We start from the raw sequence: 144,179 nt of genomic DNA, 5'->3' as shown, positions 1-144,179 counted from the left end.
GACCTGTGAGAGGTGTCACTTCCCAGTCTGTCACCTCCTCTCCCGGTCAGTGGGAGCCTTGGAGAAAGGCCTTCTGCAGGTGAGGTTGCCATGTGCACTCTGTCTAGTCCCTGGAGAGATCTGGCCTGCCAGGCCCAGCGGGGGTTGGGTGCGTGTCTGTATCTATGTGTCTATGTCTATCTGTATATGTGTGTCTGTGTCTGTGTGTCTATTTGTGTCTGTGTCTGTCTGTGTATGTCTGTGTCTGTCTGCATATGTGTGTCTATATCTGTGTGTCTGTGTGTATTTGTGTGTGTGTGTGTTTGTATGTGTCTGTGGTGTGTCTATGTGTGTGTCTATCTATGTATGAGTGTCTGTCTGTGTCTGTGTCTATCTGTGCCTGTGTGTCTTCTGTATCTGCGTGTCTATGTGTCTGTGTGTTGGGGCCGGCTCACCTCCCATGCCCACCCTCCTGGGAGAGGTATGCCCTAAACAGGGCACCTGCTGTGGCTATGAGAGGAGGGGAGGGGTAGGCTGGCTCTGTGTCTGTCTAGGAGGAGGGGGAGCCCACTCTCTGGAGACCTGATGCCCCAGGGCCCTTGCCCTGCTGTCTTCCCTCCCACCACAATCCAGACAGGGCTCCAGCTCTCCTGGATGCCCACAGGGCCTGAGGGCACACGTGATCCTTACAGCTGCGAAGGATTCTGTGGGCCTCAAGGCTTTTGCTACTCAAAGTGTGGTCAGGCACCAGTAACATTAGCATTTCTTGGAAGCTTGTTGGAAACAGAGAATCTCAGGCCCCAACCCAGCCCAGGCCCCTACAGACTCAGAATCCAGGGGTCAACACGATCTCCAGGTGATTCGTTTGAACATAAAGTCCGAGAAGCACTGCTTGTCCTCACCTTATGTTAGAGGAAGGATGGTGGCCATGGGTTGATGGAACGTGTGCTGTAGCCAGGTTGCAGCTTTCACCGGCCTCTGCTGACCATCGTGTGGTCTGGGCAGCGTCTCCCTCTGCCTCAGTTTCTCATCTATGCATCGGGGCATTAGCACTGCCTCCATCACTGGGCTATTGCGAGTTAAGTGAGCTGTCGCGTGTCAAGTGTTTACAACAGAACCTGGCACGTGGTAAGTACCTGGAAACTCTTAGCTGTCATTCCTAAGTGAAGGGTCGTCCAGCCATGCCTTGCCCCACCCCTACCAGCAACACGCGTGCACGCAGGACAGGACTGGGGAACAGCATCCCATGCTGAGACTGTCCTGAGGGAGAGCGCCCTCTTGTGGCTCCTGGAAGCTGGGTCTGAGGTGACACAGGAGTCTCTCCCTTGTCACACAGAACAGCCTTCAGTTCTTGGAAATTATTCTCTGACCAAGTTTTCCTGTATTCAGGCTGTTCTAGTCCCCAGAACCCCATAATTTCTGCAGGTCTCGGCTGCCTTCCTGGGAGCCGGCCTCTCAGCGCACACTGGTTTGCCTAAGCCCTTCTTAAGGGACACTCCCAAGGCCAGGATGCTGAGCCAGGGGTGGTCTTCAGACCTGCTGGTTCTGCGGCCAGGCCAGTCAGATGGCTGCAGGGTAAGGCCCTCTGCAGAAGTGCTTCCACCAAGGTGTCTCAGGTCCAATGGATGCTGAGCTGCCCAAGATGGTCCATACAGCATGGTGAGGGTGTAAAGCACCCTGGCATCCTGGCCAGCACGCGAGGGGAGACCAGGGGAAGGCAGAGCCCTTCAGTGGGCTCCCCAGAACCATGAGAGGGTGGCCCAGCAGAACCCTCGCATCTCCATGAACCAACTACAGCCAATGTCCCTGGTGACGGGTAGGAGAGGGCAGATGGTGGTGGCTCATCCCCAATGGAGAACGTTCCACAACGTCTTGACTGCAATTGGATTTTTTAAACTTTTGGCTAAAGTTCTTGGAATTCAAGCAAAGTAAATAAGTCCTTAGAAATAATAATACCAATGACAGGGATTATAATAATAGGATTAATAAGTAACCGTTTGAGGACTTATGTGTTAGTTACTATTAAGTTCTTGACATGCATTACCTCATCTAATTCTCACAAAAAGCCTGAGCAAGGTGTGATTGTGGCAGAGACAAAATGTGTCTGATACTGAGAGTCTTATCCAGCTGCCATCTCCCCTTCACCCCTTTCCAGAGCAATTCTGGGTTTGCCCACTGGACTGCAGACTCTTCTTTGTGATCATTAGTGGAGAGGAGAATTGAAAGGAGCCAAAAGGCTAAGTTGATTTACATTTTAAAAGGTCCTGGAGCTTCTCCCAGAAGAAAATAACTTGTCCAGAAGGACAGAGGAGAGGTCCAGAGAGAGGTGGGTGTGAGAGGAGATTGAGAGGAGAGAGATTTGGGAGAGGAGCTACCAGAGGACAGGACTCTGGGGAATCTGCTGGGGAAAGAGGATCTTCAGGGAATTTTTCTTGTGTGTTTTGCACTATTGCTCCCTTTTGCTACTTCTTTGGGGGATTTATATGCATATTGACATTTCTTTTCAAGATTTTTTTGAGCTGGAGTTATGCATCTTCTAGAGGCAACCCAGAACTGAGCTAGAAGAGAGCCGGCCACTTTTGTTTGCATTACACTATGATTAGCTCCACCACTCAGAGATAAGGACACAGAGATTAGAGAGTTTAAGTAAAGGGCCTAGGGTGACACTGCCAGTAAATGTTGAAACCAGCATCTGGTGAACACTCTGTGCTGGATGCAGCAGCCACCTACCACACTGGCTCAGAGGAGCCTGAAAACTCGGTGCTATTTCCAGGGTCCTCCAGCGGAGAGTCTTCTAATTGCCCAGGTCACACAGAGAAGTGACTCCAGAACTCTTGGGCTGTGAATACTGTGTTGTTCACTCCCTTCCTTGAAGTGGGTTTCCCAAATTGTCCCCTCATCCCCTTGTCCCTCCTCAGTGAATCACCTGCTCCCTTCTAGAAGCAGGCCTCTGCGTGAGCTTCTCTAACCAGGCAGTGTCTGTCTTTAAAGCCAGCAGGTGCCTGCCGTGGCTAATGAGGGGCCAGCAGGCCTGGCAGAGCGCTGTCGGAACAGGAAGTACTGCCAAAATCATTCACTCCCTCCGCAGTCATTTCTTGAGCTCACACTGGGAAAACAGCACTCCCTGGAGGCGACTTCCCTTTCCCTCTGAAACTCTCCGTGACTTAAAGTTCTATTGTCATAAAATAAAACTAAGCAGGTCATTGACACCTTTATGTTTTTACTTTATCCCAAGTGGCAGAAGGGCTGCCAGCAAAGCAATATTGAAAACCTTGGACTGTAGGAAAGATGCACCTGACCAGAAGGAAGTGGGGCGGGGGGTGAGGGTGGGAGCTGGGTGCTTTATATTTTTTGTCAAATATTGATTCAAATGTAAGAAAAATATAGAGAGAATAATATCTGCCACCAGCTTTGCCAATCTTTGAATATCCCGTGTTTATTTCAAATTATTTTAGTTCAGATGAAACTCCTGTGTACCCCTCCCCAATCCTGTTCCCCACCCTCCCTCCCTCAGATATGATGTACTTACAAATTTACTACGTATGAATGTGTCCTAAAGAATAGTTGATGGAGTTTTGCATGTTTTAAATTTTTACGCGAATAGTATTATACTTTACATAACTTCGGCAACTTGCTGTTCTCACTCAATGATATGTCTTTTGAGACATAGCTATTGATCATTCACTTTACCTGTATAGTATTCCACTGTGTAAATATTTACCCGTTGTCCTGTTGTTGGGCATTTGGTTTATTTCAAGTTTTTTCTGATACAAACCATGCTGCCTGCAACCGGACAGGCTGATGTGTTCACGTGGAAGGGTTTCTAGGATGTCCACCTGTGTCATGGGAAGGAGCTTTCCATATGACAAAAATCCTGGGTTTCATTTCAAGTTTTGAAATTGCAGCCAAGGGCAAATGAAGTGTGCACCGTGACTCTGCCTCCTGTTTCTGCCTGGGGAGCTCCATGTCCTAGGTGAGTGACTGTGGCCCCCTTTCCAAGAATATGGTCCTGACAACGCCCTACATCCAGACTCATATATAGACCCCACATATATAGAACCCAGTGTGAATCACTTATCTTGTCTGTTTTCCCTTTTGAATTTATAGTTGGAAATATTGACATTCTGCAGTGTTCTGATGATTCATACCTAGTGTGGGGGTGAGAGAGTCCGGAGGGAGGGCACGACTGTTTAGAGAAGGAGAAATGGAATTATTAGGTGGAAGTCAGGAGGACTGACATTCCTTTCAGCCATTTCTGGGTAATAAACTACCCAGCAAAGATTTATTATTCTCTCAGTTCTGTGGGTTCCTCTGTTGGCTTCTCTTGGGCTTGCTCATGTGGTTAATTTCATCTGGAAGATTCGCTGAGCAGAAAGAGTCTCTTGATTGCATGTCTGGAGGTTGGTGCCGGTTGTCGACTGGGTTGCCTTGATTCCCCTTCACTCGCTCTTTCACCCTCCAAGAGGCTAACCCAGCCACTTTGCATGGTGGTCCTGGGGCAGCATTCCAAGAGCGTGGAAGCAGACGCTGTAAGGACTATTGTGGGCGGGGCCAAAAACTCACGTAGCATTACTTCTGCCAAATTCTACTGGCCAAAGCAAGTCACAGGGCCAGTCCAGATTTAAGGAGAGGACTAGTTGTCACTCCCTCTTGTTAGAAGGAAGAGCAAGCCATGGGATATTGCAAAATCACATTGGACAAATTGCTTCAACTGTCTTCGAAAATGATCTTGCATGATTGAGCAACATGGGTGATTAGAAATCTAACATTGAGGTAGGTTTTAGCCAGAGTCTTCTGTGTAATTTCCAAAATAGGCCAAGATGGTATAATTCTCACCACCCCGGCTTTCCTGACTAGAAAGAGGTTCACTGAGGGAGAGTTTTTAAATTATTGATGATTCTGGCATTTCTCTTCACCTGAAAATCCAATAAAGAATCTACCTTCAACTTTTGTGAATTAATTATTTAAATAATTTGTTTTTAAGGTCTCAGTGTGTAAGGTGCATTATGCTAGGTGCTGGGGATACAGCACTGGACGAAACAGATATAGTCCCTAATTATTTTGGAACTTTCACCCCATGGAAGGGAGACAGGTATTAAACAATTAATTATACAGTTAAAGATTTAATTACAATGGTATTAAGTGTCATAAGAGAAGTAAGTCATGCGAGGAAGAAATATAAATTGGGGGCCCTGGCCTGGTGTTGGAGTCATGGGAAACTTCCTTGAGTAAGACATGTGAGCTAATTTTTGAGGAATAAGTAGGCATTACATAGGCTAAGGGCATGGGGGAGGGTGGTAAAAAGGAATATTTCAAGCAGAAGAAACAGTGTACTAAGGCCCTAGAAAGGGAAGAAGCCTGCATGTCTGAGGAACTGAGAAATAAATAGAAGACAGGGGAGAGTTGATCACATGAGACAGGAGAACAAACAAGAGCCAGGAGATCATGCAGGACCTTGAAGACCATATAAAGGATTTTGGTCCGTCCTGGACGGAATTGTGTCCCCTGCCAATTCATATACTGAAACCCGAATCCCCCCAATGTGACTGTATTTGGAAATAGGGCCTTTAAGTAGATAATTAAGGTTAAATGAGGTCATATGCGTGGGGCCCTAATCCAACGTGATTGGTGTTCTTATATAAGATGAGGAAGAGACACCAGGAGACAGCATGGGCTTGTACAAGGAAAGGCCAAGTGAGGACGCACAGCAAGAAGACAGCCACCTCCAGGTCAAGGAGAAAATCCTCACTAGGAACCAAACCTGCCAACACCTTGATCTTGGACTTGCAGCCTCCAGGACTGTGAAAAAATTAATTTATGTTGTTTAAGCCCCCCAGTCTGTGGTATTTTGATATGGTAACCCTAGCAGACAAATAAAGCATATGAAATACTGAGATTTATGTTCTTAAAAGACCACCCTGATTGTTGTGTGTCTGATAGACCCAAGGAATACAAAACGTTATTTGGGGACGTCCCTGGCCATCCAATGGTTAAGACTCCGCACTGTCAACGCAGGGGATACGGGTTCAGTCCCTGGTCGGGGAAGTAAGATCCCGCATGCAGCATGGTGCAGCAGTTAAGAATCCGCCTGCCAATGCAGGGAACATGGGTTCGATCCCCGGTCTAGGAAGATCCCACATGCCGTGGAGCAACTAAGCCTATGCGCCACAACTACTGAGCCTGTGCTCTAGAGCCCACGAGCCACAACTACTGAGCCTGTATGCCACAACTACTGAAGGCCACGTGCCTAGAGCCCGTGCTCTGCAACAAGAGAAGCCACCACAATGAGAAGCCCACGCACCGCAACAAAGAGTAGCCCCCGCTCACCTCAACTAGAGAAAGCCTGCGGGCAACAACGAACACTCAACACAGCCAAAATAAATAATTAATTTTTTAAAAGAAAACTTAAAAAAAGAAGTTCAGCCATAAAGAGGAGAAGAGAGATGGGCAATAGACATAGAGGGAAAGGGGGTGAAGTTTTGTTTCTTTGGTCTTTTTTTTCCAAGAAAGTCTAAGTTTGGGGTTTTTAAAGTGAAAGAAACATAAGCATTTTAAAACTCTGATGGAAAGGGTCCCACATAAAGGTAAGTGCTAGAGATGTGCTAGAGAGAAGACGTGAGTAAAAGCATCAGGTCCTACCGGAGGAGGCAGGAGGCACTGGGGCCAACCCACAGGTGCTTTATGAAAGAGAATGAATGGATGAAATTAATGTATAGATAAGAAAATGAATTAATGAAAATCAACACCCGTGATGCTCTAACCTATGTTATTTAGAGTCTGTAGGGTGGCTGCCATCCATTTCCAGCTTACACCCACATAACCAAGGGAATCTATCCAGAAAGCAAGCTTGTTTTTCTTTCTCCTCCTTCTGCTGGTCACTTAGGGTCCTCCCTACAGCCACTGGTGCAACTGTGCTGGGAGCCGTGGGGTTTCTTTCTGGGCTGCCCACTTGCTGTGCCTTCTGGTCCTGCTTGCACTCAGAGAGGCCCCCTCCCATCTCACTGTGGAGTGCTGCTGGCCTGTTCAACCTTATGATCTGGTGATTCTGATAGGACTCAGTTCACGATGGGCAGTGTCAGCCACACCGTCACTTGATGTCCTGTGCTCAGAAATCCTGTCTGTTCCAGGGCCCAGAAACATACCAGAAGTTGTTTCTCAAAAGGCATTTAGTTCTCTGGCCCAGAGGGCATGGCCTCGCTCCAGAGCTGCAAGGATCTTCACTGTGATTCTCCCACTGGGACCAGCCACAACTCTACATGGCATGTTTTCCCACCACCGATACTTCCATCACCACGGGGCCTACTGGACCATGTGGCCCAAGTGGCAGGAGGTGCTTGCGGCCGCAGCCAGGGCCCGCTGCAGAGCCCTTCGTGTTGTCCAGTGCACAGGCCTGGTGCAACCCAGTCAGTCTTTCCATCCCTCTGGTGATGCGTGATGCCCAATGTAAGTGGCCGCAAGAAGGGGGTGAACATGTAATTTTAACAGCTCCCCCACCTCACGTGCTCAATCCTCAGAAGCTTGCTAAACCCTTACAACTTCCCTGTGAAGTAAGGCTCAACCTCGTCTTACAGATGAGGAGACTGAGGCACACAGAGCTGAAGAAGCGTGTTCAAAGATGTTCCGCAGTGCGAGACAGAACCAACAAGAATACTGACCAGATGCCTCAGACCGGGCAAGAGGATCTTTTAGAAACAGGGTGCGTGGAGTAGAGAGGAGTAGAGAATGATCGTGGGTGCCTGTGATGGTTAATTTCATGTGTCAACTTGACTGGACTGTGGGACGCCCAACAACAGCTGGTAAAATATTATTTCTGGGTGTGTCTGTGAGGGTGTTTCTGGAAGAGATCTGCATCTGAATCTCAGTAGACTGAGTGAAGGAGGTCACCCTCACTAACGTGGCATCGTCCAATCTGTTGAGTGTCTAAATGGAATATATATGTGGGGTGTGTGTGTGTGTGTGTATACACACTATTGGGGGTCTAAATGGAATATATATACTATATATATAGAATATAGAATATATAGAAATAATATATATAGTATATAGAATATATATACTATACTATATATATATACTATTGAGGGTCTAAATGGAATATATATATATATATATATATATATATATATATAGAGAGAGAGAGAGAGAGAGAGAGAGAGAGAGAGAGAGAGTTGGTTCACATGATTATGAAGGCCGAGAATGCATAGAATCGAGAGTCTAATTTGGGTTAGTTTTATGTTTTGCAGTGTTTTCCTACAGGACTCTGCTCAATGCCGTAAGCGTTAGATGTTATCACCATGCAGCAGCTGCTATCTATGTGTGGTTTAGAGGTGACCTTAGTCCTAAGATCAGCGGCCAGCAGGCTGGAGACCCAGGAGAGCGATGATGTAATTCCAGTCTGAAGGTCAGCAGGCTTGATACCCAGGAAGAGCTAATATTTCAGTTTGAGTCCAAAGGCAGGAAAAACGGATGTCCCAGCTCGAAAGCAGTCAGGCAGGAGGAGTGCCCCCTTATTTGCAGGAGGGTCAACCTTTTTGTTATATTCAGGCCTTCACCTGACTAGATGAGGCCCACCCCCATTGGGGAGGGCACGCTGCTTTACTCAGCCTAAGGATTGCAATGTTAATCTCATCCAGAAACAGACTCTCAGACACACCCAGAATAATATTTGACCAAATGTCTGGGCACCACGTGACACAGTCAAGTGGACACAGGTGCTGATGCTGCTGGTCCATGATGAGGTTCTGAAACCACTGCTGCAGAGTATCTGCCTCCCTTTGAGGTGGGGTTAGACCATTATCCCCTCTTCCAGCAGTATCCTCACAATCTAGAGGGGAGCACCCATGACTCTGGGGCAGGTGCTACAGCGGTGACCAAGCTTGACCTGCTTGCAGACCATGGGGTGTAGAGAGCCCGTGGCTGAGTGGCAGGAACCCTGCACGGCCAGGCACAGGGCCCGTGCGGGCCACAGCACCTCCCTGGGCTTGAGCTCCTTTTAGAGTTCACGGGTAAAGCATTGCACGACATTACACTGAAAAGTATTTGTTGCTTATCTGAAATTCAGGTTTCACTAGGCATCCTCTTTTTTGTTGTATTTTATTTTTTGCTCAATTTGGCAACCCTAGTTTCTTTGTGAAATGGGATGCCACCAAAGGGGGTGTGAGAAGGCTTCAAGGTGGGCTGCACAGAGAGGGTAGGGCACTGCTGCTGCTGGTAGCATAATGACAGCTTCCAGGCCATGCCACCAAGGGGGAGCAGACCTGTTTCCCCGGGGCTGCGGGAAGCCCAGCCTCTAACCCTGGATGGGGACTGGGGTTGGGGTCGGGGGGTGAGTCAGCTTGAGAGGAGGCTGGGGGACATCACAGCTCACGCCAACCACAGAAGGATGTCACTCTCAGACCAGCCCTGACACCAGCAGTAAACAGGAGGTTCCCTCCACCCACAGGCTCACTGCTCTTCTTGCCAGGGTTAAGATGATTCTAAACCAGGATTCAGAATAGTCACTAGTGCTGGCGTTCAGCACCCCCAAGCGGGATGGCCAAGCCCCCAGCCTCCAGTTTTCCAGCTCCCAGCCAGAAGAGACCCTCACACCCACCCAGTCCCCTCCCTGTGCCAGGGCCCAGACCAGAGAGAGAACTCCAAACCCGGTTTGGCGAGAGGAAGAGCTTCTCCCAGGCTGTCAAGGTGTCCAGGAGTAGAAGACGGGCGTGGTGCAGGGTGAGTGGCGCCCCAGCCCCAGGTGCTCCGTTTGCTGGAGGTCTCACAGATGCTGTACTGTGTGTCGGCACCTCTCAGTCTTACGTGGCCCTGTGAGCTCCAAGGTCATGGGCACCACAGGGTCCTGGAGTCAGCCATCACCCACCCTGTGGCCCCACCCCCCGTAGGCCCCATGTCAAGAAACTAGAGGAATGAGGGGCTGCAAAGGCCAGGTCAAGGGCAAAGGCCACGAGTGCTGAGGGAGGTGCGGGGCCGAGACACCCCCTGCACCGGGCCCCCTGGGAGCACAGCCTGGCCCCAGGGGCAAACCACTGGCCACTTAGCCAGCTCCGCCCCTCACATGGTGCTTGGCAAGTCACTTAGCTGCGCCAAACCTCAGTTTCCCTTGTGTAAAATGGGGAGATGATACTACCCCGCCTGCCTCCTCAGGCTAGTGTAAGAACCAACTACTTGTGAAAGGATTTCATAAACTATAAAATGCTGTGAGTTAGGGCTCTCTTAGTCGCAAGTGTGAGAAAACCAGACATAAACCAGATGAGGCAAAAGGGGAGTTTACTGGTTCAGAGTATCAACAGCAGGACAGGGAAAGGTGGCATTCTCCTCTTGTCTCATCCCTGCTTCTCTCTGCAAATCAGCTTCTTTCTCTGGCAGACTGGCTTCTCCCACGAGCCTGGAGCACCTCCCAGCTTCACCTGCCACGAGGTGCTTCCCTCATCTATTTGCACCAACATGAAAAATGCCAAGGAGGGCTCTCATCGGTCCCACCTGGGTCACGTGTCCACCCGTGGATGCAGGGTACTAGGTTTAGCACCCTCTTCTAGAACCATATATTTGGAGATCTGGGAGCCTTGGTTCCCCAAAAGAAAAGAGAAAGGGGGAATTCCTCAGAAAGGGGGACAATAATGCAAAGGTATCTACTATGAAGGTCATGTTTTATCAGTGGTATTATTATTATCGTTGGCATCAGCCACATAACCTGGCCACATTTTTCTAATTCCCCTTATCCTTGGGCAAAAGAGTGGCTAAAGGCACAGGCTCTGGAATTCAGACTGCCTGGATTCCAATTTTGGTTCTACCACCTTCTACCTGTGCGACATTAGGCAAGTTGCTAAAACTCTCTGTACCTTCATTCATAAGTTTGTGAAGATTAAATGAGTTGATACATGCAGAATGTGAAGAGAAGTGGATGGTATCTCCCAGGTGTTCGATAAACGCTACTCGTTACTATTGTCAGAAAAAAAAAGTGGCTTAACCAGGAACATCGCTGCTCACTTACTTCCCAGCTTTCTTCCAAAGAATGCTTACAACTTCAGCAACTGCAGCTCACTAAGGACTTCCTGAGCTGTGTGGTATCCCTGAGAATTTTACAAGATGATAGACAAAGTCTCTCTCCTTCAGAAGTTCACAGCCAAGTAAGGGGGCAGACATATAAAGAGAGGGCTTTCCTGCAAGTTGGCTTGTGCTCTTCAGAAGTGGATGCAAGGTTCTCTGGGAAACCACAGAGGGCGCTGGGTCCTGAGGAAGCTGCCAGGAGGAAGCCACACCTGAGCTGAGACCCAGAGGACGGGCAAGAGTTTGTGAAGAAATGCAGTGAGCAGGGCACTGTGCTGGTTAGTCCTCAAGCTGTGGTGTCTCCGCTCCAGACCCACGTAGATCCTCTGCTTCGTGCCGCTGGGGCTGGAGCCCTGCAAATTCCAGGCCTCCCTTGTCAGGGGTCCCTGGTATGTTCTGCCAGTAGGTGGCACCAGAAGCAGACTGGCAGGCAGAAGGAGGGAAGGCACTCGCTCCTTCTTGTTTGGTCACTGTCCTGCCAGCTTCTCCCCTGCACGAGCCCACGGGCCGGAAAGCAGCAGGGGAAGCCTCCAGGTCTCTTCCGCCTCTGCGGCGGAGCGATTGACAAAAAGCAGGAGCCGAGAGGCTGTGCAGAGAGCACCCAGGTAAAGCAGTGGGGAGGGAGCATCAGAAAGACTCCCCGGGGACGACAGCAAGGTCAAGGTGAGGGTGGCCCTCTTACATAGCACTCGATACCAGCAAGGGGCAGCTGGGGACAGGAGACAGCGCCGGAGCGGGTCAGAAGCAAACCCCAGACCCTGGGAAGTGGGGGCCAGAGGCAGGGACTGGGTCAGGGAAGCTATGGTGCCAAGGAAGCCACTCCGCCTTCCCAGCGCTGGTGGTTTGTTCAGACATCCCCGAGGCTAGACCCGGGGCCAGGGCTCCGAGTTCGGCAGGTTACGGGAGGGGACCGCTCTAAGGACAGGGCGCCGTGACTGCCCGCAGACAACAAGGGAGCTGGCTATCCGCTGAGCGCCCTGTTGCCCGCATGGACAGAGCCCTGAGCCCTCCCCCATATTAAGGGGATAGGTCTTTACGAGCTCCTCTCTGAGCTGCACTTCAGAGAGGGGCGTGAGTGCTGTGACCCGAATGCAGGAAACGTGCACGTGTGTATCTGTGATGAACAGTGGTGGTGGGGGGGGGGTACTTTTAGAACAGGCCTGGTAGATTCCTATGAGGTTGGTCATTCCCTTAAAACAGCTCGTCCGTGGCATTGAAAACATCTGTCTTCAACACTCTTATTCACTCCCGTGGCTTCCATTTCCACCTTTATTTCTAAATATGCATCTCCAACCTTGACTTGGCTTTTGAGCTCCAGATACACAAACCCCCTATCTTCACAGGACCCGCCTGCAGCACTTCAAACTGAACAAAGTAAAACACCTCCTTTTCCTTCAGACCTGCCCCTCCTCCCCCTTCCCTGTTTCCGTAAAGCATCACACGCTCACCAAGTCACCCAGGGGCAAACCCCGAGTCCTGGCTTCCGTTCCCCCCCTCCTCACCCACAAGCAAGAAGACCAGGCCAGTCCTCCTTGCCGTATGTCCCAGGTCCCTCCACGACCCTCGCACCCACTGCTACCACCCCAGGTCCCCTCCACAGATGCTCTCACCCTCAATTCCTTACAGCACAAGGAGCCAGATTCATCTTCCAAAGCACCACTCTCCTCCACAAAGCTGCAGTTTAACTCAAGCCCGGATGCCTCACTCAGGGGCCCCCATTGTCTGAGCCAAACTGCCCTCACAGCCTCTCCCTCTCTTGACCCCATACGTACTCAGCATGGCCCCACCACACTCCCAGAGCAGGCTAGCCAGGGGCACGCTCCCATGCTGGAGCGGGAAGCTGGGTGATGCAGACTTTACAACTGACTGGTTGCCCATAGAGACGGGGTGGAATCTCTCCCTGTCTGAGTCTCCCTCTCAAGAGGCCTCCCTCTGGGCTGCGATGATTAACAGTCGTGAGCGGCGCCAGGATCAATGAATCGCAGAGAGAGATGGGCTCCTGCAGCAGGGTCAGCGCACAAAGGCAGTAACTCAGGTTCCCCCAGCCTCACACAGTGTGTCCCTCACACAGTCCCCAGGCGTGTGGGAGGGCCCGGGACATGCGTGCGCCCAGTGAGAAGTGAGGATGAGGCCGGTGCTCTTCTCCTACAAGTGGCTATCTTTCTTTTTTCTCTTCTCATCATCTAGACTTTTTTTTTGTCTTATAGCACTGAACTATATAGAGTCAGGTATCTGTGGCACTGACTAGGTGATATATTGATCTTATTATCTCTTATGTGAAATCAAGCCTATACATGCCATTTACTCTTAGATTCAGGAATTTTTATTTCTTTCTATATTTTTGAAGGTTTTCTTTAGTTTCTAACTTTGGCAGGTATATAAAAATCGTTTTAACTTTTGCCCTTTATATTGTGTTTTTGAAAGAGCAATGTATTTGCTCTTTGCTCTGTAAGTTTTGAAATGACATTTAGATAAAATATAAAATTCTGCTTTTTAAAAATTAATAATGTACATTTTTACCTTCATAAATTATAAAAGCTTTTCATTTTTAAATGAAAAAGGTGTGTATATACAAATCCAAACTTTACTTTCAAAAGAATACTTCATTTTGATGTGACTTTCAAGGAAATTGTGTGCCTCTTCCATTATTTATTTAATTTAATTCTTAATGTTGTTCCTAAATATTTTATATTTGTTCCCAAGGATTCTGTTTCCATGTTAAAATTAGGGCTCAGAGTGATCTGCTTAAGAAACCCAGTTATATTCTTTCATTCTTCACCTAGAAAAGGCATCAAAATAAAGGTCCTTTAAATCAGTTAGCAACCAGACCAATATTCAGCGTGATCCCATTTGTTTTACGCACACGTTCACACACACACATATGTTTGTGTATGTTTGGAAAATTTCAGAAAAGGTTAACTGTTGTTGCCTGTAAGGAGTGAGATTGGGAAGTGAGTACATGCTTCTGTGGCTACTGGTGTTCCTGCTGGCAAGTATGGTCAAGGAGGTATTTGTTTCTTCTGTGGTTGCAAAAACAGAAACCTCCTTGGCTGGTCTAACTTTGTAGTTGCAAAGAGATAGAGTATAGGGCGTCCAATTTTTTTATGTGAATTGCAGTGGAGGTGGTATATCCCTAAGTCAGCAGCTGGGGCAATGATTTCCTTGGCAGGCCAGTTCTGTGGCATTGTTATAGGGGAGCCAGTCCTGGAAGCTCAGTGTCCAGTTTGGCCCTCCTGCCCTTCCAATAATTTTGTAATCATCTAACTCCCTGTGTTAAATCTCTTTCTACCTCAGTTGTCTGGAGTCATTTTCATTATGTGCAACCATACCCTGAACTGACACAGTGGGTAGAGAGGAGAGTTACAAATCTCAGAGGAGCTCTTCATATGATATTACCAATGTTCTCCTTTGTATAATTTACCTCCCAAGAATGAACAAGACACCCTGACCCAGATCCTGTCTTTGCACTGCAGTACTGGTCCCTTCCTTGTCCTAGTTTCTCTGCCTCTTCAACAAGATATCTGTGTTCATGTATTAGTCAGGACTATTTGGTTGCAAGTGACAGAAACTGTTAATTCAAGCTACTATAGGTAAAAATATACATATATTGTGTTAGACACAACCAAACAGCAAGAAGGGTTGGGATGGATCCATCTTTTCCTCTCTCTCCGTCAACTCTCCTTCTTTCACTCTCTGTTTTTCTGTCTCTCTGTCATGCAAATCTCTCTCTGTTAGCTTTTTTTCTCTTAGGCCAGCTGTCCCCTACAAAAATGTCATTTCGACTGCTGGTAGCTCTTAGCTCATATCTTCATAATTTGTAAGAGAAAGGAGAGGGACTTTCCTCCCCCAACTTCAGTTTGAAAAAACCCTGGGGAATAATTCTGACTGAATTAGTTTGGTTCATGTGCTTGTCCTTTGGATAAATCACTATGTCATGAGAGTGGCTTAGCTTGGTTCAAGCAGGGTCTGTTACTGGAAAAGATGAAAGGATGCTTTAAAAGAAGTAAATGACCACTATAATGTGAACCCTAAGCTGCTTGACACACATGCAATCCTATCTTTTATATATGCAATTCTAATAATGGTCATGCTTAGAAACTGTGAGTCTCAAATATAAAAAAAACCATATTCATTAGATTGTTTCCAGAACAGCTGCTATAATTTCTCTCCATGTGCCCATGCCCTCATATAGATCTAGTGACATACTGTTAAATTGGTTCTCTGAAAAGAGAAGAAGAAGAAGAAAAAAAAAAAGCCCTGGTTTGTAGCATTTGCCAATTTCTATGGTATAAATATTCACACCATGGCCAATTTCGAGCTACAAGCAGTTTCACCACTAGCTTGCAAAATTCGTGCAAATTTAACAATCAGCTCTCAAGGTCTCATCATTCTGTCCCCTCCCATACTAGCCCAGGGTTTGGTCTCATGTCACCTCAGGTGACAATAGCAAACTTGAAGCAAGCAGAGACTTAAAAAGTGCTTGCACGTTCAAGCTTACCCTCTCTTATTCCACTTGGAACCCTGACATCAATCATGTGCATGAGGTAGGTGAATGAGCTGAGTGGTGAGAGACACAAAACCAGTTGTCCTGTTCTTCAAGCCAACAGCCAGAAATTGAGGGGGTTATTGACCGAAGGCCTCCAAAACTGAAGGAAGGCCACAGAAGCTTGCATGGGCCCAGCCGAGACCCACGGAACTATCCACTGGACCCAGCCCAAATCGCTGACCTGCAGAATCATTGATTAATAAATGATGACTATATTAAGCCACTGTATGCTAAGGTAATTTGTTACACAGCAAAAGCTAACTGATACACTTATCCTATTCCCAAAGGGAAACAACCAAGGATTATATCCAGTTGTTACAGTCTGCTGTCCAGGATCTCTTAATTATCTCTGTTCTTCTCTGTAAGTTTAAGATATGATTGAGCAACCCACATATTAAGTGCGGAATTCAATTATCTCCAAAACACCTGGGAAACAATGCTGGAGAAAAACGAGATAACAAAGTCCCTTTCAGAAAACAGAAAAAGAAAGGCAAAATATCTAGTATAATGACATTTATCATTATTTTTGAGTGCCCAGCATTTGAACTTTTTTTTTTTACATATAAGGAGTTATGAAGCAGAACCTGTATACATCCCACTATAGAAGCTAAAAAGTATTCCTCAGACTCCCTTCCAGCTTGGGTGTGGGCACATGGCCTTGGTTCTGCCACTCAGATGCATTTACCTTTTGAATCAGAGAATTGTGATGTGAAGAGGCAGAAAACCCATTTGGTTTGTGAGTGGTGACAGTTCTAGGGACAGTGTCCAGTGGCAGCATCATTGTGTGGGCAAGGCAAGGCTCAGGGTTTCACCACATAATTTGTATGTTATGATCTAGACTATTGTCCCTGCCTTCATATCCTTCCAGCCTAACACACACAATACTCCTATCACAAGTTCTACGAGTGTCATGGGCAATGGAGAAGCTCTGGAATGCAACTGCCTGGGTTTAAACCCTGGCTTTATTACCAATTGGCTGTGTGACCTTGAGAAAGTTCCTTAACTTGTCTATGCTATGTTCCCATCCAAAATGTGGGGTTAACCATAGTATCAGTGTCAGAGGTACTATTATTGTTATAAAGGTTGTGGTAAGGATTACAATGAGTTTCATACATGCAAAGACTTTCACATGATGGTTGGCAAAATGTAAGCACTTAATAAATGTTAGTATTGCTTTATTACTTAATATCACAGTAATAAACTCCTTTTTATGCATAAATCAGTCAGTGTCTGTTGTTTACAACTAAGAATGCTGCCAGATACAATTAGTCACCAATCCAGAGTCTATACCATATCTTACTAAACAGGAGTTATAAGGTACAGCTACTTATTAAGTTTCAAAGAGCCACTAGGTTGCTAAAGGCTCTATAGACAGGGAGGATTCACTTTGTTCAGGTCCTCCACGGCCGTTGTTGGGGTCTGCTCTACCTTAACAGCTGACCTGCTATTGCTGCAGGTGTAAGGAGCATGGGGAATGTTTTGATACTCTAGCGCCACTCTGGAGCCACAGAAGACCAGAGAGGCTATCTTGAGGCATTTTGCCTAAATGTGTCATGCCAACATTTCTACATTTCTATGCTGCATCACGTTGTCTTGTACAATGGGGGAATTCTATGACCTGACGTGCTTTCCTGGGTCTTCCCCGTGGAAGTAAGCAAAGGTTCCTCCACCCTCAGATCCCCAAACATATCTGGAGGTTCTCTTATCTCTACATGACTCTTGTCCCAATACGTGCACATATGTGTTACCACAGATCCTCCAAGGAACAGATACCAAGACAAGATTAAAGGTACAGGAAATTTATCAGGGGAATCCTCAGTGAAGGAAAATGGGGAGGAAGTCAGCAAAGGCTGGAAGAGGTGTCAGCCCATGATATATGCCTGACCTGGAGTGAAGGAGAAAGGCAAGGAAGGATGGAAAGTTGGGAGGAAGTTTTCAGTGCAGTTAGAAGGAAAGCTGAGCAAGGACTTCTCAGGCCACAGTCACCCTTCCAGGAGTCCCCTGTCTCCCAGGAAAGGGCCTGCCATAGTATTCCCAGCTTACTCAGTAATCAGCTGGGAGTAGCTATGAGAAGCACAGGCTCCGTGGACCCACAGAAAATGGATTTCAGAGGAAGAAAGGACTTTTCAATACATTATACTGGTACAATTCACTAGACACAATGAGAAAAAAAGCTAGTTCCCTTATTAATGTCATTTTAAAAAATCTAAATGGATTAAATAGATCATGCAAAAAAGTTATAACAGAATGTAAAGAAAATATGGAAGAATTAAAAGACAGAAATATACTCATATGGAAAAAGAAAGTCTGAATTCTAGAAGAAAGAAGACATAGCTATGAGAGTCGAAAGTGATTCTCTCTGGGATAGAAGCAAGAGGAGTGGGAAGGAATGGAACCGAGATCTGTAATATTTTGACTTTTTAAACAATTAAATACAAATAAAGTTAACTCAAGGAAAGAGAGTAAGAGAACATTACGTACTATTTTTTCAACAAATCTGAAAGTTAGGAAAAAATAGATAACTTGTATGCTAAACCATTAAATAAATTAAATCAGAAGTTAAAAAGTGGGCTTCCCTGGTGGCGCAGCGGTTGAGAGTCCGCCTGCCGATGCAGAGGACATGGGTTCGTGCCCCGGTCCGGGAGGATCCCGCGTGCTGCGGAGCGGCTGGGCCCGTGGGCCATGACCGCTGGGCCTGCGCGTCCTGAGCCTGTGCTCCGCAGCTGGAGGGACCGCAGCGGTGAGAGGCCCGCGTACCGCAAAAAAAAAAAAAGGTTATAAAGTTTAGAAGAAAAACAAAAGAAAAAAAAAAAAGGAAACAATCTGTCAAATTTCAAAGAACAGATCATTCTAATATTATGCAAATTATCAGAGAAAAGAAGAAAGTGGAAACATTACCCAAATTATTTGATGAGGTTAGAATAGTCTTAACCACCACCAGACAAGAACAGATCAAGAAAGAAAAATTAAATGTTGAGAATTCCCTGACTGTTCAGTGGTTAGGGCTCCACACTTCCACTACAGGGGTTGCGGGTTCAATCCCTGGTCAGGGAACTAAGATCCTGCATGCCACACGCCATGGCCCAAAAAAAAAAGAAAGAAAGAAAAATTAAAAGGTAACCCATTTATGAATATAGATGCAGAATTTCTGAACATAATATTAGAAAATAGAATCCAACAAATTTTTTTTAGTTTCTCATGATAAAATTGCTTTATCTCACCAACACAAAGATGTCTAAATTTCAGAAAACCTATTAATATAACTTACTTACATATTAAAACATTAAAGGAGAAAAAATATTATCTCAACAGCTGCAGGAAACATATTTGCTAGAGTTTAATATTATAAACTGGGGTTTCTCACAACCCCCTCCTTGAGTTTGATAGTTTGCTAGAATAGCTCACAGAATGCAGGGAAACACTTATGCTTGCCAGTTTATAATAAAGAACATAATAAAGGATACAGATGAACAGCCAGATGAAGAGGTACATAAGGCAAGGTCTGGAAGGGTCCCCAGTGCAGGAGTTTCTGTCTCTGTGGAGCTGGGGTGCACCACCCTGTACCAACCCAGGAGCTACCTGAAGCCCATACCTTAGGGATTTTTATGGAGGCTTCATCATATAGGCATGATGGATAATTCACTCAATCTCTAGCTCCTATTCCCTCCCTGGAGAACAGGGTTTGGGGCTGAGAGTTACAAGCTTCTAATCATGTTTAGTTTTTCTGGTGACCAGCTCCCAACCAGGAGCCCACCCAGAGTCACTGTATTGGAACAAAAATGCTCCTATCACCCAGGAAATTCCAAGGGATTTAGGAGCTCTGCTAACTCTTATCACCCCCTCGTTACTCAGGAAATTGCAAGGATTTTAGGAGCTCTGTGTCAGGAATAGGGTCAGAGAACAAATATTAGTACAGAAGGTGCTCCACACACCTTTATCACCCTGGGAATTACAAGGGGTTTAGAAAGTTTGTGGAACTGGGGTCAAAGACATAATACTAGCAGAAGCTGGGGACAGAGACCAGTATACGTATTTCTTAGTATTTCATATATACCATTCTCCTTTTGCCCTTTCAGTGGTTTTACGGAGTTGACCATTCTCTATATTAACTTCCTACTGCTAATAAAATTGCTGTGTGGTTTCTGTCACCTGATTGGAAGCTGACAGACCACCTGGGACTTGCAATTGGCATCTGAAATGAGGGGCAATCTTGAACTGAGCCCTTAACCTGTGGGGTCTGTGCTAACTCCAGGCAGTTAGTGTCAGAATTAAACTGTAGGAAACCCAGTTGGTGTCTACTGAAAATTGGAGAATTGCTTGGTGTGGAAAATCCCTAACATCTGGTGTCAGAAGTAGTGTGAGTAGTAGCAAAGGAAACAGGAGTTTTCTTTAGCATAAATAATGGAGATAAATAGAAACTTCTTTTTCTGTCAAACTAGGAAACATACAACCCACAACTCATAAATGCTACCGAAAGCTGCTAAATTTACTTCATAATCTTTATGAAGGTAATATGTTGTGAAAGCCCCTTGGAGTAGAGAAGGGAAATGAAATGCAAAACAGCCCAGAAGGAACAGATCCCAGAAACCCCCGCATGAAAACTTGCTTTTGGTAAAAGGCTCAACTTGAAGTAATAAATCAGTACCCCTTGCATACAATATAAGAGCTGTGATAGTTAGGAGCACAGGATAGAGACCTCTTTGGGGGGAAGTGAAACAACCTAGCAACAACAAATATGAGAAAAACATTAGCAAAACTTTGTCCCCTGAAGCAAACCCCAACAAATAGGTCAACTAGAGAAATTCAAAGGCAGCCAGCTTTAATTCAAAGAGGGGAAAATAAAAACAGGCAGGGAATTGCTGGAAAACTTACCAGCTACAAAGGATCACCAATCAAGTTGCCATGAAATAGGTGAAAATTTTGACCAAACATTTGGCCATTACTTTCAAAGACTTAATAAAGAAATAGCCTCAATAAGGAAGAATGAATTAAAAAAATATGTAGTCCCAGAGAAGAAATGGTGAGAAGACAAGAGAAAACTTGATCTTACACATTTGCAGAACTCAGAAAAGAGGTACAAGAAAAAAAGAAACATCACAGAAATCAAAACAAAAGCAGAGGAGTACAGGGGAGGGGGTACAAATACAGTGGAAAATACAGTAAAATCTTTTGAGGATAGAAATGAAATAAGCATAGAAAAGAAACCATTTTTAAATAAATCCTAAAGACATTGATACACAGAGAAGACAGACAGTGGAGCTGCAGCAAGCACAGAACTGGAGTCCCCAAAGAAGGAAAACAATGCCATGGAACTGGACAAATCATGCAAGAATGTTCCTGAAATAAAAGGCAACTTGACAGACTGTGCACCGGGGGAAGTGAACACAAAGTGGTCAGTATGTCCCAAAACATATTAGATGTTAAAAATAAAGACACAATCCCCCTTCCTCTTTCTTTTCCCTTTCCCTTCTAGTCAATTAAGTCCCAAAGACATTTGGCGGCACCAAGCAAAACAGGCATGCATGGAAGGAGGGGAGGAAAGCAGTGATGTTGTAGCCTCAGCAGAGTAAGGAGGACATCTGGGTAAAAGAGTGCAGTGGACTGAACGTGTCCCCCAAAATTGATATGTTGAAATCCCAACCCCCAATGTGATGGTATTAGGAGGTGGGGCCTTTGGGAGGTGATTAGGTCATAAGGGTGAAGCCTTCATGAATGGGATTAGTGCCCTTGTAAACAAAAGGGTCCCCGGAGAGCTCCCTCACTCTCCTTCCACATGTGAGGACACAGTGAGAAGTCAGCAGTCTGCAAGCTGGAAGAGGGTCCTCACCAGAACCAACCCTGCAGGTACCCTGATCTCAGATGTCCAGTCTCCGGAACTGTGAGAAACACATATCTGTTGTTTATACGCCGCTTAGTCGAAGGCACTTTGTTATAGCAGCCTGAACTAAGACAAAGAGTGACCCGTCCTGTGAAGTTGGAGCCTAAGGAGGGTGCCACGTGGGGAACAGCTGGCTTGCAAAGGATGTCACAGCCTGCGTGGAGTGAGGTAAGTGTCCGGGCTGGAGCCTAAGTGGGTGAGGAGGGCTTCCGCATGGTGGGACAGCTCAGCTCAGGGTGTTGAGCCCAAGCAGCATGATAATGGCACAGGATGGGAGGCGGTCCAGCATGACATGTTGTGGCCTGACCAGGGCCTGGGGCCGTGCGTACTCAGCAAAGCTCAGAGAGCTTTGGCAAGTTATCAGGGCCAATGTGTAGGTGATAAGAAAGGCAGACAAGGAGCCATGGGTAGGGGAGATGTAAATGTAGAACACCTCCGCCCCTGGACTCAGGAACCAGGGTGCCCAGCGCAGTATAGCACACAGTGCCCAGCACGACCAGGAGACCGCAGGCTGCTCAGACCATGCAGCTGGCCCCAGGGCTGTCCCTGGGGACCAACACAACTGTGGAGACACAAAGGTGCCAGAGCTGATCAGGGACACTGCATTGCAGGTCAATTTCCCTCCCTCCCCAGTGTCCCACCCCCAAGCTCTTGACTGCCACCCTCTCACCCATTTCTTCTCCCCAGCTCAGGACTTCAACAGCAGCTGCCTCTAGTTGATGAGAAGCAGATGCTCTGAGCCTCCTGCAAGAGTTAATGATTACAGCAGCCCAAGGGCGTCTGAACCAAAGGTCAAGCAGGCGGCACCTTACTGACTCAGACTTGTGTAAATGCAGGACACATGTTCCCAGGACAACTCAGCCAAGTTCCAGAGAGGAGAGGTTTTCACGCAAGCTCCTAGGATTCACTCTCTAAAGCCGTTCTTGCTGAAGAGGATCCTGCACTTAAAATGTAAACTCCAAGCAATCGCAGATGGATAGACAGAATTCTTCGTAATGAGCAGATCAGCAAAGATATCGAGAGTTTCTCCTTGTGGGTCAGACAACATGGGATGAGGGTCACAGGTAAGAAAGCTTCAGAATTAATGATGAGGAACGTAGGGACAGGACTGGACAGGACTGTTCTCATTAGTCACAGCTGGATAAGGTTTTCAGCGATTTCAGAGATTGGGTGACTGTGGAACAGCGTTGTAATGTATTTTCTCTGCCATGGTAGAAATGTTCTCTAGCTGCACTAATACAGCAGCACTAGCTACATGTGGCTATTGAGCACGTGAAATGTGACTAGTGCAACTGAGGGCCTGCATTTTTAATTTTACTTAATTTTCATTACTTAAAACATTTCAATAGGCCCATGTAGCTAGTGGCTACCACAGCAGACAGCGCAGCTCTACAGAATTTGTGATCATTGTATAATTGACTGCCGGTGTACTGTGTGAGTTATTTTGGTTGTTTTCAATTGTCTCAGATAATCAAAAAAGTATTTCTTGTATAAATAAAAGTCTTAGTTAAAGAACCCTTCTTAATTCGTGTTAGTCAAGTCTGCAGGGCTCTGGAGTCGCATGTAGGCATGGTAAGTGGACTCAGCTGCTAACTGTGGTCCAGGCGGTGGTGCCCAGAGTGGGGGAAGCATATGAGAAAGTGCTCCCCAACGGGCATTACTGGAGCGCGATGATGACCAGTTGCTGTCTCGTGTAATGAAGCTTTGTGAATAGGTAAAGTGCCACGGAGACGTCTCAGTGGAGTAGAATTCCCCAGGGTTCCCGTTCCCACCTACACCTTCTCTACAAAGCCTATCAGACAGAGGCCAAAAGAAGAGGTGGCGTGGTTCTCTTCCCACCAGCACCCGTGGGGTCTTATGCAGGGGAAGTAATAGAGAAAGGGTAACAAAGACTGGGAAAGAAGAAAAAAGACGGGAAATGAGGGGTAGAATGCTGTCAGCAGGAAAGGGAAACTAGTGTCTGAGGTAAGAAGCCAGCAATTTGGGGGACTTCCCTGGTGGCGCAGTGGTTAAGAATCCGCCTGCCAATGCAGGGGACACGGATTGGAGCCCAGGTCCGGGAAGATCCCACATGCTGCGGAACAACTAAGCCCGTGCACCACAACTACTGAGCCTGCGCTCTAGAGCCCGCGAGCCACAACTACTGAAGCCCACATGCCTAGAGCAAATTCAATAAGTCAGATTCCTACTCTTCGTCCCACTTGCCCACTCTGGGCTCCAGGGCCCTGAAAACTTCTTAAGCATTTTGAGGAGCTCTCAAGCGGCACCTCATGTGTGCTCACAGACCAGTCGGGCAGTTACAGGCAGCGTGGACCACCTTCCCCCCATTCTCCCTCCTGCCGGCCCCTCCAAGTCCCCTCCCAGGATCCTGCAGGGAGGGCACTCTCTGCCTCAGCACCAGTGCCCCTTATGCAAATGCCATGGTTCCCAAGAATGCTCTCTCTCCTTTGTGTCCAGAGCTGCTGCTTGAGGTGCCAGAGGTGCTGGGCTGCAGGCAGAAATGTCCCAGATTTTGTGAAATATTTTACCTCCCCAGCCCTGGAGCAACCCTGCTTATTTCACCCAAAGGATCATATCTCAGCAACCTCTGGCCGCCACATAAGGTCATTTAAAAAAAAATCAAACTAATTTTTGACAATCATGAGATCCTCCTCGACCTCCCACCTCCCTCCCTCTTTCTGAGGTGGAAGCCCATTTGGTAGCACCTCCCTTCAGGTATTTTGAGGGCTCTCGGGAATGCTTTGCTGTCTGTGGTTTACCCTTCCTGTCACTCACTAGCTTCCCTCGCCTGGAAAACTGAGGTTCAAGCACAACCCCAGCGCCCAGACTCTGCAAACGCCAACCTCTGGCCAGGCCACAAGTGGGTCTGGATTCTCTCGAAGAACCAAGTATAAATATGCCCTGAAAAATACAAAGTGCTGTGCTCAGAGCTCAGAGTGTTCTTATAGAGAAATCGAAAAGTCTAAAAGCCCGGTAGAGGGACTTCCCTGGCCGTCCAGTGGTTAAGACTCCACACTTCCACTGCAGGGGGCACAGGTTTGATCCCTGGTCGGGAAACTAAGATCTCGCAGCTCGACCAAAAAAAAATTAAAAACAATAAATAAATAAATAAAAGCTCAGTAGACACAGCTCTCTTCTCTTGAGTCAGAGAACAGCAGTGCTGAAAGCATCCCCAGAGGTGACCCAAAGTAATGCCATTGTTCTACTTGTGAGGACAGCCCCGGCCCCACTGGGCTGGTCATCACAGGAACTCAGGTTGGGTTTCACGGGCCAGGCAGGGAGTGCCAAATTTTGGAAACCAGATCACATCAGCCGTTGTGAGTTCTTAGCCTCACCTGCTGTTTCAGACGTCCACCCAAGTGTTTACACCCCCTCCAGCTGCCGGGGAGAAAGACAGTTATCACAGAAGTCCTGCCACTCCCAAAGTCCTATAGAATCTGAGCTGGCGCCCAGGCCCCTGTGCCTGAGGGTGAATGGGTGAGGCCAGCCTGTAAGACCTCAGCGTTGTCATGCCCTGCTGGAGAGTCTGGATCTCCCATTGCCCTCCAGGCCTTGAGGCACCCAGAGGGGGAAACTTCTGCCTGAGTCAAGACTGGCTTCTGGGTGTCAGTGCCTGGGCTCCATTCTAAACTCCCAACATGACTGACTGGTTTATAAGTTGGCCCTCTCCTGTCTCTCCTGAAGGGGATCGTCCGTCAGCAGGTGGAGCTCTGGGTCCAGAGCACAGGGCAGCAGGTGATGGAGAGGACCCTCCATCCCTTAGGGAGTTAGGACGAGGGGCCGAGGGGCCCTCATGGTGAGGAGAAGGGGTAGGAAGCTTCAGAGGCTGCCCAATGCCTCCGTGGGTCACCAGCAGCCTCGGCGACCCAGGCAGTGTTGATCCCTGCTGGAGGTGGAAAGGCAGCCCTGGATACCTCAGCTGCCTCTCCTACAGAGACAAGGGGAGATGGGAGGGGGTCTGGGACTTGAAGGGGATCTGGGCACTCTCCTGAGCCAACTTCAGTCCCTCCCTGTGGCCCCGTGGTCCACATCCCAGAATCTTCAGCTTCTAGAGCAGTCCTATAAGGCCAAAAATTGTGCTTGGCACATAGCACATACGCAGGAAGTATTCACCCAATGAACGGATGACTCTAAAAGCAAGACTCTGCTTACCTGTAGCTGCTGGTTTCATGGCAAAACAGGTTGCAGCTTCTACCTCCTTTGTGTATAGGGATGATGCCCCATTCCTTCACTGTCTCAGTCCCTGGTCCCTGGCCCTTAGCAAGAACTCTGGGACTGTCACAGTGCCCTCTCTGCAAGTCTCGCTTGGCACGGACAGCATCAGGCCTTGGGAAGGCCCCGAGATTCTCTAGTTTGGGCAGAATTTTGACAAGTCTGGACAGAATCCCGCCCTCACTCCTGTCAGACAGGTTTAGATGGCTCCATTTCACAGGGCCTGAACTCCTAAAAAGTGGCATAAGCATCTCACTTTTCCAGCTCTCCCACACCTCAGCCTCACTTTCCCGGGACAGGTGCCAGCTGTGGTGAGGACGAAAGCAGAGCCAGACAGCGGCCTCCTTGACTGCTTCTCTTCAGAGGGTCTGGAGGAAATCCCTATAAAAGCTTTTTCCCCAGACATGCAAGTGTGAGTAGACACCTCCCACAAGGAGTTCATTCATTCACTCCACACATATTTCTCACATGCCTTCTCCGTGTCGAGCACTGTCCTAGGAGCTGGGGTCCGGCACTGAACACAACAAAGTCCCCGCCCTCATGGAGCTTACATCCTGGTATGGGAAGACAGATCGTAAATAAACAAATAATTCTTGAGACGGTGCTACGTGCCAAGAAGAAAACTCAATCAGAGTAAGAGGATACAAAATGGCTGCAAAGAACATGAGTGACTAGAGAAAGCCTGCGCGCAGCAACGAAGACCCAACGTGGCCAAAATAAATAAATAAATAAATACAATTTATTTATTTTAAAAAACACACACACACAAAAAGACCCTGAAGCAAGAGTGTCTGATGTGTTTTAGGAACAGCCCAGCATCCAGTGTGGCTTAAGTAAGGGTGAGAGGAGTAGATCTGAGAGATAGCTGGGAGCCAGATCACGAATGTCATGGTAAAGATTCTGGATTTATTCCAAGTGACACGGGCAGGTATTAAAGGGTTCTGAGCAGAGGAGAGACATGATCTGACTTGAGTTATAAAAGGGACACACTTGCTGCTGGGTGCAGAATAGACTAGAGCTGGGCAAGGGTGGGGGTAGGGAGACAAGGCTTTGCAACAATCCACCTGGTGGATGATGGTAGCCTAGACCACAGTGGTTGGCGGTTATGGTGGAAGTAGTAAGAAATGGGTGGAATCTGAGTATATTTCAAAGGCAGAGCCAACAGGATTTTCAGGTAGATTGCATGTGTGGTTTTAGAGAAAGATAAAAGTCAAAGATGCCTCCGGTGATGACTCAGACTGTTGATCTGAGCAAAGAGGAAGAATGAAGCTACCACGAGTAAATGCTTTCCACCCTGGGATCTTGTATTTCTCCGAAAAGGAAACGAAAATCAGGACATGCCAAGGACCTGGACTTAGTAATCTTAGCCCACTGACGATGGTGACCCTGCGAAGGTGTTGATGGGCATGTAGGTGCACAAGGGACACAGTGAAGACAGGACACCGATGGGGGGCATGTGGGTGCAGATGCAGGTTAGCACACGGCACACGTGGAGGGTGACGCTACAGGTGTGCATCACGAGATGCATGTACCATACGGTACTCTCAGACAGAATCTCGTTAAAGCAGCACTGAAAGAGCAGTTACTCATCTTGTTTTGGCCAATGTATGCCCTAGACTTTTGACTTGAATAGTGCAATAAGATTCTCCCAGCTCTGATATCATCTATAGCAAAATCTTGAGGTTTTATGTGGGACTATGTGTACACACCAAAAGGATTAGTTGAGAACAAAGAGCACATGCCCTGGAATGAGAACCACAATCGGTTTACTCTAAATTCTCAAAGACAATGAATTATAAATGCTGGGCAGAAGCTTCTGATCTTGGCTCCAGTTTCTTCTCACTTAGAAACTGGTGAAAGTCTGTAACTGGTGTGGCCAAGAGAATAGTTTCTTCCCCCTCAGGTTTCCTCCATGTCCAGCTTTGTGGGGTCCATGACAAGATTGTCCCACAGGGTGTAGTTTGCTCTAGGAGGTTTACCTCTTCCTTCAACCCATTTGTTACTATTCATGGCCAAGGATTCTCAGTTTTCACTTATGTCTGTATTTCAAAGGAGGATTTGCTTCTCTCTAACATGCATTATAAAACGCTGAATGTTGGCTCTACTTGTTAACCCGAGAAGACTGTGCAACAGGGCAGTTCTGTTTTCCCTGCCACGCTGTTTTCTCTCTGGGATCAGCCCTCTCTGTGAGCGTCAGCGATGGGAGGGATATCTTAAAGACCCTTGGACACATGCAGCATACAGGGGACCATGAACACAGAGGGCGAGGGAATAGGAAAAACTCTTTGATTCCTCCACGTACCAACTAATAGAAAAACTCTTTTCTCCCTCTGCTACTCTCCATACTTCACCTCTTGTCACCAAATATGTCATGGGTGGGGGAGGGCGGGTTCCCACACCAAGCAATCCTTCAGTTCTCTGTGGACATTAACTGGGTGTCCTGTAATTCAATTCAATTCTGACGCTATCTACCCAGGGCTGGAGCAGACCCCAGTCCCGGAAGACCTGCCCACCCTCCCCTACTGCAGATGCCAATCACAAGTCCGGGTTGTCCCCTGTGCTTCTGACCTACTGGCTATAAATCAGAGGTTCCCAGGTTCCCACAATGACCTCCTTGGTTTTGATAATTTGCTAGAGAGGCTCACAGAAGTCAGGAAAGTAGTTTACCTACTAGATTACCAGTTTATTATAATGGAATACCACTCAGAACAGCCAGATGGCAGAGACGCATAGGACAAGGCACGAGGAAAGGGGCGCAGGGTTTCCATGCCGTCTCCACGTGTGCCATCCTCCCATCACCCCCACATGTTCAGCAACCCAGAAGCTCTCCAAACTCCAGTTGTTTAGGGTTTTTGGAGGTTTCATTTGTAGACATGATTGTTTAAATCATTGGACTTGGTGATGGAACTCAATCTCCAGCCCCTCCTTGCTCTGCTGGAGGTCAAGTGGTGGGGCTGAAAGTTCCAATCTTTTAATTACCCAATTGGTTCCCCTGGCAACCGGTCCCCATCTTTAGAGGTTTTCCAAAAGTCACCTTCTTAATGTAAACTCAGGTGTGGTTGAAAGAGACTTGTTATGAATAGCAAAAGACACTTTTGTTTCTCTTTTCACATAGAAGATTCCAAGGGTTTTAGGAGCTCTGTGCCAGGAATGGGGCCTACGACCAAATATATATTTCTTAGTATAAATCACAATTTCACAGTGAGCCTGCTGCACTACTAGGAAGTTTCCAATAATATTTTTTATATATATTTTTTTCTCATGGGAATGCATCTCTAGTTTAATGACAAAATGAGAAAATATAATCTACTTTCAAAATCTCCATCCCTGGCAGTCTATAAAGCAGAAGATACTAGTAGATTTTCCTAGACATTATGGACTGATGGTGATTTATTTTTTAATTTATGAACATAGTTTGACTCCTTGACTCACCTCACAGCCTCAGAAAGCACCCCAATGGCATGCAAGTCAGACTCTGGGAATTATGGAAGTGCGGTGTGTCTGAGATAGCATAAAGTCTCTTGTTCCAGTTTGGCCCTTGCCTTGGTCAGAGACATTGGGCAAAGTCATAGATCTCCTGGTTTCTAGGACCGACCATCCTTATTTCAAACCAAGGAAGCTGTTACTCTCCACTACGCCCAAATGGCCAGGATTTTCCCTCTGAGAACCATAAAAAGCTGGGAAAACCCACCCCTATCCAGGCATGTTTATATTCAGGGAAACCCCTCTGGCTCTCCCTCTAATATTCATCTGGCCTCTCCTTCAGGGGCAATGGAATATATAAGATCACAGCAGCCCTGGCTTTATGCACAAACATTTAGATAACACAAGCAAGTAAACCCACAGCCACCACAGCTTACCCAAGACCTGTTCCCCAAACCCAAAACATACCACAATCCAGATCCCATTGTTTAATTCCCTGTCTTGGAAGGGCAATGATAGTCAAGGTTTAGCTAACAGCGGGGTTCTTTATTTTGTACAGGCTTTAGGGCAAGTGAGTGGAATTCAAGCCTTGTGTTTCTTAGAATGCCACCAAAATCACAGAAGGAAACTGTAGAAACCACTTTGAGATTGGAAATAAAAGCTTTGGAGAAATGCTATACTTGAGACTGGATGTTTCACTTTGAGAGCAAGGGATTATTCCATGTTACAGAAACTCACCAGACTAAGAACATCTAAGAAAAATTTCTCCTCATAATTTTGAAAATGGAAAATTGTTATAAACCAAGCCTCTACAAATATACAATTCCTTAAATAATTGGGCTCTGTCCTGGAAGGGGAAGGAGGCGTATGGCAGCTATGCACGGGCTGGTCAGGACTCTTGCTTCACTTTAGCAGTGAGATAGGATGCTACCAGACCAAGCTGCTACGATAGGGCAAGCCAGGCGGCAAAGTGGATGTCACCATAGTTTGCCACCTGCAGGACACTCTTAGTTGACACAACAAGCTGAAGCCCAGGGGAATGGAACAGACCTTTGACCGGGTGTCATGGACCTTGGCAAAGAACGTTTAAGAGAATCTCTACTGAGTGACCAGAATCTAGGTCATCCAGCAAGAAATCAACTTAGCGCTGACTGAGCTCTTTCCTTCTCCCACCACGGTTTCCTCAGCCTACAGAAAAGTGGCTTCAAACTATACCCAGTACTCAAACTAACGCTTTGAAGGGAAGACACATTGGTCCCAGATGAGTGAGAACGCTATCAGAGATTTCACTGGCAGTTGCTCAAAGCAAAAAGAAAGCATGCCAGGTCTGCCCAGGATGACCTTGAGTAGCAAGAAAATAAAAGGGGCCTTTCCATTAGGCAAATGTACTACAAGGGGGGAGGGGGTGGGGTGGGAGGAGAAGGAATACATCACACAAAAGACAGCAAACCCACTATGAGAGAAACCATAATCAAAGAACCAAAACACTCCTCACAAAAACTTGTACACAAATGTTCACAGCAGTGTATTCATAAAAGCCACAAGGTAGAAACAACCCAAATGTCTATCAGTTGAATGGATAAACAAAATGTGGCATATCTGTACAATGGAATATTATTTGGCCATAAAAAGGAATGAAGTATTGATACATGCTACCCCATAGATGAACCTTGAAACATTATGCTAAGTGAAAGAAGACAGTCACCAAAAACCCACATCTAATATGATTCCATTTATATAAAATGTCCAGAATAGGCAAATTATCTACACAGAAAAAAAGTGAATTAGTTGTTGCTTAGAACTAGGAGGTATCAGGGACAGTAGAGTGATAGCCTACGGTATGTTTTCTTTTTAAAGTGATGAAAATATTCTAAAATTGACTGTCTGATGGTTGCACATATCTGTGGATACGCTAAAACACACTGAATTGTACACGTTAAACAGGCAAACTGCATGGCCTGTAAATCTGTTTTAAAAATAAAAGCCAGCAAAGTTGTCTAAAAAGAGGGCTTCCCTGGTGGTGCAGTGGTTGAGAGTCCGCCTGCCGATGCAGGGGACACGGGTTCGTGCCCCGGTCGGGAAGATCCCACATGCTGCGGAGCGGCAGGGCCCCGTGAGCCATGGCCGCTGAGCCTGCGTGTCTGGAGCCTGTGCTCCACAACGGGAGAGGCCACAACAGTGAGAGGCCCGCATACTGGAAAAAAAAAAAGAAAAGTTGTCTAAAAAGAGACTCACTTAAACAAAAAATAAGATGCAGAAAAAACTCACAATGAAGGCATGGAAAAAGAATTTAAAAGAAAGAAAAGAAACAGCCACATTTTCTGCAAATATTTATGCTATAATAAACTTTAATAACATGACTTCAAAATAATTAGTTCCAGGGACTTCTCTGGCAGTCCAGGAGTTAAGATTCCCGGCTTCTGCTGCAGGGGGCGCGGGTTCGATCCCTGGTCAGGGAACTAAGATCCCACAAGCTGTGCAGCGCAGCCAAAAAAAATTCTTTTTAATAGTATCTTTACATTAGCTTTACAATGGTAGTTGCACAAAATGTTTCAAATAAGAATAATCATTGTCCCTGAAGTAAAGAATCTATCAAATGTCAGAGAAAAAATATTCAGAGCTAGTACAGGAATCATGAATTATAACTTATTTTGGATTTGTAACAAGAAATGAATATATAAATGTACGAACAGAAAAATTTCCCTGAAATGATAAAAAAAAACCACTTAATTTCCAAATATCAAGGTTATATTTTAATACCAGGCAAATCTGTTAGAGACTGACAGTGAGACATATTGTGGTTAAGACACTGAAGTTCAAAAGTAGAGAAAAAATTCTTAAAATAGGTTAAAGTCAAATCAGCCTCGGGTTTTCCATAAGTCTTTTCCCTAAAAGCAATATTCACAAAGTCCTGAGAGGAAAAACAGCAAGACCCAAGAATAGTTGTTGCTTGAGTTTAATTAAAACAGAAAGGCATTTTCAAGCATGAAATAACTTAGGGAATATGAAGCTATCATGAAAGATTGCAAATGGACACAAATACTTTGAAGTTTCTGTCATCAAAAGATAAAGTCTGGGGCTTCCTGGTGGCGCAGTGGTTGAGAGTCTGCCTGCTGATGCGGGGGACGCGGGTTCGTGCCCCGGTCCGGGAAGATCCCACATGCCGTGGAGCGGCTGGGCCCGTGAGCCATGGCTGCTGAGCCTGCGCGTCCGGAGCCTTGTGCTTCGCAACGGGAGAGACCACGGCAGTGAGAGGCCCGCGTACCGCAAAAAAAAAAAAAAAAAAAGATAAAGTCTGTGTCTTCCTCTGTCCACTCCATGCGGGCCTTATGATTTGCTTTTGGCCAGTGACTTGTAATGGATGGGACACTGTATGAGGTCTGAACCTAGGCCTCAGGGGACATTTGCATCTTCCAGTCTCCCACTCTGCCACCATGTGAACAGGCCTGAGCAAGCTTGCTGGAGGGGCTACAAAGGGCCTTGGCTGACCACCTGACTGGAGCCAAGGCTCCCTACCAAGCCACCAGCTGACTGCAGTTGCATAGGTGAACCCAGGAGAGACCAGCTGAAACCCCCAGCTGAATGCAGCCCAGCTGACTAACCCACAGAATTGGGATCTAGGAAACGACAGTTGGGGGTGGTTTGCAACCCAAGTAGAGGCTGATACATGACGAAATGCATATAACCAAATCAAAATGAAGACAGAAATGAAGAAGCAATGAACAATAAATACATTTAACTGGAGAGGGTGTGGAGAAAAGGGAACCCACCTACACTGTTGCTGGGAATGTAAACTGGGGCAGCCACTATGGAGAAGAGTATGGAGGTTCCTCAAAAAACTAAAAATAGAGTTACCATATGATCCAGCAATCCCACTCCTGGGCATATATCTGGAGAAAACTCTAATTCGAAAAGGTGTATGCACCGCAATGTTCATAGCAGCACTATTTACAATAGCCAGGACATGGAAGCAACCTAAATGTCCATCAACAGAGGAATGGATAAAGAAGATGTGGTACATATATATAATGGAATATTACTCAACATAAAAAAGAATAAAATAATGCCATTTGCAGCAACATGGATAGACCTAGAGATTATCATACTAAGTGAAGTCAAAGACAAATATCATATGATATCACTTATATGTGGAATCTAAAAAAAGATACAAATGAACTTATTTACAAAACAGAAATAGACTCACAGATATAGAAAACAAACTTATGGGTTACCAAAGGGGAAACAAATATGTGGGGAGGGATAACTTAGGAGTTTGGGATTAGCAGATATGTGCAACTATATATAAAATAGATAAACAACAAGATTCTACTGTATAGCACAGGGAACTATATTCAGTATCTTTAAATATACTATAATGGAAAAGAATCTGAAAAGAATGTGTATATATATATATAACTGAATCTGCTGTACACCAGAAATAACACAATACTGTAAATTAACTATACTTCAATTAAAAAAATAAAAATACATTTAAATACTGAAATTAAGACAAATCAATATGGAAATGATGGATTAAAATAGAATGTAAATGTTATAAACCCTGACAAAGTGAAAAATAATATGAGCAAAAAATTAGGAAGTACAGGAAGGAGGTAGAAGGAAGTGAAAGTGTGCAGATCTATCTTTCATAGCAGGGAACTCAGTACTGACCGATATCGAAGCATTTAGTTTGAAAAAGTTACTCTGTCCCATTAGTGATTTTTATAATTGTGTTTAACCTTTGAGAAACCCTTTACAAGTCAATTTCTCTTGCAGTGAAGAAACATGCATCTGAGTATTTCCTTCATTTACTTCTTTTGTTAAATTCAAGTAAGACTAAATTCAATGCTGTACTTTAAAAACAGCCTGTGCGAATTGAGCCTATTCCTGTTACACTCTATCTATGTAGCTCCCTATCTATCCTTCTATCTGTATTTATCTATCTAATAATGGTGTTCACCAACTGTGGATATTTGTGGTATTTCTGTGATATTAAAATTGGGATGATATGAGCTTTTATTTCTTGAAGCTTTTATAAAGGTTTAAATAATTTTCATAAAAATGACAAAGTTAGGGCTTCCCTGGTGGTGCAGTGGTTGAGAGTCCACCTGCCGATGCAGGGGACACGGGTTCGTGCCCCGGTCCAGGAAGAGCCCACATGCCGCCGAGCGGCTGGGCCTGTGAGCCATGGCCGCTGAGCCTGCGCGTCCGGAGCCTGCGCTCCGCAACGGGAGAGGCCACAACAGTGAGAGGCCCAAGTAACGCAAAAAAAAAAAAAAAAAAAAAAATGACAAAGTTATAAAAGGAGTTTACAAGAAGTTCCTTGAGCTGTCCCAGTGGAAAGGGGGCATTTGCAAAGGGAATACTGAAATGGCATTATGCTGTAAGATGTGATCTGAGCTGGTGGTTCTCAATGGCTACACAGTATAACCACTGAGGAGCTTTTTTTTTTTTTTTTTTTTTTTTGCAGTACGCGGGCCTCTCACTGCTGTGGCCTCTCCCGTTGCGGAGCACAGGCTCCGGACGCACAGGCCCAGTGGCCACGGCTCACAGGCCTAGCCGCTCTGCGGCATGTGGGATCTTCCCGGACCAGGGCACGAACCCGTGTCCCCTGCATCGGCAGGTGGACTCTCAACCACTGCGCCACCAGGGAAGCCCTGAGGAGCTTTTTAAAAACATCAGTGTCCAGACTTCCGCCCACACCCATTAAATAAAAATCTCTGGGATGGGGCCTGGAAATTGATATCTTTAAAATGTTGCCCGGGTGATCCTGATATGCAACTCTGGTTGAGAACCACTTGTCTCAACAGGCTGTATAGACACATTCCTAAGATGCAATTTGTGTTGCTGGAAGGTCTAGGGCACTCATTCCATCCTATGCCTCTTCTGTCCCATGGGAATATCCACTGGACCTGTTTGTTACTCAAGAAGTGGAGAATGAATAATCCGGGTAGGCTACTTGGCCACAGTCTAGGTTCCCTTGTAGTCATAAGATGCCTGACAGCAGGAACTGAGGCAACATGCTTTCTTGCTGTCTTTTTCACATCCAGGAGGAGAGAGAGACTGGATCCTGCTCCCCCCCTCCCAGATGCTCTGAGTTGGCATCTTCATGTCTCACTGGCTCAAAATGGATAACCCACCCATTCCAGAAACAGTTCCTATTAAGTGAGATGGAATTATTGTGATTGGATCACCAATGCTTCTTAAACATTATTGTGTAGAGAAACTGCCTGGGAATCTTGTTAAAGTGCAGATTTTGATTCATTAAGTCTGGAGTGGGGCCGAGATTCTGCATTTCTAATGAGCTCCCAGGTGATTAAAGTGGCTGTCAGACCTCAATGTCAATGACATTTACAATGTCCACCTTAAATATCAAGCACACCTGATATTTATAGTAGCTGAGGCACTTGTTCTTTCCTTGCAGGTAAATCTACAAGAGAAGCCAATTATAATCATAAGGTGCTTAATGAGCAAGGCCAGATTGCAAAGCATACTGAAGGCACAGAAGCAAGAAACTGCTCACCATGCACAGGGAATCAGGAGCTGGAGATAGGCAGTCAAATCACTAAAGGGCTGGGCTTTGATCTGTGTTCTGCAGAGCACAAAACCTCTAACAGATTTACCATGGAAAAAAGTCTTATACAGTCAAATTTGTCTGGGAAATGTTGCATACCATGTCCCTCACTTGGATATTTGCAAAGCACATTTTGATTTTAAGGGTGCTAAGCAGTCTGGTAGTAAAGAAGCCTTTTGTTAAACAGCGATAATACCTCATAGACAGGATGGGCTATATATAATTTGTGGAGCCCAGTACAAAATGAAAACGAGGGCCCTCTCTTTTCCAAAAACTAAGACTTTCTAGATGGCAACAACGAAGCATTAAACCAATTGAGGAACGCTTCTTTCTAAAGCTTGAGGCTTTGTGGGACTGCACAGGTCACGTGCTAGTGAAGCACCCTGCTTATGAGTATATTAAATGGGACAAGGAAAAAGCTATAGTGCTTGCATGCTATAAGCACTAAATAAATAATAACTATGGTATACGCATGGCTTTTAGTCAGAACTCTTGGTTGTGACAGAAACTCTCTTTATCTAGCTGAAGCAAAAAAGCAGATTTTATTATCTGAATCGAGGCATTTGTTTCAGAACCCAAGAGGCCGCCAACAAGGTCCAGGAACAAAGGGAAAGAGAAATGTCAGAACTCTCCTCTTCTCTCTCAACTCCACTCGTCTCCATGGGTTTCCTATCTACACGGTAGGACCAATCAGCCCAGAGATCCCAGGTTTAAGAGACTTCTTAGGGAGAGATTAGGGTCTCTTAGTCCCAGTTCCGAATTCTCAGGGAGGGCCTCTGATGGGTTCACCTCTTTTTACCCAGACTAAGCAACTGTACATAAACTCTTTTGCTGTTACCAGCTCAACGGCGGGAAAGGAGAAAGCAGGCAAAATATTTACATCCCAGTGTCTCCTATGCTTACTTGATTATAGGACATTTTTTACAGGGACATCTATTAGCATTGAACAGAACACACTTGGGCGTAGGAGAACCACCTGAGTTTCCTTTGTGTTTACCGGGCCAAGAACGGGGGGGAAGGGGGGCAGCAATCTGCTGAGCCGGCTCCACCTGCCCATGCAGTAAAGACTAGGAGAATGACAGTCCACTTAAAGGGTTCACTCTTCCACCCGTGTCTCCACCGTCTTGCTTCGGGGAGAGGGTAAGGCTGAAACCTTAAAGGCCTGGATTACTGTCCGGCTCTTGTGGGTGCCAGCACCACGAAAGCGAAGTGCGAGGAGTACACCGAGGTCGGGGGCGCTGATACCCGCACAGGCAGCTGGGGGAGAACAATGAGCTACGGGGCAGGAAGCCGAGGGTAAGCGAGTTCTGAAGACTAGGCCCCACGCGGGAAGACAGAGATGTAAGCCGACTTCGGAAACACCACGCCTGCACCTCCAGACCCCGGAGCGCACTCCCGAGCCCGGCGCGAACTCCCGCCTGGCGCCCCAGCCGACCCCAGAACCCGCAGCTAGCCCGAAAGGTGAGGGCGGGGGAGCACACGCGGGAGGGAAGGCCGAAACGCGCGAGCGCAGAAAGCGTGCGCACGCGCAGAACTCCCGCCGGCCGGCGCCCGGAGCGCGGGAGAAGCGTCGGAAGCCACTGAGACGAGCGGCACCTCGGTGAGTGCTCCCTCCCTTATTTCCCGGAGTGCCTTGCGCGCGCCCGGTGGCCTGGGGGGAGGGGAGGGGAGGCGGCGGTGGCAGCCATGTTGTTGTGAGTCTCTGTGTCTCACCCTCGGTACTTCGGTGGTTCGGAGGAGGAGGGGGAGGAGAAGGAGGAGGTGGGGTGGGGGGGAGGGAGGTAGGTGGAGAAAGAAGATATTGCCACCACCGAAGGCGGAGGAGGGGAGGACGGCCAAGAGCGACGCCGCCGTGTGCCCAACGGTCGGTGTCCCCGGCTGAGGCAGCGCGGCCGCAGCAGCCCCGTAAGTCAGTCGCGCTTGCACCCTCTCCCCGTGCTCTGGCGCCGTGGGGTTGGCTCCCCGGGCTTTGTGTGGCGGCCTTGGCGGGGGCCGCTTGCCGGAGGGAGGGTGGATGGGGCCTCCGGGCTGCCCGGGACGGCTGCGGCCTTGGGCCCGCTCGCACAATGCCGGGGGAGGGGTGCCGGAAGGGGGTGTGGGCCCGGCGGGGGGTGCTCTCGGCTTTCCCGCTTCCTTTCCTCCCCACGCCTCAGCCTCGCGGCGCTGGGTGGCCCACCCGGCTCTTCCTTTGGTTTCGGCGCGCTCGGGGTTAGAGACCGAGCTGTCCGCCCGCTCGCCCAGCCCTTGGGCCGGGAATGGGGGAGAGAGGCCGGGTGGATCCCGAGAAGCGTGCGAGTTGGAAGTGGGCGAAGAGGAAGGCGTGGGCTTATGAAAACAAGTGTGGGAATTCTCGAGGGCCCGAGTGTGTGCAGGAAAAGCTTCCGGTAGACAGGTGTGGGTTTGAAAGAAAAGGCGACTTGGGTTCGGTGTGTTAGGAATGTTGTGTTTTTGTTATCGGAACAGACTTCGATACTTAGGGAAATGTGTACATTAAAACCAAAGAAGATATTAGGGACTTTAAACATTTTAGCAGTCGTTTTGTATCTGAACTGGGCCAAATTTGGGGAAGATAAATTGTTAAAAGTTGTATGCCCAAACACGCGTGTAAAAGTTACTGTTACTTCTGAGAACATAGCTAGGGGAAAACCGATTTTTCTTTGCTTTTCATTGTAACACATATTTAAACATTTGGGTAGGATGGGAATTGCGGACGTATTAGGTGTAATAAGACAATCATGTTAAAATCTGGACTTTAGTACTTTGTGAGATTTTAACTTAAGAAAACTGGTGACACATTTTTTGGGGTGAAGTTTTTTGAGGAAAGCTTTATTATATAAAGGCTTTTAAATGCTTGAGAGAAATGTAATACTTGTAAAGGTATTGTATACCAAGAAAATTTTAATAAAGGGTGTTACCTAAGGATTTTAAAAGCTTGTTTACTGCTTGGATTCATGTTTAATAGGTGACTCTTCACCATGTGACCTGCAGCATTGGAGGATGATTTAAGGATTTCTGGCTAGGAATCTGGCTAAAAACACAAAGATAAATAGTTTTAATTGGATACGTTTCTGTTCTTAGTTTTTTAATATCCTCCTTTTAAAAAATGATTTGCTTTATCTGCACAGTCCTAAATAGTTGCTGGCATTTCCCTTATTTCAAGAATGTCTTTAAAAGTCCAATTTTTGGTGAAATTCAGTTATTTTAGAATTGTCTTTCGATGTCCTTGAGGGTGGTTTTTGTATGAAGTAAGCTGTATTTTTTAAAAAATTAAAGTTATATTTCAGAATCCTGGTTCTTTTTTTTTTAACATCTTTATTGGAGTATAATTGCTTTACAATGTTGTGTTACTTTCTGCTGTATAACAAAGTGAATCAGCTATACATATACATATATCGCCATATCTCCTCCCTCTTGCGTCTCCCTCCCACCCTCCCTATCCCTCCCCTCTAGGTGGTCACAAAGCACCGAGCTGATCTCCCTGTGCTATGCGGCTGCTTCCACTAGCTATCTATTTTACTTTCGGTAGTGTATATATGTCCATGCCACGCTCTCACTTATAAAGTTCAGTTTTTTGTAAAGTTCATTTTTGTTATTTGCACAGGTCTCTTATCTTCGAGTTAGATTTGCGATTAACAAGCTTAAACATCTTCAAACAGTTTAAACTGTTTAATTTTAACACATGGTTTTCTTAATTTGAGTCTAAAGTTCTTTGATGTTTTGATATTAGTAAGATTTAAGCTTTTTTAAAAGTAAGTTAATTACTGCCATATTAAAGTTGGTGTTACAAGGTTGTCACTTTAAATAGGCCAGTTTTTCTTAGGCATTACAAGTATATAAACCAAATAATGCAGTCTTAACACAGATACGAATATGAGGATTTTGTTTCTTAAACCTTCCATACTTGTCTATAAACATTTCTGGTGTTGAAAGATAATTTATTTTCTTGTGCAGGTACTTATCCTATTTACAGAAGTAATTATCAGAGATTTGGGCCAGGTGTGACATCCAAAACCAATCTTCTCAGTGACCAGACGGTCCCCTTTTTATAGATACTGATAGGATCTTCATAATTTTACGTGGAGGTTGGTTCTGTCACCTGGACTCAAGTTCTTTGTAGTTTCTAATTTAACAACCTTTGAATTCGTTGCGTTTCTAAGATAGGAAAATATTCCGTATTTTCTCATGTTTTTAAGACTTGTGGATACATATTTTAGACATCTGAATGTTTGTACCACATATGGCTTTATCTAGCTTGCATTCACAGTTTAAGGCCATTTTTACTGACAGGTGTGATTAAGGTAATAATTGTACTTATAATAGTGTAAATTGGTTTGTGACATATTAGATTTTTTGCTGTTCTTAAGAAAGCATAAAAATAGTCTGACTTGCTCCTATTGTCCCACCTTCTCACTCTTCCCTTTGATGAGTTTGTAAGAAGGAACTGATCAAGTACGCTCAGCCCCTTTCCTCTTTCTCTTTGGGAGCCTGGCCCCTGCAGAAAGCACTTTGCTTTTTCTGGAGGCCACCAGGGATAGACTCTATCCCTTTCTGGAGGAGAACCATGGTTGTCCGGTGCTACCTGTGACTGCGTTAGGATAATTGTGGGGTGTGGTGTTAGGAAGCCCTGTTCCTCTAGGTTTAGATTATGCTTTCCAGTGTAGCTTTTCAGTAATAAAGGAGCTATTTGGATTACCATCAGCCTAACTCCTAATGTCTCTCACTCCTGACTTCTGATGTGGTGGGAAAAAGGTTTCTTCAAACCCTATCATTAAGAAGCTAACGTTTAAATAGTGATTTTCATATTTAGCAATATAGATAGAAGACATTTTTTTAAGTTGCTTTTGCAGTGGAAAAGTGAATTTACAGAGAAATATTATTTTCATGCTTTTCCAGTGATACATTGTATAGAATTATTGTATAGGTAGGTGCATGGCATATGCTTTTTCTTCTCAGATTTTCATGTAGCAGTATGCTTAGAGACATAAGCTTAGTAATATATATATTTTTTTTTTTTTTTTTTTTTTTTGCGGTACACGGGCCTCTCACTGTTGTGGCCTCTCCCGTTGCGGAGCACAGGCTCCGGATGTGCAGGCCCAGCGGCCATGGCTCACGGGCCCAGCCGCTCCGCGGCATGTGGGATCTTCCCGGACCGGGGCACGAACCCGTGTCCCCTGCATCGGCAGGCAGACTCTCAACCACTGCGCCACCAGGGAAGCCCATAAGCTTAGTAATATATTTTCCCTAGTGACTTTTCCTTTCAGTAACTCAGAAGATCCAGCTTATTTATAAATGAGAAATTAAAGCTTGCCTAATTGAACACAAGTGTCAGCTTCCAAAGTGTCTTTTTTTCTTTTGGCCATGCTGCGAGGCTTGCGGGGTCTTAGTTCCGCAACCAGGGATTGAATCCCGGCCCACAGCAGTGAAAGCGCTCAGTCCTAACCACTGGACCGCCAGGGAATTCCCACAGGGGGTCATTTTAATTCTTATTGAAATTGCAGAAGGTTTTGTTTCATTGACTTTTTATTTTATTTTATCGTATTTATTTATTTATTTTTGGCTGCATTGGGTCTTCGTTGCTGTGCACAGGCTTTCTCTAGTTGCAGCGAGGGGGGGCTACTCTTCGTTGTGGTGTGCATGCTTCTCATTGCAGTGGCTTCTCTTGTTGTGGAGCACAGGCTCTAGGCACGTAGTTGTGGCACACGGGCTTTAGAGCGCAGGCTCAGTAATTGTGGCGCAGGGTTCTTAGTTGCTCCACGGCATGTGGGATCTTCCCAGACCCAGGGATCGAACCCGTGTCCCCTGCATTGGCAGGCGGATTCTTAACCACTGCACCACCAGGAAGTCCCTCATTGATTTTTTCTTAAAATGAAAAGTTGTATTTGGCCCTTGCCTGACTCATCTTTCTAAAGTACATTAAAGAATTAAAAGGATAAGAACCTGCTGTATAAATAAATAATAAAATTCAAAAAAAAGAAGTTAAAAGGGATGGTTATTCAAGCATGTTGGCAAAAAGATAGTTTCTTTAGTATATACCACCTCTGCAAATATAGCTTTCTGGAATCCCATCCATTTTCAGTTTACATATCACAGGATTTTCACTTCTTATTCTCTTACTATTCTCTTATGGAGCGAGAAAAGATTATAGAGTACTGGAAAACATCTAGATTGTGTACACCTTATATATATATTCCAGAATTTCACTGTAGCTACCAAATACAAAAAGGGGGAAGAAGTGTGAAGGGAGAAGGGGTAGTTAGGGTGTCAGAATACTTTGACTGCAAATGGTACAGCAAAAGAAGGCAGCCATTTTCACCTCCCTAGGGTGATATGTATATTTGGGCCATAAAAATCTCCAAAAATCTGCTTCCTGGAAGGGATTTGGTGAAATTGACTGTAAAGTGACATTACAAAACCACATATTCGATACCTGCCTAGGAAAATAAAACTGCCAGAGTACATAAAAAATAGTATGGGGGGGTTAACTTTTTTCTTTTTTTCCTTTAGTCCCCCAGAAAAAAAGTGTGTAGAGAGACTAGTTTTAGAGAAATTTTTGTGGTTTCAGTTTTACTGGACATTTTATGTCAAGAGTAGCAAGTTCTAGATCTCAAGGTGGTAATCTCTGATTTTAGGCACTGTTTCTGAAAGAGATCAGCAGGAGATAGTCTTTACTAATGTATAAGATGGTTTTATTCATTCTCATGTTAAAAAAAGGTAAATAAATGGCAGAGGCAGGCTGACTGTAAGTACAGGTCTTTTGCTAAGCAGTCAAATGAGGCACATTGTTGGTAGAGAAAAATATGGACTATGGTATGACTTTGTTACATACCAACAAAGAATTGTATACAGGAAGGAGCTACTTGTGTCTTCCATTTTGGTGACCAGGTCATTTATTTAACATCTATGTAGTATTAGCACTTTTAGCATGATATAATGCAAAACGTTGTACTTTATGTGGCAAAACCTGAGTCATTTGAAACCAACTTAACATAAACAGAATTAAGATTTGGAGTTTAGAGAAGGTGATAGCTCCAGGTTTTGCCTACAGACGTTTTCTTAGACCACCTTGCAGTTGAAATATAATTGATTGCTTTTCATCCAAAGGTGCCGTCATTTAATCTCTAAATTATTTGGCTCTTACACTGGCAAAAATAGGAGTATTCAAGGATCTTGCCAAAGATAAATTGCTGTTAATTTTTATGGTAAGTCTGGTTGAGAAGATACTCATGGAGTATTACCTGACTTTCAGTCCATTTGTTACTCTGGATATTCTAAGTTGTATCATTCATCAAGCTAGACTACCAGAAACTTGCATTCATTTTTTTGAGGTTTGCAGGCCTGTCATGTGCCAGATTGTCCTTAGATGTTAGTGGTACAGTGATTCCTGTTCATAGTTTCACTGTAACTATAAGCTTATGTTTACAGTGGAGAGGAAGATGATTAAACTCATGTTTACACAGTGCAGTACACTAAGTGCCACTGGAGGTGGTGTTGCAAAAGTGCTCTGGACTCAGGTAGACACTGCAGGGGGTCAGGAAAAGCTTTCCAGAAGAGGTAAAGTTGACTATAAAAAGACTTAGAAAAGTTAATTTAGTCAGAGATGGGTGAAGTAAGTAGCATTTAGCCAGAGGGTTTAGTATGTATAGTGACCCAGATAGGGAGAATGGCAGAGCTTAAAGTGGAGGTAAGGAGGAGAATTGAAAAGATTTAATTGGAGATACAGGTAGCAGCACACTAGATTAAAGGGCCTTTTTTTTTTTTTAATGTATTTATTTATTTGGTTGCGTTGGGTCTTTGTTGCTGAGCACCGGCTTTCTCTAGTTGCGGTGAGCGGGGGCTACTCTTCATTGCGGTGCGTGGGCTTCTCACTGTCGTGGCTTCTCTTGTTGAGGAGCACGGGCTCTAGGCGCGAGGACTTCAGTAGTTGTGGCACGTGGGCTCAGTAGTTTTGGCGCACCGGCTTAGTTTGCTTCGCAGCATGTGGGATCTTCCCAGACCAGGGATCAAACCCGTGTCCCCTGCATTGGTAGGCGGATTCTTAACCACTGCGCCACCAGGGAAATCCAGGGCCTTTTAAAATTTGAATAATTCTGAAGAAGACTTTGGAGATCCAAGATTACATCTTGGGAAGATTCAGACTATATTTTCCAGCAACCCTTAACATGATTACTGTGAATCGCTTTCCCTAGATTGTGTTAGAGGAGTTAGACACATGACTTTCCTTCAGGGATTGACTCTAAAAAAATGAGATTCTGAAACTTTGCATCTGCGAAGAGAGTTGTTGAGCATATTTTCTATTACAACTCTGTGTTCTCTATAATACCCCATATAAGAGATTTCTTTTAAAGCTTAGTGTTAGAAATAAGGATGTCTCCAAGGAATTGGATAATGAAATTTTTTTGCAATGTGCTGTTACCCCCCCATCTTTGTGTCTTCAGAAGTTAAAGTTCTTACTGTTTTGTTTATTTAGTATTTGCTTAGTTATTTTCCTAAGATTAGTTTTTGTTTTATTGTGTACATTTCCTATGAGTTACTTGGTGTGCCTTCTTCCAAAAATTTTTATTTAAATGAATATAGAGTAAATTTCATTTAGATTATACTCAACACTTTCTACCACAGACACTTTTATGGCATATAACTTAGTACTCCTTGAAACTGACATAGATTTGTTTCTCTTTTCAGACATTGCAGTCTAGGTGTTTGGTTTTTGGTTGTTTTCTAAGCAACAACTTAGAATTTTTTTTTTTTTAACTTTTATGTCTTTAGGAAATTGGTTTGGTCATATCACTTTAAAGTCATTGGGAAACATAACCAATTCAAGGCTTGTTCTTGAATATTTGAGGAACTTTTTAAAAATCACAATTCATATTCATCACCTAAAAAATTTCCTCATATTTGTTTAATTCAAAGATTTGTACAGCTAATATTTTTCTTAGACTATTTATTATGCCTATCGTGAACTAAACATTTTAAAACCCTTTAACCGTCATAGGTTATGACTTTTCCTAGACAAAAGTTCAAGAAGTTGAAATAAATAACTCCTTCATTTTTTTCTTGGAAATGACTAGAAATAGCTGCTTCTCAAAATAACCAGCTTTGTGTTAACATGCTTACAGAAAGTTACAATAATACTGGGTTAAAGTTAAGCAGATTTATTTATTTATGCATGCATGCATGTCGCACTGTGCTGCTTGTAGGATCTTAGTTCCTCAACCAGGGATGGAACCCAGGCCTTCAGCAGTGTAAGCGCAGAGTCATAACCACTGGACTGCCAGGAAATTCCCAGTTAAACAGTTTTAATTGTGGGACTTCTCAGAGCCTTTACTATGCTGTTATCACAGAGAATGAATTCCAGAATGACCATGTACTCAGCTTGCAAAAGAACAAGTGGGTGCTGGGAAGCAGCATATCTTAAATGTATTGGACGAGGAACCTCTTATTTTAAAGAACACTGTGCATTGGTGATTAAGGAACACACTTTGGAAAATTTTTGTCGGAAGAAAAAATCTTTTAAAAACTGCACTAAAGTCTGCTGCTTAAAGTGGTTTTTATTTTTTCCAGTTCTCTCAGACCATGAACTCAAATGATTTCCTTTAGTCCTCTGTTAAAACCTAATTAACATTTCTTCAGTTATTTCTCCTTGGTGCCATACTGATTCTATTGATACTGTGTAACAATTGAAAATTACTAGGTAGCCATTCTAGACAAGTCTTCTGTTGTTGGGCATTGAGCCTAGTACTAAACTGAACTGAAAATAGCACAAGATTGCTTGTACTCTATTGACTGTGATAAAGCTTCTAAATTATAATGTGTTTAAACTGTATTAATATAAGACCTTTTTAAAAAAAACTTTCATTTGCTAATGTCAACAAGCCTTACAACACAGAAATATAAAAAGATAAAACCAACAGTACCCCCTCTCCTACCAAAGTTAGATGTTTATTTTTTCATACTCCACACTAACATATACATTGCCCCTCTTTTGTTAAACAAAACTGGGATCAGGTTACACACCTTAGGCAACTTGGTGTTTTTATTTAATATCATGGATATTTTATTGTATTAGTACATATAACTTTAATAACTTGTAATACTTAGTGTATGGCTAACGCATTTTTGTCGAGTTTAGGTTGTTCATTTTCTGTTTTTGAACCACTGCAGGCAGTGCTGCAGCAAATACCATTATTCAGTTCATCCTTTTATGTTATTGTTTATGTAAGTTAAATTACCAGAAGAGAAATTACTGTGTCAAAGGATTATATATTGAGTCTTAAACAGAAAAAAATATGTTCACTCATTATGGTGAGTTAATATTCTAGAAAGGACTTATATTGCAATTTCACATATTATCTAATTTAGTCTTCACAATAACCTTATGAGGAAGCATTGTTATTCTCATCTGTAAATGGGGAAACAGAACCAGAGAGTTCAAGTGGTCTGAGTTCATTCAGCTAGTTAGAGGCAAACATGGTACCATATTCTAGATCTTTTGGTTCTGGTTTCTGTTTCTGTTACACCATGATGAATGACACAAAATTTTTTCATTGGAAAACCATTAGGGTGCTTGTGAATATATCCCTTAGCTGTAGGTGGTATGGTGTATGTAAGGCTTTCAATCCTATCTGCACAGGGAAGCATTACCTGGAGAGCTTAAAAATACTAATAAAAATCTGTGCCTTTCTCCCTGCCCAGACTAATTCAAATAAGTCTTAGATAGGTGGGATCTTAGTGTTAGTAGTTTTCAAACCTTCTGTCTAGATTCTGATGTACTGTGAGGATTTGAGAACCAGTGACCTTAAAATTGAGGTGCTCATATCCCTGAGGAGTACATGAAGTGTTTCCAAAATGTTAGCATGTTTAGTTTCCTGAGGATCAATTTACAGATCCTCACTATGTGTACTGAGAAAGGCACATCTTTGATCCATCTCAGATTTTAATGTGGTGTATTTTACCCCGGATAATTAACCTTCAGGGCACCAGACTTGGAGTTAGCTTCCTGTAGTGATTAATTTTATGTATTCACATTGCTGTGTGAAACTGGAGTATTTTGGCTTCCATTGGGATTTTCTGAATTCGGGTCAGTGATAGTCTTGAGTGGTAGGGAGTAATGGTAAATTGTTTTTAAACCAGTTCACCTCTTCTTTCCTAACTTTTTGTCAAAGAATACTTACAAAGAACAATACTATGAAATACTTTGAAAGCTAGAAATACGTAAATCATGTTTGTTATAGCATACTGTCAAATATATTGTGTTTAAATGTATGATTTGGTTGGCTCCATTGTTTTTTTAAACACTTTGCAGAAATATATCAAAGAGTAAGGTAGAACTAACTTAGATTTAAAAAACTAAGTGCTGACCACAAGTGTAATTCCTTTAAATCAGGTGATGATAGAATATTTAGATCTACAAATTGGATTTTGATTTTTTTTAAACTCAAAGTCTCATGAAGGTGTGACTAGAGATAGTTACTATAGTAGGTATTGGGTATATGTGTAAATTCCTTTATATCATCTTAAAAACCCTTAAAAGTTTACAGATAAGGGGTGGGATTGAACCTGGGCCCATGGCAGTGAGAGCACTGAGTCCTAACCACTGGACCGCCAGGGAGTTCCAGAGAATATTTTTAAGTGATGCTTAATTTATTGAAAAGATGTTTTTCTGTTATGTTTGTTGATAAGTCATGATAACCTCTCTTATGTATAGGTGTATGTATATTTGAGTTCTACCATATGACTTGATTTCCAAGTTAACTTGTTTATAGTGATTTTTAACATGTATATATTTTAAATATTTTAAAAATATAAGTAACAAATGGCAAATATTCAGAGTATAGAACTATAAAATGTAAAATAAAAATCATGCATACTCTTTTCCTGATGTGACCACTGTTAATGGTTGTCACTCTTTCTGATTGTTTTCTGTTTTACAAAAGTGGAATGATAGAAACACTGTTTTCACCTTGCCTTTTCACTTAGTATCCTAGAATTTTTTCCATGTATGCATAAATATATCCATTTCATGCTTTTTAATGGGTGTATAGTTGATAATATTATCATTTTCCCTCTCTCCCTATTACAGTATTTAGTATCCTTCTTTTGGTCTCCTTCCTCATGACTATTAACATTTCGCAGAACACTGGCATAACCAGAAAGTGCAAAATTGTGGTTCATGTTTTTTCTATCATAATTCTGATTGAGAGAAGTTTTAAAGTCTAATGGATAAGATGATATTAATACATTGAAAAATACAAATTAAATGCCATGAGAATTGAGAAAAGATGACTTGGGGGAGGTTTTAATGGAGAAAGTGGCATTTGAGCCAAACTTTAAGGGATTTGTAGGATCTGCACATGAAGAGATAAATGGCAAAGAGCTGTCCAGGGGACTGGAATAGTTTAGCAAAAGGAAGGTTGGGGAACAGAGTGATGGTTTATGCTTGTTTGGTATAGAAAAGAGCATGGAGCTTTTGAAGTCTTGATGGTGTTGAATCCTCTGCCATTTTAGTAGCTTTGTCTATTACGGTAGGGAAATTGACCACAATTTCCTTATTTGTAAAGTAGGAATACAATACCTACTTTGCTGAATTGTAATGAGAATTAAATATAATGTTCCTAGTATCATCTCTGGCATAAAATCAAGTGCTCAGTACATTCTCTTGTTCTCTTTGGGGGATGGTGTCTGATAGAAATTAGTGCAAGGAGGTTTATGCTCATTTGGAAATCAGTTTTGTTTTGTTTTTTTAAATTTCATATACTACTTGACAAAAATATGGTTGAAATAATAAGTGATGTTAGGTTTAAACAACAGCTTGGACTGTAAGTCAGTTAACTTTCTGGAGAGTAACCCCCTTTACAAGCTGCAGTTTATAAATGTTTTGTTTAAAAGTGTGCGTGTGTGTGTGTGTGTGTGTGTGTGTGTGTGTGTGTGTGTGTGTGGTGGGGGGGTGTCCAAATTGTACCTGTCCTTCAGGGCCCAGCTTAAATACCACCTGCTTCACATGGCTGCTTGTCATATTGTTATTTTGTTAAACTTATTATGGAAATTTTCAAGCACAAGTAGAATAGTACAGTACACCCTTGGAGATCTATCATCCATATTCAACAGTGTGTGAAATCTTTAGACCCATATTTTACTTTTTTGAATATTTCAAAGCAAATCCCAGACAGTAGCCAGTTTAAGCATAAATTCTCTTACTGATGAGAACTTATTAAAAAAAATGCAATCTTCTTGCTATTATCACAGCTAGCAAAATTCCTTAATATCATCTAATACCCATTCTATATCTAGAATTCCCTGATTTTCTAAAAAGTTTTTTTATAGTTGGTTTGTTAGAATCAGGATTCAAGCAAGGTTTATACAGTGTATTTGACTTTTAAGTCTTTTAGTGTATATAATAGTCCTCCCTCTCCTCCTCTTTTAAAAATTTCAGTGATAGTGAAATGAGGTGAATTTTTTCTTTTTTCCGTATTCTAGATTGGGCGATTGCTTCCTTGTGTTATCTATTGACTTTGCTCTCTCTCTCATATTTCTGATAAATCAGTATTTAGATCTAGCAGCTTTATTATTAGATTGATGTTTACTGGGGGAGTTTTTTAGGCAGTAATTCTTCATTGGTGGTACTGTTTTGTATTACATTATGTCATGAGGCATATAATGTCTGCTTGTTCCACTTTTAGGGTGATGGCATATTAAATTACATATAAGAACATTAATTTAGAAATACTGCTTTTGGGGGACTCACTTCATGATATACCTTGGACATTTCACATGTATCTTGGACTCATTAGAGCCACTTTGCGTTATCTAATAATTATCTTCATTTCCATCTAAGTTATTTGACCTGCTTCTCTCAGGTGATATGTAAAAGCATGAAAAACTAGCGTTGATTGAGGTTGTTTTAGTGTGTAGATCTTCTCTAAACAGTGTTTTGTTTTTCAAAGAAAAAAAAGAATTTCCATAAGCAGTATTTTATTTCTTAAACTAAACCAATTGAGAGAATGCCTTGTAATACAAGAGACTTTGTAAGGACTCAAATATATGGTGATTCGCCTTTGAGAGAATTCTAAGGAAAAAAAAATACCTTGTCTTATATTTGCATTAAGTAAGTATATATTTACCCTATTTAATCTCCTTGAGAAATATGATATCTGAGATTGATCCTCAAAGAGCTAAAGTATTCTTGCACATAAATATTTGGTTAACTTTTATTTAATGTCTTAATGCCGGTGCTGAAACAATCTTAATTTCTAATCTTAGTTAGAAGATTTGAGCTAGGGTCTTTGAAGATTTCTAGTTTCTGGGAGTCTGTATATTGATAACACATTCTTTTTGCCAAGTTTTATTCAAAATGTAAACTTTGACTTTTCCTTAATATAGTCAAGTCAGTTATACAGTACTGTTCTTAATGCTGGTAAAACAAGTATGTAATTCCCCCATGAAGTACATGGACAAATGAGTAGCAAATATCGAAAAAACATTTATGGTTCCTGGCTTAGTTACCACCTGAGTGACTTGTCCAACACCACTAGAAAAGTGTGTGATTCAATTTGTACCCCCAGATAAATAACAGATTACTAGGTGTTGATGGTGGTTCCTAGAGACTTCTAATATTAAGTCTGTGAAGGCTAATGGTCTACCAGAAATACTTACACCTGGATTTATGTTTACCTTTGTCATGTGGATAAGAAAAGGCATTGCTAAACAAATGAATTCTGTTGGAAAATTTGCGTGATTTACTATGCTGAAGAGACTAAGGTATTCTTAAGGACTTTAGTACCTGTTTTCAATGGATACCACTAATGCTCAATGATTATGTTCACTAAAAACAGTCCAAAGAGTATGACTACTAAGAATATTTTATAAGCAGCTTAAGTTACTCTTTGTGTGTATTGACTTATGTGAATCAATTAAGTTTTCATGTAATTTTTAAAAAAATGTTTATTTATTAGGGTGCGCCAGGTCTTTGTTGCTGAATGTGGGATCTTTTAGCTGGGACATGCAGGCTTCTTAGTTGCAGCATGCAGACTCTTCAGTTGTGGCACGCTTGAGGGATCTAGTTCCTGGACCAGGGATTGAACCCAGGCCTCCTGCATTGGGAGCATGGAGTCTTACCCAGTGGACCACCAGGGAAGTCCCAGTTTTTATGTAATTTTGTTGTTTTTGTAATGGATGCATGAGGTAGCAGCAGCCTCTAGGTATTAGAGGACCAGTTTGGAGAAGTAGTGCCAATGGGAAGTTGCACTCATTTTATGTTTGGTAAATGTTTTCAGTTGTACAAAAAGTCTGAGGAAAAGTCTTGTTTATGTCTCTATAAAATGAGCATTGTGTATTCATATATATGAAGGCATTTATAAACAGTCACTCTCTAGATATTAGATGATTTCATGATCTGAATTTACATTTCATAAAATATAGAATGATTTTTTTCATTCAGTATATATTGAGCATTTTGGTGGCTAAGACACAGTTCCTAGCCCCTTTAACTCCAGAGTTTAATTACTACTATGGCTTTAAAATAGAACTAATTATAAAACTATAAAAATGTAATTGGTGTTATATGCTGGTGCTTTAATACCATTTATTGTAGCTTTAAATGGTTTTTGCCCCCCAACCTATTTTTTATGGTAGGCATATGGTAAGGAATTGGATCAGATGTTACCTAAGAAAATAATGCATATTCTTGGTTCATTACACCAACTATTTGTAAACCTTTTGGCTTACGCATTAGTAAATATGAAAACCCACAAAACTTAACCAAGTTGTTATTTGAAGTACTTGATCTGTTTTTCTCACACAATTAGTAATGTTGTCTACAGAAAAATTAACTAATACTGTTAAATTTTAGAACTTAATAAGACACTCTTCTTTTGCTAGGAAACATCATAACCTCAAAAACTTTTGTTTGTTTGTTTGTTTGTTTGCGGTACGCGGGCCTCTCACTGTTGTGGCCTCTGCTGTTGCAGACCAGGCTCAGCGGCCATGGCTCACGGGCCCAGCCGCTCCGCGGCATGTGGGATATTCCCGGACTGGTACACGAACCCATGTCTCCTGCATCAGCAGGCGAACTCTCAACCACTGCACCACCAGGGAAGCCCCAAAAACTATTAACTTTTTAATTTAAATTTACCACAAGATTACACATGGTCTTGTCCATAGAAAAGTTTCTATTATGTATTTTCTATATTAGCAAATTCTAATTGTTTAAGGAAATAATGTTGGAAAACTTCATGGCTTAATAATGCAGACCAAAAAAAAAAACGATGAAGACAGACTTTACACCCCCAAGCAGTATAGTGTGTACTATAATTCTGGGATACATTTTCTTCAAGGGAACTAGTCAGGTCAGTATTATATAACTGATAGCTAGATACTCCATTGCTTGTTGAAAGAAGAGATTGTTCGCTTTCTTCCTTAGGTCTAACCACGCAGGGGAGAGTTGTTAAATTATGTCCAGATTCTTTTCCCTTGCCATCAGGTGACACCAGTGCAGAAATTTTAAGAGTCCTTAGTGGCATATGTGTGACCCCCACCCCTGCAGTTTCATTATGGTTAATATGAAGGTCATTGCAGAAGAATCGAAAGTGTTTATTTTCTTTGTATCTCATTGTTTTGCCTACTTTCTCCTCCATTTGCGTTCTCATAGTTGAAATAAATAACACCTTAAACTGAAAAGCTGAGCTTGAGTGTTGCTTTGTGAGTTTTGTTTTGTCTTTTTTTTTGTGTGTGTGGTACGCGGGCCTCTCACTGTTGCGGCCTCTCCCTTTGCGGAGCACAGGCTCCAGATGCGCAGGCTCAGTGGCCATGGCTCATGGGCCTAGCCGCTCCGTGGGATGTGGGATCTTCCCGGACCGGGGCACAAAACCCGCCTCCCCTGCATTGGCAGGCGGACTCTCAACCACTGCGCCACGAGGGAAGCCCCTATCTTGTTTTTAAAGTCTTTTCCCCATAACCCACCCTGGTCATTGAAAGAAAATAATAAAATAACCTTCATTAAAAGTAATCTGAAATTCCCGTTCATTATTAATTAAAATAAAAAATGTACATGGTGAGAGTATAAATGAAAAGGTTGAAAGCAAAGCCCTGATGCTTAACTTTGGGTCTGCTCGAGTTTGAGAGTGAATTATCTGCATTTGATTTTTTGTGGAACAGTCGGGAGTAAATGCACTAGAGCAGAGGTAGCAAACTTTGGCCTACAGGCCAGATCTGGCCCACCAACTGTTTTTTTTTGAACTGCTCTCTAGAATTGACTTTTAGAATTTTTAATGGTAGGGCAAAAAAATCAAAAGAAAAATAATATTTTGTGACAGATGAAAAAATATGGAATTCAGACTTCACTGTTCATAAATAAAGTTTTATTAGGACACATTCGTGCTCACTCATTTTCTTATTGCCTATGGCTGCTTTTGTGCTACAGATGCACAGTTGAGAAGTTGAGGGACCGCATGGCCTGTAAAGCCTAAAATATATAGTGTCTGGCTCTGTACAGAATAAGTTTGTTGACCCCTGCACTAGGGCATGATTCACCACAAAAGTATGTGGATCCATATAGCTAAGATACCTCTCGCATTTATCCAGAGTTTCTTTACCTTATTACCTTATCTGTTTGGACCAGGGATGAAAATGTAGAAGTAAGCAAAGAAGGGGCTTTGGTAAAGCTCTGATGCTTTTATTCCTGAGAAGATTTTTTTTTTTTCAGTTTCTCGAATTTATTGTTCTGTCCCTCTCTTTGTCTCTCTTTGTACCAGTACCATATTGTTTTGATCTCTTTAGTTTTATCATAATTTCAGTTCATGTTATACAGTCATCTTTTAAAATATCAACTTTATCGAGGTCTAATTTACATACACTAAAAAGTATATGGTTCACCAATACCAATCAATCTATACACTAATGTAACAACCCCAGAATTAATATACAGAAGTACTTCTTTTCAGGTAATCCTCTCTCTGCTTCCCAACCCCAAGCAACCACTGATTTGCTTTTTGATGCTACTGATTCATTTTGGAATCACACAATATGCATTCTTTGGTGTTAAGGTTTTTATTCCACATTTGAAGATTCATCCCTGTTGTGGCACTGATCGCTCCTTTTTATCAATGAGCAGTACACCATCGTATGGCATAACAGTGTGTTTATCCAGTCATCTGTGTAGAGGCGTTTCTGTCATTTCCATTATAAAGATGCTCTAAATAGGTACAGGACTTTATGTGGGCATAGTCTTCATTTCTCTTAGGTAAATGCCTTGGATGCGCATAGCTTGATCACATGGTAAGTGCATGTTTTACTAAATAAGACACTGCCTGAGAAGATTTCTTAAGTCTACTCCTGAGAAGATTTCTTAAGTCTACTCCTTTTTTCCTAATAAAAATCTCCTTTCTTTCATTCATAGATTATACAGATTTATTGTAATAAACTAAAAATTACGATATTTTTTAATATTTTTAATAGCTACACTATACTTTATAGATGTGTTATATCACTTAACTATTGTGAGGCAGTTATGCAGCTTATAATTTCAGGATCTGCAAGCAACACTGCTACAAACATCTTTGTACATAAAACTTTTTTGTATTTAGGTTTTCTTTTTAGGATTGATTTTCAAAGTTAGGGAGATGGGCTCAAGATGTACGAACCTGTATATATGATGCCAAATTGCTTTCCTAAGAAAGGATTGTAACTTTAGAATGTGTTTTTGTGTTTGTTGGAGGTAGTTTCCTTCTTAGAGCTTGTTTACTCTTACAAGTCTACCACATTCATCTGAGGCTACAGATTACTACAAATTAAAAGCAACCTAATTAGAAAGGTCAGAAGGGATACTGTATGTTCTGGTCAAGTGATATTTAACCTGACAACAAGGCAGGAGGCTGAAATACTAACAGAAGCATACAAGAAAAACAGAACATTGAGCACCCCAAGAGTCTCAGGAAGTATCAGTTCTTTCTCGAGTAGTATGTAATGATCTTAATAGTAACTAGTTATTTGTTTAGCACTTTTTATTAATTGCTCACAAAACACTTTTGGATACATTATCCAGTTTGATCTTCACAACAGATAAGTAAGATTTAGAGGTTAGACAACGGGCAAAAGTTAAAACTCGAACTCTTATATTCTGAATTAAAATCACATACTATTTGTACTCTACCACATTATCTTAAATATAAAATTTGTCCATTATTCTTTCTTCAGGATTGCAGAATAATGAATCCATTTTAGAACTATTTCCATCCTAAATAATAAGAATCTTATGTTTTTGGCTCTAGTGGAATAATTCTTAATAAGGACAGTCTGTCCTCAGAGGATACAGGTAAATAAGATGTCACATGGGAGATTTTTTTTTTTAATGACTGTAATTGGTGTGATCTTTGTTGAGCCCAGATTTCAGGGCTTAATATCATTTAGTGTGTGTTCATAAATTGAATTATGAACTCAAAATTATATGGCTGCATCGTCAAGTTGGTAGGATTTAAATTTGAAGCATTCTTAAGAAATTAGAACACCTCTTTAGGTGATTGAAAATATCAATACATGATTCCTGATAACATGTCAGCAGTATCTCAAAGCTTTCAAAGGATTGGCCATTAGGTTTGGGAAGCAGTTGATGCTTGGAAGAAGTTGAGGCTGTAATGGGATGGGAAATCTAGAAAATACAAGGTCTGTAAAATGTAAGGTTTAAAGAAAGTGAAATCACAAATGTAAATCATCTTAAGAAAAAGAATATAAAGGACATCGAGTCTAGGGCAATATGGAGACCCTAGGAATTATTTAAATAGAAAAATAAAATGGATGCTGCCCAAATTTAGGAAATTTTAAAGAAACAAGGGAAATCAAAGATGGTTTGAGCAGACCGTACTAGACATTAGAATGAATTGTGTCATGTGAGATGTAGAACTTTGATTGCGTGACTGAGAAGTGTAGGACACATTTGGACTAAGATTCCTTTACTTAATCAGATAATTGGGGGCCCCTCCAAACTATATATGTATTTAAGGATGTACAGTTGTTCCTCAGTATCTGCAGGGTATTGGTTCCAGGTGCCTCCCCAGCCCAATACCAAAATCTGAGGATATTCACGTTCCTTGTATAAAATGGTGTAGCATTTGCATATAACCTGTGTGCATACTAGGGTATACTTTAAATCATTTCTAGATTACTTATAATACCTAATACAATGTAAATGCTTTGTAAATACAATGTCAGTGCTATGTATTGATAAATAATTACCAGCCCTCAGGGAATTTAATTCCCTGCTTTTTGGAACTTTCTGGAATTTTTTTTTTTTTTAACACTTTTGCTCCCTGATTGGTGAAACCTGCAGATGTGGAACTCATGGATATAGAGGGCCAACTGTATAATGTTGTGTGATAAACGAGTATTTTGATCTCAAACTGAGTTTTGCTTTAAATCACTAGGTGTCATGATGGTATGGCTAGAGATATTTTTTATAGTAGGTATTGGTTGTATGTGGGAAGCCGTTGTTCTGCCATGTCGCAGATAACGGGAAGCCTGTGTTCTGCCATGTCACAGATAACGGTTATCAGGGAGTAGCCCAAAGGCTATGTGCCACACATGCGCCACGACGAGCCAATATGCTAATGAAGGATCAGAATTGCAACCAATAAATTGTAAACAGCACATATCTTGTTGAGTTAACCAGCCAACCACAGGTTGCCACAGGTTATAGTGCATTATAAAAGCCAGTGTGAACAAGGCTCGGGGTCTTCCTTCCATCCACCTGAAACCAAGCTGTACTCCAATAAAGTGTGATGCGAGAAGAATCTAGCGTGTGGTGACTCGTCATTCTGCTGGTCAGAAGCGGCTCGCCGCAGTTGTACATGTAAATTGGTTCATCTACATATGTTATCAAACCCATAATAAAATTTTTGCTTTACATGGGCTTATGTGTTTTGAAGAAATTGAGAGGAAAAACTAGTCCTTTGTACTTACGCACATACTTAGCATTTCTGGTGCTCTTAATTCCTTCCTGATTTGAGTTTCCACCTGGTACCCTTTTCCTTTAGCCTAAGAATTTTTTTAAGGGATTTTCTGAGGTGGAAGTCTGTTTAACAAATTTTATTTTCCTTTTATCTAAAAATGTCTTTTAGTCTTTATTATTGAAGGAGATTTCCATCAGATAAAAATTCTAGGTTAGCGTTTTTCTTCTTTCAGCCCTCTAAAGTCTGTCCTTTTTATTCTGGTCCCCATTGTTTCTAGTGCGAAGTCAGTCATCATTTTTCCCCTTTTTGTAATGTTTTTCCTCTCGCTGCTTTCAGGATTTTCTCTTTGATTTTCAGCACTTTTATTATGATGTGCGTGGATGTGGGGTCTCGTTTTTGTTTTTCCTGTTTATCTTGACTGGGGTTCGCTGAGCATCTTTTTTTTTTTTTTTGCGGTACGCGGGCCTCTCACTGTTCCGGCCTCTCCCGTTGCAGAGCACAGGCTCCGGTCGCGCAGGCTCAGCGGCCATGGCTCACGGGCCTAGCTGCTCCGCGGCATGTGGGATCTTCCCGGACCGGGTCACGAACCCGTGTCCCCTGCATCGGCAGGCGGACTCTCAACCACTACGCCACCAGGGAAGCCCCTCACTGAACATCTTGAATCCGTAAATTTTGCTTTCATCAAGTTTAGGGGAATTTCTGGCCCTTGTTTTTATTAATTGATTGCGACGTTGGGTCTTCGTTGCTGCGCGCTGGCTTTCTCTAGTTGCAGCAAGCGGGGGCTACTCTTTGTTGCGTTGGCAGGCTTCTCATTGAGGTGGCTTCTCTTGTTGCGGAGCACAGGCTCTAGGCACGCGGGCTTCGGTAGTTATGGCTCGCAGACTCTAGAGCGCAGGCTAAGGAGTTGTGGCGCACGGGCTTAGTTGCTCCGCGGCATTTGGGATCTTCCCAGACCAGGGATCGAACCCTTGTCTCCTGCATTGGCAGGCAGATTCCCAACCACTCCACCACCATGGAAGTTCTGTGTTATTTGTAGATTTTTTTGATGACAGCTGATAGTTGTGAGGTGATATCTCTTGTTTTGATTTGCATTTTTCTAATAATTAGTGATGTTGAGCATCTTTTCATGTGCCTTTTAGACATCTGTATTTCTTCTCTGGAAAAATGTCTATTCTGATCTTCTGCCCATTTTTTGATTGGGGTGTGTGTTTTTTTTGGCTGGGGGTGGGTTTTTTTTTTAATTGAGTTGTATTGGCTGTTTATTTTGGATATTAACCCCTTGTTAGTCATATCATTTGCAATTATTTTCTCCCATTCTGTTGGTTGTCTTTTCAGTTTATTGATGATTTCTTTTGCTATGCAAAAGCTTTTAAGTTTAATTAGGTCCCGTTTGTTTATTTTTGCTTTTACTTTGTCTTAGCAGACAGATCCAAAAAATATTGCTGCGATTTATGTCAGAAGTTCTCTTCCAAGAGTTTTATGATTTCAAGTCTTACATTTAGGTCTTTAATCCATTTTGAGCTTTTTTTTAATATGGTATGAGATAATGTTCTAATCTCATTGTTTTATAATACATGTAGCTGTCCAGTTTTCCCAGCACCACTTGCTGAAGAGACTGTCTTCTTTCCATGTATACTCTTGCCTCCTTTGTTATATAGATTAATTGACCGTAAGTGCATGGGTTTATTTCTGGGCTCTCTTCTGTTCCATTGATGTATGTGTTTGTGCCATTTCCATGCTGTTTTGATTATTGTAGGGAAAGGAATTATTCTTAAGGAAACCTCTGAATATTATAATTACTCTCACAGCAGATTATATGTTGCTTTGAGGTAGAACTGGATCACCACTTAAAAAATTTTTTTTATCATTGTTATAAGATCCACAAATAATGAAATTCTGAGAAATTTTGAGAAATCTTAAAGAAGTAGTGCAAAGTAATAATTTTGTAATAGGAATTACAACATTTTTTTTTAAAAGAAGATAATTGGGGATTTCCCTGGAGGTCCAGTGGTTAAGACTCCATGCTTCCACGGCAGGGGGTAGGCATCCAATCCCTAGTCCGGGAACTAAGATCCCGCATGCGGCACAGCATGGCCAAAAAAAAAAAAAAAAAAGGTAACTGTATTTTAGTACGTGAGCTCACTTCTTTTCTTTTGCGCAGGAAACTAGTAGGGGTTTCTTTTGGCACACAGAATAATCCATGAACCGTTGACGCCAGGTTTCCCACAAATTTTAGTGTAGATTGCTATGGTGCTCTATTTAGGAAAACCTGTCTTTATAGAGAAATGGATTCTTGTCCATCTCAGCTCATGCTGTAACATCAGTAATAGCAGCAGTGTAATATAAAAATAGTTGATGCAGTCTGTTTTTCAATTTTTTCTTTCTACTAATGTTTCTTTTTGTTATTTAACAGGTTTGATCTGTGGATGAAATGAATCATGATTTTCAAGCTCTTGCATTAGAATCTCGGGGAATGGGAGAGGTAAATATTTATGAATACTAAGAATGTATACCTCACTTTGATTATTTGAGCCATTGAGACTTGTTTTTTAACCATAAGTCTCCTTGAAAATAGTGGTTGTATCTTCCAAATGATGTGGGCTTTTAAAATCTGTGGTTGTGGGATTTTCAGCTTTTTTTTTAACTTTTAGCGGTAATTTTAGTGAGGTTATTTGTGTCTAGTTGATTTGATTGACCTGATAATGTCTTCTATTTTGGTAATGGACCATAATTACTTTGATCAGAAAAGAGCCTTCCTTGATCTTTGTCCTGCTGTTTTATATATGTATGCTATGTTTGCTTTAGCCACACTTAATTGTTCACTGTTCTTTCTTACAAAAATTTCTCCTTGTTCATTGTTTGCTTAATAAACTTCTAATCCTCTGCAGGACTCTACTGAAAAAGACTCTTTATTGTCCCATTGATATCTGCAGTAAAATTAATTACTTTTTCATCTGACTTCTCATGGATCTTTGTACATACTTTTATTATATTACTGGTTACAGTTTATTTGTTTTATATTAGTCTCCTCTGTAGATTGTTAGCTTTGAATGACTAGGGCACAGTGGGCACTCTAAAATTTTGGCTTTTATCAGTCCTGTTAATATATGATTTTCATCGGGGCATCCCATTTAACCTCACCATTACATAATTTAAGACATCAAAACGACTTAGTTTTCCATATACCTAATGAATATTTAGAAAACTTTAATTGATTATGAAAACCTTGCGGTCACATTTTGTTTTGTCATGTTCTGTAGTACTAACATAGTGTGGACTTTGATAATAGAAAATAACCGTGAACAGACCTAAGATGTGTAATTAACCGCTTGCTCCTGGAGATTATTTTACTTTGGTAGACCTTCATGAGACTCACTCCATCCAATGCTGTGCTCTTCAGATGCAGAAAAAGAGTCCAGTCACTCTTCTGGGCCACAAGAGGGCACCCTGCAGCTAGCTAACCCTCCCCTTCTTCAGAACAGCGTTTTCCAAAGAGTTTGTCATTTTCAGAGGACTGATTTAAGGGTGAGTTAAGGTGCTTAAGCATGAGTATTGCCAAAGTAAACTTGTTAGTCCAGCGCTTAAGGTAAAACTCTGGGCCCTAAGAAAATTTGAGAGAGGGAATAATTTTTTAGTTAAAAAACCTTGTAGCTTCACTGCGGTGCAGTGGCGGCTTAGGCATTATTTACACTATGGGTGAACAAAAAGAAGCAGTTGAAAAGGGCTTTTGTTTTTTTTCCCTGTTACTTATTTTCTTTGGTCTTTAGAAAGCAGAATAACATATCTTAAAAGCAGGTTTGAACAGTGCTTCAGCCTAGTCTGTGACAAACTTGAACTTGATTTTCTTAAAGACCAGATAAAGTCACACCCTTACCTTGGTTCTGTTTAGACCCCACAACACTTTACTTTGCAGATCTACACTGTGTATGTATTTACAAATTAGCTCTTTTTTTCCCTCCCTTTTTAAGTAGTATTTGATAAACCCAAAGACATGTTGGCAGTTTAAAAAAAAAATGTCATGATCAGAAACAGTAGTTGAGAGAGTTTAGGTATTTGGGGGGTGGAGGGAGGGGTATTTGAGGTTTTTGGAGAAGAAAGGCTGGTTTTAATAGCATGTTAAATGATCTAAGCTTAAATCTAGGCTTTTCTTAATGGGAATGTCAGATATGCAGAGTAAAAATGGCTAGGGTTAGGCTGTCTGGTTTTTTGGCAGGTAGCAGCAGGTCAGTGCTTCTGTGACCTTCATCTATTAAAAATGTATTTTTAAATAAGCTGTTATTCACTAATTAAATTTTTTTCTTAACAGTTTACCAACTAATTCTGTTACCTCTAAGAGATAGGTAAGAAACCTATTGAGGTTTCTGTATCTGGGTTCTCTCTCCCACAAGCCTTTCTATCTTTCCTCATCTCGCAGGCAGCAGGGAACCTTCTGGGATTTCCTTCTTTGCCTGTCTCTCTCTCACCAGTCTTCTCCTCCTTTCCTGACAGGTGAGGTTTTTTGTTTTATCCCAGAATTCATTCATTTTAATAACCTAAAAGCAGCCTTGAGTTTCTGGCTCTTGAGTTTTCTAAAATTGCTCGTTTATTTTTTTTAATGCGACATCCTTTTCTAATATATTGCCCTATCTTGACTTTTTCTTTAAAAATAAAGCTTTACTTATGTCTTAAGTTGCTGTAAATCTATAATGTACAAAGCACTGCATTACATACAGGGTTATTTTCAAATGTACTGGGTTATGTAGATCATGATAGCTTTTACTGACTCATCATCAGAAGGGCGGTTTCTTCTAGTTGTTCATCCAGAGTAGGAACAGATTTGTATTCATCCATTCATAAATTCATCCTTTCCAATTTTTTCCATAGCACATTTTTGTCAAAAGGCCTAACAGTTTGTGTTATGTCACATGGCTTAAAAAGAACAAAGCTAACCCATAGGCGGTTGAACTCAGCTTCATTATAGTATGGTGTTTTAAAACTATACTGCAGAGACACATACCTTTATTTTTATATATAAAAATTAAACAGGAACTTTGTGTGTGTGTGTATGGAAAAAGAGGCTCCTGCCTGAAATTCTTTAGGGAACCCAGAATTTAACTTGAAATCACTGAGTTAATGTGTTTTGGGGGAGTATTTTCATAGCTTAGTATGATAAAGCTCCCTCCTTTCTTTTCTGACACAGTAATATTTAAAGAAAACATTAGAGAAAATTTATGTACTAAGATCCCAGGTAGTATGGTGAAGTGGAAAATGTACTGGAGAGAAGAGTAAGGAGACTTCTGTTTTCTCTCAGATCTATCATTAGTGCTATGTATTTCTCTCAGATCTATCACTAGTGATATAGCACTAGTGATCTATCACTAGTGCTATATCACTAGTGAGAAAGACTGACTTCTTTGAAGGTAGTAATAAGAATAGCCTTTTGTATGAATCACATATACCTCCCAAATGCTCTAGCTCTGATCTGAGCTGTTAGGGATAACTGGAATGGAAATCAGCTGTTTTAAATAGCTGATTATCGCCAATGTCTGTAAATCCCTATCTTAGACATTCTGTCATAAACTTTATCCACTCTAATGAATTCCCACATTATATAGTCTGGATATCCTGATAACATCTTGAACTGTTTTATTTTTTTCATTATGGCTAGTCGTGGCCTAATAACTGAATATTTTTAGAAATATTGATGAGTTAGACTATGATTGGAAAGAACCATCTTCTGTGGTAGTTAAGTGTAAAGAAAATGGGCTTTAGAATTAAACAGTTATGGTTTCAGCTCCTAATGCTGCCACTTACTAGCTATATATGTAATCTTACATGTAATCTTGGATAGTTTATTTAACTTCTGATTCTGTTTCCTTACGCAAAATGTGACTTTATTAAGCAACTTTGTATTGATGTAAGTAGTGTAGTTTCATGATCCCCCAGGATACTCAAATTTAAAAAGAAGGCAAACAGCTATAGACAAGATTTTTGTAATGAATACTCCTATAATCATTTAAAATAATCAGCCAATTAAATGTTGCTGGCCAGCATGTTACTCATGTTTTAGAATCTTAAAGGATTCATACTTTTCGTAGTGAAGATACGTAATATGTATGTTTGCCACGTGCTAGATGCTGTTCTAAGTAGTTTACTTATATTATTTCATTATTGCCTCATAGAAAACTCTATAACAGTAGCTTTATTATTATCCTTACTTTACAGATGAAGAAACTGAGGCTCAGAACAGTTATTTAACTGGCCCAATACCAAGTAACAGTGCTTGAACAGCAGTTTGAACTCTTGAGTGCCTTGACTGTTTACAGTACTGCTTCCCATTGGAAGTGATGACATCTAATAATATTTGCTGCTGATATTAAGGGATATTGGGAATGTAGAAGATTTGGGGAAGTAGTATGATTTGAAAACATTAAGTATTGATATCTTTCATCAACGGAAAAGATTAAAGTCTAGAAAAGCACCATTCTGGAGTTCTCTTGTGGCTGTTGTTCTACACACTTGGTTATTAGCATCTGTGCCTGCCTATCTTTTATGAACTTCCATTGTAAATAGAGTCACCTTACATCCTAATTTGCCCAGACTGTCCAGATATGTGTTTTCGTGGCATAATTGTTAATAGCACTCCCTTTCTCAGAAGTGTCCCAGTTTGGATGTTATATGAACACTATAATGTAGACATAGAGCCTTCAAGTTCTTTTAATTCTTAGGATTATATTAATTTGGTTGACTTGGTGATTTTACATAACAATTTTTTTTTTTTTTTTTTTGTGGTACGTGGGCCTCTCACTGCTGTGGCCTCTCCCGTTGCAGAGCACAGGCTCCGGACGCGCAGGCCCAGCGGCCACGGCTCACGGGCCTAGCCGCTCCGCGGCGTGTGGGATCTTCCCGGACCGGGGCATGAACCCGTGTCCCCTGCATCGGCAGGCGGACTCTCAACCACTGCACTACCAGGGAAGCCCTTACATAACAATTTGTATTAGAAAAATCTGAAGTGTAAATGCACCTCATAGTATAAATTCTAGCAGGAATTTTAATAATTATTTATTTTGCGGTAGTATACCATCGTGTTGACTGATTTCTTTGGAGATGGAAAAGGCAAGCCATAAGTGCTTCTTGAAGGAAAGAACTAATAAACTGGTGGATAGTGGAGGGATGAATTTGTATGTCCACCCAGTCATTTCTGAGTTGGAATGATGGAGGAGTAGGTTGACAAGAAATACTGAGTTGCTTGACCTTGGTTTAGAGCTTTTGTGAATTAGGGAACTAATTTGAAACAGTATTGGATAGTATGTTTTACAGATCTTCAAGATCTCTTAGCCCTTGTTTTTGTGCTCTCCCATTTCTACTATAGTAAAAGAGTCTCCAGGGGCAAAACACTACTTTTATTGCTATTCCAACCTTTGTACCACTTAATCTTTTCTTTTTTTTTCTTTTTTAACTGTTCTATCCTGGATATCCTGAATTGTTGCCTCCCCCTATATTTAGTCCATTTTAACTTAATTCTTGGTCACAAGCCAGTAGTTTCTCTAAAAATATTTGAAATCAGTGTCTGTGCTGTCACAGCTGTTTCTAGAATGGTGATAAGGGCCTTTGTTAGGAAAAGTGTTAATTTTATTAACTACTAAATTGTTTGCTGGTCCGTGATAACTTATAAATGTTTGCAAAATGAAGAGACATTCATAGCCCAGTGCCTGGCAGAAAGTAAGCACGCTGGGTAAGTGCTTGACATAGACCCCCCCCCCCCGCCCCCAGTTTTACAGTTTGGGTGTCAAAGCAGTGATCTATGAACTACTACTGTACTGCATGGAATCTTATCCCAAAAGACTGGAATAGGCCCCTCAAAAAGATTCTATTATTTCTTTTACCTCAGAAGATTAGTTTGTTTCAGCCGCTTCTATGTCTGTAATAAATGCTTCTACTAAGTTGTTATAACTTCATTTCTGATTTCTTATTTGTTATCCTTATTTTGCTGTTAAAACATTTTTCTTTATGAAGTATGGGATAAAAGCATTATTTGCTTAGAAGCCATTTCCTTCTGCCTGAAATGGCTTATTTATACAGTACTTCAAAGGGATTAACTTGGGTTTTACTATGAATAAATGTTCAATTATTTAAATATATCAAGTGCAGTGTTTTAGTACTGTATTATCAGATTTACATTTTGTTTGAATATTTTCATGAAACTTTTATAGTGAGATTTTTAAAAATTGCAGCAACAGAGGTTGTATTTTACCGAGATCTTTATTAGAGCAGATTGTTTTAAATGTCTATACTTTAGGGAATTACCTGGTGGTCCAGTGGTTAAGGCTCCGCCCTTCCACTGCAGGGGCACAAGTTAGATCCCTGGTCATGGAACTAGGATCCCTCAAGCCATGCAGCGTGGCCAAAATAAGTAAATAAAATCTTTGAAAATAATAAAAATAAGTAAATAAAATGTCTATAATACAAATCATTTGCAGCTCAGGAAGATCCTAACATGCAAAAAGTTTTCTTTCTTAAAATAGCAGTAAAATTAACAGTATTTAGTTGAGCAAAAGATCCTCGGGATATATGCCCAAATTGAATTTTCCCTCCTCCCTCTAAAGCTGCTTATCCTCTTTTTTTTTTCTGTTTTGGTCAGTAGTATCATTTACCTCATTACCCACATTTTAAACTTTTATTCTTTTTATCAACCTCCCCTTATTTTTAAAAAATATTTATTTATTTGTTTGTTTATTTGGCTGTGTCGGGTCTTAGTTGCAGCATGCAGGATCTTCGTTGCCGTGTGCGGGACTTTTTAGTTGCAGCATGCACACTCTTAGTTGCGGCATGTGGGATCTAGTTCCCTGAACAGGGATCGAACCTAGGCCCCTTGCATTGGGATCTTGGAGCTGTAGCTGCTGGACCACCAGGGGAGTCCCAGACCTCCCCTTACTTTTATTCATATTCTGTTGACTCTCCTGAATGTTTCTGAAATCCATTCTATTTTCTCAGTTCTTTCTGCCAGTTGTTTCAGTTCTTGTCGTCTTGGCTTTGTTGTAATTCTCCTTAACGATTTCTTTGCCTCTAGCCTAGAATATCCATTATTCTTAGAACTTACAATTTGAATTGTTTTCTGAAACACAGTGTCACTCTTCTGCCATCCTCTCTTGAGTCCCTGTTGCTTCAATGTAATATACTATTGATATTTCTTTAGCGTGTCTTTGAGGTTCCTCATAGTCTGCCTAGATAGCTTTAACAACATCAGCTTCCACATCTGTTCCTCCATCTCACACCCTATTCTACAAACTGCATTTTCTCAAGTTGTGCCTCTGTTCATAATTTCTTGTGTCCTCCCCACCTTACATTCACACTTTAAACCCCCAACACACATACAGTCTTATCTCTCAGACCCAATTCAGTTTTCACCTAAGTTCATTTTATTATGGTTAGTTTATATTTGTGAGCTCTCTGAAGATAAGGTCACCAGGCCCTTAAGGAGGCAAACACAGGTAATTTAGTGTGATAAGTGTAGTAATAGAAGTATATACAGGTTTGATTATGAGGACCTAATTATGGGCTGAGAGGGATGGGTGTCTTACAAATGCTTATTTAAATGTCAGATGCATGTTTTAGAAACCAGTCTGTTCTTTTCAAACAAACATATCCTCAGTTTGCCTTCTCTGAGTGTCAGGAAAGGTAGAGAGGGGAGACTTGGATGAACCTTAAAGTCTCATTAGAAATCGACCAAATGTACATTTTGAATTATCATTGAATGCTTATATCAACACAATTTTTATATGCTTGTGTATGTTAACAGTATTGGATAGGGCACAGGGCTTTGACATTGTTACCTCAAAAAGTATTTAAGGGTCTTTTCTATGTGTCTCTTCTGCCATCCCATAGCTTCCTGATTTGGGATCAATAGATTGTTAGTATTGAGGACCTAGGAAGAATTGTGAAGTTCACCTCCATTGCATTGTGAAGTAAGAATGAAAATTTTCTATCATTGAAGCTGTAGGATAGGAGGTGATCCAAGGGCAATACTTGGAAGTAAAGGAAAAATTTTCATCATTTGTTTAGATACTTTTATTGTATTACTGTATTAAGAAATTTAGTAAGTCTTTTGAAGAAAATTATAAAAAATATCACATGACAGTAAAGCGATTTGAAAAATGTAGAAAAGTCTGAAGTCGACTTTTCAGGTCTAGAATGATTAGAGCCAGTATCTAAGCACAAGTGGGGAGTGATTGTTAACTGGACAAATTAAGAAATAGGTCATCTGAATTTTCATTAGCATTGAAAACTAACTTGTGCCTATTGGTGGTAAGTTTACTTTCCTCTATGTTTTAGCTCTTTGTAATTAGAATCAAATTTAAATACAATATTTTTTTCCATTCCAAATAGCTTTTGCCTACCAAAAAATTTTGGGAACCTGATGATTCAACAAAAGATGGACAAAAAGGCATATTTCTTGGAGATGATGAATGGAGAGAGACTGCATGGGGAACTTCTCGTAAGTTATTGGTGTATGTGTGAGAGTTCTGAATTTGTTGCATACTTGAATTTTCTTTTAATCCTGCCCCCCAGACAGTATTTGGAGAAACTTTGCAATATCTGTGAGGATTTCATATATCCTTATAATGCACATTTTCTTATGTAAAGTAATTCATATCTAACAGTCCACTTGTTGATTAGGAATGTTTGTCACAATAAGATTTTATTAAGTTTTATTTGAGGTTAAACTGATTATAAAATTCTGAATTTCAGTTAAAATAGAGGACACATTAACCTTAGGGATTTTTAAGCTTGAATTGTATTAATGGACAGTGACTGATTTATTTAATTGCAGCTCAGTCAAGCTTTATTAAACATCAGCCACACACACAAAGGAAATAAACCCCCTTACTAAGGTAGAATTCCCAGAAAGGGAGCAGACTTTGAATGTTTTTGATATCCGTAAGTAGTGAAGAGAGACATAGGTCCAAGAAACTCTTAAGGGAAAAGGAACTGGGGTGTAAGGAGTATAACTCACAAGGGGTGACAGTATTTATTGGTAAGTTAAAGAGCATAGTTATATTCTTAAAATAGTACTGATTATATTTTTAAATGTTTCTGACTAGTAAAATTTGAGATATACACATGGAACTTTGAACATGTATTTTACAAATAAGTTTTCTCTTTGTAACTAAGTTTAATGCAGCTTACTAAAGCTATAGAAAATGATCAAAGTAATATAAAAACATTTCTGAATGATAATTATCAACTTAATCTTATATTTTGGGTGTAAATTACCAGGTACTTTTTCATTCTCCAAATTATTAAAAAGATTTTTAAGTCCTATATAGTCTTAAATTTTGTTTTTAAGGGTAAAATAATTTTTTTTAAGTTAGGAAAAGCTGGAAAATTTTAGTGATTAATACTGTTTTGTAGTCAAAACTGAAAAAGATTGAAAACTTTGCTAACTACTAAATTAGACTAAAATACTAGGAATTTTCTTTGGTTTCAAACAATATGTAATATAATATGCCAGGTTTGGAGAATACAAAGATAAATGAGATGTATGATCCCCATCCTCAAGGAATTTTTTTTCTGGATTTGTATTAACCTATATAGATTGCACTCATAAGGACTAGGATACATTTTTCCCACAAAAGGCACTTTTCTTTGCTAAAATAATGTGCTTGAAAACTTGGTTGATAGGCATGTTTGCTTTATTTTGAAAGTTGAATGGTTAATTGCTCTATTTACCAGAACCAAAATTTTTTAAAGCATTCCAAAGCAAAACATCTTGAGCACAACATGGTAATGAGAGATATTTTCAAGATGGATGATAGGGAAATATCTTTGGTATGTTATATTTGGAGGACAACTAGTACCAGCAATAAAACATTTAAGCAACTGTTTATATATTCCTGATGTATCTTTTTAGCGTCAAGTTTATACTTTTAGTTAATTCCTTGTACCACTCCCTCTTCCAACTTAACTTTTTTACTTGTACGGATAAAATTTTGAAGATAAGTATTAGTCTTTACCAGGAGAAATGAGAAAAATAGAAATGAATGGATTATTTTGTTTACTGAACAGACATTTATTGAATGCCAAGCATGTACAAATACGAATAACACATTCCTTGTCCTAAAAGAATTTTCATTCTACGATTCTTTCCATGACTACAGGAGATTTTATCATACACATATTTCCTTCTCAGCTGAACTGAGTTACTTGTAATTATTAATTTCGTTGTGTTCTGCACTTTTAGGCCTTAGAGAAACCAGGATGTTCAAACCGAGATGCTCTTTCCACCCCCCATTTTCACCTGTTTTTTGTTCTCTACTCTTAATATCACTTCCTTTGGGATTCACTCTAGGACTGGGAAGAATTGATAGATGCCCTTTCTTTCTGTTCCCTATAGTATCCTGGATTATTTTTATTGAAGTGCTTTTACTCTCTTATGATTGCCTCTTGTTACAACTATAATCTCTTTTGAAGTCAGGGACTGTTTGTTCTTGGATTCCCCATACATAGCACAGTGCCCAGCATAGGAGAGACATTTATTTTATTTTATTTTATTTTTAAACATCTTTATTGGGGTATAATTGCTTTACAATGGTGTGTTAGTTTCTGCTTTATAACAAAGTGAATCAGCTATACATATACATATGTTCCCATATGTCTTCCCTCTTGCGAGGAGAGACATTTAAATCAACATTTAAACTGTGCATGACTGAATGAAAAATATAATGACTGATCTCTCATGGATAAAGGTACTGACATGGAAGTGTTTTAATATGGTTTAACAAAAGTACTAGTCATTTTAAAATTACTGCAGTTAATAAAATGATGAGTGAGTATACCTCTATAATAGTTCAGCCCTTTAAGGATGATGCCTAATATTTAGTATGGTACGTGTTCACATATGAGCCAGATATAAATAGTGGCTTATTGGTTCCTTTTTAAAAATTTTTTCTGCAAGTCTATGTGACTCTTCCTCAAATGTTTTATTATGTTTGTATCTTCTTTGCTTTCAGATCTTAAGTATTGCTTTTTCTTTTTGTCACAAAAATATGTAGAAAATGTATTCGTACCATATGGATGATTTTTTTAAAAAAAAATAAATGGAAAACTTTTAGACTAGAAGGTATTTTTTTAAAAAATCTTAAGTGATACTTAATTTTTTACACCAAGAATAGAAAATTCTGGGCTTCCCTGGTGGCGCAGTGCTTGGGAGTCCGCCTGCCAATGCAGGGGACATGGGTTCATGCCCCGGTCCGGGAGGATCCTCTGCGGCTGGGCCCGGGAGCCATTGCCGTTGGGCCTGCGCATCCGGAGCCTGTGCTCCGCAACGGGAGAGGCCACAGCAGTGAGAAGCCCGCGTACCGAAAAAAAAAAAAGAATAGAAAATTTTGTGATATTACTGGTTTTTCTAAACTTAGTCATTTGTGCTTATAGCAGTACAGCCGTGTGTTCTGAATCTGTCCAGTACGTAACTGTGAGCTTGAGGAGTGCCTCTGCCAGTTTAGAAGTTACTTTTATTTCAGGTTTTATCTCTAAAGTTTTTTGTTTTGAATTGTTTAGAACTTTTTAATAAGATGCTTACAGGCAGCGGAGATGTCAAATTAGTTTCTGTCTCCATTGATCTTTGGGTTTGACTGTTCTTCACATAGGCTTTTACCTGCTTTTTAGCAAATGGCTTTCTTAATCTGTATTCTCAAGAAATGTGCCCAGGCCAGTGAGTCTCAACAGACTGAAGATCTTTTTATAAAGATTACAGTAATATTCAAAATAAAACAATATGCTGATTTTTCTTACTTTAGTATATAAATTCATGTAAATACATTTTGTTAGCTTAAAAGTACAAATTTGTAATTGTGTTCTTTCTTCCAAACAGACCATTCAATGTCCCAGCCTATTATGGTACAGAGAAGATCTGGACAGGGTTTTCATGGAAACAGTGAAGTAAATGCAATATTGTCTCCGCGATCAGAAAGTGGAGGCCTTGGTGTGAGCATGGTAGAATATGTATTAAGTTCTTCTCCTGCTGATAAATTGGATTCTCGATTTAGGAAGGGAACTTTTGTAAGTATTTTGAGTAAAGAAAGGTTTTTAAATTGCTTGATGGTTATTTGGTTGTCTTTAAGACAGTTTCTTTTTCTGGCCTTTCCTAGAACTAAAGGAAACTTCATAGCTATTGGTGCTCTTGTTTTCTTGTCTTGGCCACTTGAAATACATGAAGTGGTAGAACCACTGGGAATATTTCTAATCTTAACCATGTTACCAAAAAAACCCATATTAATTAAAAAACAAAATTTGTAAGATTAAAATTGCATATTCATGGTAGTACTTGATAAGAAAATAAAAAAACAAAATCATCTATGCATTAAGTAGAATTTTTATCTCATTTGTGGTGTTACTGCTTTTCCAGCACCGCTATAGTTAAGGTTGCCTTAGCCCTTCTGTTATAAATCACTGGTTTGTACTCAGTTTTTTTGGCCTTTTGTAAATTAGTTGACTATGAAATTAAAATAAGATTCAATGTTTTTATTGTTTACATGCACTATAGTATAGTTTTAGGTCACCTCATGGTGCCTTTTTTTGTGTTCTATTAAATATTCAGAATCAAACAGATTCTTTTTCCTCAGGGCACTAGAGATGCTGAAACAGATGGACCTGAGAAAGGAGATCAAAAAGGCAAGGCTTCTCCATTTGAGGAGGACCAAAACAGAGATCTTAAACAAGGAGATGATGATGATTCTAAAATAAATGGCAGAGGTTTGCCAAATGGAATGGATGCCGATTGCAAAGATTTTAAGTAAGATTTTAACTTTCTCGAGAAGAAAAGCATATCTCTTTAGGGATTATTGCTACTAGGTGATGTGACTGATGTAGACATTTTTCCAATTTTGGTTTTTTTTATTTCCCTTTGTACTTTGTATTAATCTGGAGGAAGATTTAAAATTTTTTGTAAGGAATATTAGTTAATGATTATGTGCCATTTTTTAAGAAAACAATTCTTTAAAAGTCTCTAAAACAAATGCATTCCATTGAAGGAATAATGTTAGAAGCTGCCGTTACCTTTCTGCTAATATGGTAGTCTAAATTTTAACTGTTTTCTCCCTGCTAAAATTTAGTGAATTTTAGGTTTAATCTGTGATTTTTCTTGGCAAACTCTTCTTGGGTTTGCTCTTGAGCACCTTTCTGTAGTTTCCTCTTCCTTCTATCCCTGTATTGTATCTCCTATCCCCCCTTTTCCTCTGAGTTTGTGCTAATACTTAATCTTGCTGAAATTAGGAGGGGGGGGGGGAACATATTAGAGACTTCCAAAGTTAGTTTTAAGTTCAGAATTTAAGTTCAGTTGCAGATTTTTTATTGTCTCTTTATGACAAATAATTGTTTCTTTTCTTCTAAGCTTTGGACTTGGATTAGACAGTGCACATTTATCTAAATATTAGGGTGTTGTTTCTTCATACAGGGAGTTGTTTCTTCATACTGATTTCCTTTACTTTATACTTCAGTAGTCAGATGCTTTGGGGCCTATACCTGAAAATAAGCTGTTTCTTTGCGATCTTGTGAACCATGGAATATCAGTTAGTTGTAGGTACATGTTTACATTTATTGCCTTTAATTATCAAAAGCAGACTAACAGTGCTTCTTAAAAACAGTGCCATTTCTATCTGTTCTAAATGCAAAAAAGCATCCAAAACCAGTAAACCTCTTTTGACAAGAAATTAATGCTATTCAGTTTGTTTTAGGACCTAATTCTGATTTTGCGCTTCTGCTATTACTTAATCTTTATGTTTTAGTCAAGGATACGCATTTAAAACTGAGTTGACTATAAACCTGCAGAGTATACATTTATAATTGAAGTGTTAATACACCATTAACTATAGCAAGAAAATAGCACCACTCATAGCATAATGACTTTTTTCTATTGTATCCTCTACTTTTTGCTGTTAGAGTTGTTTCGTATGAGAGGCTATACTTCTTCATATTAATATGAACTTTACATTCAATAGCATTCTAATTTTATTCTGTTTAAGTTTGGGGTATGTATTTAAAATTGCTTATAAAATGTTTCAGATACAATATTGTCTTCAACAATATAAAACCATTTCAAACTAATAGCTGTGGTCATATGGTCATTATGGCAACACATTATTATGTACATTAACTGATACATCATCAACATATATATATTATTGGAGTAGAACTGAAAGGAATGAACTATAGCAGGCTTTCTTTCTTTTTTTTAATTGGCTGATTTTAAAGAGGACCCTTTCAGTTTTATTTTTTTCTTCCCCTATATTCTGAATGAAAAACAAGCCTTGGGATTATTCATATGAAAAATTAGGTGCGGATAAAGGGGAAAGGAGTTTGAAATTTCTTCTGATGTTGCAAGGACAATGGTTAATTTTGAAATAAAATGTAAGTCTGCCTAAATATCTGGAAAACGATTCTTGTAATTAAGCAGTTGCTTTGTGAAACGTTCTGTACATGTTAGCAAATTTATCTCAATGTGAAGCACCTGAAGGTTGGGGTCAGTTACACAGGTGTAACAACTGACGTTGAAAGCCAGGTAAAATAGTTATTGCCATTTATTTAATGTACTTATATTTGAATATACTATGAACCGATGGTTCCAGAACAGACTTGTTTCTTGTGAGGGAAAGGATCTTATATAAAATATTTCTGTAGAAGGAAAGAGACTGTAAATGAGAATTATGTCAAGAAATAAAGTGAAAATAAAGTTTAGACTGTGAAGGATGTTGATAAAAAGAGAAGAGTCAGTGCTTAAAATTTAGTCCAATGTTAATAAATTTCTTCAGAAAATTAAGAAGGCTAGTCAGTGGGGAAAGTTGCTTTTTGTGTGTGTAGGATTATATTTTTCATTGATGTGCATACTTAATTTTTGATTAATATGTTATACATTTCTATTCTCATGATTTAAGCTGAAACAATTTGGTATGATAAAGATGGTTTTTGGAGCGCTCATAGAAGGTTTTCACAAATAGTCTTTTTGTTCTTGTTATTTGGAACCACAAGGTCACCTCTTCAGTCTCAGCAAGGAAACTGAGGCCTGGAAGATGAATTGATTTGCTCAAAATAATACTTAAAGATAGAATCAGGAGTCAGCTTTCTGTCTTGGTTCACTGCCCTTTTCTGTCGTATTGTATATTTTACACCCTTAAGTCATGGAGGCCATATGATTCTTTATGGCCAGTTTTTTTTCCTGAAATATTAAGCACGATGTTAGGGAAATTATGTGCTGGTGGACAGGATGGGAGTATGGTAGGTGGGTTTTGGTTTTGAGCCTTCCCAGATTTGTCACTTGATAGTCTGCTGTTCATACCTACGATTCACTTTGTCTGATTTGAGACAAAAGTTTTGGGTAGTCTAAGCTTAAATTTTGGTATTAGCAAATTTCCTTATCTGTAAAATTGAGTTATATCTTTATGCTATTCAAATCGGGGACAATGGTCACTAATGATATTTAAATAATGAAACCATGTCAGCTCTTAAGAGGAAGCTAGATTAAACAGAAAAAAATGTGATAAAGTGGAATGGTTAGCGACCTAGGGTGCCTAATTTGCCCTCTGTGTTTTACAACCATTTGTTTTTTCATGTTTTTCCTACTTTCCCATTTCACCTTTTGACATACTTGTTACTTTTACTCATTTCTGTTTTGTTTACATAGTCGTACTCCTGGAAGTCGTCAAGCCTCTCCAACTGAAGTAGTTGAGCGCCTGGGCCCCAATACTAATCCCCCAGAAGGATTGGGGCCTCTTCCTAATCCTACAGCTAATAAACCACTTGTTGAAGAATTTTCAAATCCTGAAACTCAGAATCTAGATGCCATGGAACAAGTTGGTCTGGATTCCTTACAGTTTGACTATCCTGGTAATCAGGTACCAATGGACTCTTCAGGAGCTACTGTAGGCCTTTTCGACTACAACTCCCAGCAGCAGGTAAAGCATGCCACTCCTTTAAAGAAGTTCCTCTCAACTATGTACTAGTATAGCCTGAAGTGCTATGAGACATTGACATAAATAATAGGGGTATTCTTGAACGTTTAGTGTTTTATTGAATAAAATGTCCTTGTAGTTGAAAAAGTGATTCAAATATGTATTTATAATATTCTGTTCTTAGCTTTCTAAACAAAAATGAAATGCTCTGAGACTAATCTTTGTATTAAATATTTTTTTCTTAATAGCTCTTTCAGAGGACTAATGCCCTGACAGTTCAGCAGTTAACTGCAGCTCAACAGCAGCAATATGCATTAGCCACAGCTCAGCAGCCACATATAGGTGAGTCTTTATAAGTTACCATTTTGATCACACTGTTAGAAAATCTTGTGTTAAAGTGTTTAGAATGTTCCTTTCGTATTTATTGAATGTTGTTATTTCATTACTTTTGAAACATCTCATTGAGATAAAACAGTAGTAGATTACATGGCAAGAGTAAAGATTAGGGAAGAACAGTTTGGCTTTTATTTGTGTCCTTGGTGAAATAAAAATCTATAACTTGATAAAAAACTGTCAGCACATAAGTTTGTTTTTAAAGATTTTTTTTTTTTTTTTTTTTTTTTTTTTTTTTTTTTCGGTGCGCGGGCCTCTCACTGCTGTGGCCTCTCCCGTTGCAGAGCACAGGCTCCAGACGCGCAGGCTCAGCGGCCATGGCTCACGGGCCCAGCCGCTCCGCGGCATGTGGGATCTTCCCAGACCGGGGCACGAACCCGTGTCCCCTGCATCGGCAGGCGGACTCTCAACCACTGCGCCACCAGGGAAGCCCAAGATTTTTTTTTTTTTTAATGTGGACCATTTTTAAAGTATTTCTTGAATTAGTTACAATATTGCTTCTGTTTTATGTTTTGGGGGTTTTTTTGGCCATGAAGCATGTGGGATCTTAGCTCCCCAACCAGGGATTGAATCCACACCCCCGGCACTGGAAGGCAGAGTCCTAACCACTGGACCGCCTGGGAAGTCCGAGCACATAAGTTTTTTTCTCAGTGTGAAGTCGAAAGCATCAAACACTTGGAAATTCAAGTGTAGTTACGGGTGTTCATATCAAGTCAGAATGTTTATTTTTAAAATGGGTTGGAAATAGGAATCCCAAGAAAATTTCTTTGAATATTTTCTTCCTTAATTCATTAAGCTATTTAGTCTTTGACCTTTATAGTCTTTACTATGATGTGAATTATTACAATTACATATGTGTTACTGGTAGAGTTCAGGCATTAGTATGTGTTTTGGGTTTTTTTTTGTTGTTGTTATTTTAAAATAATTACTGATTCACATGAGGTTGCAAGGAGAGTACAGAGAGATTCCCCACCCAGTTTTCCCTAAATGACTACATCTTACATAATTATAGTACAATACCAAAACCAGGTATATGACATTGGTAAATGTGTGTGTATATATTTATGTTATTTTATCATGTTCGTGGAACCGTTTTTACACCTGATTTTGGCTGACCTTGATTTATTTCCTGGTTGGAAAAGTTGTGAACACTCTCAACATCAGTATGTTTGGGGGCAGTGGGTGGGATATACTAAGTTGGTTCTGTTCCCTTAATTGTGTATTGTTCTATGTCAATCCAAGAAGTCTTTCCAGGTCCAAAATTTTATTTTTGGTTTTAATCAAAGATGACCACACATTTCTAGATGACTTCTAATAGCAGCATGCACTCTGGACCTGTTTTTTCCAGTTTTCTTCAGCCTTCTGTACCCCTGTCCTTCAGTCCTTCTTACTCGTTGTTAGAAACATACTGACTCCTGTCTACTCGTGGGCCAGTACAACACTTTTTATTTCTTGACGCTTTGTGGTATGATTTATATGTGGCAGGCTAGGATACCCATTATTGCTCTTCCTTTTGAGAGTTTTAAATTTTTGGTTCTTACTTGCTTTTTTTTTTTTTTTTTTTTTTTTTTTTTTTTTTTTTGTTTGTTTTTTGCGGTACGCGGGCCTCTCACTGCCGTGGCCCCTCCCGCTGCGGAGCACAGGCTCCGGACGCGCAGGCCCAGCGGCCACGGCTCACGGGCCCAGCCGCTCCGCGGCACGCGGGACCCTCCCGGACCGGGGCACGACCCCGCGTCCCCTGCATCGGCAGGCGGACTCCCAACCACTGCGCCACCAGGGAAGCCCCTTACTTGCTTTTTTATATGAACTTTAGAATCCTTTTATTTACATCCAGATCAGATTAAAATCTTAACTTAGGAAGATCAACATCTTTATGACATTAAGTATTCTTATCCAGGACATAGTGTATCTTTAATTTTGTTCAAGTCTGCTTCTGTGTTGTTTATGATTGCTTTAAAGTTTTTCTCATGTAAGTTTGCATCTTTCTCAATAAGTTTGTTCTTTGGTATTTTATCTTTTGCTATCATTGTAAATGCCTTCCTGTCTTTCATTATATCTTTAAATTGGTATCTATGAAAGCTCTTAATTAGTATTTATTAATTTTATGAATGATATTTTCTAATAATTGAAGCATTCCTGTGTTTTTAGGATTTGGAAGAATTGTATATAATTATTTTAATGAGCTCTTTTAATTTGCTGATGTTTTATTTAGGATTTTTTTTTAACTCAACATATAATGAAGTTAGTCTTTAAGTTTGTATGTGTGCATTTTTGCATTTTTTGTTAGTTTTGATATCAGTATGCTTGCTTCATAAAAATAATTTAGAAATGTTCCTTTTTTTAATGCCTTGGAGTATTTTCATTTACATTCTTCCTTACGTGATCTTTAAAGATTTGGCACAACTTAGAACAACTTTGTGAAGCCATCTGGGAAACTATGCAAATAAATTTGAAAACCTGAATAAAATGGAAATTTCTAAGAAAGCATAACTTAGCAAAATTGATCCCATCTTTTCATCTTTGTTCCATAGTTAAATAGAAAGAGAGAGAGAGAGTTGATCATAGTCCTTTTATCCAGGTTTGCTCAGTCATCTTTTAGCTGGCTGATAGTTCATTTAGAACAGCACTGTCCCAAGAGAAATATAATATGTGCCACACAGAATTTAAAATTATTTAGTAGCTACATTTTAAAAAGTAAAAAGAAGTAAGTGAAATTAGTTTGAATAATATTTTATTTAATCCATTATATCCAAAATATTTCAAGTATAATCAATATAACACTAATAAGAAATGTTAAATTCTCTTCTTCATATAAAGTCTTTGAAATCAGGTATGCATTTCCCACTTTGAGCAGATCTCAGTTTAGACTAGTCACATTTTAAATGCTCAGTAGCTATATGTGGTAATAACTACCATAACAGACAGTGCATATTCTAGAATGGGGTTGACAAACTTTTTCTATAAAGTCCCAGATAGTAAATATTTAAATTTTGCAAGCCATATGGTTTCAGTCACAGCTACTCAACCCTGCTGTTATAGCACAAAGCAGTCGTAGACAATACATAAATGAGTACAACTGTGTTCTATAAAACTTTACTATGGGCACTGTTATATGAATTTTGTGTAATTTTCATTTGTTACAAATTATTATTTTCAACCATTTTAGAATGTTTATTCTTAGCTAATTCATAGAAAAATAGGTAGCAGGCTAGAACTTGGCCCATGGACTGGACCAGAAAGAGGTATAGATACAATACATTTTATGTTTTAAAATAGAGCCACACTCAAAAGAGAGAGAGAGAAAAGAAAAACGTGGGGTTGTTTTGATGGCTGGGGAATTTCTGTAGGATAGGAAATTGAGAGGTGATCCATAGGAGTAAACTGGAAATAAATCTATGAGGCCTGTAGCGGGCTGCAAGAGGGATAAATAAGCAGAAGGCCTGCACAGTGCCAGGATTGGGGTTGGAGGGTTAGACCCCCAAGTCACTAATAAAGACTTGGTTTGGAGACTTCACCTTACGGTGTGTAGTTAGCAATTGGGATGAGTAAGTGTAAGAGAATCTCATATAAGATAGTATCTAAAACAGAAATTACAGTGCAAACAAGAAAGGGCAGTCAGAAGGCAGTCATATAACATATAGTAGAATTTACACCCAAGATGTAGAAATAAGAGAACTTTAAAGTTCTGAAAAGAACTTTAAAATGTTTATTTAGAATATTAAGAGATCAAGGACTTAAGTCATCAAAGATCGGAGGTCTTGAAACAACAAAATGATGTGAAAACAGACCATTTCAGAACCTGTGGAAAAAAAAAAAAAAAGACATAGGTGGGTTTCATAATTAGCTGTCACCTAGGAGGAAATGAACCAGAAGATGAAACTTACAAACACTGAAATATAGCACATAGTAATCAGGATGTGGGGTGGAGTAGGGAGTAACTAAATCAGTTCAAGGTGTATGTAAAGAAAACTGTAAACTTTTTCTGAAGGCTTAAATAAATGGGGACACATGCCCTTTGGGGGAAACTCATTACTGTAAAGAGGTCAATTCTCCTTAAATTAAGTTGTGAATTTAATATATTGATTGGAATCCCAACAGGATTTTTTTTTGTTTTGAACTTGAAAGTTTGCTTTTGATGTTTATCTCAGAAAAGTGAAACCGGAAAATTAATAGAACACTAAAATGAGAGGTGGACGTACTCAACCATATTTCAAAACAATTATTATCAACAGTGATTAAACTGGTGTGGCACTGGCCTAGAAATATACAAGTCGATCAGTAAACAAGAACACTCTGAAATGGGTGTGTATGTATTTGGGGTGCAGTGGTGGGGTAATTTTAACCTTGACATTGCAAACTAATTATAAAAGAATATCTTTGGAGAATAAGTTGGAGATAATTGGGTCATATTCCTGATGGATTAAAAATTTTAATGAGAAAAAATAAAGGTATAAAAGATTTGATATGTTTTTTCTCTTTGATAGCCAAAGAACTATAGATTAAAACCAAAAAATTTGAACGCTTTATTTTACTTCTGATGTTGACAACTTTTAAAAAGTTTGATAATATCCTATTTCAGCGGGAGTGTAAGTGGTGTTCTCATATACTTATGGTAGTAATGTAAATCGGTACAACTTTCCTGGAGGGTAATCTGGAAATATGGATCAAGAAATTATATATATTTGTCCATTTACGTGAATTTTCATGAGGATATGATGCTGTATCATACTTAAAGAATAATAGCAGCACTATTTATAGCAAAAATTGTGACTCATCTAAATATATATCTGTAGTAGACTGGTTAAATCATGTTTCTTCTATGTAGTGGGATACAAAACTATGAAGCTATAAAAAAAAATGAACTAGGGAATTCCCTGGCGGTCTAGTGGTTAGGACTCTGCTTTCACTGCCAAGGGCTAGGGTTCCATCCCTGGTTGGGGAACTAAGATCGACAAGCCACACAGCACCCCCGCCTCACCCCCCCCCCAAAAATGAATTAGATAGGTATCTGTTGACATAGAAAGGGATCTGTGGTTAGAAAGGGATCTGTGGTTAATTGGCAAGTGAAAAAAGCATATTAAAGTACCGTTATACCCTGTAATATAAAATTTATGAGTGTGTGTTTGTGTATATAAATATAAAAATTTAGAAGGGTATACATTTATACATATGTGCATATGTAAACACAGATTCAAAAACATGTATATATACGTGCAAACATATACATATTTATATGTATACAAACAAGCATATGGTTTGATGTCTAATGTGTTGCAAATATTTCTAAGTGAATCATGTGAGCTTAAACTAAGTTTTCTTCATTTTTTTTGGCAGAAGGTTCAATATATATCCGTTAGGTCACACTAATTCCTTGTTTTTCAAATATTTGAAACCTTCCTGCTTCTTATCTGCTTTGTAATATAAATATGGAGAGAGCTATATTAAAATCATGTCTAAAATTGAAAAAAAAATGTTTTAGAAGGCTATAAACCACCTGCCAGTAAAGGTTACATGAGGACTTTGGCTTTCCACGTTATATACTTAAATAGTATCTCATTTTTTAAAAGCAATCTTTTTTAATCCTAAAAATATAGAATATAAAATTAGGCCCTGACTTTTCGATTTGTAGTTATAGGAGTAGAACATGGATATCAATACATCTTTATTCTTGTCATAAAGATAATCACAGTAGAGGAACCAGAAGTAAATCTTGAAACCTTCGACCTAGGACATAGCTAAAAATGCAACTTGGAGCAAATGCTTTTTTAAATAGTGCAAGGATTTTGTTGAACCCTCTGTTTAATTCTTATTTTTTTTACTAAAAGCAGATTTTTCAAATGGCCATGCTATGCCTGGGCTTGAAATCAGTATTGTAGCTTGTGGCCAATATTTCTTAAAATTAAGTAATTTAGAAATCAATGAAGAGAAAAATTAAATAGAAAATAGAGTGCATTGGAACCTCATAAGGATAAATATCTTTTTGAGATTTTTGTTTGTGGCATGTGTGTGTATATGGACACTAGGGAAATGTATTTTACATTGTGGGTTACAGTCACAAAATGTGAAAGCCACTGTAATATAGTTAGAATTAGGTTTCTGAATCTTGATTTTAAGACCTAGATTTTAAGATAAATGTACCTTTTGAATACTTCTTAAAAAATTGTTTTATGTCCACCTGCTTTATGCCCATATCTCCCCACCATCATCTTTTAACTTGAACCTTTTTGAGCTCCTTTAACTTTAAACACATTCTCTTTGATTATTTCCCTACCTTGTACTTGTCACAGTTAGTTTCCAGAAGAGGAAACTCTCGCAGTACATTTTCAAAGTAATTTTTTAGTACCTTATGATAAAAGGTCTACATACCGATTCCTGCTCAATACCAGCAGTTTTCTTCTTTCTTTAATAAGTACCGCAAATGAATATTTTAAAATCTTTCTTAGCCTTAACCGAATCTATATTGGCATATATTAGACTCAGAAGTGGGTTTACGCTCCTGCTTAAAACTCTTCATTGTTTTATTTTCAAGATAAAGTCCAAACTACTTTGCATGACCCAGGAAACTCTTCATGAGTCTTCATTCTGATTATAACTCCAGTTTTATCTTATACACTACAGCCCCACTCCATCCTACCAAAAGCTTCTTGGATACCCCTACTTTCTGTGCTCATATAGCACTTACACTATATTCTAATTGCCAACTTACTTGTTTGTTTTTTTCACTAGATGGAGTGATTTGTGGGTGTAGATCATATCTGTCTCTCTCAGTGTTGAATCCCTAGCTCACAGTATGGCTTAATAAGGATTGAATGAAAAACCACTATTGAACAATAACAATTCTAGCTCTAAACATTTATTGTGTGTATGTGCTAGTACTATACAGTCATGTATATTTAATTCTAACAAAAATCACTGGTGATAAACCAGTTTCATAAACAAAGAACCCCAGAGTCAGGTTGTATTACATGCCCAAGGTCACTTAGTTAATAAGAATTAGAATCATTATACACCCTCTCCTCCCCCACCAACCCTAATTTCAGAAGAAATGTTTTTTTTTTTAACCTGATGAAGAAAATCATACATATTTTTTTATTTATTATTTCTCCCCCTTTAAAATACAGCTGGTGTATTCTCAGCAGGCCTTGCTCCAGCTGCATTTGTGCCAAATCCATATATTATTAGTGCTGCTCCTCCAGGGACTGATCCGTATACTGCAGCAGGATTGGCTGCAGCAGCAACATTAGCAGGTAACTTACTGTTCATACTTGTTGCTTGTTATGGATTTAGTTTTAATTTGGGGATAAGCTTTATTTTTGTCTATTTGGGCAACTTGAAGTTTCTAGGAAAAAACTGAAACATTTATCCAGAATGAACTGAAGTTTCCAGAGAGTTAGTTTATTTTTCGACTGTAATGCTACAGGAGAAGACCGAAGTCAGATAACTCGTTTCCTCCTGTACATAGTTGTTTTACATTTTAGTTTTATAGTCTCAGAAATCTTACATTAGCAGCCACAAATCTTTATTCTTGTGACTGATCCCATTACCCACAGAGACAGTGCAAATAAAGTTACTTCTCAAAATAAACTGGGGGTAGCTGCTATAAATACCCAGGTCAGGGATAGTACAAGGTAAAGAGGTTCAGTGATCTTAAGAGAATGAGTATCTAAAAAGTAAAGTTAAATTAGCAATGTTAAAATGTGCAGGCAAGCTGAGGGACAAAAAGGTGGGATTGAGGTGGAAAGAACTTATTAAGTGTCAAAGCCTGATAACCACCACTCAAAATCTGAAGTAAAAACCGAAAGTACACAGTGTCACATGTCAGTTGTATGGCAGTAAAGCTGGGAAAAAAATTTTTTTAAACCAAACTGTATTTATGTCTTATTTAAGTAAGGGAGAGTTGTGTACCGGTTAGGCACAGACTTACTGAGCAGAGTGATTTGCTGATCTTCTATAGGATTTGGGGGGAAGGTGGTTTTATGTTGAGTTAGTTACAGAGACAGGAATGAATTTGTCTTAAGCATGATTTATGTTGGTTACCAAGGCAGGAAGAGGGAGATGTCAACTATAGAAGTGTGTTCCTTGGGTTGAGTCTGTTGATTGGCTAACTTTTCATAACTTTAAGCTGTCACTGATAAGTTCACTGAATTATCACTGATCAATTAATTTTAAATCCACTTCTGGTAGTTATTTATTATTGTGACTGCAGAACAGTTAGTCTTTTCATAGGCTTTTTTTTTTATACTCAGGACTTTAAGACCTGAAAAAAATGTTAATTTCAAATTCTTGTTTGATATCTTAGCAGACTGAAACTAACCTGTCACATTCAGTAGCTTTGGTATAGATCTGCATGTGATTCCATAAAGATGTGAGCTTTCCTGGTACTATTTAACTGGATGTTAGTATGTAAAGTGCTAGTATATCATACATACATAAAATCATTAATCTATGGAACTGAAGGAAGCAACTTTAAGAGGTCATTAGTTTTGAGATGAGGATTCCTGGCGTTCTGAACTTACTTAGGCTTTCTAAGATCAGCACTGTTCAGTAGAAATAGAACGTGAGCCAGATAATGTACTTAGATTTTTCTAGTAACCACATTATAAAAGTAAACCACAGATGAAATTAATTTCAGTATGTTTGATTTAGCCCAGTATATCATGTAATCAGTATTTTTTAAATTATTAATAGATACTTTATTTTTAATGCTAAGTCTTCAAAATCCTGTGTGTATTACATACTTACAGCACATCTTAATTCAGGCTCTCCAGCTTTTAATTGTTTAGCCACAGATGACTTCCGGCTACTTTTGGACAGAGAGGTTCTAGATGGATGTCTGATTCTTTTGTTTTGTTTTGACAGTGTATCCTTTCTTCATAAATCCTTTTCTATATTTTAAGAGTCTTCATTGTAGATTGTGCTTAAACTATCTTTAGAAATATATTTTACCTTTAAACTGTTCAAAGCTTTTCATTTTAGTGATTGAGTCAGTTACACTGGGCTTTTATTTTCTTCCAAAACAAAGTGAAACCAAGAGTTTGACTTTCTAAGGTATACACATTAGATATACTAAAATCGTATCAGTGGAATTTAGGGACATGTATCAGTTAGGAAACATGACATCGTAATCATTAGTTTAATGGCAGGGCTTATTGTGTGATACTATTTACTGTCCAGAAATGAAATTTTATCTTGAATAAAGTAGAATAGAGCAAGAATTCATTCGGTTTTTCCTGGTTTGCTTTTTTATGTCTATGTCCATGATTATATTTCATAGTTCTTTCTTGTCTTAACTTACTAGTTCCATCTTCCTAACCATAAAGACACTGATGTTTCATTTGTTTTTACGTGATTTTCAATTGTTTTGTGAGAATTGTAACTAATTCTGTTTCAGATATGAAGAATATTTTAAAATTCACAGTTTACAATTAAAATACAGTTGTAGCAAGCTTAGTACCAACATTTTCCCTAGTTTTATGTTATAGATTACAAATTAAAAGCCAAAAATGTTTTGTTTTCAATTTTAAAAATTCCTTTTTAAAGAAAATGCTGAGTTGAGTATAGGAAATCTTACAGTTCTATGGTGTTTAATGTTCCTATTTGCCAGTATCAAATGCATAAACTAGCATTCAATAATAGGTGTTGAATAGATGGTTCAGTGTCCTGTCAGTTCATTGGTCTTCTTGAGTTTAGTTCACATCTTTTCATTAAGACGACTGCTGTCACCTCTGAATACTTTCTTTTTTAATAATCCATACCTCAGTGAGACTTTCTAGTAAAACTGGGAAAAAGAGAAAAGGGAAGACAGTTGTATGTGGGTAGAGGATTGTAAGGACATCTGCTCTAAGTCTTATGCACTGTCCCTTTTTTATGATCTAATGGTAACCTTATTTATCTATAAAATGTAGTGACTTTTTTTATTTTTTTTGGGGGGGTGGGATGTGGGGTTTAGGTCCGGCAGTGGTTCCACCTCAGTATTATGGTGTTCCGTGGGGGGTGTATCCAGCCAATTTATTTCAGCAGCAGGCTGCAGCTGCGGCAAACAACACAGCAAATCAGCAAGCAGCATCACAAGCTCAGCCTGGACAGCAACAGGTATAGGCCTGCCTTCATTAAATACTACCTGAAGAGTCTTGGAAATTTCATGAGCTCCCTGCATTCAAGATCTGTGTTTTTTTTTTTCCCCAATATGTAGCACAGTACTTATCATACAGTTGGCATACAAATATTGATTATGTGGTTTTTTTTCTCCAGTAGTCATATATATGAACTTAAAGATCTGGTTGTATTCCATTTCAACATTTCTATTATTGAAACTGTCTTGAAATCTCTAGCAATTTAAAATTTTCTTTTCATCACTTCTTAAAGTGTGCTCATAATGTTTCTGTCAAAGTAATTGTCATTTCATTTTCTTCTGGGTATTTAAATTGCTATTTTAAATATTAATATATTTCTGACCAGAAAAAGGAGATTACTGGGTACTTTGTTTTTAAGTGAGGAAAGATGAAATATTTTCACTAAAGGTTAGATTTAATTTCTTAAAACAGAAAATGTTTATTTTTAAGGTTTTTTTTAAAATTTCAGCCACTTTTCTGGAACTATTTTTATAAATAAATGTAAAAGAAAAATTCTGATAAAAATTCCAGAATTCTGTTTGTCAAATTTATCTTTTTTTTTTTTTTTTTTTTTCGGTACGCGGTCCTCTCACTGTTGTGGCCTCTCCCGTTGCGGAGCGCAGGCTCAGCGGCCATGGCTCACAGGCCTAGCTGCTCCGCGGCATGTGGGATCTTCCCGGACCGGGGCACAAACCCGTGTCCCCTGCATCGACAGGTGGACTCTCAACCACTGTGCCGCCAAGGAAGCCCCAAATTTATCATATTTATACCAAAGAAGCAACTTAATGACAAGTATAGTGTTACTTGGCAGTTGAATTTTCTTTTAAACTATATTGATATTCTGTTAAAGCTGTCCTTTAGCTCAGTCCTTGTAGATTATACCACAGCACCATTTAATAAATTCTTTTTAAATCTGTGTCTTCTTTGGGCAGATAAAAATATCACATTGCCTAAACATCACATATACCTGTGCGTGATGCTTACTTACACGGATGGACTTAAGATGAATCCCCCTTGTCCTGAATTGTTTAAGCATTTACCTTTGTGAAATTAATGTGTATCATGCTTGTGTATATATTCACTACAACAACTATGTATTACAAAGCAGTTTGACCAGCCTTAAGAGTTTTCACATTTTTTGATGAAATCTTTTGTTCCTTTTTTAACCCTAAGGTTTTACAGTAAAAAGCAGCTTTTTACTCACTTTAATTAAAGCTTCTGAATTCTGAAAACTTGGTTCAATTTGAAGTTTTCACTCTGCACCACAATCTCGTACCAGACTAATTGAATAATTATACTTAATTTAGTTTTCAGTCTTAGAAAATAATAAAATTTAAACTTTTGTCTTCATGTAAGATTTTGCCATTCCCTTCTCACCACCCAAATATCTGTCTCTCATTTTAATACTACGTTGGTAGGTTAAAGAGCACAAATACTGGAAATAGTTGTTCCTGAAGACCCTCTACCATGTTGCTTAATAGATTATGTTTTTGGTGTTACGTTATTTGTATTTTTTTATGGTAAACTGACATTTCATTGAATGTAAATATGTTCAGAGAATATCCAAAGGCTATCTGTGATATATACAGAGTTGTCTGAGATAAATTTGTTATTTTATAATTTCGTTTTTAAGGAAATTGTTTGTCCTTTGTAGGTTCTTCGTGCTGGAGCAGGTCAGCGCCCTCTTACTCCCAATCAGGGCCAGCAAGGGCAGCAAGCTGAATCACTTGCAGCAGCAAATCCAACTTTGGCTTTTGGTCAGGGTCTTGCTACCGGCATGCCAGGTATATAGTTGGTTAATTGTGGAAATTTGAATAGGCTTAAAATGTTAAATGTAGATTCTCACACTGAGGAGTGAGAAAAATCAAGAAATGTCTTTAAATCTTGCCTACCCTGCAGTGCATTATTTACAACTCAGGTGCCAATAGTTGAAATCAGTATTGTTTGCGAGACAATGACAGGGATGGCAAATATGTGTTAGAATTCTCAAAAACCTTTTTTTCTTAAGTCTGTTTATGGTGTAAATCAAAGCGTCTTTCCAGTGGAGTGTAGCCCAGAATTCTTTTTTTTTTTTTTTTTAAGATGTTGGGGGTAGGAGTTTATTTATAAATTTATTTATTTTTGCTGTGTTGGGTCTTCGTTTCTGTGCTAGGGCTTTCTCTAGTTGTGGCAAACGGGGGCCACTCTTCATCGCAGTGCGCGGGCCTCTCACTATCGCAGCCTCTCTTGTTGCGGAGCACAGGCTCCAGACACGCAGGCTCAGTAGTTGTGGCTCACGGGCCTAGTTGCTCCGCGGCATGTGGGATCCTCCCAGACCAGGCCTCGAACCCGTGTCCCCTCCATTAGCAGGCAGATTCTCAACCACTGTGCCACGAGGGAGCCCTCAGCCCAGAATTCTTAATGCAGTGCTTTAAGAAATAAAACCATTAGGTGGTATGTCAAACAAAACCTGTTTGCCATTTCTGCCTTACAAGGATAGTTAGTCATTTAATTAATTAATGTTGAAAAGTGTACAGCTAACATTTTCCACTTAGAACATTGCTCAGTCTTGTTTAGCACATTTATATAGTATTTTAACCTGTTGGTTTTTATAACCTAATGGCATCAGCATTTACTAAAGTTTTCTGCCCGTTGCCACAGTACAACTTTTAGAAAAGGCCAACAAAGTACATTTTTTGTGAAGTAAATTTGTGAAACTAAATACAAAATTAGTACTTTAATATTAAACAGTGGAAGATGGAAGGAAGGTATTTTTCTTAAGCTAATGAAGCAGCACTTGTTATGTTTGGTTCTTTTGAATTTTATTTTATTTAGTTTTATACAGCAGGTTCTTATTAGTTATCTGTTAGCACTTGTTATGTTTTTAAAGGCTACATTTGAATGTCCGTAGATAATGCATCACTTCCCATTCTATTCCTTCATTTCTCTTCATTCCTGAAGACTCACTTTCAAGCACGCCATCTTTCCACTTTCAGTATATGAGTAGTTACTCCTTCAGCTGTAGATTACAGCTAACCATGGGTTTGAACTGCGTGGATCCACTTATATGTGGATCTTTTTCAATAAATATGTACTATAGTACTACACAATCTGTGGTTGTTTCAATCCTGCGGGGTGCAAAACAGTGGATATGGAGGGTTAACTGTAAAGTTATTTGCAGATTTTCAGTTGCACAGAGGGTTGGTGCCCCAACCCCTGCATTGTTTAAGAGTCAACTATACTGATTAATGAAATACGTGTTCCAGTTTTCATTAATTGTACTGTAGATAAATTTTCTATTCAGATCATTTAGGAGATGTGTTTAATGCATTGGAAATGATCCTGACTTACGTGATTGAGGGGTTTTTTTTTACATGCTGCTAAATATTTCTGTATGTTATTTTGAGGAGTTCTGTATCAATTACATTCATTCTGTTCTCTCTGAAATTCTAAGATCTGAGTTTATCATCTTGTTTAGCCTACTGAATGAAAAAAAGGATGTTAATATTGCTGTCCCTGGAGTACAAATGATAATAGAATGGGGGCATTCCCATTATTTTCCTTTTTTACCCCAGCTGTATACTTGCTTCATGGAAGCTGCTCTCCCAGAGCTGCTGTAGATTAGAGACCCTGGCAAAAGCAGCCCTTAGTGAAATGGACTGTGAAGCAGAAGTTGTAGGCATGTGGAGAGACATGGAACAGGGCTAAAAGAACTGAGCTGGGAGTTTATGAAAGCCACTGCTAAGACCATTCTGGGTTCCTCTTGGGTTTTAGCTATAAATAGAAAAGGCAGAAGAGTCATGGAGTACAACAGTCCCGTCTTACTAGATTCTAAGTAGGATTTTGATTTAAGAGAATGCTTCTGACCTGTGTTTATTTGCTTCTCCCTTTAACTTATTGCTTATTGTTTTAGACTTTTGGTGCTGGGCCTATTACCCATTTCTTATAAATGCCTTTGCTCCTCTTCCTCATATTCACCTCATGTTCTTATTTACTAAAAGCATCAAGGTATTTTGCTATTTTTATCAGCTTTGGTCTTCTCAAAATTTATTTTTATGTTCACTTCTTTCCATTCTATAAGAAAGCTCTTTATTGCTTTTTTTGTTTTGTTTTGTTCATCAGTGAACTCTATCTTGGCACACCTAAAAGAAAACCACTTTTTACACGATATTTGTCTAAAAACCATTGACTGTCTTCAGAGTGATGAGAAAATTAAAAGCAGGTAAAACTTTTAGGGAAAAAAACCAAATTATTTTACCTAACCTTCTAAGCCACAACATTTAGTCCCTTTACTACTGTAAAATGTAAAAATCATTTTCACAAAAAGGGCTTTACTAGAAATAATATTTGTGTGCCTAAGTGACTTGTTGACTGTTCATATGATTCCCTCACTGTAAAACTTTAATACCTTCTATACTTTATTCTGCCCAGGACTATGATGAAATAATTCTCCCTTATTCAAATAGTTACATAGATACAAAGTTTTATGTGTTATATCTTTATATGTTTTAAAGATATAAAGCTAATACAAAAGCTTGCTTAGAAAATTGTTTATTTCTTCAAATCTCATGCAGTCCTTAGCTTTTCCACCTTCTGTCCTTCACTTCTCATCCATCAAATCCCTGTTCCTTGTACTGTATTGATTATAGACTTTCAATCCTGCTGCTTGATTATATATGCCATCATTGTTTTTTAGTCTTGTATTTTCAGTCTTTCTCCCTCTGCCACCTCCTTTTCCACAACCACGATGCTAGTCTGCTTCTTCATCCTAAAAAGCTTTATCTCTTGTGCTCCCCTCTTATACTACCTTTCAGAATTTACATTCTACCCCACACTTCTTTTAAGCCCCGCCTCCACGATTCCTTTTCATACGTAGCTCTAATGTAACTCAGTGCCAAAGTATGACTTCCTCTCCTCCATCCTTACTTTTCTCAATTCTTTGTTGTATTACACAACTTTGTTGTATGTCCAATTTTCTGCAACTCCTCTCCACTACATTTGTGTGGTATTTTACTCTCCTGGCTCTCCCATCTTTCTCATTGCTTTTTGTCAGTCTCCCTTTCCTCTGTATATCACTTAAATGTAAAAGACTTTCTGGCTTTAGTGACTAGATGCTTTGGAGTCAGATCTGCCATATTGCTCTGCCAATTAATTGTGTGACCTTGGCCATGTTACTTTCCTCTTTGAACCTTAGTTTCAATATTGGAAAAACAGAGATACTTTATATTTTTTCTGTGGAAGAGTCTTAACTACTTTCATCTTTTCACCTGTCTTTCCTATACCAGTAAACCAGTGAGTTTACGTCTGCATCTTGGATTCTTTTCTAAACACTTAACACATTTCTACATTTGTACAAGATATTACCGTGTATATGTTCCTGCCACTCCTTAAACTGAAAATGTCCAAAAATGAACTCACCTCTCCCAAATTTGCTTATCTTATTGTTTACCCTATTTCACTATTAACCCCGCTATCCCTTTGAGCTAGAAATTTTTGGCTTCATTCTCAGAGTCATCTTTAACTCTTGGTTTTCTTTTGTGCTCCACATTCAGTGACTTGCCAGTTGTTGTTTATTCTCTCATGTTCACTTCTTTTCATCTCTGCTATTCTTGTTCAGCTTCTCCTATATCCTCCCACTAACTCTGTCTGCCTCCAATCTCTTCTGTTTATTTCATCTTTTTATTCTCCCCTCAGTTACCTTTCAAAAATACAGGTTAGTTCATACCATTCTGCTTCTTAACATTTTCATTAATATAGCTCCAAACTATTGATACCTTTTAACCTAATCAGTACTATCCTGGTCCTATGCTTTAACACACTAGACCATATACTGTTCCACAAATATCCTTTTATGCCTTTAGCCCTAGCTAATACTTTTAGTTTAGAATACACTTTTATAAATTTTAAGCAAAATTGGGATATATACTTTTACATTTTCCTTTTTAAAGCCTTGCTTTATACTTTGTGATTAACTTCCCTTCTCATCGTTTAATATGATCCTTTCCACATCTTTCCCAGTGCTTGTTCATTAATACTTATTCCTCCTGGGACTTCCCTGGCAGTCCAGTGGTTAAGACACAGCGCTCCCAGTGCAGGGGGTGTGGGTTCGATCCCTGGTCAGGGAACTAAGATCCCACAGGCCGCGTGGCGCAGCCAAAAAAAAGAAAAATAATCATTCTTTTTGCCGTTCCTGTGGCACATAACTTGCTCCTTTCTTTACTACTTTTGTCTTCCTTGCGTTTCATTTAGCTATTTGTGATTTGTTTTCTTAATTTAATTATTTTACCATGTTTGGAGGTGTAAAGTGTGTTAAAATTAAAGTGGAAGAGTTATGTATTTCTCCCTAAGGAAAGTTATTTGATCAATGTCATGTCTGAAAATAAGTGGCATCTTAGAATTAAGACTATAGTACATTATTTTCGCTACAGATTGTATAATTCTTGAGTGTGGGGACCATGTCTTTTTTAATCTCTTGTGTCTTTTAGATAAGTAACAAAAAGATAATACAATAGAAATTAGAAACTTTTGAACTGCATGATTATGAAAATGCTACATATTTAGACTTGTGGACTACACTTAAAAACAAAACATAGAAGAGGGGTATATAGGCTTTTTTTTTATTGAAGTATAGTTGATTTACAGTGGTGTTGGTTTCATGTGTACAACAGAGTGATTCAGTTATATTTATTATTTTTCAGGTTCTTTTTCCTTATAGGTTATTATAAAATATTGAGTATAGTTCCCTGTGCTATACAGTAGGTCCTTGTTGGTTATCTGTTTTATATATAGTAGTGTGTATATGTTAATCTGAAACTTCTCTAATTTCTGCCCCCTCTTCCTTTTTAGTAACCATAAGTTTGTTTTCTATGTCCGTGGGTCTATTTCTGTTTTGTGCATAAGTCCATTTGTATTGTTTTTTTTTTTTTTAGATTCCACATATAAGCAATGTCATATGATAGTTGTCTTTCTCTGTGTGGCTTACTTCACTTAGTATGATAATCTCTAGGTCCATCCATGTTGCTGCAAATGGCAGGAGTATATAGGCTTCAATGCATACATTAGAAAATAAGTTTCTATCTGGGAACCATAAAAGGAAGAGAATAAACCCAAAGAATTGTAGAAGGAAGCCAAATAATAAAGATAGAAACTGATGTGGATGAAATAGATGACAAACATATAGTTAAAAGAGTCAGGTTATCCCAAAATTTACATCTTTGAAAAGACTAATAAAATTGATAAACCTCTGAGAAGTTCATTAAAAAAAAAGGTAAAGAGAGAAGACATAATAACCAATATCAGAAAAATAAAATAATCATAAGAGGGTATTAGGAACCAATCTCATGTTAAGAAATTGGAAATTGTAGACAAAATGGACAAATAACTAGAACAGTGTAACCAAACACACTCAAGGATACATAGAAAATGTAAAGTTCATTACCATTAAATCAATTGAGTAATCAAAAATATTCCAAGAAAATTCCAGACCAGCACAACTTCAGTGGTGAATGATATCAGGCATTCAAGGAAGAAATAATTCCAACAATTCCAATTTTTAAAATTCCAGAGAACAGAAAAAGAGGGTGTTCTTCCCATGCCATTTTATGGTACTAGCATTATCTTGATATTAAGACCCGTCAAACAGTGCAGAAAAGGAAAATTGTAGGCTCATCAGACTTATGAACATGGATTTAGAAATCCTCAAATATTAGCAAACCAGATGTAGCAATATAAAGCAGGATAATATATCATGAACAAGTTGGTTTTATCCCAAGAATGCAAGATGAGCATTAGCAAATCACAGTGTAATTCGCCACATTAAAAGATGATAATCATAAGAACTTCTCAAAAGATGCAGGAAAAGCATAATAAATTTATATATTGACTTAAAAAAAAAAAAACCTCTTTAACAATTATGAACCAGAAGATAACATCTTTAATATGCTGGGGAGTCGGGAGGGAATTAAACACCCTACCCCACTTCCCAAGGATGATAGACTTTGCTATTTATAGGAAATACTTGAAAGTGTTCCATCTAAGACTGGGAATAAGACAAGGATTTCTGCTAACGATACTTCTCTTCAACATTATATTAAAGAGCCTAGCCAGTATATAACATGAGAGAAATTCTAGTAAAATGAATAAGTTCTGTAAATAGAAAAACACAACTGTCATTTGCAGAAAATATGATTGTATTAACTGAATCTGCAGATAAAGTATTAGAATTAATGTGTTTTTGTTAAGGTTTTTGGATATAAAAATCAGGTTAAAAATCTTTCTGTTAACCAACAGCCTTTTCTTTTTCTTTTTCTTTTTTTTTTCCGACATGCTGCGCTGCTTGCGGGGTCTTAGCTCTCCAACCAGGGATTGAACCCAGGCCCACGGCAGTAAAAGCGCTGAGTCCTAACCACTGGACTGCAAGGGAACTCCCAACACCATAATGTTTTGAAATGAAAAATTTGAAGGTTATTATTTACAGTAGTCAGAAGTACCTAGGAATAAGTCTAACAAAAAATGTGCCCAGTTTCTATGGGAAGCAGCTTTGTTTAGACATTAAAGGAGACCTAAATAAACAAACCATTGGGCAACTCAGTATTTTAAACATGCCAGTTCTCCCCATATTAACCTGTAGTTTCAGTGCATTTCCAATCAAAAATCCCAATGGGTTCTTTTGGTGGTTCTTTTTGACAGCTGATAACTAAAATTTAATGAAAATGCAGAGTCAAGATTAGCCAAAACATTCTTAAAGAACAAAAGTAAGTAGAAGGACTTGCTCTGTTCTAACTTACAGAGTAAGATTTACTCTAAAGCTGCAGTTGAATTACTGCATGGACAAACAGACCAGTGGAACAAAGTAGAGACCCCAAAAGTGAGATTCCCAAAAGAAATGGCCACCTAATTAATAGCAAAGAAAGCAGCAAAAAGCAGTAGGGAGGGGCTTCCCTGGTGGCGCAGTGGTTGAGAGTCCGCCTGCCAATGCAGGGGACATGGGTTCGTGCCCCGGTCCGGGAGGATCCCACATGCTGCGGAGCGGCTGAGCCTGTGAGCCATGGCCGCTGAGCCTGCACGTCTGGAGCCTGTGCTCCGCAACGGGAGAGGCCACAAGAGTGAGAGGCCCACGTATCGCAAAAAAAAAAAAAAAAAAAAAAAGCAGTAGGGAGGAATGAATGACTTGTTTTATAAATAAGATGAAATAAAGAAAATTGATGATTTGGGCAACAAATTGAACCGCTGCCTTATCCTGTGTTCGGTACTCAGCTCCATTTGGATTTTAGACGTAAGTGTGGAAAAGTGGAATTTTAAAGCTATTAGAAGATAATATAGGGAAATTTTTTTATGAAAATAAAGGAAATAATAAATGTGAACCCATTACTTCAAAAGTCACCATAAAGAGAATCACAGGTCAGGCTAAGAATGGAAGAAGATATTTGCAATACATTAAAACGGTGAAACTCCTGAATTCAGCATACATAAAGAATTATAAATCAATAAGAAAAGGCAGACCAATAGGAAAATGGGTGAAAGAGACTTGAACAGCTGTTTCCCCAGAGGAAATCCCAGTGTCTAATTAGCATATGAAAAGATGCTCAGCCTCCTTATGGGAAGAGAAAATCAAAACCACAACAGAACGCTTCTGCCTGTCTTTCAGGTTGGCCAGTTTTTAAAAGTCTGACATTATCAAGTATTACTGAAGTCATGGAGCAATGGGAACTCTAATACCAAGGTGGTAAGCATGTAAATTTGCACAACCACTTTGAAGGCAGCTTGGCATTATTTGCCAAAGTTTGAAAATACACATGCCCTTTGGCCCAGGGTGTCAACTACTAGATATATACCTTAGATTAGAGAAATATGTACACATAACACACCAGCATACATATACAAAAATGTTTATGGCAGTCCTGTTGGCAGTGGCCCCAAACTGGCAACCGTGTAAGTGTAGAATGGATAAATTCATTGTGGTGTTTGTCCAATGAGGTGCTATACAATAATGAAGATGGAAACTAGAAGGTCTCTGTATAACCACATGGATGAATCGTACCTAAAATTTTTTAAATAATTCAAACCAAATGATTGTTTAGAGAGAAGTGTTTATGGGAAGTAGAATGTGTAACTCTAAGGGAAAGAGAAGACTGGTAGAGCAGGGACTTTCAAGAGGTGGGATGCTGGGCAATTTTCTGTTTCTTGGCTTGGATGGTAGTTATACTTTTTTGTGTTGTAGTCATTATGATGTACTGTTTTTTGTACTTTTTATGTTTTATTTCACAATAACAATAAAAATTTTTAAGCACCTAAGTATCATGCTCTGCTAATCAAGTACATTTTCTGGTTAAGAAAAAAATTACTCTCAGCCCCCTTTGTGTAGCTCGCCTCTGGTCTTTTTCAGCAAAACTCCTCAAAAGCATTTCTGTACTTGTTTATGGTTCTTCCATTCTTTACTGAGTTCACTACAGTTTGGCTTTTATCCTTACCAGAATGGCTTCCATGTTGCTAAGTTCATTGGTCAGGTTCTCAACTCTTAATGGCTTTTAGTAGCATTTGACATTGTTGATCACTCAGTCTTTGTTCAAATTCTTTTTTCTTTGGCCTCCAAGAGACCAAATTGTTTGAATTTTCTTTCTTCTTTACTGGCTATTTCCTCTCAGTCTCTTCCCTTGTTCCTGCTCTCTCCAACCTCTTAATGTAAAGTACCCTCAGGCCATAAGCCCTGCCCTTTTATTTTCTTGGTGATTTTGTCCTTTTTAGCTTATACCATCCTTATGTTGACCACTCCCATATTTATAATTCCAGCCTGAACCGCTCTCCTGAACTCTAGACTTGCATATCCTATGTGACAGTTACAGTTGGATATCTAATAATCTTCTCAAATTCATCATGTTCACTCCATGAGGAGAGGGCTTGAAAGCTTTATATTCCCTCCTAGGTTTTGCCTGATGCTTCTCTTCATTTGGCTGTACCTCCTAATTCATATCCATTGTATTAGTAAAATGGTAATTGCGAAGCAGAATTACTGTATTTAATTAAAACAGCCTTTGCATATGAAAGTTTTGGTCTTAGTGGGAAAAGTAGTGTTTAAATTTAAAAGTATCCAAGGTTGACAGTGCAGTTTTGCAAGTGGTCCTCAGACTTTTGAGCCTGAGTCTCTGTTACTGTATAAGACAGCCTTTCTCAACCTGCGTTCTGGGAGAGAATAAGCCCTATTGCCTTGAAGTATCCACGGTATATATATATAGTTAACTTCTCTCCCATGCAGCTTGAGTGGTACTTACTATGCACCATCCTTGAGAGAATTGGCAAAATAGTCAGTTTTCTGTTAGAAATAGTCATTTTCTGTTCTGTGGTTCAGATGAGGAGTCCCTACTGAGAAGGTCTATAAAGAGATAAACTTCACTCACCTGTCGTTCTGAATAATGCAAATTGTCACCTGCCTTGTGGTCAAGGCTGTAATAAAACTAATGCCTATGTGATTTTTATTCAGATTGCAGCTTGAGAACCTTTACAAATTGACTGTTAAACCTTATGATTTTGAGTTATCTGTTTATATCATGACTTAATTTTTAAAGGGCTGCTTACAAAGGGAATGCTGGTAATGAGGCATTTGGTTTAGAAATTTACTAAAATTGCATAATAAATCGTACAGCGTTCTCCCTCACTTCCCGTAATCTTTCTATCCATTCTCCTCTCGGGACAACTGACTAAATGGTAATAACCTTCAAGCATCAGCCCTTGATTACCTATGGTTTCAGTATCAAGGAATATATCTCATCATTTTGTTGTCCATAAGCAAGAGGCATCTCTGGTTAAAATTTAGGGAAAAAATTTACTTGTGCTTTAGTACATTTTCATATATTTAGTAATACCTTCTCAGCTGTGTTTGCTTTTATATGTATGGTGACTAACGTTTTTATATTAACAGTATAAATAGCTGTGTTGATAACACAAATGCGGGGGAAAATAAATACATGTTTTCTATAATGTTTTCATTGGTAAACATTTATTTTAATATTATCTAGGCTATCAAGTACTAACTCCAACTGCCTATTATGATCAGACTGGTGCCTTAGTGGTTGGCCCTGGAGCAAGAACTGGCCTTGGAGCTCCAGTTCGATTAATGGCTCCAACACCTGTTTTAATTAGTTCAGCAGCAGCACAAGCTGGTAAGTGTCACTGACATTTTCAGGGATAATATTTTTCTGGTGTTTGAGATGTTTCAAAAATAGAAAATGGTTTTCTGGGTAGTTTTAAGAAGTGTCTGAAATTTAATTTACAGCAGCAGCAGCAGCAGCTGGAGGAACTGCAAATAGTCTCACAGGCAGCACAAATGGTCTCTTCCGGCCACTTGGCACTCAGCCACCACCGCAGCAGCAGCAGCCGCAGCAGCCAAGCACTAATCTGCAGTCGAATTCATTTTACGGGAGCACTTCTTTGACTAATAGCTCCCAGAGCAGTTCTTTATTTTCTCACGGACCTGGCCAACCTGGAAGTACATCTCTTGGCTTTGGAAGCAGTAGCTCTTTGGGTGCTGCTATAGGCTCAGCCCTCAGTGGATTTGGCTCATCAGGTAAGTTTCTTTTTAAGATGAGTGTACTCTGCTAAGTGGACATGAGGTATATGTGTTTGTTTTTAATACTAATATAAGCAGTAATAGCTTGTGGTATAGAAAGGACAGGAATAAGATACTGGTTTATTGGTTTAGTTTTGTAGCTGAAAAACCACCTCCTGTAACATTTAGGAATGCTTAACTCATTTCAAGCAGCCCATGCTTTACTCAAATATAATACATTTTCCCCTAGCTTTAAGAAGTATATTACTGTAATTTTTGTTTTAGTAAGGTTTGTTTGGGATAATATGTATTATGCTAATTACTAGCTCTTCCCTTTGCTCTATAATATTAATGTTCGAGGAAGTAAATATTTTTGCCATCTTAAGTTTCTGGTGTTTTAAAATAATTTTTGTGTGCTCATCAGATGATTTATTCTTATTAAATGCTAATGGTTGTTAATGATCTCTATTTGGTATAATATATAAAAATAAAATATGATGTAATGTTCTAAACAGAAACCCCTAAGATAAATATGCCTATCTTTATATTAAACAACTTAGCCTTTATCACTAAAAGTTCATTTAAAAGGACTTTTTTTTTCCCATATCCTAGTTTTATATATAATCCTTAAGAAATCCAAATTTTAAATAGCTTCACAAAATAAATAATTTACCCACACAAACTGATTTTGTAACTGAGGAAGAGCTGAAATCAGAAGAGGCCCACACTGACACCCTGTTGACACACATTGTATTATCAGTCTGGTGTTTCCAGAGTATTCAGGAAACAGAAAAAACAGCTTACTCTCATTCTCTTGGTACAATTGACAGCCTTTTCTTTATGAGGGGCAGGGCCGTTTATTCACACCTCAAGAGGTTTTTTATTCCTCTCGTGTCCTTGAGTCTTAAAATCTGGTTCTCATCTGTTTTCCCACCACATTAAATTATATTCTTTTCTGGTGTGAAAAATGGCAAAATTAACACATGCCAGTCATTACTAACTGTGCTTGCCAATTTTCTAAGACAGTATCTTCTGAACTTCTTGAACATTCATATTTATAAATATGATGGTCTAGAACAACTATAAACTTTTAGGTGCAGAATGCTTTTTTGTTACAATGAAATACAAAAGGGAAATATATTTGCCTAATACAAAATTACCTAAAGAAATGGGCATGGGAACTTCTGAGGAAAAGTCTAGTGAACATAAAGACTGTTTAGTCGTACTTTTCCTGTTTGATTTTTTTTCATTCCTTTTGGAGCTTAGTCTTTTTATCTCTCGCCCAAGTGCCCCCATAGACTCATTTTTTTTTTCTAACACAATTGACAAGCATTTTCCCCAGATAATCCTAGATTGCTGGAGAAAATCAAAAGAACATATAACTTTATAAAAAAAAAATTTTGTGTGGCAATAACTAGTTTCTATAGATTGTAGACCCTAAATAATCCAGGAAAAATAGAGAAAAGACTTGATAAATCTCATGTTCCCTTTTCTAATAAAATGTCACTGATGGTCTGGTATAGATTTGTAGGAACTCCAAATTCCCATTTGTCTCTTAGTTGTTAAGAGCCTTCCCCCTGCATTCAGGAACTGGTGAGCCATCAACATTTTGTTCTCTACACATGTCCCCTGCAGATGCCTCTTTCCCAAAAACTAATTATCTTCATTCCTCCCTTATTTATGAGTATTGCTTACTCCATTCTGATTTCCAGTTTGGGGTACCTCTGTTTTACCTTGCTTCAGAGGACATTAACAGTTGCCACCGGTAAATACCAATAAATAACCTGTCATCTCCCTCCTCGTGGACATTTCATGAGCGTTCATTCAAGTGCTGCACTTAGGTACTCTTTGAAGTCTACCCATTGCCTTTTTACGTTATGGCAATTGCATACCTATATGAAATCTAAAATGTAATGTGTTTATGTGCTCATGTACACACACAGTAACATGTACACACTCTTTTACCCACATGATGAAATTATTAATGCTTAGTAGTGTTAAATACCCCAGTTTATAACTCAGCTCACCAAGGAAGCTTAGCCATTGTAATAAAGTAATTAAATCACCATTTCTATGACCCATTAGAATGTTCTTTTACAACTGAAAGTTTGTAATTTAACATTTTATCCACAGTTGATAAATGATTAGTGACTCCACTGTCTAGCCGCCTAGATATTTTAGGTATACTTTGTTTTATATTTTGTAGTCATACTGTTGTAAATAATTTAGGCATATAGTAAAATTTAAGGAGCCAGCTTGTTAGGTTTAAAGTAAAGCTATTTCTGAATTACTTTTAAATGTTCGGCTTGGCTTTTCCTTTTTAGAGGAAAATAATATCGCATGTGTCAAAACTATGGTTTCTTTGATTATTTGCCAGGGGAATGATAGTGCTGCTGCTCTCATTAGAGAGCTGTTGTCTTTTTCCTTGTCATATAAATTGTTTTCTGAAATAAATAGGAATTTTAAATGTAGCCATGTTTTAGAAAAATCACTTTGACAGTGTCCTTTTAAATTAGCATAGTTAATATAGCCATTGACAATTTTGCCAAAACCATTCTTACAACAGTGTTTATTTTTTGCTATTAAAAATGCATATAGTTACTAGTATTTCCCTGTAATATATCTTAAAAAGTGAGAATTTCAATAAAACATGATCAGTCTTCCAGAAACTGCACTCACTCTGGTTTAAAAGATTGAATACTGTTCATATAATATTTTGCTTAATACAGTAGTGTGAGCCTGGTATTTTTCCTTTATAGAATTTTAAATTTGGTAAAACCAATGTAATTACATTTCCTATCTGTATTAATAAGCTTAACTTGGTCTACCATCATGTGCTCTGCTTAATTTTTCTCTTTAATCTGTACCCTTATGATCTGTTTATAATTGACTTGCTATTAGAAAACCACAACCTAATAGAAACTTTAAAATTCTCGCGAAAAGAATTACCATATTGGTCCGAATATAGAGCTTGTCCTTAAAAAACTTGATAGGTTAAGAAATGTATTATGAAATTATTTTGGATGTAAAAGGCTTCAGTTTAAAAAGGCTTAGAAACAGTAAAAAACATACTTGAAAATATGGGCTCTAAGTGTGACTTATGAATTGGGAGTTTTGGACAACCCTTTTAAACACTTAGTAAAGAATTTGATTATCCAAATATATGTTGATTAACAGCCAGATCTTGTTGCTTTTCTGAGCATGCATAGCTATATGGTAATGTGAACCTACCATTTTTTTATGATTTTATGAAGTACAAAAGAAAAAAACTAGAAGGTTAATAGTTGAATTGGGGATTAAGTGAAAAACAAAAAAAAATTGGTATGTAGTACAATAAGGGATGTGATATAATTGTATACCATATAAGAAAAGAAAGGCTGATCAGTCTTTACTTGAGTAAGGGGCTCATGAGGCCAGAAATAGAATCTTAGGAATAGAAGATCCTGAGGGGTAAGTGAACACATGTCTTTGGTTGATAACAGTAATGAGAGCTATCAGTTTTCTAAGAGAAAGTTTGATTTTTCCATATGTATTTTGTAATTTAGTTGCTGAAGGATAGGGAGAATGTGTAGTGTGAAAAGTACTGAGGAGTTAGCTGCCATCTATACTTCACAGCTGACTAATATTCGGGCCAATATGGACTTTAAAGGACTATGGTTTGAACACAAGCTGGAAGCCAAATCAAATGTGAATGGTGAGGGAAATGTATTAATATTCTGTTTATCAGTATAATCTTTTCTTGGCATTGGGTTGAAGTCTAAGAACTTGGTTCCAGAGATTAGGATACTACCAAAATTTAACCTTATTGGAATTTAATCTCTAGCATATCCTAAAGCAGACAACTTACAATTTCAGGGTTTATAAATCATACCAGGGTATTAAAGCACAGTAATCATATGTGTCAATGGTAAATATGTGTGAAATAATGAACATATGAGTGACTGCTCTTAAATATTTGGTTATTTTCTTGGGGTGCATTTATACCCTTTTATGATTAATAAGTTAGTATGTATAGTTATCACAGTAATTATCTTCTCTATAATGTTTCTAAAAATAATTATTGTGATCACTTCTGTTATTTCCCAGCAAGAGTTGGGGATAGGTTTTATTCAGTTAACACTGTATGTAATTAGGGTTTTTTTTATTTCTTCTTCAGTTGGCAGTTCTGCAAGTAGTAGTGCCACAAGGAGAGAGTCTCTATCTACTAGCTCTGACTTGTACAAAAGATCTAGTAGCAGCCTAGCACCCATAGGGCAACCATTTTACAATAGTCTGGGATTTTCCTCCTCTCCAAGTCCAATAGGCATGCCTCTGCCAAGCCAAACTCCAGGACATTCACTTACGCCACCGCCATCACTTTCATCACATGGATCCTCATCCAGTTTGCATTTAGGTAAAAAAAAAAAACCAAAACCCTTTTTATTTGTATGTATACATGTGAGTGTGTTTGTGTGTGTGTTTTATAATATGTGTAAAATATTTAATGTTGGATAAAACATGCCAAATTGCTTTTGCTTATAGATACTAGCCTTTTGAAAAAGTTCTACTTTTGTGAAAATTCAAAGTGAGGGTCTAATGTACAGTAAGGTAAAGACCCCTATTGTATCTTATGTTCCTTTTATGAAATACAGTGGTGTGTTTTTTTTCTCGTCTGTGCTTTTGATTTGTGTGTGTTTTAGATCATCTGAAAAGTCAATTATTTATACGTGATAGTGAAAGAAATTTCACGATCAGATGTTTGTGCACACCATATAAAATGGATAAGTAATAAGAGCCTGCTGTATAAAAAAGTAAAATAAAATTCAAAAAAAAAGTTTGTGCACACCAAAAGCAATCATTAGTCACAAAGTTATTGAATTTAAATAATTTAGTTTAGTATGATGGTTTTTGCTTTGGCCTTTGAATGCCTGGCCATTTTACCACAGGGTATATGAATTGAGTATGTTTGTGAGTTAGAGAATCTTATTATGTATGGGTTTGGTCCATGTAGTTCTCTTACTTTTAAACACATTGTTTAAGAAAAAAAATGTTCTAGGCTTGCTGTACCCTTGAAATCGGAACATTTAGAACTTTGGTTTATATCTGTATATTAAAATCGCCCCCACCCCAAGATTATTTGAATTGGTGGTTACCTTTTTCCCACTCCAGGAATTATTTAGCCATGTAGTTAACAGTATATTTTGAAGGGTTTTTGGATATCAGAGGCTGTGTATGAATCCCTCCCTGTCTCTTCAAAGAAAGTATTTAATTAAAATTAGATTTTGAATTTTTGTAATTCTAGTCATTTCAGCTAAAACTGAGAGATTCTATTGCTGATTCTTATGTGCTTAGGAAGATTTAAATCAGCTTGTGATTTAAAAAGTAATGTTGCTTTTGTAAGCAGATATATTATAAATTAGTGATTATGTTTGACCCCGCCATCCCCATCATAAGGCTATAGTTATTTTTTCCTAAAGCTCAGTAATATAGTGAGTGTCCATGTAACAAAGGAATATTTTACAGTGATGATCATTTAGATTTATGTTATTACAAAGTGGGCTAGATTTCTTTTTTAAAGACTGGTCCTCCACCCCAAATTCTGGGCCTTTGCTCTTTTTGGGGATATTGACTGTGTACAACCAATTAATTTATTTGAGTGGGGTCCTAAGATCTGCTTTGCAGCACTGTTTGTGTAAACTTATCAGTTTTTAGCCTACCACTTTCCTTCATTTATCTTTTCTTAGTCATAGGAGCTACTCAATTCCTGATTTTTATTATTGCTATTCAGACCCATTCCTACAACTCCCATATAAAACATGCCTTTGAGACTTTGAAATTGACACCAAAATTTGGAACAAAGCAAACCTAAAAATAGCCTTTCGTAATAGTTTTGTGTTTTATTTGTTAAGATTATATTTGTTGCGTCCTGTCATTTTTTTCATAGATAAGTTTCAGATCAGATTTCTGTCAACTGTTACTGCTTACGTTGTGCTTTAGTGCCTGTGTAAATGGCATTAATTATTCTACATAGCTTGTTTAGAAATTGGTTTATAAATGACTTTTTAGATGTCTCTAATTAAATAGCAATCTAGATTTTTTTTTGACTATAAAGAACCCAGGCATATAGATGCTTCTAGAAGGAATTCTAGTCTGTTATGAGAAGTAATCATCGTGTGGGCCAGCAGTTCTACATTGTAGCCTGATACTTTTGTACCCATAGTTTAAGCTGAACTCCTTAGTTTAGCTTCACCTTGAAATCTAGTATTTCTAAATCTAGTATTTATTTAATCTAGTATTTAAACACACCTCTGATAGAAATTGTCTGTAGATTATTTTCTTTTGTGATTCCTCAGTTTCTTTTAGCTTTAGTCATATTATGACTAGCAACCTGTTTGTTAACAAGGAATAGACCTTGCCAAGTTGAAAATAATTAAGTAGATTTCATAAATTTGCTCTTTGTATAGTGTTCATGGAAATAATCTATCTTTTGTTTTCATGTCATTGAATCACGATGCAAGACTTACATGCTCTCTGGTCTAAAAAATATATATTTTAAATTGTATATCCCCGAAGTGGATTTCTTCATGAATCAAGTTATCAAGGCTGCTGATTGATAAAATACCTATGAAAATGAATTTGCATAGCCATTTAAAAAATAATCTTACTCTGCTCACATATTAAGAATATAATATCATAAAATAGGGATAAATTCTCAGTTTCATTAGAATTGGTTGTAATTAATTAGTTCCAGCTGATTTTCTTATGAGATTTTTAAGACATATAGCCATTGTAGTTATTGGTAGGCCTGGATATCGATATTCTTAAAATATTGGATGAAACAGGTAACTTTCTTTAACAAAGATGTTTCATTTTTTAAAAAATAGTTGTCATTTGATCAACATAAGTATTTTTAGCAGGATGACCAGTAGTCACTTTGTGATTGAAGAACAAGTATTTCAACTGATGAATTTTGGTTGTTCATTTTTTTATAACCTAAAATATTTTTAAGATTTGCAACCTTGTTGCTTTTTAAATACATTGAAGTCAGAAACATGAGAAGTAATTTTATCTTCCATATTCTAGTATGAAATTTCTAAGAGATAGAGATTCCTTTTTTAAAAACAATTATAGCCACAAAATCATTATCACGCCTTTTAAAATTTATAAATTCTCATTACTCTAATTGACTTAAATGTCTTTTTACAGTTGTTGTGTTTCCATCAGGGTCCAAATAAGGTCCGTCATTTGTTTGATGTCTTTTAATATGGAACCATTTCCCCATCCTCTTTTTTTTTTCCTTCACATTTATTTGTTGAAGAAACTTTGTCCTGTTGAATATCCCACATTCTGGACCTCAATGGTTTCTTCTCCATGGTGGTATTTAACATGTTCTTCTATTCTCTGAATTTCCTGTAAAGTGGAATTTAGGGGTTTGATCTGGTTGGTTTGCTTTGCTATTTGGTTCTGTATTTCTGCTGTACCGTATCAGGAGACACGTCTGGTTATTTCCTTTGTGAGGTTGTCTGCCAGATCCACCTAATGGCTTAGCAGCCTTTGATCATCACCTAAGTATTTCTTCAGAGGTTGCAAAATGATGATGCTCTGACATTCGTTTTACATTTGTTAGCTGGAATTTTTCTATGGAAAAGAACTTTCATCAGTTGTGAGGTTACCCTAAAATATATAGTTCATATAGGAGTCAGGATAATGCTTGATTTCTTTTCCTTTATTTTCTGACCTTGGGAAATGAGAATTGAGAATGAGTTGATGCCCTAGCAACTTCTAAAGGTGACTTGCAGGGTTTTTTTGTTTTTGTGTTTAAGTCATCATTGTTCCCTATAGTGTAAATTGATGGATTTTAGGATAGTTGTTGTTTCAGTCCATTGCAGACTGGGAGATAACACTTTTTATACCTTTTCTTGATGCTAAAATATTACTATGTTTGGCCATTTGGAGTCCCTTCAGATTGGATCCCACGTTGACTACAACTTGTTAAAAGCAGCGCTTAAAATACTGATCAGAGAAACAAGTGGAAAAGAACAAGGAAGGAGAACAACTTTAAGATTAGTGGTTTTTATCTTGAAATGCAAAGAACTATGTCAAATTCTGGGCTTCAAGTTCAGCCTTGAATATTAAGTGAATTATTTTCTCATGTTATACTGATGTATAGAGTTGGGGGAAAAAATCTTCTAGCCCTAGTTGTTTTTTTTAACTCTTTATGATAGAAGTCAGTCTCTTATTTTGAGATACGTTACTCCCAGTAAAAGAAGATTAAATATTTCAAGTATTATTTAATTAATCTACCTGGAGCTAGCTAACTAGTTCTTTCCTTCCTTGTTTCCTTTCTTTTTCTTCTTTGGTTAAACGTTTAAAATATGTTAGTGATTTCTTATTTACTCTAATCTTTATGCTCATAATAGATTGATATGGAACTTCTTGGGTATAAAGTAGCATTTTGTGTTTTTATTTTTTATTTTTTTTGGTGGTACGCGGGCCTCTCACTGTGGTGGCCTCTCCCGTTGCGGAGCACAGGCTCCAGACGCACAGGCTCAGCGGCCATGGCCCACGGGCCCAGCCGCTCCGCGGCATGTGGGATCTTCCCAGACCGGGGCACGAACCCGTGTCCTCTGCATCAGCAGGCAGACTCTCAACCACTGCGCCACCAGGGAAGCCCTTGTGTTTTTATTTGACTTAGGGTTTGACAAACTAATGGCTTCTTCCCTTGTACCTCTTCATTTTTGAACTGGCTTGTTTTTTCTTAAGAAAAGGGTGATAAAAAGTCTAATTCCAGCTTTGAATTCAGTGAAGTTAGTTAATTCAAAGGTGGCTGTCAGTTTTGAAGATTCCTTAATGTCATGTATTCAGTAGTCACATAGTGCTTTAACTTGCAGTAGATTAAAAAACTTTATAACCTATCTTCTCTCCTAATCACAGAAAATTTTATATGAAACATAGACATGGTACTATTAACTGTTAGAGTCATTTTCCCTGTTCAGTAGTAGTTAATCTGTTGAAATTGCTGACCTTTGGCAGATTTGGTCATCCGCTTCTCTTAGAATGAGATGTTTGAGAATTAAAACAAGTATGGCCAAATTGGTTGTAAGGCTGTGTGTGGTTTTTCTGAGTTTCATATATGGTTCTTAAAGCAGAAAACAATATAAATTATTTTGAAGTTTTCATTGAAAGTATTATTATCCTTTAAGTAGCAAGTTCCCTGTAACTGAATAGCATTTGATAGTTTTGTAAAGCACTTTCATATTCATTATTTCATTTCATCCTAATTGTTAACATAAACTGGCTGAGTGATCTGCCCATTAAAGATGAGACAGTTATAGGTCATATGAGCCCAAGAGACTTGCCCAAACCAGTAAGTGGCAGAACTGAAGCTAGAACACTGTTCTGACTCCTGATACTATCTTTTCTTTTTCTGTTCTGCTATTCTATAATGAATTGAACAATTTTACAAAGTATATCAATAACAATATTCTACTCAGCCTCTCAAATTTAACCTCACAATGGTGTAGGTTATGTGTTTTTAAAATGTGTATATAAGATTACTAGACTTCTAGATCCCTTTCTCAGTTATTCTTGAGATTTATAGAAAAGCTCTTATCTACTGTATGAAATAAGAATATGTGTTACTCATAAGGCAGGCCACTCAGGGACTGAATATATGTTGGACAACAGGACTGAATAGATAGGACAACATGCTCAGCTCTCAACAGAATATTATTTACAGGTTCTCATGGTGTAAATGAAATCACTGCTTCAACCCATTGGTGCATCGAAAAGTCATTTATTTGTTGAAAAGTATGAAATATGTTGTGGAAAAGTTCTAAAATTATTACTTGTGTGGAAGAATTTATTTTATGTTTCATTTCTGTGTACAAATTCATTAGTCTTAGTTCTGGTTTGGGGTCACAATGATTAATTTTTGCCCTTATTTTTACCCATTATCCTCTAATAATGTTATCTATGACTTTGTGCTTCTAATGACTGAGAATGTTTTCACCAGCTAATTCAGTTAAGGTATAATCTCAGATTTGAGACTAAAAAATACTTGATGATTCGATTCAGTGGTTTACCATACCAGAATCACTTGTAGTGCTTGTTTAAAATACCTAGAATGAGGAGGTGAACGATTTGGAAATGTGTGGCAACAGTTTTCGCTTGTCATCATGATTGTGGGGGTTGTGTGGACATTAAATACCCAGCAGCCAGATGCTAAACTTTTCATTTAAAAAGGATTATCCCACTGAAATTTCCAGTAGCACTCAGGTGAAGAGAGACACCTTGGGACAATTCATAGTTTATAGAAGGCGTTACTCCAGTTCACACTTCTTTGTAACTCATAATTCCTGGATCTCTAGTGTGTTATATGAGCCTTTGATCTTGTCCCCCATCATCTCCCTAATGGATTTCTTTCTTCCTGCCTTGTTTCTTTCTATTGACCTGAAGTCTGCTTGTGCCATTGCATATTTTAAATTTTTGAAAAGCTTATGGGATGAGAGAAAATAGAAAAGTCTGGTCTCTTACTGAATATGTTTTTAAATATTTTTTTCCTTGATATGTATTTTGCAAATTGGAGCCATTTATTTAATGTTGTTGACTATAATTCTGTATATCATTATTTACTATCATTTGGTTGTTTTACATTTTATTCACTGGCTCTACCTTTCCTTCATATTTGCATTTCAGCTCCTCCCTCAATTGTTTCTCTACCTTTCCTTCTTACTGATATCAAATAAGTCTTCATGTGCCTTAAAAACAATCAAGAATTCACCAAGAACGTACATCATTGCACTGTTTATACACTAAATAATGTGCATTAAGTAAACATAGGATCAAAAAACTTAAAATATAGGCAGATGTGCTTCATGAGAGATCTGCAGCTTTAGCCAAATAACCTTTAAAAATGAATGCAGCATGGGTCTCATGGGGTAATACTGAAAATTGACTTACGTTTAGAATATTTTTACATGAGACTGTTTCCTTAACCAGGAATAGGTCCATTGGAGGAAGGGCAAAATCTTTACACTGTAAACCGTAAAAGCACTGACTGAAGTTAAAGAAGACAAATAAATGAAAGGACATGTCATGTTTGTGGCTTGAAAGACTCAGTATTATAAAGATACCAAGTGTCTTCTAATTGATGTATAGATTTAGCACAATCTCAGTAAGAATATTTCAGGCTTTTTTAAAGAAATTGATAAGCTGATTTATTTAATATGAATGGAAAAACAGAGCCAAGAGTAGTCAAGACAGTCTTGAAGAACAAATTTAGAATTTAATAACTTGGCCAGATATCAAACTTATTAAAACTGCAGTGGTAGTTTTACTAAACTTGTGGTATTGGCACAAGGGTTAGAGAAATAGATTGGTGGAATAGGGGATCCAGAAATAGACCTGCTCGTTTAGTTACCTGATTTGTGGCCACTGGTGCCACTCTGGTGTATTTAGGAAGGGTGGTCTTTTCAGTAAGTTGAACTGGAGCAATTGAATATCCAGATGGGGAGAAATTAACTTTGACTCCTCTTTCACACCACACACACACACAACTTCATTCTCAAAGCAATCAAGGAACTTGCTTGTAGTCATGAAGTTAGTAAGGAACAAAAATTTTGAGTCCAGGTCTACCTGGTTCATTCCAAGGTGTCACACTGCTTCTCAAAGAATGCTTTTATTTCTGTCTACTATCGCTCTAAATAAATAAAGGATCTTTTCCTATTCCCTAAGTTTAGAATTTTTGTGAACTTTTTATAAAATTGTGGTAAAATATAATTTAGCCTATTGTGAGTTGGTGGGGAAAGTGAGTTTGAATGTCAGTATATTGGCATTTTTCACTTGCCTGCAATTGACTTTTTTTGTTTGTTTGTTTTTTTGGCTCCTTTGGGTCTTCACTGTTTCGCGTGGGCTTTCTCTGGTTGTGGCGAGCGGGGGCTTCTCTTCCTTGTGGTGCGCGGGCTTCTCACTGTGGTGGCTTCACTTGTTGTGGAGCACGGGCTCTAGGCGCATGGGCTTCAGTAGTTGTAGCACACAGGCTCAGCAGTTGTGGCTCGCACGCTCTAGAGTGCAGGCCCAGTAGTTGTGGCACACGGGCTTAGCTGCTCCGTGGCATGTGGGATCTTCCTGGCCCAGGGCTTGAACCCGTGTCCCCTGCGTTGATTCTTAATCACTGCACCACCAGGGAAGTCCCCCTGCAATTGACTTTTAATCTAAATTAAATACTTTTTACTTTAAGGATCTCATAATATTTTATTGCTAATTTTTAAATTAAAACTGATCAGATAAGGGTCTTTACATGATATTCTAAATAGGATAGTAATAAGCTTAATTTTTACTGAAACTAATCCCTATTTTATGTTTATCTTTTATGTGTAGTTTTATTGGCCCCCATTTAAGAATTCTGGGGTCTCATGAAAATTTTTATTTAATTAATTTATTTTGCTTAATTAATTCACTTAATTTATTCAGCCAATGTCAGATCCCTATATGCCAGACTGTGCTTGACTTGAGAGACACTTGAAGAAAACATTCTGCCCACCATCATCAAGTTTGATTTTTTTGTGGTGAATACAGATGAGTAAACCAGTAATTACAGTATAATGATTGTAATGCTATTGCCTTATTGCACTTTATTGAACACAGTGATTCTCTCCATTAGAATTATTATCTTTCCTTTCTGGTCTTTTTGTACCAAATTAACCACAGGCTAGATTATATTAGAGTTGTTTCTGGGTTTTTTCTCCCTACTAGATTAGAAACAAGAAAGCTGAAACCATTCTCCACAGCTTTAACAGTACAGTTGACCCTTGAACAACACAGGTTTGAATGGCCCAGGTCCACTTATACATGGATTGTTTTCCCCCCAAAAAATGGGGAAAACTGGGAAATTTTTTTGGAGATTTGCAACAACTTGAAAAAAATCGCAGACTGCCTAGAAATATCAAAAAAAATTAAAAGTTAGGTATTTCATGAATGCATATAATTATATATATAGCATATAACGTGTTAATAGACTGTATGTTACTGGTAAGGCTTCTGGTCAACAGTAGGCTGGCTACTACTAGTTAAGTTTGGGGGAGTCACAACTTACACATATACTTTGGTGGGGTGGGAGTCGATGCTCCTAACCTCCGTGTTGTTCAAGGGTCAACTGTATTCAGATCTCAACAAAATGGTTGGAGTAATTTGAGTGGCTTTGTTTCTTTCTGTTTTATCGATGAGTTTATTTTTGGACACTGGCTACTTGTTTAAAAAAATTATTTCACATCCTATATAGATTTCTACATTAAAGCATTGTTTAACTGGTAGTGTGTTCTCTGATCAGTGTGTTAAGATCATACTCTGTAGAGTACTGCACTTTGAGAAGTTTTATGACGGTTGTGAGTTTTTATTTTTGCCTGTGTGTGTTGTTCTTTGGTTTGGGGTAGGGGTAGGTTTTTAGAGTGTCCTCATGTTCAGTAATCACAGAAGTAGTTTAGTTTTCAATAAAGATGTAAGATTCAGACAGTTCTTGAAATCATACAAGCCTTTTTTGACGGAAATTGGCAAGGTGAGTAGAGGTAGAAGTGAGATATAATACTAGTCTGAACTACATAGTTCATATGTTAAAAACTCAGTCTGTTTAAATGATCTTTGATGAATGAGGGAAGATTATTAATATTAAGTATCTTCTGTGAAGATGGCCTCTCTCTTACCTTTATATTTTTAAAAAGTTGAAGCACTAGATGCTAAAAGGTAGATTAATTACTTAGTTGCTTTTAGAAAAGAATTACAAGCAATAGAAATGGAAACAACAGATTTTTATTTTGGTTTGTAGTTTGCACCTGATATTGTTTGCTTACATATGGTCATAAAATGTACAAATTTAAGATAGCACACTTGACATATTTATGCTTTTTGCTTTTTATATTAGTCTTTTAAGATGATGTGGAAGATTATACTTTTAACTAGAATTATGTAGGTTTTTTAATTCATTGAAGCCTTGGTTTTTCCCGAGTAAAAATTTTGTGTCTTTATATGGCAAATATATAGTTAAAATTTTATAGTTAAAAAATTTACATGTTTTACTCTCCCATGTAACCTCAAGAATATCCCAGATTTAAGTATGGTATATGGCATTAAATGTTCTTCATGAGGTGTAGCAGAGTATAACCGAAAGGGAATTATTCAGATATAATAGTTAAAAAAAAAACTTAGTCTAGTTATTAGCTATGCATCCTTGAATAAGGATTTATTAAGGATTTAGCTTCTCTAAGCCTATTGTGTCACAAGTAAAATGGAGATTATATCCTTGTCTCAGAGTGTTGTTAAGATAGCATTATATATTAGTGTTCTAAGGCTGCTGTTACAAATTACAACTAAGTGGCTTAAAACAGATTTATTGTCTCACAGCTCTGAAGGTTAGAAGTCAAATTAAGGTGTCAACAGGGCCATACTCCCCTTGAAGGCTGTAAGCACAATCCTTCCTTGCCTCTTTCTGGCTTCTGATGGTTGCTGATAACACTTAACGTTCTTTGGCTTGTAGACATAGCACGCCAGTCTCCGCCTCCATCATTACCTGGCATTCTCCTTATGTGTCTGTCCTAATTTTCCTTCTCTTATAAGGACACCAGTCATTGGATAAGAGCCCAACCTACTCCAGCATGACACCTCATTTTAACTTGATTACATTTGCAAAGATCCTATTTCCAAATAAAGTCAAATCCACAAGTACCAGGAGTTAAGACTTGAACATATCTTTTGGGGAAGCCCAGTTCAGCCCAGTACCATGTAAACTCTGGTCCCCCCAAATTCACGTTCCGCCCACATGCAAAATACATTCACCCCATTCCAGCATCCCCAGGAGTCTTGAACCATTCCAAAAATCCCAAATCTTATTTTCTAAATCAGGTGAGATTCTGAATGTGGTCTACCCTGCGGCAAAATTCCTCTCCATCTTTGGGTCTATGAAACCTAGGAAACAAGTTATCTGCCTCCAAAATACAGTCATGGGACAGGCATAGGTTAGACAGTCCCATTTGCAAAAGGCAGAAATTGGAAGGAGGAAAGGAGTTACATGGCTGTTACAGTCTACTCTGAATGTTCCATATATTTCTTTTGAAAAGTAATCAGAGAAAAAAAATAGCGAACTGAAAGTACTAAGTGTATGGGCTCTGGGTTAGAACTAACTGAAGGTAATAGCTTAAAGTGGAATAGGTCATCCTCATTTTAGACTTTTTCCAACTATGCATTCTTTATCATTTATTCTTTGCCCACTCCAACTAACTAGTCATCTTTCATTATCATCTTATCATTCTTGAGCTTTCCAGAGCCTCGCCTTCTGAAAGGGACTCCTGCCTAGTAGCCTATATGTAGTTGTACCCTTTTCGGGACCCTGAATCTACTTGGATTACCATTTTTATTTGAAATTAGTAGTTGAAAACTTGCTCTAAAATGAAACCTTAATTTATCTTGATTCTAATTTGTTAGCCTCCAAACCTCTATCAGAATAATCTTCAGGTAGATTTGTTTTTAAATAAAAGCTATCCACTGGGAAAGATTTGAGAATCTTTATTTTTTAAAAAATAGAAAAAGTAGGGGCTTCCCTGGTGGCGCGGTGGTTGGGGGTCCGCCTGCTGATGCGGGGGATGCAGGTTCGTGCCCCGGTCCGGGGGGATCCAACGTGCCGTGGAGTGGCTGGGCCCATGAGCTGTGGCCGCTGGGCCTGTGCGTCTGGAGTCTGTGCTCCGCAGCGGGAGAGGCCGCAGCGGTGAGAGGCCCGCGTACCGCAAAAAAAAAAAAAATAGAAAAGTTAAATAAATAAAAGAATAGGCTCAGGAGTTGTTATTCCAGATCCCAGGGAGGTGGAAAATAATGAAAAGAAAAAACTTTTGAGATTTATTTTGTGGTGGTTTCAGTTTTATATTTTTCTCCCCTGTGTTTTTCACAGTATTAAGATCTTTTTGATTTCTGGTATTAAATAGGGAAGGATTCTAAAACAATGGACTTCTCAAGGAAATTAATGAAAACTTATAAAATCATATTATTTCTACTAGGATAGTTGTGAGGTGTTTGCCTTCATTCAGTTGTCATGAATGAACTTGATAGATGCCTATGTAAATAGCGTATAAGGGGCAGCACACTACTGTGTGATGAGCTCTGGCCTAAGACTCCTGGTTGCCTAGCTGCATGTCACATCACTTTTGGATTATAGTGACTTCATCTGTGAAATTATAGTACAGATCTCCATGTCCCATACACTCTTATTAAGCTAGTGATTAAGAAGTGATAAATGATAGGGGTGAGGTCAGTGATCAATTGAAGGGACTGTTACCGTTTAACACATTTGGTGCAGAACACATCTTTTAGATGACCAGTAGCAATGGTATGAATATAGATGACCAATTTGTATGTTTGTTTTTAACTAATTTTGAAATAATCTCAGACTTAAGAGGAAATCATTAACAATTAAAAAAAACCTAGCCAGATTCTCCAAATGTTATTTAACTGAATTTGCTTTATTGTTGTTTCCCTCTCCTCGCTTCCCCTCTCTGCATTTGCCTGTCCCTTCACACCCATTTTTTTTCCCTGATAACTTTTGAAAGGAAGTTGCAGACAGTGTCCCTTACTCATGAACATATCAGTGTGTGTGTGTGTCCTGAAAGTAAGGACATTCTTTTGTCAAAGTCAGGAACTTAACAATACTACTATCAAATCAGCCGACTTTATTCACTTTGCCAGTTGTCTCATTGAAATCCTTTATAAGAAAGGCGGCGGGGGGGCATTGGGGCGGAGAGGGTGATTGATGGATTTGGGGGCTCACACATGACATTTATTTGTCATGACTCTTATTAATCTTGAACTATTTCTCAGTCTTTTATGACCTCAACATTTTTGATACGTATAGGCCAATTTTGTAAAATATTCCTCAATCCCAAAATAGTTTTGGATGACATGCTTTCAGTGTTTAAAAACAACCAGTTTTGGTTTTTTTTTTTCCCCACGTGGCTTGTAGGGATCTTAATTTCCTGACCCGGGATTGAACCCAGGCCCTCAGCAGTGAAAGTGAGGAGTCCTAACCACTGGACCACCAGGCAATTCCCTAAAAAACCAAATTTTAAATGTTTAATGTATATTTTAAATTGAGTTGAAATGCTTATTTAATTAATTTGTAAGGAAACGAAGGTATCCTGGCCCTTTGTGAAATTAATTTTTCAACTTTATAAATGAAAGTGCTAATTAGTCTTCTAGAACTGAAGTTCCGAGATTTTTTAAAACTCAAGGCAGTTTGGCATCATTAGACATTTTAAGTTGTCAAAGTGCATCAGGAGTTTGGTATATTAGGAGCTGATAGAATATAATCAAGAAATATCTAGACACAGGAGGAATTCCTGTTGGATATTGATAGGACTACTTGGAAGGTACCAAATAAAATTGTCTTTTCTGGGGTAAGTATGTATTTTGAATTTGGTGTTGAAACCTTTAGTGCATTAAGAATAAAGAGGTAGGATTAGGCCTTGTTTCAAGTAGTGATAAGCAGTGGTACAGAGATAGTAATGAATAAGAAGGAGAAAAGTGAACAATTAGGGTACTATTAGGAAATTCATGTGAAAAGTAGGTTTGGAATAATGACTTGAAAAGTAAGCTGAAGAATATAGAGAAGGTACTCTAGCAGGATGCTGTAGGTTTTTAGTATAAAATGACATCATCAAAGTGGCCTTTGAATGGGAAGATATAATTGTTGTTTATGAAAACAGATTGGAATGATAAGCAGAGCACCCCTACCCTACAAAAAGTTTAAAGAATTGTTACCGAGACTATCAGTTATTGTTGTGAACGGTTGATGGTACTATAAACAGAAATAAAAATAGGGGACTAGAAGGATTAATAGTGAAGAGATCAAGACAGTATTAAAAAACTGAATTCTTTTACTTTTTAGACTTTTCATACATGAGCACGAGTTTATGTAGAACTGGAATGAACATGAGAATTTGATGTCAATGACTTTGGTGTATAAAACGGCTTGTTAAAGTTACACACTTTTAAGATACTACAGAACTAGACCATAGGCAGTTGATATTACATTAAATATGTATAAATATTTGTGTACTCGCTATGTATGGGGCATCGTTTTAGGTACCACGTATCTAGCACGTAGGCGAACGTGATTCTATGGCACTTACATTGGAAATGGGGCTGAGGATTCAAATAAATAATAAATATGTATAATATACTGGATGATGGGAAATTTAATGAAGAAAAATAAAGCTAGGGCAGTGGGGACTGAAAGTAAAAGAGGGATATTCTAACCTGCTTCACTCTCCAGGATTATAACTCTTTTACTGCTCCTTGTCCCTGTAACTCTTTTTGGCCTTTAATGCCTCTCTATAACTTTGCACTGACAGTGTGTCCTTGGCACCATCTATACTTTGTGGCCTGGATTGTACATACAGCACTATTCTAAATAGAAGTGATATACAATAGTGAAAGCTGGCGGTGGGTTTTGTTTATCTGAACTAGTAAATCTGCATTTTATAATTTTCTATACATTTTTCTTTTTTAAAAGGACACTGTCAAGTACTTTTAAATGGTTATTTGTAATAAGAACAATTACCTGCTTCTATTTATTTTTGTTTTTATCAACTGCCCTTTAGTAGTATTCTTTGGAATGGGATATAAGTTAGGCTTTTTATTCATTTGTTTTAAATGGTCAACATTAAAGCTCTAGGAATAATAAATATGTTTACTGCTACTATTTCTTGTCTGTAAAACAGTAGTATTTTATAGAGAGTAATTTTTAAGTAAAAAATTTTAATAGTGTGTAATTTGGCTTTATTATCTGATATTGTGGGTTTTTTAAGTTTGAAACTTAATCGGGTTAACTAAGAAATCATTTTTCTTTACATACAAGTATATATGACTTAATGAATTTTTATATATTCCAAAAAAGTACAGATTTAGTTGGTGTTCTGTTAACACTGTGAGTAAATTTCAATTAAACTTTTAGTGGCTTAAAATCTGAGTTTGCTAGCTGTTTGTAACTTGCTTGTTAATGTAACTGAAAATTTTGTTGGTTTCAGTGTTCTGGTATTGATACTAGTATGTATGACGTTAGTTGTTATAATTATGTTTTAAACTAAGCTTCCAAGAACAAATACAGGTTTTGTGTATGACGTTAGACGTTTTTAAACTAAACTGCCAAGAACAAATTACAGGTTTATTTTTCTCGTGTTTTCTAGTCTCTTTTTTCCCCCATATTATAGCCAGACACATTAAGTAAATGTGTGAGATTTCTCCTTCAACTTTAATTTTCTGTTATACCATATAGGAATTAGTGGGGTGAATATTTCTATATTGACTGACTTCTTGGTTTAAATGACTTTTATTTGAGGAATGACTTTGTCAAAAATATTTGCTGACCACAGCTACTTTGTTGTAGGAGGACTGACAAATGGTAGTGGTCGATATATCTCTGCAGCACCTGGAGCAGAAGCAAAATATCGAAGTGCTTCAGGCACTTCCAGTCTGTTTAGCTCCAGCAGCCAGCTCTTTCCTCCTTCTCGGCTTCGGTATAATAGGTCTGATATTATGCCTTCTGGCCGAAGTAGATTGTTGGAAGATTTCAGAAACAACCGCTTCCCAAACCTTCAACTTAGAGACTTGATTGGACACATAGTTGAGTTTTCTCAAGACCAGCATGGTTCTAGGTAGGTGATTATTATTTATGATACTTTCTATTGCATTTTTGCTTTGAAAGAGCCAAAGTTTTTCTTGACTAGAATGATTTAACGTTTATAAAAGTTAGAATTGTTTAAAAAATAAATATCCAGGGCTTCCCTGGTGGCGCAGTGGTTGAGAGTCCGCCTGCCAATGCAGGAGACACGGGTTCGTGCCCCGGTCCGGGAAGATCCCACATGCGCAGAGCGGCTGGGCCCGTGAGCCATGGCCGCTGAGCCTGCGCGTCCGGAGCCTGTGTTCCGCAACGGGAGAGGCCACAACAGTGAGAGGCCCGTGTACCGCAAAAAAAAAAAAAAATCAAAAAATAAATATCCAATATGGATTTTTCTTTCCTGTTAGGATGAACTATAAAAATACAGGTTTTTAATTTATTTTCTATGGTTCTTCAGTTTTCTATAATAAAAATACAACAATGTCCTCTTATTGGCTTATCTTTGTTACATTGACAGAATACATTTGATTTCTTCAAATATCCTTTTGAAAATAATGCTCCAAATTACATTTATGGACTTGTGTCCCTGATATATACTTTGTCTAAAAAAATGTTTAAAACAAAGTTTACATTAAACAGACCACGTGTACTGTAATGCTTGAGGTACATGCAAATTAGTGTTCTCAAGATAATACATAGAAAGGAAAATAGTAGTAGAATTCTAACACATTTATTAAATTTGAGGTATCTTTTAAAAGTAAATCTAAAATTTTTTAAAGTAATTTTTGATTATATAGTTGCATACAAATTTTATCTTCCTATGGTTGAAAGTTCTTAAAGTTCCTTAAGAGTAGCAACTCGACCTTGTGTCACTCACAATGGCTAGCTTTTTTTTTTGGCCGTGGCATGGGGGATCTTCCCCAACCAGGGATTGAACCCATGCCCCCTACATTGGGAGCACGGAGTCTTAACCACTGGACCACCAAGGAAGTCCACAGTGGCTAGCTTAGTTAGGAATTAAGTTGTGTCTCATGAATTTTATTTCTAAAGGTTTCTTTTATTATGTTCTAAAAATACTTAGTAATAATATGATTATTAAAAATAAATAAATACCAGTAATATCTTTGTAGTTTTTCATTGATTATAATAGAACGAGAACTAACTTGAGGCATTAAACATCTTCATGTCCAGATTTTTTGCCAGTCTAACTAGAAGTTATTTTAAATTAAGGTGTTAACAAAGAAATGCTCCATAACTTTTGTTCTTTTTATTTTAAATTGAATAAAATGTATTAGTACTGTTTCTGGAAATGATTTTATTTATGTGAATATGTATATATACACACACACACACACACATATCCAGTATATATCAGGGTGTATAATACTCGAGTCAGATTTGGATATTGCCGGAGCTTATTATCAATATACTGTCATGGCATTAAAATTTTTCCCACATAGATTCATACAGCAAAAGCTAGAGAGAGCTACTCCAGCTGAGCGACAGATGGTATTTAATGAAATTCTACAAGCAGCCTATCAATTAATGACAGATGTTTTTGGCAACTATGTTATACAGAAATTTTTTGAGGTAAGCACACATACATGTTTGTATATGCTTAATGCTTAGGAAAGCTCTGAGAGTTGGGTGAGTTTATTTTCATATAAAAATATGTGAGCTTGGGAGAAAATATTTACAGATCATATGTCTGATAAAGATTTTATATCCAGAATATATGAAGAATTCCTGAAACTCAACAACGGAAAGACACCTCAGTTAAAAAATGGACAAAGGGCTTGAATAGACATTTCTCCATATGAGATATTCAAATGTGCAGTAAGCACATGAAAAGAAGCTCAGCACCCTTAGTCATTAGGGAAATGCAAATCAAAACCACAAGGAGAGTCTATTTTACATCTAGTGGGATGGCTGTAATTTAAAACACAGAAAATAACGAATGTTGATGAAGACGTGGAGAAATGAGAACCCTTGTACATTGTTGATGGGAATGTAAAATGGTGCAGCCACTGTGGAAAAGTTTGGCAGTTCCTCAAAAAACGAAACATAAAATTACCATATAACCCAGCAATTCCATCCTAGGTGTATACCCAAAAGGATTGAAAACAAGGACTTAAACACCAATGTTCATTTCAGCATTGTTTATAATAGCCCAAAGGTGGAAACAGTCCAGCAGATGAATGTATAAACAGAATGTGGTATATACATGCAGTAGAATATTGTTCAGCCATAAGAAGGAATGAAGCTTTGATACATGCTTACACATGGATGGAACTAAGTGAAATAAGCCAGGTACAAAAGAACAAACATTACAGGGCTCCATTTATGTGAAATACCTAGAATAAGCAAATTCATAGAGACATAAAGTCGACTAGGGTTTCCTAGTCTTACTAGTAGACCGGTTGGGGTAAGAGGGGGAATAGGGGGTTATTGCTTAAAGAGTACAGTGTTTCTGTTTGGGGCAATGGAAGAGATTTGGAATCAGATTGTGGTGGTGATTGCACATGGTGAGAATATAGTCAATGCCACTGAATTAAAAATGGTTAAAATGTCGTATTTTATGGTATATATTTTTTAAGTGTATGGTCTTACATTAAATGAGAAGTTTAATACCAATCCTGATTAATATTTGAAATATATTTGAAAATATAAAGCATTAGGAGTAAGTCTTATGTGAAGCAATTAATGAATAGTAGTACAGTCTTTATGTGGATTTGTTAGGTGTCATTTATTTTGTAATTCAGAAAATTTTTTAGTTTATAACTAAACATCTATGTTGTAGCTTGACTTAACAGATTTCCTCCACAGTCAGAATATAGTTGAGAATTATCTGGTCTGAATGTATGCCTCAGAAATTCATTTTATTAGAAGACAGTGGGGGTGTTTATTTGAAATGAAGAGTGAAGATGTTTACTTTAAAAGAATAACAGGTGGTTAATATGTTAGTAAAAAGGAAATAGTAGATAGAATGACTTACCCTCTAAAAAGTGATATTATTTCAAGCATCTCTGGGTCTATCTTAATTCGCTTTTACCTAAATGCCTTCTCCCTACATACTTGCCAAATGTGATATTTTATAAATAGATTAAATAGACTGCAAACAGTGGGTTATTCAAGTTTAACAAAATAATATTATAGTCATTTTTATTAATTTTTTTTTTCTGTCAGTTTGGGAGTTTGGATCAAAAATTAGCCCTGGCTACTCGTATTCGTGGTCATGTTCTACCCTTAGCATTGCAGATGTATGGCTGCCGTGTTATTCAGAAAGCATTAGAGTCTATTTCATCTGACCAGCAGGTAATTGTAAGTTAAGACAAAATTTTTGTATTATTTTATCCAATTTTAAAATTTTTATCTTACAATAATCTTGGAGTGAAATGTTAAATATTTGCACAGACTAAAATATTTTTTAAAATGTATCTCAAACAGTATGTAATTAATTGAAAGTTACACAACACATCTTTGATCTGTCCTTTGTTCATTTTCTTCATCTTTTCATTTCTAAGTGAAAGTGAGTACCTACTCTATGTGAAGCAGAGTGCTAGATGGTAGGTGTTTCTGCTACCACTACTCACTTGATTTTCTGTAGTATCAGGAATACATTTTACTATTTCCAGTGTTTATTTGGATTACACTTAAACTTCTATCATAAGAATAAATATTTTAAAACCAATTGTATTCCTAACAATTTTATGTATGCCAGTTAAAAATGTATATACAGGGAATTCCCTGGTGGTCCAGTGGTTAGGACTCCGCGCTTTCACTGCTGAGGGAGTGGTTCAGTTCCTGGTCGGGGAACTAAGATCCCACAAGCCGCGCGACGTGGCCAAAAAAAAAAAAAAAAGTATATACAAAGTTTTAAAAATTTCATTCAACAGGAAAAGTAGCCTCAAGCATCCTCTTAACAAGATTTACAGTTCTTTAAGAGAAAAGAGAGCACATATAAATTAATTGGGAAGTATACCATGTTCTTGGATGGAAAGGTCTAAGTATTTTAAGTAAAAAAGGGATTAGTACAATTCCAATTATGTACTCCTAGGAATTTTCCTGTAAATGATCAAAATAAATTTTTAAATTATTTTAAATAGACAAGGATATTAAGGAGAGTAGGGGATGAGGAAAATTGCTTATCCGCTAGATTTTTTAAAGAAACTGTAGCATCGCTAATTAATTAGCATGGTTTGCACATGAGGTAAACAGACTTTTAAAGTGAAATTCATAACCTCCCATAGATACTGTATATAAGTGGTTTATGTATTATAATGAAATGTAATAAGAGTAAAGAAAAGAATTATTTCTTAGAAGGTATTGGTAATTAGTAAGTTTGGAAAGAGATTGGCTCTGACTTTCAACCTACATTCATATGATAAATTCCAGAATTAAAGGCAATAATATATGTGGATGGATATGTCTGTGTTATGTATATACATTAATCACAGCAGTGAACATCTGTGAGAAAATAGCATTGTTCCTCTTGAGGAAATCCTGAGTTTTAGAGTCATTGAAGATGTGTCATAATGGAGAGAGATTAGATTAACAGTTTGACTGTATTGGTACTTAGAACTTCTCTGCTCTTAACTCTCAGACTGGTATAGATACTTTAAAGATACTTTGGGAACAGTTCTCAGAGCTTTCTGAGATGCCCTTCCCAGATTATAATCCTCAAGTTTGGCTTGAGTAAAATTTTCCAATTCTTTCTTTTAAAAAAACCCCAATATTTTACGTGTCTTTAATATTTGAAAATATAAAACATTGGGAGTAAGCTTCAGATGATTAATGGTATTACATTTCCTCTTTGGATTCCTTGACAAGGGATCGAACCCAGGCCCTCGGCAGTGAGAGTGCAGGGTCCTAACCTCTGGACCACCAGGGAATTCCCTCCTGTTTGGATTCTTAAGTACATTTCATTTTGTAATTTAGTCCATATTTTTAGTTTATAACTAACATTTGTGTGATATCTTGACTTCAGGGATTCCTCTAGTTATGTCAGAATACAGTTGAGAGTTTTTTGGGTGAGAGAGTTTTGGGGATTTTTTTGGCTGTGTTGGGTCTTCGTTCCTGCGCGCGGGCTTTTTTTAGTTGCAGCAAGCAGGTGCTACTCTTTGTTGTGGTGCGCGGCTTCTCATTGCAGTGGCTTCCTTTGTTGCCGAGCACGGGCTTTAGGCGTGCGGGCTTCGGTAGTTGCAGCATGCGGGCCCTGGAGCGTGTGGGCTTCAGCAGTCGTGGCGTGCGGGCTCCGTATTTGTGTCTGGTGGGCTCTAGAGCGCAGACTCCATAGCTGTGGCGCACAGGCTTAGTTGCTCCGTGGCATGTGGGATCTTCCCGGACCAGGGATCAAACCCGTGTCTCCTGCATTGGCAGGTGGATTCTTAACCTCTGTGCCACCAGGGAAGTCCCTGGGTGAGAGAAATTTTAAATGTGAATACCGGGAATTCCCGGGTGGTCCAGTGGTTAGGGCTCTGCACTTCCACTGCGGAGGACATGGGTTCGATCCCTGGTCAGGGAACTAAAACCCTGAATGCTGCACGGCGCAGCCAAAAAAAAAATGTGAATATGTTTACACTAGGTGTACTCCATTTCTTCACAATACTATTTCCTGTTGCACTAAAAAGGCATGCAGGTTATTGTGTGGCTACCTATATTTTCCCCTAAGGATTAAGATGTTTATTTAATGAAGTCTTACAAACTTACGAGAAAAATATTAAGATTGTTAGTTAAAAGAAAATGCACTTAGTAAATAAACCTTACTGTAAATAAGTTTAACCTTATTACTAATCAAATATAAAATTGAAAGGTGTCATTTTTGCCCATTAAATGAGCAAAAATCTAAAATCTCCTGAGACTCTGTCCCTGAAGAAGGTATCAGATGATAAAGGAAAGTTATACTGAGTCAGGTTCTTATTTTGTTTTTTGGCCGCATCAAGTGGCTTGTGGGATCTTATTTCCCCGACCAGGGATCAAACACAGGCCCCAGCAATGGAAGCTCAGAGTCCTAACGCCTCGACTGCCAAGGAATTCCCTGAATCAAGTTCTTTGTTATAAGATTATTAAAAAGAAGAGTAAAAGTGCTCAACAATAATTTCTTCTCATAATTGAGATATTACGTGAAAATCACATAGCCCATCAGTGCTCACTCAGCTCCTTACCCTTTTCCGGTCACTTGATAAACTCAAGGAGCCATCAAAAATAATTACTTGGGGGCTTCCCTGGTGGCGCAGTGGTTGGGAGTCCGCCTGCCGATGCAGGGGACACGGGTTCGTATCCCGATCTGGGAGGATCCCACGTGCCGCGGAGCGGCTGGGCCCGTGAGCCATGGCCACTGAGCCTGCGCGTCCGGAGCCTGTGCTCCGCAACGGGAGAGGCCACAACAGTGAGAGGCCCATATACCGCAAAAAAAAAAAAAAAAAAAAAAAAAAAAAATAATTACTTGGGGGAATTCCCTGGCAGTCCAGTGGTTAGGACTCCTCGCTTCCACTGCAGGGGGCACAGGTTCAATCCCTGGTCGGGGAACTAAGATCCCGCATGCTGTGCGGCACAGCCAAAAAATGATAATAATAATTATTAATTGGGGGAAGGGGTATGCTAAGTGGATAAAAAAACGTAGAATTCTAAAATCATTGTCTTAGTTGTCAGCTGAGAAAGATAAGTGGAAGATGTACACAGTGAAGATAGTAGTATATAGCAAATTGAGTACCACTAAGTTATATTTCAGCAGGTATCATTTACATTATAATCCTGTAAAATGTTTTAGTAATTCTCACCTTCAGTGGCTTCTGCTTATTACACTTTGGGGGATGGGGTGGGAATTTTAAACTTTGACGTATAAAAAATTGCAAACAAATTTTTGAGTATACTTTTGTTCCTATCTCAGTACTTTTATGTAAAATCCTTCTATGCTGTTTGGTGAGATAATTTAAATGTCTTCTCTTTTGCAGAGTGAAATGGTAAAGGAGCTAGATGGTCACGTACTGAAATGTGTGAAAGATCAAAATGGAAACCATGTTGTACAAAAATGTATTGAATGTGTTCAACCACAGTCACTACAGTTCATCATTGATGCTTTCAAAGGACAAGTAAGATTGATTTTTGGCTTCTAATTAGTTAGAATTTGAGTGTTAACTGACATGTTTTTTATAAATCGAAAGATAATACCCAGTACTTTCATACAAAAATAGGAGATACATACTGAATGTTCATTAATTTCTGCCTCTTTTATAGAGTGAGTCAATAGATAGCTTCATTTTTTGCAGCTGAAAAATGTAGAAATATGAGTTTAATTTATATTACTCTAAGAAGTAAAGAAAGACAACTACTGTTAGAATTGTAAACCCAACAGTGTTTTCCAAATTTTCTGGGAGAGGGAGAGGAGGGAAGAAGGCTTAGGACTGTATAATAAAAGGCAAAATAAATATCAGTAATTAAAAACATAATAATTAATAGCTTCTAATTACAACATGCACTACCCCTACTGCACAATCCATTCCTTGTCATTATTACATGCCTTCCATCTTCTGATTAGGTTCCTTTTGATCAAAATATCCGTTAGTGAACTTATGGTTACCGGCGGTGGGTGAAGGGATAGTTAGGGAGCGTGGGATTGACATGTACACACTGCTGTATATCAAATGGATAACCAACGAGGACCTACTGTATAACACAGGGAACTCTGCTTAATGTTATGTGGCAGCGTGGATAGGAGGGGAGTTTGGGGGAGAATGGATACATGTATATGTATGGCTGAGTCGCTTTGCTGTGTACCTGAAACTATTACAACATTGTTAATCGGCTATACTCCAATATAAAACAAAAAGTTTTTTAAAAATCAGTATAAAAAGAAACAAAAAGGATGTCCATTAGCTCCTAAATTCAGTACCCTGCTTCCCAGCCTTTGTCACATGACAGTTGGCATATTATCAATAAATGTGAATTCCCCATTCTATTTGAAATTAATTCAGCATGTTATCAAAAACCTGTCCTTCCAAAAATGTCACAAAATGGAAATTTATTTCTTCTAATTGTTTTAAGGTGTTTGTACTTTCAACTCATCCTTACGGCTGCAGAGTAATCCAGCGCATCCTAGAGCACTGCACTGCAGAACAGACCTTACCTATCTTAGAAGAACTTCACCAACATACAGAGCAGTTGGTACAGGTATAAACTCCCTAATATTTTGAAATGTTTATATATTTTTGAAAATATTCTGATTTTTTAAAAAGGAAATATAATTTATTGTTAACACATTATAGAAACACTCAGTGAGACAAAACCTGTGGTATTCTCCTGATTGTACTATTGGATTTTTAGAAAATTGATGAATATCTTTTTAAAGAATTACCATTATTCTTAAGGAAAGTAATTTTTTAATATCTGCACTTAGGATCAGTATGGCAATTATGTTATTCAGCATGTACTGGAACATGGTCGACCTGAAGACAAGAGCAAAATTGTTTCTGAAATCAGAGGAAAGGTCTTAGCCCTGAGTCAACACAAATTTGCCAGGTATTGCGTTATTTTCTAATTCCAGGGGTCAGGTCTTTCAACTCTCTGGCTTTTATTAGTAAGCACAGAAATGCATATAGAATATAGCGTTGGAATATAGTCTTTCTTAGTAGAGGCAAAAGGTACATAATAGAATGTTGCTTTTGTTCTTATAGAATTTACACGACAAATTGGTTTGCCCTTGTATATTCCATTTTTGAAATCTGTATTTGGAAAATTATTTCTCCCCAAGATGTGTAAATAAATGCAAATCTAATTTATTTAGTGCATGTTTATGAAAGCCTCAGACCTTATTAATGACCTACTTCCCCCCCTTGAATTACAGTTTTATTTATTATTTAATTATAATTTTGAGGCCTGTAATTAAACTTACAGATATCCAATATGAGTTCTTCTATGATATTAATTTCTGTTTTGAAAGTAACTGTAAGAGAATTACAAGAGAATCCTGTTTTGACTCTTCTGTCTTCCAGTGCGTTGAGCAGGTACTTTCAAAAACCAAGGAAATTTTTCTATTAAATTTAACAAAATAACTTTTTGTGTATGTACTTTAAATTTTTAGCAATGTAGTAGAAAAGTGTGTTACTCATGCCTCCCGTGCTGAGAGAGCATTACTGATTGATGAAGTTTGCTGCCAGAATGATGGTCCTCACAGTGCCTTATACACCATGATGAAGGACCAGTATGCCAACTATGTAGTTCAGAAGATGATTGATATGGCTGAACCTGCTCAGAGAAAGATAATCATGCACAAGGTAATACAGTTTGTAGCACTTAAAATAGATGATTCAATTTGTGTGACTTCAGGCTACTCATTTAACTTCCCTAGGCTTTAATTTCCTCAGAATTGTTACAACTGCAGAAAAAAAAATTTTTTTTTTTTACATCTTTATTGGGGTATAATTGCTTTACAATGGTGTGTTAGTTTCTGCTTTATAACAAACTGAATCAGTTATACATATACATATGATCCCATATCTCTTCCCTCTTGCGTCTCCCTCCCTCCCACCCTCCCTATCCCACCCCTCTAGGTGGTCACAAAGCACCTAGCTGATCTCCCTGTGCTATGCCGCTGCTTCCCACTAGCTATCTGTTTTACGGTTGGTAGTGTATATATGTCCATGCCTCTCTCTCGCTTTGTCACAGCTCACCCTTCCCCCTCCCCATATCCTCAAGTCCAGAAAAACATTTAAAATCAGTGGGAAACTGTTGGCAGATGTAGGTATGGAATACCCCTTTATTAAATTCTTAAGGTAATCAACTCAGTAAAATCACATTCATTTCTCATCTATTTACCTACCATTAGTTAGCATTGTTTTTCCCTTCACCGTCTATTTAGGTATATTTGATTTGCCATAATACATTGGCTGAACATTGATTTTAAAATCTGATTAGATTTTCTCGCCTAGTACATTTTCTTAAAGAGAAAATTTATATCGGTTTGATTTTTTTTTAATCAATTAAGCTGTTTTCTCTCTCTGTCCTGCTAGAATCAAATGATTCTTTAAGAAATCATTAATTTCCACAGGAAAACTTACTGTTAAAAAGAACGCTGGTAGTATTTTTGCCCTCTTGATTTTTTGTGTTTTTAAAAATTTAGTATTTCTGCTTAAGAATATATAACTATAACATTTTTTTCAGTCTTATTTTTAACAACTACATTATTTAATCAATATCATATTTAGGGCATTTTGATTATTTAATAACTTCTTAGCAGTGTTTATATAAACAACTTTGCATAATTAAGTGTTTTTGTAAGGTAAATCCCTAGATGTGGAATTGCTGGCACAGAGTATGTGAACATGTTACATTTTAGTAGATTTCTGCCAAGTAGCTCTCCAGAAATCTTGTACAAGTTTACAGATCTATCTAGTATTTGAGAAGAGTGCCTGTTTTACTGTTATCTCATCAATACCAGTTATTATTTATAAAATCTTTGCCAGTCTGGATGGAAAGATAATGATATGATTCTTATTCGCATTTTTGAAACAATTAAGGAGATATTGAACGTGTTAAATGTATTAGCTATCACACGTCTAATTGCTTGTTCATGTCTTTTGCTCCATTTTGTATTGAATTTTTGTCCAGTTGCTTAGAGTTATAGAATTTTGCCCTCGTAAACCTTAGAATATAATAGCTCATTAGTGATACTTCTCTGGTATGTTTGGAGCCCCTCTACTGTTTGCATGTGTAGTAGTTTATAGGAATAGTGGTTTGTTTATTCATTGAACAATTTTGAGAGTAGAAGTTGGGAGAGATTGAGTGGAACAGAACTGCTTTTGCAAACAACTTTCTTTGGATTTGAGTTTTAAAATTTCAATTATTCTTCCAAATCACCCAAATTTGGGGGCACTTTTTTAAGGAATCAGAAACTAAAATAACTTAGATTTCCTAAGCAGATCATTTATTTTTCAGATTCGACCTCACATTACTACTTTGCGAAAATACACATATGGGAAGCATATACTGGCCAAGTTGGAAAAATATTATTTGAAAAATAGCCCAGATCTAGGGCCTATTGGAGGACCACCAAATGGAATGCTGTAAAGGAAAAAGAGAAGATGATGTAACCATGTGAGAGGAACGTTTCTTTTGTGAATTATCAAAACACAACTCAACTATGAATCTTCAAATTTTTTTTAAAGTGAAACTATTTATTGACTTTATTCATCCATTTGTAAATTTTTTAAGGTTCTTGTGTATATTTGGGGGTGGGGGGTGGTGAATTATAAATTATATTCAGCCCTGAGTGGAGACCTATCAGATTGGATTGCTGGCAAAGCACAGAATGCCTGTATATGATGTAACTGTATCAAAAAATGCTGTCACATATTTTGTAAATTTTTACCTTGTAAAGTCACAAAAATAGTTTTTAAAGGAAAAAGTACAGTATTCTTTTAATAAACTGGCTTGCAGTCTGGTAGGTCTACGGACCCCATAGCACAACAGGTTTATACAAATGTATATAGAAATATAGTCCTTATGGGTTTTTTTTTTGTCCTTTGTGTGAAGCCTTTTATAACAGATTAACAATCAACTGCATAAATATTATTAATATTTTTAAAAGAAAGTTAAGTTGTATTTTGGTAATTCACAAACTATCATGCAAATAAAAACTCGGCAAGTAAGACAAGAATTAAATGATTTGAAATGAACTTACATTATTTACAGTAGATGTGGTTTTAATACAAATACTGCCCCAAAATGTCTCTGGCAATGTACAGAAGTATTGTATATACTTAAATATGTAATTGTTGTAAGAGGTAGAAAAAACAAAATCATGGTGACACTTCCATCCAGTTAAGTACGCTAAACGAAAAGTTAAGTTCCATTTTAACTTTTCAGTTTGGTTTGCGATGAGAAAGAGTGGAGATTTGTATATTGTTTTGCTTATAGAATTACAAGGACATGTTGAAAAAGTGTTGAGATTTATTTTGCTTTTTCATAGTAGATTCAGAAAGTAGGAACAAGATAGAGGTGAAAAGGGGCCACTGAAAAGTGAATTTGATAGCTCAACATTTAAGCATGATTACATATTCAGATAGCTTTTTTTGCTTCCTATAAATATATGCATTGTGTGTGTGTGTAGTAATAGATGTAAGTTTACACTTTGAAAGCAAATCTTGTTTCAATGTTTATTATAAAAAGCCTTGCTAATTTAGTAATGATGTTTTCTTTGGTTGTACAGGTGTACATTTGTAAACCTTAATGCTGTAAATGGAATTTGTTTTATCTCTTTGGGAAACATTTGCATTTTAGTGTACATTTATGTCCCTGCCCTCTGACCTGGCATATAGTGTTGTATAATGTAAATTTATTTCTCCAAATCAAGAGTGATTTTTTAAAAATTTTTTATCTTTATATGGTTTCAGAAGTATGAACCAGCTTTCTTTTTATTATTGTGAAAAACATTTTGTTTTATAACATAGTTGTTGACTCTGTTAATATGGACATGCTAGGATTTGGATCACTTTCAAGAAGTCAGGGTATTGTGCATAATAGAAAGTATTGGACTGAGATATTTGGTTACCATGGAGGCCAATGCTTTTTCCATCTTATTAAATGTGATGTGACTTTTTTCTTTGTACAGAAGAGTACTGTATTTTTGAATAGCCTACTCCCAAGTAATAGCAAATCTGTATGATAACATTTTTTCTCTGGACATAAGACATAACAGTAACATGATGTACATTTACAAGCGGCCTTATGTACATTTCCCAACAATCTTTTTAAGGCAAAATTGTGACCATATGTGTATAATTAAAATCGTTTTTAATCCTTTGCCTATGAAAATATTTTGGAAAAAAAACTTGCTTTGTATATTCAGTTTCTGAAAGATAAAGAAAGTGCTTTGTATTTTGTTGAAGTCAGTATTTTGTATAAAACTTTTATGTTGACCCACTTATGTTTAATGCTAAAAACTAATGAACCATGCTGTCTCTTTCAATTGAACATGTAAGGGATTTTTTTATTAGAAGTCTGCAGAAGAAAAGCAATCTTCTGAGCACAATATTGAATAAAAAGGTTTTTTCACATAGCTGTTCATATCATGAACCTAAGAATAACGGCATAAAGTTTGGAGTGCCAGGCATACTTTTTCATGTTTGATGTTGAGTTATTCTAGTTTTCTAATAACCCAACATTTCGTGTTGAGGCCATAAAATTTAACCACTTGTCAGTGTCACGGTCCCTTCTCATAGTCACACTAGTTCATCAGCATGTCCCAGGCACAGAAGCAGAGCTTTTTTCCCTCCATACAGAACTGCTCTCTGCCACTCTTGCCCACTTTGTTTTGCCAGCCTCAGAATGTCTTGGACCTGTGTTGAACTTTTGTTCCCAGTATCAGCTCATGGTTTCAGGATCAGAGTTGTCCTTGTTGCAGATTGGTGGTGACTTTCCTGGATTTGCACAGTTGAATTCCCGGTTTTCCTTTATCCTTATCTTCTGTTCACACAGGCAAATTATTTCTGCAAATTTAGAAAGTCCTAGAGAATGGCACATTGGGAAACTGAACAGTTGTCTTGGGTTCCTGATGGTCCCATGTATCCCAGTGTTGACAACCAGTCTTCCCAGTATTTTAGGGTTTATTGTATTTTCTAGAAATTTTGCGGTCTGATATTTTTGGTGCCCACCTCTCTAATTCCATCTTTTAATAAATTGGCGTGGAGTTTTGGTATAATCTGAAAATGACATTTCAGAATAAACTTAATTAGGCAGAACCACTTAGGCTTTGCTCTTGGGTGTCTTGATATGGATTGTTTCTGGACCAGTTTGTCTTAAGTCCTGGCTCTTATTGGTTCATATGAAATAATGTTATCTTCACTGCTTTGTATATTATGTATAAATTAGAAAATGAAAAATGTGTGAATAACATTGTATGAAATAAATCTGGTCTTGTGTTTTTCTCTAGATAAAATACCCCTCTGTACCTCAATTACAGTTCCGTTGACCATTCAGATTTACTCTGATTGAAGGAAAACAAAAATATCTTTATCACATGGATGCTAGTCTAGGGCCACTGATGATTACACGGATGGTATTAATTCTGTCTTTTAATATTCATAATCTAATTACATAGCGTGATTACACACCTCATATGATGAAACGTTAAACCTGTTTCCTTACTGATAAAATGATGGTTTTTGAGGATCAAATTAAATCACATATCCTTACCCACACGTGTTTGTTTCCTTTCCACATGCACTTCAGGAGACTAAGTACAGTTTGGGTTCAGGCACGGATTTAAAGTTAACCTCACTGTTTACAAACCTTGTGAACTTGGGTGTGTTAGCCTCAGAGCCTTCATCTTTACTATGAGATGGAACTATTTTTAAATCCATGGTTTTAAGAATTGAGAATATATATAAAAAGATACCTAGAACCTAATTCTCAGCCGCTGCTAATACTGCTTCCATTTTCCTGTCCCTTCTATAACTAATTTTTTTTAATCTATACAGATAATTCAGTAGAATCCAAAATGGTAATCTTATAAAACTAAATGGGAAAAGGAGTTTTCATCATACACATTGTTTATCCTCCATTTTAATTTTATCCTGGTTTCGTTCTATTCCAAACTGAAAGCCCCTCTGGAGTTGTTTACTTGTGCCACTTGCAGTGATGAAATTAAGGATCCTAAAAAGGAAATAAATGTCATGTCCTCCCACCCTAGCTTATCAACTTCAAAAAAGTAGTTTCCTAAAGTGACCTGGGTAGTGTTCTATAATATTTGCCCTAGTGACAGTGGTTTCTCAGAAGGGGGTGGGCGAGTAGGGGAAGGCAGAGGAAGCCCTGAGGAGCAGCATTCAGTGTCTGCCTTACCCATCTAACTTGAAAGGACTGGATTAACATATCTGATGGGATTTGGATGCTACAGACATTTAGTAAATTCATCTCTAGACAGAGGTGAGAAGGAATAGTGCCCACTTGGAAGAGGCTGCAGTGGGCCTCTGGAAGGCACTGCTGAGGGAAAAGGAGTCAGGCCTAGGTTGGGCCCTGAGGCGTGTGGTCTGTGTGGTAACCCTTTAGGCCTTTAAGTTATCTATCCGCACAGTAGGAATAATATCCTGACTTCCCACAGAACCTCAGATCTGAGAGTACTTTTGATGCTAAGAACCTTACAACTACAGATGGATCCTGTGGGAAGCTCAAAATTAGGTTGAATATTTGTTGAACTTTATTACCTCCACATCCTGTAGATAATTTCTTGTTTATGTTCCAGTCATACAACTTTCTTTTCTAAATATTTACCAGGAACTTAAATGAAATAGCTCTGTACTCTATTTGATAGTTTAAGAAAGAAATTGGCTACCTTAAGATTCAAATTTTCCTGGGCATTAGCATGTAATGGTTCAGTTTGGATTCTGGAACTAGACTGCCCAGGTTCCTTTAGTTTTACATTGTTAGGCAAGCACTTTGATCTTTTAAGCTTTAATTTCCTCATGTGTAGGCAAGGGAAGAAATACCCACCTCCTAAAATTCTGAGGATTAAATGAAAATATGTGTGACATGCAGGGGCAGTGAGTACTCAGTGCCTCCTGTTACAGTTAACTTTTGAAAAGGTTTTTTGTTTTTAATTTGCCTACATACAGCCTCAAAACATTTGGCTTGGAGCTCATGTTTCTGCAAATGAGCTCTCGATTCAAGCTGCAGGTAAATCACTAAGTAGGAAAACTACTGAAGATATGAGTAAGGAACTTCACAGCATTTTAATTCTTTTTCTTGGTACAGTTAGCCTTTTTTTCTTGGTACTGATATAGGTAACAGTAGCTTTGCCCTGATGTGTATGGCTGCCAGGATGGAGGCAACGTGAGGAAATCGAAGGCAATGTGGTGGGAAAATCTCTCACAAACACACACCTAGGAAAGCATGTTAGAGGCTCAGAAGCCACTGAGGTTTTTGGTCTCTGCCATTCCTCACAGCCATCCCTTGCATCATTTTCACTGAGTAGTTTGGGAGCCCTTGGTTCTGGGATTATGCTTCAGTAAAAAGAGTGGTCTGCCAATATATTGATTTCTTTTTTTAATTTATTTATTTTACTTATTAATTTTTGGCTGTGTTGTGTCTTCGTTGCTGCATGCGGGCTTTCTCTAGTTGCAGCGAGCGGGGGCTACTCTTCATTGCCGTGCGCAGGCCTCTCACTGCAGTGGCTTTTCTTGTTGCGGAGCACGGGCTGTAGGTGCGCAGGCTTCAGTAGCTGTGGCTTGAAGGCTCTAGAGCACAGGCTCAGTAGTTGTGGTGCACGGGCTTAGTTGCTCCGCGGCATGTGGGATCTTCCTGGACCAGGGCTCAAACCCGTGTCCCCTGCATTGGCAGGCAGATTCTCAACCACTGTGCCACCAGGGAAGCCCTATATTGATGTTTTGCTGAGTGTAAGATTAAAGAGTCGCCTTGGATATTTTATGGGTATCTGCTTGATTTGAGAGGTGAGCTCTAGTGATAGCCAAGTGAGGAAAAGCGTTCTGTATGGGTCCACCCGACTGATGTGACTTGAAGCCACAGTAACACTCCTCAGTAATTTCTGCCAACTTGGCTTATTATAGCAAGGGAAGCAGTTAATTGAGACAGATAATGCCTGCTGGCCTTCTACATCAATCCCTCTGGCATCTGCCTGCACAACAATGTTAGGACAAGCTGAAGTCTCCTCAAAGTAGGTATTTAGAAATCAGAAACCCAGAGGGTCTCACCTAACTCCTGATACCACTCACAGAATTCAGCCTGAGTCTGCCCAATAACTCCCCATGGACATGGCCGTCTGACTTCCTAGGCAAGACAAGGGCTGCTTGAGAAGACTGTGATTTTCCCACCTCAGCAGACATTTTAGGAGCAGTGCTGGTGCCCGTGCAGTTGAGTAGGAGAGTCCCTTCAAGTTCAGGACCAGGTCTTTACTGTGTATCCAGAACCTAGGTCACGGCCAGACAGGGCTTATGGAAAGAATGGTAAACAGTGGAGAAGAATACACCACCGTGGATCTATTCCATGATCAAGTAAGATCATGCTGAGAAAACATGTCCCATTTATTGTTTGGAAAGAGAGTAAGCTTGAGAAAAAATTAGTTTCTATCTCAGTAGCTTTAAATCTAGACGGAAATCAAGATTTCAAAGATAAATACTGGTGAAAAGCACAGCACTGGTTGCAGTGCCTTGGGCTGGTAAGGGGAAGGAGAGGTGAATAGACTTACACTAGGATGAGTAGGAGGACCTGGGAGGTTGCGGTTGAGGCTGTGGCATCAGCTACCATGTTTTCTTACAGTTGTATTTGATGAGCACCTCAAAGAATGAGGTCCTTGAAGCAATCCTGTAGTTAGCAATAGGAAATCGTCATAAATTCTTGAGCAGGGAGTGACAAGTGCAGTGCTGGAAAGGATCCACCTACATGATGGGCAAAGCATCAGAAGTAGGGAGAAACTGGAGGGATGGTGAAGTTAGCTCTGTGAGTTACAGAGCTAAAGAATTCCCATTACAACTGCCAACTCCCATCTCACGCCTCAGTCTCACCCAGGCCTTTCTTGAGAAGGAGCCTTGAAAAGTCAAGGGGTCTTAACATCTGGTGGGCCCATCTTACACCAAAGGTTAGGAGGAAAGCATGTGGATCACCCAGAGGAGAGGAGGGATGTTTGGGAGCCCTCCCTGCCCCTACTTCTTTGAAGCTCAGTTCTGAAATCATACAGGGCACATTCATTGAATGGAATGCAGTAGGATTCACTGAATAGAATTTAAAAAGGAGGCTGAAAGTATATCTTAGAAATATATTACTAGAAATATATCTTAGGAATCTTTGAAATACTGTTCATTTTTAATAACTCCTAGGTAGAAGACCTAATCTAATCTGGAATAAACTATTTGGACTAACTTCAAAATTAATTAGAGTGAGAGTGCTATACAAAACCTGGGGGACTCGAGCCAAAGCCTATTCAGAGAAAATGCTTAGCAAAAAAATCTGAAGATAATTTAATAATTTAGTAAAATAAAATAATTACCAAAAAAATAAGTAGAAGGAATTAATAATAAACCCCACATAAGAGAACAGAGTCAGTTAAAAACAAGAATGAATTAGACATGCTTTTGGCAAATTTGAGTTATGAAAATGATGGAAGATGCAAACAGTAATCAGATATAAAATTATTTTTTTAATTATAGGAGACCATTTATATTAAAAGTCTACCTGTAAATTAAAAATCAAATGAAATGGATAATTCTCTAGGGCAATATAAAGTTCAAGAATTGATTCAAGAGAAAGACAAATATATGATACCACTTACATGTAGAATCTAAAAAATAATGCAAATGAATTGAGATAAAAAAACAGACATAGGAAACAAACTTATGGTTACCAAAGGGGAAAGGGAGCAGGGGAGGGATAAATTAGGAATATGGGATTAACAGATACAAAGTACTATGCATAAAATAGATAAGCAATAAGGATTTACTGTATAGCACAGGAAACAGTATCTTGTAATAACCTATAATGGGAAAGAATCTGAAATATATGTATATGTGTATATGTGTGTGTATATATATATCTGAATCACTTTGCTAACACAATATTGTAAATCAACTATACTTCAATAAAAAAAAGAATTGATTCAAGAAGAGTAGAAAACTTGAACAGACCAATAATCATAAAAGAAATTAAAGTAGTCAAAAGAACAAAGCTGAAGGAAGGTCTCACATGTCCTGATTTCAAAACTTTTTATAAAGCTACAGCAATCAAAAAACAGTGTTTGGATGTTAACTAGAATTATTGTGGTGATCATTTTGCAATACATACAAATACCGTATCATTATGGTGTACACCTGAAACTAATATGTCAATTATATCTTAAAAAATCAAAACAAGACAAAACAAACAAACACTGTGGGACTAGCATAAAGACAAACATATAAACCAACAGAATAGAAGAGAGAGTGCAAAAATAAACCCTCACGTATATGGTCAAATTATCTTCAACACGAGCGCCAAGAACGTTCAATAGAGGAAAGAACAGTCTTTTCAACAAATGGTGCTGGGAAAACAGGATATCCTCATGCTAAATAATGAAGTTGGACCTTACCTTACAGCATGTACAAAAATTAACATGGATTAAAGACCTAAATGCAAGACCTAAAACTATAAAACTCCTAGAAGAAAACATGGGAAAAGCTTCATGACATTGGATTTGGCAATGATTCCTTGCATGTAATGCCAAAAGTACATGCAACAAAAGCAAAAGTAGTTAAATGGGACTGTATCAAACTTTAAAATGCCTGCATCAAAGGGAATAATCAGCAGAGTGAAAAAGCAACCTACAGGATGGGAGAAAATATTTGCAAGCCATGTATCTGATAAGGGGTTAATATCCAAGACACATGGGACTTGCCTGGCGGTCCAGTGGTTGACTTTGCCTTCCAATGCAGGGGTTGCGGGTTCCATCCCTGGTCGGGGAGCTAAGATCCCACCCGCCTCTTGGCCAAAAAAAGCAAAACATAAAACAGAAGCAATGTTGTAACAAATTCAATAAAGACTTTAAAAATGGTGCACATCAAAAAAAATCTTAAAAAAAAAAAATATATATATATATATATATATATATATATAAAGAACTACAACTCAAGAAGAAAAAACACAACCCTATTAAAAAATGGGTAAAGGACATGAAGAAACATTTCTCCAAAGATGATATACAAATGGCCAACAAGCATATGAAAAAATGCTCAACATCACTAACCATTAGGTAACTGCAAATCAAAACCACAATGAGATATTACCCCTTGCCCATAAGAATGGCTATTATCAAACAGAAAATAGCAAGTGTTAGTGAGGATGTACAAAAACTGGAGCCCTGTGCACTGCTGGTGGGACTGTAAAATGGTGCAGCTGCTATGGAAAACAGTATGGCGGTTCCTCAAAAAATTAAAAATAGAATTACCATATGATCCAGCAATCCCACTTCTGCGTATATATCCAAAAGAAAGTAGGATCTCAAAGAGATATTTGCACACCCATGTTTATAGCAGCATTATTCACAATAGCCAAAAGGCAGAAACAATCCAAGTGTCCATTGATGGATGAATGGATAAAAAAATGTGGTATATACATACAATGGAATGTTATTCAGCCTTAATAAAGAAGGAAATTTTGACACAAGCTACAACATGAATAAACCTTGAGGACATTATGCTAAGTGAAATAGCTAGTCACAAAAAGACATGCTGTATGATTCCACTTAAATGAGGAATTTTAAATAGTTAAATTCATAGAAACAGAATAGTGGTTGCCAGGAACTGGGGGGGTGAGGGGGAAATGGAGAGTCGCTGTTAAATGAATATAGAATTTTAGTTTTGCAAGATGAAAAAGTTCTAGAGATCTGTTGCACAATGTGAGTATACTTAACACTACTGAGCTGTACGCTTAAAAATGTTTAAGAAGGAAGGAAAGAAAGAAAAAAGAAGGTATCAAAGATATACCCTTAAAATAAAGGCACAAGCCCAGACTGTCTGGGCGGTGAGCCTACTGTAAATCTTCAAGGAGCATGTAATTCCTAGTTTATATAAACTTTACAGACCATGGAGAATAATGAAAGTTTCCCAGCTTATTCTACAAAACTATGATAACCTGGAAAACAACACAGAATGATAGTACGCACACAAACAATAACCGTGGGCTATTTTCATTCACGTGTATAGATACAAAACTCTTAGGTAATATGTAAACCAGTCGCATCCAGCAGTCATATTTCATGACCACGCAGAATTTTATCACAGGAATTCAGGATAGTTGAACATTAGAAATTGTATTAATGTAATTTAGTACATTAATACATAAGGGAAAACAAATCATATCAAACAGTAAGAAAAGCAACTGATAAATTTCAATACCGATTTCTTTTTTTTAAGTTTTTATTGAAGTATAGTTGATTTACAATGTTGTGTTAGTTTCAGGTGTCTAGCTCAATACCCATTGCTGATAAAAACTCATAACAAGCTAACAATGTTGAGAAACTTCCTTAACCTAAAAAGTAGTATCTATCAAAAATTTAAAGCAAATAGCGGGACTTCCCTGGTGACACAGTGGTTAAGAATCCGTCTGCCAATGCAGGGGACACAGGTTCGAGCCCTGGTCCAGGAAGATCCCAAATACCTGGAGGAGCTAAGCCTGTGCGCCACAACTACTGAGCCCGTGTGCCACAACTGCTGAAGCCCGTGTGCCTAGCGCCTGTGCTCCGCAACAAGAGACGCCACCGCAATGAGAAGCCTGTGCACTGCAATGAAGAGTAGCCCCTGCTGGCTGCGACTAGAGAAAGCCCGCATGCAGCAGTGAAGACCCAATGCAGCCAAAAAATAAATAATTAATTAATTAAAAAAATAAAATAAATAAAATAAATAAATAAAATAAAATAAAACGGCTTGGTGTTTGTATTATAAATAAATAAATAAAGCAAACAGCAAGCTTAATGTTGAAACATTAGAAGTAATCCCATTAAAGACAGAAGCAAATAAGGATGTCCACAATCTCCACTGCTATTCAACATAAAGCAGGGGGCCCTAGACAATGCATTAAGAAAAGCATTAGAGGGACTTCCCTGGTGGTCCAGTGGTTAAGACTCTGTTCTCCCAATGCAGGGGGCCTGGGTTTGATCCCTGGTCAGGGAACTAGATTCCACATGCCGCAACTCAAGATCCTGCATGCCGCAACTAAGACCCGGCACAGCCAAATAAATAAATATTTAAAATAAAAAAGAAAGAAAGAAAAGCGTAAGAGGTATAAGTTTTAGAAAGGAAAAAAATGATAGAATGGTTTACCTAAAAAATCCAAGAGAGTCAACTGAAAAAGTTTTAGAACTATTAAGAGTTCAAGCAGTTGGCCAGATACAAGATTAATATACAACAACTAGTAACAGCTATAGCTTTTCTATCCACCAAAAAGAGCTAAATTTTTTTTTTTTTTAAGAGCTAAATTTTTAAAAAATTCATGATAGTACCTAAAGCTCTGAAGTAACCATGAAAAAAGCAAATAAGAAATTTTCAATGTGAAGAAAATAATTTTCATTGAAAGATGGTAAAGAAGGATGGATGAAAATAGCGACAACATATTCCTGGATAAGAAGATTTGATGTTGCAAATTGTTATTTTCCCTCAAATTAATCTATAAATTCAATTCACCCAAAGAGTTCAGACTATGCTCTTCAAGTGCCATTTCTCGTTGGCTAATTACAGGTCTAGGGTAGGAAATGTCCAAGATGAGCCTGCAACATTCTGTCATATTCTAATACATTTTGCTCTATTTTTGCTGTGAAATAAACCACCCCCAAATCCAGCAGCTTAAAACGACAGCAATTCTCCTTCTTCTTCTTCTTCTTCTTTTTTTTTAATTCATAGATTAGTTGGGGAATTCCCTGGTGGTCCAGTGGTTAGGACTCCACGCTTTCACAACCAAGGCCCGGTTCAATCCCTGGTCAGGGAACTAAGTTCCCACAAGCTGAGTGGTGCAGCCAAAAAAAACAAAAAACAAAAAACACTCATAGATTAGCAGTGTGGACCAGAATCAGCAGGGCAGCATGTCTGCTGCATCGGGTGTCAGCTGGGGCAGGCTGAAGGCTGGGGGCTAGAATCATAAGACAGCGAATTCTCTCACATGTCTGGCACTTGACGCCAGCTGCCAGCTGTCAGCCACACACGGAGGCCTCTTCCCATAGCCTGATTTTCTCACTTTGTGATGACTGGGTTCTGAAGGGGAGGGGAAGGGGGTAAGCAAAGCCCCCCACCTCCATCAGCCTCACACCTGCAGTCAGGCCAGCACCCTTGACTCTCTTCCAACGGCCTGCAGGGCAAGTGTTTGTTCCACAGCTTACTGGTGTGGACTCCAGATCAAGTCACTTACATCCCAGGGACACGCTTTCCTCATTTGTAAAATAAGGTAAGCACAGGATTAGGGCTGGGGCCAAGGTGCAACCTTCATGTTATATATAGTACTGTTCGATTTTTTAATGATTTTTTTATTATGTGACTGTATTTGTTATTATGAAAATAAAGTCTTACCACATGACCCAGCAATGGTGCTCCTAAGTGTTTACCCAAATGAGCTGAAAATTTATGTCCATGCAAAAAACTGCACACAGATGTTGATAGCAGCTTGTACTCATAATTGCCAAAACTTGGAAGCAACAAAGATATCCTTCAGTAGGTGAATGGATACACAAATGAATGCATCCAGACAATGCAATATTATTGAGATAAAGAGAAATGAGCCATCAAGTTGTGAAAAGACAGGGAGGAACCTGAAATGCATATTACTTGGTGAAAGAAGCCAATATGAAAAGGCTACGTCCTCTGTGTGCGGCACCGTGTGAGCCAGTGACACCGGACGAAGCAGAAAGGGGAAAAAAAGCTTTGCACTAAACATCTACCATGGTTCTGCGGAGACGGCCGTGAGCAAGGGGCAACACACCGGTGACCCGGCTCCTTCATTGAGTGGAAAGTAAGCTAGAAAACCACGAAGGTCTACACGACAAAGCCCAATCATTCACAAACCGAACTTGGCTTCTCTTTCCGGAACGTTGGAGAGTGGATGCACTCGACGGGCACTGGCTGCTCCAGGGGATCAGGGCGTTCAGACACCTGGATGGCATCAGGATGTCCCTGTGAGCGCTGGGTTTTTGTGGAGGCAGAGTTCAGCAGACCTCACAACATCCCAGCGGCTCCAGCAGAAGCAGCAGCTGTGACATCCAGGACTTGAGGTGGGATGCAAGGCCCGTGGCGCCTTTCGTGGATTCTCAGCACCTGGTGTGCGCGGGCACTCAGCCGGTGGCTGCCGTGTGTGCATCCAGGCCTTCACGCGTGCACTCGTGCATTCCCTTGTTTGCGACATTCGGCCCAGTTACCTGTCGTGAGCCCTGGCCTCGCCCCTCCCGGCACTGTGCACAAGTTAGTCCCAAAGTGCTGTGAGCTCAGTGCCCTCATTGGTAAAACACAGACGGTAACTGTCCCTCTTTTGCAAGATGATTGTGGGTTAAACGAATTAAGGCAGTAAAACTGCAAGAACAGAGCAAGGCCTATAGGAGACCCTTAGCAAATGCAAAGACACAGGTCTCTGCAGGTGTATGAGCATCAGTTCACTTACAAAGGAGGCCAATGGTATCTCCAGGAGACGCGTGAGTTTTCAGATGAGACCCAGAGAAGGAATTTTTCCACCCTCATCTTTATGTTCACTTTATTTTCTAAAAAAAGTGTGCTGTCTAATGAGAAAAGCGGAATGGGGTGACTTGGTGTTAATTTTGGAGATATCTCTTATTCGTTAATCTTTCACGAACAAGTGTAGCCCAGGGCAAATCTCTAACAATTCTGGGATTTGGGAAGAAAAGACAAAGCCATTCGTGGGCAATTCTGGTTCTCTTCTGAAAAGATTCTCAAGCCAGGGCAGGGTGGTGCGGGGAGAATCCTGCCTTTGGTAGAAAATGTAGAAACCCAGGGTCATGTGTGGAGCCAGGATGAGAATATTTGATGCTGGTAAGTGCACAAGTTGTCCTAGGGTGGGCTTGGGGGTGGATTCTGGTCTTTTCCAACAAGGAAGAGAATATTTGCCTTCATCTGGGTGTGGGTGAGTGGCTAAAGGGGCTAGGCCTGGAGTTACCCGCCAAAGAACAATCTCGATGTGCACATTTCTCCAAGCATTGGCCAAATCCATCACGATGGACATCATTCATTCATCCATCCCTTTGTTCATTTATGACATTTATTATAGAATAAGTGGGAAGATCAGATAAAGTGTCTGATCACCTTATTTCACAAAGAAATCCCTTGTGGTTCTACCACAAATTTTTTAAATTTTATTTTATTTTATTTTTAATTTTTAAAAAATTGAAGTACAGTTGCTTTACAACGTTTCAGGTGTACAGCAAAGACTGACTCAGTTATTCTTTTTCATATACTTTTCCATTATAGATTATTACAAGATATTAAATATAGTTCCCTGTGCTATACATTAGGCCTTTGTTGTTTATCCATTTTATATACAGTAATGTATGTCTGTTAATCCCAAATTCCTAATTTATCCCTCTATCCCCTGTTCCCCTTTGGTAACCATAAGTTTGTTTTCTATGTCTGTGAGTCTGTTTCTGTTTTGTAAATAAGTTCATTTGTATCATTTTTTAAGATTCCACGTATGAGCGTTATCATGACTTCACTTAGTATGATCGTCTCTAGGTCCATCCATGTTGCTGCAAATGGCATTATTTCATGCTTTTCAGTGGCTTGAGTAATATTCCATTGTATAGATGTACCACATCTTCTTTGTCCATTCATCTGTCGATGGACATTTAGGTTGCTTCCATGTCTTGGCTATTGTAAATAATGCAATGAAAAAAAAAAAGAGGCTACGTGCTGTGTGATTCCAACAATATGACATTCTAGAAAAGCTCAATCTATGGAGACAGTAAGAAGCTCAGGGTTTACTAGGGGTTGTGTGGTGGGGAGGGATGAATAGGGGGGGCAGAGGGGATTTTTAGGGCAGTGAAACTACCCTGTGTGATATGATAATGGTGGGTACATGACCGTATATATTTGTCAGAACTCATAGAATGTATACCACCAAGAATGAATCCTAATGTAAACTGTGAACTTTAGTTAATAATAATGTATCAATATTGGTTCATCAATTGTAACATATGTAACCCCCCCCGCCCGCCCAGTAATGCAGGGTGTTAGTAATGGGGAAACTATGGGGGGCTTGTATATGGGAACTCTCTGTACTCTCTCCTCAATTTTTCTGTAAACATAAAACTGCTCTTAAAAAGTCTATTAATTAGACAAAAGAAAAGAAGGAGGGCAGGAAAGAAGGAAGGAGGGAGGGGGGACAAAAGAAAACCCCTCTTCACACAGGGCCTGCTTCACTGTGGGCTCTTAGCAGACAGGAGTTTCCTGCCTCTTTCCCTTCCCACTCTCCTGGGTTGGGCTTGACCATGTGCTTGGGCGTGAAAGGCGTGAGTGGGGGAGAAAGGGGGATGAGGCGTCTCTGCCCCTCTGTGACCTTCCTCGGTGACCTTCACACTCCCTAGATTGGCTCTACCTCTGCCCCTCCCCTCCTCCGTGGTCCTGAACACTAAGGGGACAGCGATATCCACAGGGCACGGATGGCCCTGGCCCTTCCAGGCCTGGCAGGCAAGCCCTCGCCCACCTGGAACAGACCTTCCTGCTTGCTGCTCTGCCTGGCAAAACTCTACTCTTGGGAAGCCTTCCCTGTTCAGTTCTGGGCCCCCATGGCCCCTGAATCACCCCATCATAGGACCCTAAGACTGTATCCCCGCCAAGAGCTGTGCCAGGACCTGGGTCAGGACAGGTGTTCGATGCCATTTTAACAGCCCTGGGAAGGGATGCGGAAGCCCAGCCTGCAGGGGGACCAATTCATCAGAGTTCTCAGAATCTCCTTCCATGCAGGCCATCCACTGCCATCCTAGGAAGGCTGACTCCCTGCATGAAGAAGCCCATGTGAGGATATTCGGCAGCAGTTTTTGATAGCAAAGTCTTAACACCACCCGTCAGAAGGGAGATGGTTAAAGGCCAACATAGAGCCAAACCAGGGAATCGCCGCAAGACTGAGTCTGGTTATAGATACCGACATTTCTAAGACATGTTAAGTCAAAAAGGTGAGTTGCAGATGTCGGTATAAGTACCATTTATGTGTGTAAATGCAGAGGAAAAGGTCTGAATAAACCCCACCCTTCTCGTAGCGTTTGAATTTGTTTGAATTTTTGATAACCTGAATATATACTTGGGTTACTTGTATTTTTAAAAATGGGATGGATCTATATATGTTGACTTGGAAATAGGCCCAATATATACAGTTAACCTAAATATTAACACACACATGCAACTGTGTATACATAGGAAAAAAACTGGAAGGATCCATAACAAACTTTTAACAGTGGTTACCTCGAGGGGTGGGCTAAAGGAACTTTTCAAGTTTTGTTGTTTGCTTTGACACTGTTTGAATTTATTATGACCAGCAAACTTTAAAATAACAATA

At 38.9% G+C, this 144,179-nt stretch overlaps 1 protein-coding gene across 10 annotated transcripts; it reads left to right on the top strand.

Annotated features, from left to right (window-relative positions):
* Window positions 1-37,317: 37,317 nt before the first annotated feature.
* PUM2 (pumilio RNA binding family member 2) lies at window positions 37,318-131,356 on the top strand. 10 transcript variants are annotated; one of them, XM_032652095.1, is made up of 21 exons: window positions 37,318-37,352; window positions 59,002-59,070; window positions 66,954-67,062; window positions 70,438-70,625; window positions 71,189-71,358; window positions 74,242-74,512; window positions 74,758-74,851; window positions 82,024-82,149; window positions 84,852-84,994; window positions 86,669-86,798; window positions 97,005-97,148; window positions 97,262-97,552; window positions 101,691-101,927; window positions 116,937-117,204; window positions 118,628-118,757; window positions 120,354-120,482; window positions 124,121-124,258; window positions 125,211-125,336; window positions 125,563-125,684; window positions 126,247-126,439; window positions 128,100-131,356. In XM_032652095.1, the coding sequence occupies exons 2-21, from the start codon at window positions 59,020-59,022 to the stop codon at window positions 128,229-128,231; spliced, it is 3,192 nt and encodes a 1,063-aa protein (XP_032507986.1). In that variant the 5' UTR covers window positions 37,318-37,352; window positions 59,002-59,019; the 3' UTR covers window positions 128,232-131,356. The 10 variants fall into 10 exon arrangements, with proteins under 10 accessions (XP_032507986.1, XP_032507983.1, XP_032507984.1 ...); XM_032652092.1 differs by having other exon boundaries at window positions 120,354-120,488; XM_032652093.1 differs by having other exon boundaries at window positions 37,318-37,563.
* Window positions 131,357-144,179: the final 12,823 nt, after the last annotated feature.

Source organism: Phocoena sinus, chromosome 13, assembly GCF_008692025.1.
Source record: "Phocoena sinus isolate mPhoSin1 chromosome 13, mPhoSin1.pri, whole genome shotgun sequence".
Lineage (NCBI taxonomy): Eukaryota > Metazoa > Chordata > Mammalia > Artiodactyla > Phocoenidae > Phocoena > Phocoena sinus.
The sequence above is the reverse complement of the archived record's forward strand: the minus strand, read 5'-3'. Positions and strand labels throughout refer to the sequence as shown.

Bases quoted from the DNA above. Each gene is read 5' to 3' on its own strand.
- PUM2 (XM_032652092.1), top strand. From the start codon at position 59,020: ATGAATCATGATTTTCAAGCTCTTGCATTAGAATCTCGGGGAATGGGA. The intron at 70,626-71,188 runs GTAAGTATTTTG...CTTTTTCCTCAG, and splicing joins GATTTAGGAAGGGAACTTTT to GGCACTAGAGATGCTGAAAC. The intron at 118,758-120,353 runs GTAAGCACACAT...TTTTTCTGTCAG, and splicing joins TTATACAGAAATTTTTTGAG to TTTGGGAGTTTGGATCAAAA.